Source organism: Coregonus lavaretus (genome assembly GCF_964263955.1).
Source record: "Coregonus lavaretus genome assembly, chromosome: 35".
In the NCBI taxonomy this organism is placed as follows: domain Eukaryota; kingdom Metazoa; phylum Chordata; class Actinopteri; order Salmoniformes; family Salmonidae; genus Coregonus; species Coregonus lavaretus.
In genome coordinates this window covers 7,083,763-7,227,941 of record NC_140022.1, presented here as the reverse complement: position 1 = coordinate 7,227,941, position 144,179 = coordinate 7,083,763, and the positions used below count along the sequence as shown (strand labels likewise).

General features: G+C 43.1%; 2 protein-coding genes and 1 long non-coding RNA gene across 4 annotated transcripts; 1 reads left to right on the top strand and 2 right to left on the bottom strand.

Annotated features, from left to right (window-relative positions):
• Positions 1-57,779: 57,779 nt before the first annotated feature.
• LOC311109767 (uncharacterized protein) lies at positions 57,780-61,677 on the bottom strand. 2 transcript variants are annotated; one of them, XM_084152747.1, is made up of 5 exons: positions 61,351-61,677; positions 60,658-60,765; positions 60,283-60,569; positions 59,729-59,955; positions 57,780-58,430 (listed from the first exon to the last, which is right to left on the bottom strand). In XM_084152747.1, the coding sequence occupies exons 1-5, from the start codon at positions 61,415-61,417 to the stop codon at positions 58,328-58,330; spliced, it is 792 nt and encodes a 263-aa protein (XP_084008873.1). In that variant the 5' UTR covers positions 61,418-61,677; the 3' UTR covers positions 57,780-58,327. The 2 variants fall into 2 exon arrangements, with proteins under 2 accessions (XP_084008873.1, XP_084008874.1); XM_084152748.1 differs by having other exon boundaries at positions 60,670-60,765; positions 61,351-61,643.
• A 9,300-nt stretch (positions 61,678-70,977) lies between these two features.
• On the bottom strand, positions 70,978-78,760 carry LOC311109766 (filamin A-interacting protein 1-like). The gene is made up of 2 exons (XM_084152746.1): positions 78,642-78,760; positions 70,978-74,273 (listed from the first exon to the last, which is right to left on the bottom strand). Exon 2 carries the CDS (start codon positions 74,156-74,158, stop codon positions 71,432-71,434), a length of 2,727 nt encoding a protein of 908 aa, XP_084008872.1. The 5' UTR covers positions 74,159-74,273; positions 78,642-78,760; the 3' UTR covers positions 70,978-71,431.
• On the top strand, positions 76,033-133,172 carry LOC311109768. Its single transcript, XR_014610629.1, has 3 exons — positions 76,033-76,484; positions 83,087-83,278; positions 133,025-133,172. It is a non-coding gene; the product is annotated as an uncharacterized lncRNA (long non-coding RNA).
• Positions 133,173-144,179: the final 11,007 nt, after the last annotated feature.

Here is a 144,179-nt window from a genome sequence, read left to right as displayed (position 1 = left end):
GTGAAATAATCTGTCTGTGAACAATTGTTAGAAAAATTACTTGTGTCATGCACAAAGTTGATATCCTAACCGACTTGCCAAAACTATAGTTTGTTAACAAGACATTTGTGGAGTGGTTGAAAAACGAGTTTTAATGACTCCAACCTAAGTGTATGTAAACTTCCGACTTCAACTGTGTGTCAAGAGCCTCTTTAGAGGTCTGAGTGTCAACTTGTTAGGGACGGCTTGCCATTGGCCTTGACATTGTTCATGTCATTTGTACAGTTCAGTTCAGGTACAGTCATTTGGAAAGGCTATGCATGTTTCATGGTTTTATATTTTACTGTAATCCAGGGCGTCTCCATACACACCAGCAACGTATTAAATAAAACAGGTTACAAGTATGTTTAAAAAGGAACCTTTCCATTACATTTTTTTATTTGTTTCAGCTGTGACGTACTACCAAATCTTTAAAAAAGTACAGTGTACTTTAAATATAGTACAGTAACTCTCCTGACATCTCAGCCTCTCCTACACGCTACTGTAACACCATTTGGTCACGTTCACTCTCCCTCCTCCCTCAATGGCTGGTGTTCTAATTAATTGACAGCTGTTCCCCTACACCCCACACAGGACCACCAGTCCCAGGGGTGGGTGGCCAGAGGCCTTTGCCAGGGAGGAGTGCCCGTTAGTGGGGGGAATGTGCCCATCCTGCGGGCCATGTCCACCAGGCAATCAGCCCCACACCATCAGCAGACAGCCTAGTGGTGAATGGAGCCTGTGTCAGGCTTTTGCCCTCTCTCTCTAAAGGCGTTTGTTCAGGGGCACAGTGGACCCAATGAAAGGTCCCATCTTTCCTCACTATTCAAGAAATATATTGAGAATGATCCAATTCACAACCTCTATAAAGAAACAGGCAATACTAAGATGCACAATGTTTAACTTTTGGCCCATAATCAATGGTGGAAAACTGCAAATAATAGACAGAGAAAATGACTAGGGTGGGGAATGGGAGAGAATATTTCTGGGGAGTAACTAGTGAGTAACTGATTTGTAATGAATAATTCATTAAATCACAGTGGATGAAGATTAAACGTTTTTACATGTCCATTAATCAGCATGTGTTGTTTAATATTCCATTCCCACAGGGACCTAACTAACTTTAGAAAATCTAAATTACTTTAAAATATACCAACTTCCCATAATTATGTTTAATATGGATAAAAAAAAGTGCTACCATATAGAGAAAGTGCATAAATGTGTCGCCTCGTTCAACTGTTAATTTAATTTTTCAAACATCAAACTAACAGGTAATATTGTTAAAATGAACATAAACTACTACCTTAAACTATGCCTGTATAATGTTGAAATACAGTATTACTACCTTCATATTGGCTGTTCATTTTCTTGACAATAAAGTTATTATAACCTGCAAAGAGAAAGACTGGAGCTCTGTGTCAATGGTAAAACTCACAAGTTAAAGCAGTGAGTCCTGTGCTCTACAGGACTGAAGCTCTGTATCAATGGTAAAACCCAAGAGTAGTCCTGTGCTCTATCGGCAGACAGACAGTACAAAGAGAGAGCATGGAATGTTCAGCATGGCAGTGTATGTCAGAGATCAGGATGGGTGGGTGTGGGGGTACACGTGTGAGAGGGGTTGTCAATTTGGGACAGAACAAGGGGGCACACAGGGACCTGTCCAACCAGTGTCTGACCTGTCTAGAGTCCACTCATCTCAACACCTGACACACATTTACATGGAGACTCACCCTACAAAGAGTCAAGATTCTAACACTGTGTGTGGATTAACTGCCCATACCAATGAGTTCATTTGAAATAAAACACAAATTAAGCAATTAAGCTTCATATAGTTTAATATATAATATATAATTTGCAATATCGTCCTTTCTGGATAAATTGACAGGCCTTTTCCTGTAGAACAGAACTTTCAACAATTCCAGCTATATCACCTGTCCGCTTCTCAGACAGAGACCAGCAAACAAACCAAAAACTAAAGTAATGTCAGATCATAAAACTAAAAACGAATCGTTATTCTCCATTCACAAACTGAGAATCAGCAATGATCCTTCAATTACGATGGGACAGCTGTAGACAGAAAGAAGCTGTAGAGCAGGAGAAACATTCTGTTTCCATACCCTCTTATGTCTCTACTAGAACACAGCAGGGACGGAGGGAGGGAGGTGGGTGGAGAGAGAGAGAGAGAGAGAGAGACAGAGAGACAGAGAGACATAGATGGAGAGAGAGAGAGAGAGACAGAGAGAGAGAGAGAGAGAGAGAGAGAGACAGAGAGACAGAGAGACATAGATGGAGAGAGAGAGAGAGGGAGGGGTAGAGAGAGAGAGAGACAGAGAGAGAGACAGAGACAAAGAGAGAGAAAGAGAGTGAGAGAGAGAGAGCGAGAGAGAGAGAGAGAGAGAGAGAGAGAGAGAGAGAGAGAGAGAGAGAGAGAGAGAGAGAGAGAGAGAGCAGAACCTGCTGGAGAGGTTTCCCTTCCCATGTAATATGTAGTAACTGGTGGTGAGGTAATTTATGTAATGAATCATTAAATCATAGTGGCTGAAGATTGAATGTTTACTTGTCAATTAATCAGCATGTGTTGTTTAATATTCCATTCCCACAGGGACCTAACTCACTTTGGAAAATCGAAATTACTTTAAAATATACCAACTTCCCATAATTATGTTTAATATGGATATAAAAGTGCTACCATATAGAGAAAGTGCTTAAATGTGTCGCCTCGTTCAACTGTAAATTTTTCAAACATCAAACTAACAGTAATATTCTAAAAATGAACATAACATTTACGTCATTTAGCAGACGCTCTTATCCAGAGCGACTTACAGTTAGTGAGTGCATAATTTATAAAACATTTCATACTGGCCCCCCGTGGGAATCGAACCCACAACCCTGGCGTTGCAAGCACCATGCTCTACCAACTGAGCTACACATACCCTTAAACTATGCCTGTATAATGTTGAAACACAGTATTACTACTTTCAGATTGGCTGTTCATTTTCTTTAAACTAAAGTTATTATAACCTGCAAAGAGAAAGACTGAAGCTGTGTATCAATGGTAAAACCCACAAGTTGAAGCAGTGAGTCCTGGGCTCTATAGGACTGGAGCTCTGTATCAATGGTAAAACCAGGAGTTGAAGCAGTGAGTCCTGGGCTCTATAGGACTGGAGCTCTGTATCAATGGTAAAACCAGGAGTTGAAGCAGTGAGTCCTGTGCTCTATAGGACTGGAGCTCTGTATCAATGGTAAAACCCACAAGTTGAAGCAGTGAGTCCTGGGCTCTATAGGACTGGAGCTCTGTATCAATGGTAAAACCAGGAGTTGAAGCAGTGAGTCCTGTGCTCTATAGGACTGGAGCTCTGTATCAATGGTAAAACCCACAAGTTGAAGCAGTGAGTCCTGGGCTCTATAGGACTGGAGCTCTGTATCAATGGTAAAACCAGGAGTTGAAACAGTGAGTCCTGTGCTCTATAGGACTGGAGCTCTGTGTCAATGGTAAAACCAGGAGTTGAAGCAGTGAGTCCTGTGCTCTATAGGACTGGAGCTCTGTGTCAATGGTAAAACCAGGAGTTGAAGCAGTGAGTCCTGTGCTCTATAGGACTGGAGCTCTGTATCAATAGTAAAACCAGGAGTTGAAGCAGTGAGTCCTGTGCTCTATAGGACTGGAGCTCTGTATCAATAGTAAAACCAGGAGTTGAAGCAGTGAGTCCTGTGCTCTATAGGACTGGAGCTCTGTGTCAATGGTAAAACCAGGAGTTGAAGCAGTGAGTCCTGTGCTCTATAGGACTGGAGCTCTGTGTCAATGGTAAAACCAGGAGTTGAAGCAGTGAGTCCTGTGCTCTATAGGACTGGAGCTCTGTATCAATAGTAAAACCAGGAGTTGAAGCAGTGAGTCCTGTGCTCTATAGGACTGGAGCTCTGTGTCAATGGTAAAACCAGGAGTTGAAGCAGTGAGTCCTGTGCTCTATAGGACTGGATCTCTGTATCAATGGTAAAACCAGGAGTTGAAGCAGTGAGTCCTGTGCTCTATAGGACTGGAGCTCTGTATCAATGGTAAAACCAGGAGTTGAAGCAGTGAGTCCTGTGCTCTATAGGACTGGAGCTCTGTGTCAATGGTAAAACCAGGAGTTGAAGCAGTGAGTCCTGTGCTCTATAGGACTGGAGCTCTGTATCAATGGTAAAACTAGGAGTTGAAGCAGTGAGTCCTGTGCTCTATAGGACTGGATTTCTGTATCAATGGTAAAACCAGGAGTTGAAGCAGTGAGTCCTGTGCTCTATAGGACTGGAGCTCTGTGTCAATGGTAAAACCAGGAGTTGAAGCAGTGAGTCCTGTGCTCTATAGGACTGGAGCTCTGTGTCAATGGTAAAACCAACAAGTTGAAGCAGTTAGTCCTGTGCTCTATAGGACTGGAGCTCTGTGTCAATGGTAAAACCACTAAGGGAGTGAACAGCTAGTGGTCGGGTGTGTGGGGTCCTTGATGATGCTGCAGGCCTTCCTCAGGCATTATTTAGAGTAGATGTCCTGAATGGGTGTGAGCACGGACACAAATTAAGCCTCTAAGCTTTATATAGTTGAATATATAATGTTAGCTAACAGGTTGATACGCTTTGCTGGACATCATCCTTTCTGGGTAAATTGACAGGCCTTTTCCTGTAGAACTGAATTTTCAACAATAGAGAAATTCCAGCTATATCACCTGTCCGCTTCTCAGACAGAGACCGACAAACAAACCAGATCAGAAAAGTACAAAACAAAATCGTTATTCTCCATTCACAAACTGAGAATCAGCAATGATCCCACAATTACGATGGGACAGCTGTAGACAGAAAGAAGCTGTAGAGCAGGAGAAACATTCTGTGTATTCTGACCCAGCCCTTGGTCATTAATCAGATATTTGTCAGCGGGAGCGACTCGAGGTTAGCCATGTTTCTCTGCCCTCTTATGTCTCAACTAGAACACAGCAGGGGAGAGTGTGTGTGAGAGAGAGAGACAGAGAGAGAGAGCGAGAGAGAGAGAGAGAGAGAGAGAGAGAGAGAGAGAGAGAGAGAGAGAGAGAGAGAGAGAGAGAGAGAGAGAGAGAGAGAGAGAGAGAGAGAGAGAGAGAGAGAGAGAGAGAGAGAGAGAGAGAGAGAGAGAGAGAGAGAACCTGCTGGAGGGATTGTCCTTCCCATGTAGCATTCCATCCCTCCATTTTCCTTAAAAAAACCAGTTTTAATGAGACATGACACCATTTGTAATGAGTGACCTACATAACTATACAGTCTGAGGTAAGTTTACCTCAGTCTTCTTTTCTTCTCATGCCTTTTCCCTTCCCTGTGATCCTGCCAGTGATTCAAATATGACTGGAGTGTTGTAGTGTATTAGTGGCATGTGATGATGTTACATCAGTTAATGAGGAGTGGATCACAAATATAATCACCTTCACTGCCTACCCTGATGAACAGGGGCTGTTTGTATAGAACGTGAAGCTTGATGGATGTGCCTTGTATTTCCTTAGTCTATTTTGGTAATGATAGTGATCATTATGTGTATGTAAGCACCCTCCATAGCTGGCACAATGACTTTTAAGTTAGCTTGTTGCATATTTGACAGACTTACTTTACACTCCAAAAAGGTTCCCCTGTCTCGTAAACACAGAGTGTTATGTTCCAATGCTTTGACACAGCCAGTTTGCAGCACATGATTCTGAATCAACTTCATTTTCAGTTTAGCTTCCGGACATGTAGCTGGATTGAATCATGGTTGAAAGTAACTGAAATGTATATCACCCTGGACCACTGAATGTGCCAGACCTCCCACATCTTTCTCTGTGAATGAGCCACACTTATGCAATGGTTTGTGGGCTGCGGGGGTTCCATGTATTAGATAGCACCACAGATAATCAGTGCGGAGCACCTCAAGGTTAAGTACTTGTACCATTCATCTTTCCATTTAGCTATATCCCATTGATATGCAATGATTCTATTTATCCAATCATTTACTGTAGATCATGGCATAAAATTACAATTTGATGGTGATATTATATATACATGATATAACCACCAGAGATTCTCTAGACTTTGATATGTGAATAAAAAACAGATAAAATCAACGTTGCAATTAATTATCGATAGAAAAAACGCAATGAAGAGCTTCACTCTAGCATAACAATGATCTTTGAAATGGAGGAGTTAACAGTTGGGGTGAGGGGGAGGTCATGCCTGCCTAGCAGTGAGGTAGCCCCTGGGGACTAGGTGATGAGGAAATGTACTAGACATCTGTGGGGCCAGATTACAACAACCCAAGCTCATTGGCAGACTTGGAAAAAGAAAAACGTTTTGAAATGAAGGGGAAATAAACCTCTAAGGCCCGTCGTTAATTTACATCAGATATTATTTTTAACAACAACTTTCCAATTCCAATTGACTGGTTATTCCAAATCAAATCAAATGTTATTTGTCACATGCGCCGAATACAACAGGTGTAGACCTTACAGTGAAATGCTTACTTACAAGCCCTTAACCAACAATGCAGTTTTAAGAAAAATAAGGTGTTAAGTAAAAAATAGATAAGTAAAACATTTACATTTAAATAATTAAAGAGCAGCAGTAAAATAACAGTAGCGAGGCTGTATACAGTGGGTACCGGTACAGAGTCAATGTGCGGGGGCACAGGTTAGTCGAGGTAATTGAGGTAGTATGTACAGCACCAGTTAAAAGTTTGGACACACCTACTCATTCAAGGGTTTTTCTTTATTTTTACATTGTAGAATAATAGTGAAATAACACATACGGACTCATGTAGTAACCAAAAAAGTGTTAAACAAATCAAAAATATATTTTCAAATAGTCACCCTTTGCCTTGATGACATCTTTGCACACTCTTGGCATTCTCTCAACCAGCTTCACCTGGAGTGCTTTTCCAACAGTCTTGAAGGAGTTCCCACATATGCTGAGCACTTGTTGGCTGCTTTTCCTTCACTCTGCCATCCAACTCATCCCAAACCATATAAATTGGGTTGAGGTTGTGGGATTGTGGCGGCCAGGTCATCTGATGCAGGTCATCTGATGCAGCACTCCATCACTCTCCTTCTTGGTAAAATAGCCCTTACACAGCCTGGAGGTGTGTTGGGTCATTGTCCTGTTGAAAAACAAATGATAGTCCCACTAAGCCCAAACCAGATGGGATGGCATATCGCTGTAGAATACTGTTGTAGCCATGCTGGTTAAGTGTGCCTTGAATTCTAAATAAATCACAGACAGTGTCACCAGCAAAGCACCCCCACACTATAACACCTCCTCCTCCATGCTTTACGGTGGGAAATACACATGCAGAGATCATCCGTTCACCCACACCTCGTCTCTTCTTCTTATTGGTGTCCTTTAGTAGTGGTTTCTTTGCAGCAATTCGACCATCAAGGCCTGATTCACACAGTCCCCTCTGAACAGTTGATGTTGAGATGTGTTTGTTACTTGAACTCTGTGAAGCATTTATTTGGCTGCAATTTATTTGGGCTGAGGCTGGTAACTATAATGAACTTATCCTCTGCAGCAGAGGTAACTCTGGGTCTTCCATTCCTGTGGCAGTCCTCATGAGAGCCAGTTTCATCATAGCGCTTGATGGTTTTTGCGACTGCACTTGAAGAAACTTTCAAAGTTCTTGAAATGTTCGTAATGACTGACCTTCATGTCTTAAAGTAATGATGGACTGTCGTTTCTCTTTGCTTATATGAGCTGTTCTTGCCATAATATGGACTTGGTCTTTTACCAAATAGGGCTATCTTCTGTGTACACCCCTTACCTTGTCACAACACAACTGATTGGCTCAAACGCATTAAGAAGGAAAGAAATTCCACAAATTAACTTTTAATAAGACACAACTGTTAATTGAAATGCATTCCGCTACTGCTTGCCGTGCGGTAGCAGAGAGAACAGTCTATGACTAGGGTGGCTGGAGTCTTTGAAAATGTTTAGGGTCTTCCTCTGACACCGCCTGGTATAGAGGTCCTGGATGGCAGGAAGCTTGGCCCCTGTGATGTACTGGGCCGTACGCACTACCCTCTGTAGTGCCTTGCGGTCGGAGGCAGAGCAGTTGCCATACCAGGCAGTGATGCAACCAGTCAGGATGCTCTCGATGGTGCAGCTGTATAACTTTTTGAGGATCTGAGGACCCATGTCAAATCTTTTCAGTCTCCTGAGGGGGAATAGGCTTTGTGTGCCCTCTTCACGACTGTCTTGGTGTGTTTGGACCATGATAGTTCGTTGGTGATGTGGACACCAAGGAACTTGAAGCTCTCAACCTGCTCCACTACAGCCCCGTCAATGAGAATGGGGGCATGCTCAGTCCTCTTCTTTTTCCTGTAGTCCACAATAATCTTCTTTGTCTTGATCACGTTGAGGGAGAGGTTGTTATCCTGGCACCACAAGGCCAGGTCTCTGACCTCCTCCCTATAGGCTGTCTCATCGCTGTCGGTGATCAGGCCTACCACTGTTGTGTCGTCGGCAAACTTAATGATGGTGGGGTCGTGCCTGGCCATGCAGTCATGGGTGAACAGGGAGTACAGGAGGGGACTGAGCACGCACCCCCCATGGGCCCCAGTGTTGAGGATCAGTGTGGCAGATGTGTTGTTCCCTACCCTTACCACCTGGGGGCGGCCCGTCAGGATGTCCAGGATCCAGTTGCAGAGGGAGGTGATTAGTCCCAGGGTCCTTAGCTTAGTGATGAGCTTTGAGGGCACTATAGTGTTGAACGCTGAGCTGTAGTAATTTAATAGCATTCTCACGTAGGTGTTCCTTTTGTCCAGGTGGGAAAGGGCAGTGTGGAGTGCAATAGAGATTGCATCATCTGTGGATCTGTTGGGGCAGTATGCAAATTGGAGTGGGTCTAGGGTTTCTGGGATAATGGTGTTGATGTGAGCCATGACCAGCCTTTCAAAGCACTTCATGGCTACAGACGTGAGTGCTACGGGTTGGTAGTCATTTAGGCAGGTTACCTTAGTGTTCTTGGGCACAGGGACTATGGTGGTCTGCTTGAAACATGTTGGTATTACAGACTCAGTCAGGGACAGGTTGAAAATGCCAGTGAAGAGACTTATTTTTATTTTTTATTTTGTTCATCACTTCCAATCCCCAATATGTTCGTTTTTTCTCGCAAATATATATATATATATATATACAGATATACACATACATACATACATACATACATACATACATGCATACATACATATATATATACATACATACACATACACTTGCATACACATATACAGTGAGGGAAAAAAGTATTTGATCCCCTGCTGATTTTGTACGTTTGCCCACTGACAAAGACATGATCAGTCTATCATTTTAATGGTAGGTTTATTTGAACAGTGAGAGACAGAATAAAAACAGAAAAATCCAGAAAAACACATGTCAAAAATGTTATAAATTGATTAGCATTTTAATGAGGGAAATAAGTATTTGACTCCTCTGCAAAACATGACTTAGTACTTGGTGGCAAAACCCTTGTTGGCAATCACAGAGGTCAGACGTTTCTTGTAGTTGGCCACCAGGTTTGCACACATCTCAGGAGGGATTTTGTTCCACTCCTCTTTGCAGATCTTCTCCAAGTCATTAAGGTTTTCGAGGCTGACGTTTGGCAACTCGAACCTTCAGCTCCCTCCGCAGATTTTCTATGGGATTAAGGTCTGGTGACTGGCTAGGCCACTCCAGGACCTTAATGAACTTCTTCTTGAGCCACTCCTTTGTTGCCTTGGCCGTGTGTTTTGGGTCATTGTCATGCTGGAATAACATTCCACAACCCATTTTCAATGCCCTGGCTGAGGGAAGGAGGTTCTCACCCAAGATTTGACGGTACATGGCCCCGTCCATCGTCCCTTTGATGTGGTGAAGTTGTCCTGTCCCCTTAGCAGAAAAACACCCCCAAAGCATGATGTTTCCACCTCCATGTTTGACAGTGGGGATGGTGTTCTTGGGGTCATAGGCAGCATTCCTCCTTCTCCAAACACGGCGAGTTCAGTTGATGCCAAAGAGCTCAATTTTGGTCTCATCTGACCAAAACACTTTCACCCAGTTCTCCTCTGAATCATTCAGATGTTCATTGGCAAACTTCAGACGGCCCTGTATATGTGCTTTCTTGAGCAGGGGGACCTTGCGGGCGCTGCAGGATTTCAGTCCTTCACGGCGTAGTGTGTTACCAATTGCTTTCTTGGTGACTATGGTCCCAGCTGCCTTGAGATCATTGACAAGATCCTCCCGTGTAGTTCTGGGCTGATGCCTCACCGTTCTCATGATCATTGCAACTCCACGAGGTGAGATCTTGCATGGAGCCCAAGGCCGAGGGAGATTGACAGTTATTTTGTGTTTCTTCCATTTGTGAATAATCGCACCAACTGTTGTCACCTTCTCACCAAGCTGCTTGGCGATGGTCTTGTAGCCCATTCCAGCCTTGTGTAGGTCTACAATCTTGTCCCTGACATCCTTGGATAGCTCTTTGGTCTTGGCCATGGTGGAGAGTTTGGAATCTGATTGATTGATTGCTTCTGTGGACAGGTGTCTTTTATATAGGTAACAAGCTGAGATTAGGAGCACTCCCTTTAAGAGTGTGCTCCTAATCTCAGCTCGTTACCTGTATAAAAGACACCTGGGAGCCAGAAATCTTTCTGATTGAGAGGGGGTCAAATACTTATTTCCCTCATTAAAATGCAAATCAATTTATAACATTTTTGAAATGCGTTTTTCTGGATTTTTTGTTGTTATTCTGTCTCTCACTGTTCAAATAAACCTACCATTAAAATTATAGACTGATCATTTCTTTGTCAGTGGGCAAACGTACAAAATCTGCAGGGGATCAAATACTTTTTTCCCTCACTGTACATATCCTTTAAAAAATATATATTTCCCTTTATTACTTTCCAACCCCACCACCCCTTCCCTAATTGGAGTAAACTAGTGAACAACAATGCTTAGGCCTCTACTTCCAGCTTATACATACTATATAGACACTTGCCAGTTGGTCAGCGCATACTTGGAGTACACGCCCTGGTAATCCGTCTGGCCTTGTGAACGTTCCACACCCCCACTCCGCTGAGAACTCTAACCGCTGCTTTGTTTTAGAAGAGGATTCATCCTGGATGGAGGGGGGTTTTGTCCAGCCAATTGATCTGAATGGGAGAGTTTGCTAGTGCATTTAATTAATCTATCACACAGCTATGATTAAATGTTTAGCTGCATGTTTGTAAATATATGACGTGCATCTTTCAAAAATAAATCGGTGTTTATCCTTTTATCATTATTTCTAAAGGATGAAGGAATATCCAATACTGGCATGCCCAGAAAATAATAACAATAGCATGGTTAGTTACGTCATACAGGGTTCCTGTTTGTTAGTTACGTCATACAGGGTTCCTGTTTGTTAGTTACATCATACAGGGTTCCTGTTTGTTAGTTACGTCATACAGGGTTCCTGTTTGTTAGTTACGTCATACAGGGTTCCTGTTTGTTAGTTATGTCATACAGGGTTCCTGTTTGTTAGTTACGTCATACAGGGTTCCTGTTTGTTAGTTACGTCATACAGTGTTCCTGTTTGTTAGTTACGTCATACAGGGTTCCTGTTTGTTAGTTACGTCATACAGGGTTCCTGTTTGTTAGTTACGTCATACAGGGTTCCTGTTTGTGATGGAATTCGTATTTCCCATTGAATGAACACAAATGAGGGACTGCGACAGCTTTCCTCAACAAGCCTAAAACTTTCTGTCTGTCTGTATTAATCTTTTCCATTATATGTTATTTTAAGCAGCAGCTTTGTGAGGAATCGTTGCATGAAAAATGACTATCCCTGGGGAACTTTAAGTGTTTGACTCCACATTCCGGCAGAAATAAAAGCCTTCACTGATGGCTATCAAATAAAACCACAACCCTGTATTAATCTGTGAAAGGTGTCTGTTTCCTCATGGATGTGTACCTTAAATGACTGGTTGTGATGTTGTGGGAGTGGATTTATGACATTGTGTTTGGGGAGGGAGAAAGGAGGAGAAGTGGGACAGCAGTAGAGAACAGTAATACCTGAAGGAAAGTTAAATGGAGCTTTTCAATAGCTATAGATTCATGACAACAACAGGCCTAAGTGCACTGAAAGGGCTGGAGGAGTGGTACAACGCATTATGTCTAGGGTTATATGGGTCAATATACATCAAATATATGTATGGTTTTGGAAAAGGTTTTGTAGTCTCTAATTAGGAGAATATCACACAAAGCATATGTAAAGGTTGAAACTATAGATCACGCTCTGTACCATATCAGACTACTTCTAATCATGGCTCTAGCAGCCTTTTCCCCCCATAGCAGGGAGGGATATCTGACCTCTGACCTCTCCTCTTCACTGAGTCCGTCAGCCCAGGGCAAAACCAGAGCTTTGGCAGAGCTGCCCATGTCAGACGCCAACACTGATCACAGCAACAGCGACAAGCCAACTGGCAGCCCCGGGGCATGCATTTTAAAACCTTCCTGCCCGCAGCCTTCAGATGGGCATTCAATATTTTAATATGAGCACAAGCTTTTTTATATTCTTCCTGTCCACTTCATTGGTGCTTCATGAGATTCTCCATGAGCTCATTTAAGTTTCCAGTAGAAAACGTGCCATGGTTCGAGAACTTATTAGGTGCACACTGTAGCCTATATTTACAGGATAGTTGAGACGTGCTTAGCTCCTAGTTTTATAAAGTAACCTTGTCAGCAAATCAGGCTGTGCGATCCCAAGATGTCAACGATGTGTCACATCCCCTCCTCTCATCACACCTCCATTCCTTTTTTCTCTCTCTTTTTCTTGTTATGTCCTCCCACGCCATCATCAACCAACCCATGATTTGCCATATCTTCCACCTTTCCCTCCCTCCCTCCCTCCCTCCCTCCATTCCTAGATATAGCTACAGAGATTCCCCTGGTCTGTCTCTATAATCATAGAGAGGGATAGAACCACCTCTTTGATCTCCGCCACCATGGCAGACCAGCACTGTGTTCTACAACTCGGTCTGCCAGGCGACCGACCTGCAGGAATGCTCTCCTTTTGGATGAAACACAAGAGAAACACCACTGTGTTAGGAGTGTAAGGCACGCTGTTCAAAGCCACTCATACCTCATTCTATCATCAGGTCGTCATTGTAAATAAGAATGTGTTCTTAATTGACTTACCTGTATAAAGGCAGAACAAATGATCAGCTGTAGTGTCTTTGCCCTCCACCCCCCATTCTCTACCTGTCCAGGAGAAAGATGGCTGAAAGGTACTGACAACTTCATCTGTAAAAGCGGGGCAAGATTCATAGCAAGCTGTCAAATAATATTCACTGAATGATATTGTAATAAGATCAATGACAGTAAATTCACTGCTGCTGACATCCATTTATACTGAACAAAAATATAAATGCAACATGAAACAATTTCAAAGATTTCGGTCAATTGAAATAAATGAATTAGGCCCTAATCTATGTCTGGGAATACAGATATGCATCTGTTGGTCACAGATACCTTTACAAAGGCAGGACAATGGCACCTCAATGGGCCTCAGGATCTCGTCACGGTATCTCGTCACGGTATAAAATGCAATTGTGTTCGTTGTCCGTAACTTATGCCTGCCCATACCATAACCCCACCGCCACAACGTTGACATCTGCAAACCGCTCGCCCACACGACGCCATACATGTGGTCTGCGGTTGTGTGGACAGTTGGACGTACTGCCAAATTCTTTAAAACGATGTTGGAGGCGGATTATGGTAGAGAAATTAACATTAGATTCTCTGGCAGCAGCTCTGGTGGGCATTCCTGCAGTCAGCATGCCAATTAAATGCTCCCTCAAAACTTGAAATATCTGTGGCATTGTGTTGTGTGACAAAACTGCATATTTTAGAGTGGCCTTTTATTGTCCCCAGCACAAGTTGCACCTGTGTAATGATCATGCTGTTTAATCATTTTCTTGATATGCCACACCTGTCAGGTGGATGGATTATCTTGGCAAAGGATAAATGCTTACTAACAGGGATGTAAACAAATTTGTGCACAAAATTTGAGAGAAATAAGCTTTTTGTGCGTATGGAACATTTCTGGGATCTTTTATTTCAGCTCATGAAAAATCGGACCAACACTTTACATGTTGCGTTTATATTTATGTTCAGTATACATTAAATCCTCTGACCTAGAGTCACTCTGAGAAGGCTGCCCTATACAGTGCCTTGCAAAAGTATTCATCCCCCTTGGCGTTTTTCCTATTTTGTTGCATGACAACCTGTAATTTAAATGGATTTTGGAAAAGTGGTGCGTGCATATGTATTCACCCCCTTTGCTATGAAGCCCCTAAGTAAGATCTGGTGCAACCAATTACCTTCAGAAGTCACATAATTAGTTAAATAAAATCCACCTGTGTGCAATCTAAGTGTCACATGATCTGTCACATGATCTAAGTATATATACACCTGTTCTGAAAGGCCCCAGAGTCTGCAACATCACTAAGCAAGGGGCACCACCAAGCAAGCGGCACCATGAAGACCAAGGAGCTCTCCAAACAGGTCAGGGACAAAGTTGTGGAGAAGTACAGATCAGGGTTGGGTTATAAAATAATATCTGAAACTTTGAACATCCTCACAGAGCACCATTAAATCCATTATTAAAAAATTGAAAGAAAATGGCCCCACAACAAACCTGTCAAGAGAGGGCCGCCCACCAAAACTCACGGACCAGGCAAGGAGGGCATTAATCAGAGAGGCAACAAAGACACCAAAGATAACCCTGAAGGAGCTGCAAAGCTCCACAGCTGAGATTGGAGTATCTGTCCATAGGACCACTTTAAGCCGTACACTCCACAGAGCTGGGCTTTACGGATGAGTGGCCAGAAAAAAAGCCATTGCTTAAAGAAAAAAATAAGCTAACACGTTTGGTGTTCGCCAAAAGGCATGTGTGAGACTCCCCAAACACATGGAAGAAGGTACTCTGGTCAGATGAGACAAAAATTAAGCTTTTTGGCCATCAAGGAAAACACTATGTCTGGCGCAAACCCAACACCTCTCATCACCCCGAGAACACCATCCCCACAGTGAAGCATGGTGGTGGCAGCATCATGCTGTGGGGATATTTTTCATCGGCAGGGACTGGGAAACTGGACAGAATTGAAGGAATGATGGATGGCGCTAAATACAGGGAAATTCTTTAGGGAAACCTGTATAGTGAATAGTTATGCACGCTCAAGTTTTCCATTTTTTTGTCTTATTTCTGGTTTGTTTCACAAAAAAAATATTTTGCATCTTCAAAGTGGTAGGCATGTTGTGTAACTCAAATGATACAAACCCCCAAAAAGTCAATTTTAATTCCAGGTTGTAAGGCAACAAAATAGGAAAAATGCCAAGGGGGGTGAATACTTTCACAAGCCACTGTATGTATGACTGCATAAGAAAATAAAATGTGTGTAATATATAAATATGTCAAATATATAATATATATAAATGTCTTGCCCCAACAGCTGTGTATTGCAAAAGAAACATCTCGCTGATGGATGGATGGTTCTTTATTTGTGTTTCCTGCTACAGCAGACCAACTGTGGTTTACAGTATGAATGGAGCTACTGTGGTTTACAGTATGCATGGTCCTACTGTTGTATTACAGTATGCATGGTTCTACTGTGGTTTACAGCATGTATGGTCCTACTGTGGTTTACAGTATGTATGGACCTACTGTGGTAACAGTATGTATGGTCCTACTGTGGTTTACAGTATTAATGGTCCTACTGTGGTTTACAGTATGCATGGTCCGACTGTGGTTTACAGTATGTATGGATCTACTGTGGTAACAGTATGTATGGTCCTACTGTGGTTTACAGTATGTATGGATCTACTGTGGTAACAGTATGTATGGACCTACTGTGGTTTACAGTATGTATGGACCTACTGTGGTAACAGTATGTATTGACCTACTGTGGTTTACAGTATGCATGGTCCTACTGTGGTTTACAGTATGTATGAAAGGTAGTTCTCACTGGTAGTTGTTTTGGGAATCTTCTTTCATCATAGTCAGACCTGGGAAGGTTACTGTTCAATGCAAATGTATTTTGTCACAGATTATTGATCACCTGTTTACCTGATCACAAGTAGCTAACAATACTACAGTATATCGAGTAAATATATTTCAAAGTGTATAAAGTAGACAAGTAATTACAGCTTAATGAGTGCAATCTGCTACATGGTTTCGTCATAAAGCTATGTCACAGCTGATAAAACTAATGGAAGTTGCTAAGCAATTTATCCCGCTATCACAGAGGTGTTTAATATTGAAATCATTGCGTTATTAATTACAGTCAATTAATTATTGCATAAATTATTAATGCCACTTTTATTCCCACAATCATATAATTAACACAGATTAATTAACACATTGATTTATTTTTGATTAATTCAAATTCTATCAAATCCTTAATTCATGGAGGAATCCATAGATAATTCCTTATGGCAACGTGTGACCCGTGGCAGCGAAGGGTCTGAATGTGAGTGAAAGAGCTCATCAAACACTTTTCAAGTGACACATTATTAATGAGGGTTTTGGAGAATAGCTCTTACGAAGGTTCTAACAGTGATCTTAGCGCTATCAGGCTTTTTGGGAAAACAGTACTTTGTATTTTTACTTTTTCAATCATCAAGCAGCAGCTTGAACTTAACATGAAAAGTAACAATTGTTTCATTCAAATGATTGTTGTTGCATAATGATGTTATTTCTGCCATGCATAGAGGTAGCATAGAATTTGCCAATGAAAACATCTCAATCACTCCAACCAATCCAGATGAAAGGGACCAGTCTGAGATGGATTATGATGCTGGCTTCCCCCCTCCATTTTAGACCCCTTGGAGTCATGTGCAGCACTGTACAATATTGTTGCTAAGCTGCTTACTGTTAGAGACCTGTGGGGCAGGCCTGAAAAGCACAGGAAGATTTTACACTATCTACAGCGGCATCAAACATGTATTAATGACATAATCACAGGGCTCTTTGAAGATTGGATTGGCCTCAAATTAAAGCGCTGTTTAAAGCCTTGTTGTTCTTTTTTTACCAAACAAAAGCTGAAAGCGTTAGTGCTGACCAGTTTTATTTATTACTAGGGTCTTTCATTTAAAGTTCTGCCTCTGCTACCTTTGAGGTCATTTTTCATACTTTTTACATGCTGTGTCTCTACACACTTGCCTCATTTCTAATAATTTACATATGTACACTGCTCAAAAAAATAAAGGGAACACTTAAACAACACAATGTAACTCCAAGTCAATCACACTTCTGTGAAATCAAACTGTCCACGTAGGAAGCAACACTGATTGACAATACATTTCACATGCTGTTGTGCAAATGGAATAGACAACAGGTGGAAATTATAGGCAATTAGCAAGACACCCCCAATAAAGGACTGGTTTTGCAGGTGGTGACCACAGACCACTTCTCAATTCCTATGCTTCCTGGCTGATGTTTTGGTCACTTTTGAATGCTGGCGGTGCTTTCACTCTAGTGGTAGCATGAGACGGAGTCTACAACCCACACAAGTGGCTCAGGTAGTGCAGCTCATCCAGGATGGTACAACAATGCGAGCTGTGGCAAGAAGGTTTGCTGTGTCTGTCAGCGTAGTGTCCAGAGCATGGAGGCGCTACCAGGAGACAGGCCAGTACATCAGGAGACGTGGAGGAGGCCGTAGGAGGGCAACAACCCAGCAGCAGGACTGCTACCTCCGCCTTTGTGCAAGGAGGAGCAGGAGGAGCACTGCCAGAGCCCTGCAAAATGACCTCCAGCAGGCCACAAATGTGCATGTGTCTGCTCAAACGGTCAGAAACAGACTCCATGAGGGTGGTATGAGGGCCCGACGTCCACAGGTGGGGGTTGTGCTTACAGCCCAACACCGTGCAGGACGTTTGGCTTTTGCCAGAGAACACCAAGATTGGCAAATTCGCCACTGGCGCCCTGTGCCCTTCACAGATAAAAGCAGGTTCACACTGAGCACATGTGACAGACGTGACAGAGTCTGGAGACGCCGTGGAGAACGTTCTGCTGCCTGCAACATCCTCCAGCATGACCGGTTTGGCGGTGGATCAGTCATGGTGTGGGGTGGCATTTCTTTGGGGAGCCGCACAGCCCTCCGTGTGCTCGCCAGAGGTAGCCTGACTGCCATTAGGTACCGAGATGAGATCCTCAGACCCCTTGTGAGACCATATGCTGGTGCGGTTGGCCCTGGGTTCCTCCTAATACAAGACAATGCTAGACCTCATGTGGCTGGAGTGTGTCAGCAGTTCCTGCAAGAGGAAGGCATTGATGCTATGGACTGGCCTGCCCGTTCCCCAGACCTGAATCCAATTGAGCACATCTGGGACATCATGTCTCGCTCCATCCACCAACGCCACGTTGCACCACAGACTGTCCAGGAGTTGGCGGATGCTTTAGTCCAGGTCTGGGAGGAGATCCCTCAGGAGACCATCCACCACCTCATCAGGAGCATGCCCAGGCATGGTAGGGAGGTCAAACAGGCACGTGGAGGCCACACACACTACTGAGCCTCATTTTGACTTGTTTTAAGGACATTACATCAAAGTTGGATCAGCCTGTAGTGTGGTTTTCCACTTTAATTTTGAGGGTGACTCCAAATCCAGACCTCCATGGGTTGATACATTTGATTTCCATTGATAATTTTTGTGTGATTTTGTTGTCAGCACATTCAACTATGTAAAGAAAAAAGTATTTAATAAGATTATTTCATTCATTCAGATCTAGGATGTGTTATTTTAGTGTTCCCTTTATTTTTTTGAGCAGTGTATTTAGCTTCACAATACATTGTACCAATAATAACACAATCCCTATATAATTTGCCTAAATTAGCTTTCATGCCGTGAGTTGAATTACTTAAAAACTCTGTATGAGTATGTAGGTTCAAATAAACTGTATCCTTATCCTTGAAATTGTACTGGTTTATGTTGCCAACAGTTTGACATCAGCGTGAATAGGGATGGTTGGATTTAATTAAAGCCAATTCTCCTCTCCTTTTCCCTAGTGGCTTTTCCCCTCCTTGCTTTGAACCTTGTGATGTTGTCATAATGGGTTCAAGGTAAATTCACAAAGAAAGGACAGAGAGAGCACTTGCATAACTTTGTTTGTTACGAGCATTGCCAGAGACAGATAGGCTTATACAGACCCTTTACCAAATGCTCTCCATCTTTCAAATGAATACACATGCTATCACTCTTTTCCTTTCTGTCCCAAAATGGACTTTACAATAACATACCTAAAGATTACTTTTTGGGTCAGGACCTTCCAAATAAAGGGAGGGGGAGCATCTTGTTATAGAAAGACCTTAGGGATGGATATCAATGCAGTTTGACTTGCCCTCTGTTCTTCGAAAGCAATTAAAATATGAACACACATATTGTGTCACGACTTCCTCCGAAGCTGCCTCCTCTCCTTGTTTGGGCAGGCTTCGGCGTTCGTCGTCACCGGCCTTCTAGCCACTGCCGCTCCTCATCTCATCATTCCATTTGTTTTGTCTTGTTTATTACACACACCTGGTTCATATCCCCTCATCAGTACATGTATAAGTATTCCCTCTGCCCCCCATGTCTTTGTGTGTGATGTGGAGGTGTCGCTAGCTCGGTTGAGCATTCTTGTTACGTTTGTCGGCAAAATATTCACCCGTGTGTTTTGTTTTCCCAGTGCGCATTTAAGTTGCACTGTGTTTGGTTTTCGCATTGCTGCGAACTGCTGTATTTGGACGAATAAACCATATTCTGTGATTCACACCTCCTGCGCCTGACTCCGTCACCATCACCCACTACACATTGAAGGAAAACTTTAGAAATATCAAGCATTTTAAACAGAATTTAAAAAATGTCACCCAAGGCCATGTTTCCAATTTAAGTTTGAGAAATTACTTAAACTTAAAATACTATCCCTAGTCTTAAAGTACTTTGGCAATGTTTAGAGTGTACTGGCCTTCAGACCAGAGGGTTGATGATTCTAAGCTCTTTATCATCCGAAATTCTCTGCATTTGGTGTCAGAAGTGTGATGTCGCATCATTCCATTGGAATGCACTTCCAGGATGAGGGGTGATAGGTCAGCAATCAGTGTTGGGGAAGCTACTCTGAAAATATAGTTTACCAAGCTACCAATTCATTCACACTGGAATAAGAAAAGCTACACTAAAGCTACCCTTAAGAAAATTATAGTTTACTGAACTAAAGTTACTTTGAAAAAGCAGTTTACTACATCCAAACTACTTCGTGAAAAATTATCATATCTAAATCTGAAATGTCATAGAATACGAATAGCAACAACAGATCACTCTGTAGTCATATGTTAACAGAATGTGTCATTTATTATATTAAACGCAAACAAATATGTTTCAAGTGAGAATTAGGCAGGTCTAATGCCGAAAAAGAAATAATTATTGCCTACTTAACCCCCCACCCAAACAAAAAGTAATTAACTACTGAAAACACTACCAAGATTTTAGTTTAGTTCAGCTACCACCAAGCAACTGTAAAATGTAGTTTAATTACTAGTTGGACTACAGTGGCTTGCGAAAGTATTCACCCCCCTTGGCATTTTTCCTATTTTGTTGCCTTACAAACTGGAATTAAAATATATTTTTGGGGGGTTTGTATCATTTGATTTACACAACATGCCTACCACTTTGAAGATGCAAAATATTTTTTATTGTGAAACAAACCAGAAATAAGACAAAAAAACTGAAAACTTGAGCGTGCATAACTATTAAACCACTTGAGTGTTGCTTTAGCAGTATGCTTAGGGTCATTGTCCTGCTGGAAGGTGAACCTCTGTCCCAGTCTCAAATCTCTGGAAGACTGAAACAGGTTTCCCTAAAGAATTTCCCTGTATTTAGCACCATCATTCCTTCAATTCTGACCAGTTTCCCATCCCTGCCAATGAAAAACATCCCCACAGCATGATGCTGCCACCACCATGCTTCACTGCGGGGATGGTGTTCTCGGGGAGATGAGAGGTGTTGGGTTTGCGCCAGACATAGCGTTTTCCTTGATGGCCAAAAAGCTCAATTCTAGTCTCATCTGACCAGAGTACCTTCTTCCATATGTTTGGGGAGTCTCCCACATCACCAAAAACATGTTTGCTTATTTTCTTCTTTAAGCAATGGCTTTTTTCTGGCCACTCTTCCGTAAAGCCTAGCTCTGTGGAGTGTACGGCTTAAAGTGGTCCTATGGACAGATACTCCAATCTCCACTGTGGAGCTTTGCAGCTCTTTCAGGGTTATCTTTGGTCTCTTTGTTGCCTCTCTGATTAATGCCCTCCTTGCCTGGGCCGTGGGTTTTGTTGGGCTGCCCTCTCTTGGCAGGGTTGTTGTGGTGCCATATTCTTTCCATTTTTAAATAATGGATTTAATGGTGCTCCGTGGGATGTTCAAAGTTTCTGATATTTAAAAAAAAAACAACCCTGATCTGTACTTCTCCACAACTTTGTCCCTGACCTGTTTGGAGCTCCTTGGTCTTCATGGTGCCGCTTGCTTGGTGGTGCCTTTTGCTTAGTGGATTTTGCAGACTCTGGGGCCTTTCAGAACAGGTGTATATATACTTAGATCATGTGACAGATCATGTGACACTTAGATTGCACACAGGTGGACTTTATCTAACTAATTATGTGACTGCTGAAGGTAATTGGTTGCACCAGATCTTATTTAGGAGCTTCATAGCAAAGGGGGTGAATACATATGCACGTATCACTTTTCCGTTAGTTATTTTTCTAATTTCACTTCACCAATTTGGACTATTTTGTGTATGTCCATTACATGGAATCCAAATAAAAATCCATTTAAATTACAGGTTGTAATGCAACAAAATAGGAAAAACGCCAAGGGGGATGAATACTTTTGCAAGGCACTGTACATGTAGTTCACTACTCCCCAACACTCTTAACGCTATGGCTATGTTAGCGCTTAACGACTACCGACCGTCAATCCTTTTGTCAAATTTGCTGCAGTATGTATCTACATCGAGTTGTGTGCAGTTCCCTATAGGCTATGGCTGGAAAGTTCTTGAAAAGTGGTTGGTCATGCTGGGAGCAGAGTCACAGCCAGGTGTTACCTCTTCACACATTTAGTGACAAGACTCCTGGTTTCACCTGCTGTTCCCACCCTCTCCCCCACTCCCCTCTTTTTCTCCCTCTCTCCACCCTCTCTCTCACTCTCTTTGAATAATATGTTGGACAAGAAGCTGTTAGTAAGAGGACAGATCTCATAGTGTGTCAGACTCTTAAAGGGGCAATCTGCTGTTGCAACATACATTTTTGGACTTATAAATGAATGGTATGTACCCATTGGTCCTTGAAGAATATAACTTATAAATGCCTCATGAGCTTAGTTCAACTGTCACACTCCATCAGAACCTAAAATATAAGCTTGTTTTACTCCAATGTTTGTTAACATTGTAAATGTAATAAAACACTGTATAGCCTCAAAACAGTGTTAAAACTATAATGCTGATATCATGGATGGGCAGTCTTTGCATCCATAGCTCTGTCTATGAATTTAAGAGTGTGTCACGCCCTGGCTCTAGGACTCTGTTATGTTGAGCCAGGGTGTGTTGATTATATGTGTTTTGTGTTCTAGGTTGATTATCTAGCTCATGTGTTTCTGTGTTGGCCGGGGTGGTTCTCAATCAGAGGCAACGAGTATCAGCTGTTGCTTGTTGTCTCTGATTGGGCACCATACTTAGGCAGCCTGTTTTCCACAGTGTTTTGTGGGATCTTGTTCCGTGTTGGTTTTGTATTGTAACCAAGGACGTCACGTTATCGTTTTGTTGTTTTGTTCGTGTGGTGAATCTAAATAAAAGTATGTTCACTTATCACGCTGCGCATTGGTCCACTGTGTTCAACGAGCGTGACAGAAGATCCCACCATAACTGGACCAAGCAGCGTGTCCAGGAGCCAACGCCAGAGGTGAATCTAATGGATGTCCACCTTGACTGGGTCAAGCAGCGTGTCCAGGAGCCAACGCCAGAGAGGACTCTAATGGATATCAACCTCGACTGGGTCAAGCCGCGTGAGGAGGAGAGAGGTTGGACTTGGGAGCAGAGGCTGGAGAGTCTGGCGAGAGCCATGGAGGCCATAGCCACGGGGGAGAGACGAACCCAATACATTTTTAGGGGGGGGCTCACACCCTGGACGACGGGACTGCTGGAGGCAGATAAGGGGCGAGTTAGTGGACGAGGAGAGAAGGCCACTGGGTTACGGGAGCCATTGGCGAGTAGAGGGAAGGAAAATGTAGAGGCACGGCGAGAGGTACTGAGGTGTGTTGCCAGTCCGGTCCGGCCCGTTCCTGATCCCCGGGTAAGGCCAGTGGTGTGTGTTCCCAGTACGGTCCGGCCTGTTCCTGTCCCTCGCACCAAGCCTGTGATGCGTGTCGCCAGCCCGGCCCGGCCTGTTCCTGCTCCCCGCACCAAGCCAATGGTGCGCGTCGCCAGCCCGGCCCGGCCTGTTCCTGCTCCCCGCACCAAGCCAATGGTGCGCGTCGCCAGCCCGGCCCGGCCTGTTCCTGCTCCCCGCACCAAGCCTATGGTGCGCGTCGCCAGCCCGGCCCGGCCTGTTCCTACTCCCCGCACCAAGCCAATGGTGCGCGTCGCCAGCCCGTCCCGGCCTGTTCCTGCTCCCCGCACCAAGCCAATGGTGCACGTCGCCAGCCCGGCCCGGCCTGTTCCTGCTCCCCGCACCAAGCCAATGGTGTGCGTCGCCAGCCCGGCCCGGCCTGTTCCTGCTCCCCGCACCAAGCCTGTAGTGCGCTTCGTCAGCCCGGTTCGGCCCGTCCCTGCTCCCCGCACCAAGCCTGTGGTGTGCGTCGTCAGCCCGGTCCGGCCAGTTCCTGCTCCCCGCACCAAGCCTGTGGTGCGCGTCGTCAGTCCGGCACAGCCCGTGCCTGGGTCACCGGTGCCTGGTCAGGTACCGGTCAGCTGCTCCACATCGGAGCCTAAGCAATCCGCTTCACCGATGTCCAGCTCCAGCCAGCGGGGCCAGACCGGACCAGGGGCGCTACGGAGGGTGGTGGTCAAGCCCGGAGCCGGAACCGCCTCCGAGGAGGAATGCCCACCCGGCCCTCCCCTGTTCGGTTTATGTTTGGCGCGGTCGCAGTCCGCGCCTTTGGGGGGGGGGGGGGGTACTGTCACGCCCTGGCTCTGGGACTCTGTTATGTTGAGCCAAGATGTGTTGTTTCTATGTGTTTTGTGTTCTAGGTTGATTATCTAGCTCATGTGTTTCTGTGTTGGCCGGGGTGGTTCTCAATCAGAGGCAACGAGTATCAGCTGTTGCTTGTTGTCTCTGATTGGGAACCATACTTAGGCAGCCTGTTTTCCACAGTGTTTTGTGGGATCTTGTTCCGTGTTGGTTTTGTATTGTAACCAAGGACGTCACGTTATCGTTTTGTTGTTTTGTTCGTGTGGTGAATCTAAATAAAAGTATGTTCACTTATCACGCTGCGCATTGGTCCACTGTGTTCGACGAGCGTGACAGAGTGGTTACATTTCTCATGGCCCATCCCTCTTTATTTACCAAAACAGAGGCGAGGTGCACACTTTGTTATTGTTTCAACTGTGGATTGGCCTTTTAAGTCTCAAATGAAATGTTCTACTGAGGGTTTCCAATTACAGTGTAATTCACCGGAGTTTAGGGCCACTTCAATTGTTTCCTTTGATTGTTCTTGAGCTGAAAGGTCAAGTCTAATGCTTCAGCTACTCTTTGACAGATCCTGGAATCCTCGGGGTGGAAAATATGCTGTGGCACACATTAAAGAGAGATATTCTAGGCAGCTGGGATAGCAACACAGTTCAAGGAGATTTTCAGAATCTCTACCGCATCAGAGGATTTCTTTCCACATTTAATTCAATATGACACAATGAAAGATGTCTGGCTTAAATAAAGAGTGAATAATCACACGCCCTCGCAGATGTAATGTCTTTATAAAATGTTTATAAATGTTTATATTATTAAATAGCTACTAGTTGATGGTACTAGTTGATGGCAGATAGATCATTAATTAATTCAATATACTTTGATCCTTCACAGCATTGCAGGTACAGATAAGTACTGCAATAGGAATTTTGAAATATTCAGCCATATTCATCCCTTTTCAAATATCCACTTTAGAACAAAATGGTTCATTTCAAGCTTGATTTCATGTATCATACCTCTATTCACAGATTGCTTTGGTCACAAACAAAAAGCTTCCAAATAGAACAACTAAAGTATGCTCCATAAAGGTGCATTCGAAAAAAGTATCACCCCAGATAAAACAAAATCAAAGAGGGGTGGCAGGAAACAACATCTATTCTTACCAGCGAGGGGCTCAGGGTAATAGCTTGTTGTCAGTTCCTAATGCCAGCCTTACTCCTGCCTCTAGCTGTGGAGTTTCTCCCCATATCCTGTTCCACTTCAATGATGGTTGTGTAATTAGACAAAAGATCTCCAAACTATTATTACTGCGGCCCCTTCTGTGGGTGGGGGGTAATTACGAGGCCTGAGCGGTACACTGGAGAGCAACAATCAAAGACATGCAAATGAGCCCGAGTGCATGCACTAGCTAGTTTCCTGCATCACCACTGGTTGGTTGGATCGGATCAGCTGACAACGACTCATAGGGTAATTGTTGCCATGACACCCGAAATGTTGTTTTATTTTTGGTATCTAAATCTGCTTAAATACTTTTCTAATGAGACAAAAATAACAATAATGCTCACGAGAAAAAATCTCGGATCAGATTCACATAGCTATATTTGACACTAGCAACATTCTCATAAGCAATCCAATAGCTTCCTTCCATATTGTGCTCCTCCAACATACACCCATTGTGTTAATATTCGTTGCATTGGTTCAGTCGGATCAGTTCACAGACTCTACTCTCTATCACTCTATAGCAGTGCTGTTAGAATGCTCCCCAGGTGCTAAATCAACATCAGTCTGGGGTCATCAAACCATAAAGGATGGCCATTGATTTATTCACTAAGCCTGTGAAATACTGGGCCTTTAATTAAAGTTCCCAACTGGTCCAGAGCAGATACAAGGAGGGAAAGAGTGGGATGAGGGATGGGATAGAGAGAGAGAGAGAGAGAGAGAGAGAGAGAGAGAGAGAGAGAGAGAGAGAGAGAGAGAGAGAGAGAGAGAGAGAGAGAGAGAGAGAGAGAGAGAGAATTTGAAACTATAAAAGAGGAAGAAAAAATCCAATATTTATTGGGTGTAAAGCCAAAATTCCAAATTTGTGTCCTCCTGCCACAACCTGAGGGACAGCCAGTGAAAAGTGTAATGTAATGTCAATAATATTTCCTGTTTTGTTTTGGCTTTCATACCATGTAATGTGTCTTCTCAGTCATGTTGAGATTGGTCGACTACTATTGCTTTAATGTATTATTATTCTCATTAATATTGTTGTTGTAGTTGCTGTTAATGGTAATCCCATTTCCACTACTACTATTATTATTATTGCTGTTGGTCCCACCATTTTTGTTATATCTATACTTTGACAATGTAAGTAATTTTACTTGCCATGTCAATAAAGTCTATTGAATTGAATTGAATTGAGAGAGAGAGAGAGAGACAGAGAGACAGAGAGAGAGAGAGACAGAGACAGAGACAGAGACAGAGACAGAGACAGAGAGAGAGAGAGAGAGAGAGAGAGAGAGAGAGAGAGAGAGAGAGAGAGAGAGAGAGAGAGAGAGAGAGAGAGAGAGAGAGAGAGAGAGAATTTGAAACTATAAAAGAGGAAGAGATTACTAGTTAGTTGGGGAAAACAGGGAATAGAGGCAGGATTATAAATGGTTCAACTTCCATTACTGAATATTAGAGAGTGATCTTTTCATTAGTCTGCACAGGAATTGCGATTGATGTCATTAATACTGTATTGTCTAAACAAATGGTTGAGGGATTGTCCTTCAGAAGAGGATGTTTATATGGAGAATAAGACAATTACCCACCACTTAATGTAGGCCAATACAGAGTTGACAGGATGTATAATGGATGCTTCAATAATGACATATTGTATCATACCAATGAGAAATTGGTACCTATCTCAGTAGAAATAATACCTTTTTTATTTGAAATAGAATAGCATGGTATGCATAGACTGGGCTCAAAGATAACTAGTTGTGGAAAATGGACATTTACAATACAATTAGCTGAATAAAACAAAACAAAAGATGATGTGAGGTAGAAAGTTTGAGAGTGCGTACAGAGAGAGATCACAGATGCTGAGGTAGTTGGTGAGCATTGATGGCGGTGGTTAACAGTAGCACGGAGATAATGACTGTAATCTATACAGACTCGTGTGTGCCCGGACACAACCCTCATTGGTAGAGCAAGCCTATGCTAAATCCCTGTCATTCAAAAATGACAAAGAAAAAAACACGATGTTATCTCACAATCTTCTCAAAATCATACGTAATAGACCTTGAAAATGGTCAACTGCTGTCCAATGTTCAGGTTTTCAAAAAACACTCTCTTTGAGTGGAGTTAGTGAGGTAGCCCTTGATTTATGTAACGCTAGGCCCCCTACTTAGTGTATCAAGCAAATCTTTGGTTTTATTTTAGTCCCTGACCACAGAACAGCTCATTGTGACAGTGTTGCAGGACAGAACACTCACTTTACACCAGAAGAACATGAGTGGGTGGCTCTCTTACAATGAGAAAACTCACACATTTCCACTTTGTCAAAATGGGTAAAGTAACCGTTGCATTTGACTCATCACATAACCCGCCTTGGGCACAGAGGATTGATTTCAACAGCAAGGAAGATAGTGAGTAGGCTGGGCTGGATTCAACGCCACCAAGGGAAGTTAGCTAGAGCATTGAAATAGAAAGTGAAATACATTTATTTATTTATCATGGATGTTTTGGCAGAGCTCACTTGCGTCTGTTTCGTGAGGGATATTAATATATAAGGTTCATGTGGTCCACGGTAACAGACTAGACATGTGATAGTGTGTTTGCTGTGAGGAGCGTCTCACTGCTGTTTATTATGTTATTTACTGCTTACTGTACATCTTCCTTTCTGTAGACAGGTACAGGTAACTGCCAAAATAAAGGAAACACCAACATAAAGTGTCTTAATAGGGCATCGGGCCACCACGAGCCAGAACAGCTTCAATGCACCTTGGCATAGATTCTACAAATCTATTTGAGGGATGCCACACCATTCTTCCATGATACATTAATTTGGTGTTTTGTTGACCCTAAGCATGATGGGATGTTAATTGCTTAATTAACTCAGGAACCACACCTGTGTGGAACACAGGAGGTTGGTGGCACCTTAATTGAGGAGGACGGGCTCGTGGTAATGGCTGGATCGGAATGAGTGGTTTCCATGTGTTTGATGCAATTCCATTTGCTCTATTCCACCCATTATTATGAGCCATCCTCCCCTCAGCAGCCTCCACCTGTGTGGAAGCACCTGCTTTCAATATACTTTGTATCCCTCATTTACTCCAGTGTTTCCTTTATTTTGGTAGCTACCTGTAGATGTAGTGTCATCCACCTACACTACACTCACACAAGAGCGTTGTGGATAATGTTGACTCCCCTGACCTTGTGGAAACCTTCTGGCCTGCTTCAGGAATCTAACCAGCTGTGACTCATAATCATTCAACTATACCAGCAGAATCTTTCACCACAGTAAAGAACTAGATCAGAACACAAGTACTTCATATTGGTCAAATGTCAACACAGAAACACTTGAATAGCCTACACACACCCTCACATTGTTTTTCCAGTGCCTTCAGAAAGTATTCATACCCCTTGACTTATTCCACATTTTGTTGTGTTACAGCCTGAATTCAACATTGATTTATCACCCAACTACACACAATACCCCACAATGACAAAGTGAAAACATGGTTTTAGACATTTCCAAACATTTATTGAAAATGAAATACAGAAATATCTCATTTACTTAAGTATTCCAACCCCTGAGTCAATACATGTTCGATTTGACAGAGATTACAGCTGTGACTCCTTCTGGGTAAGTCTCTAAGAGCTTTGCACACCTGGATTGTAAATTAATTATATTAATATTTGGCCATTATTATTTTCAAAATTCAAAAAGCTTTGTCAAATTGGTTGTTGATCATTGCTCTCTGGCAACTGAGTTAGGAAGGACGCCTGTATCTTTGTAGTGACTGGGTGTATTGATAAACCATCCAAAGTGTAATTAATAACTTCACCATGCTCAAAGGGATATCATTGTCTGCTTTTAAATTTTTTACCCATCTACCAATAGGTGCCCTTCTTTGCGAGGCATTGGAAAACCTCCCTGGTCTTTGTGGTTGACTGGGGGACCTTACAAATAATTATATGTGTGGGGTACAGAGATGAGGTAGTCATGAAAAAACCATGCTAAAGACTATTAATGCACACAGAGTAAGTCCATGCAACTTATTATTTGACTTGTTAAGCAATTTTTACTCCTGAACTTATTTAGGCTTGCCATAACAAAGGGGTTGACTCAAGACATTTCAGCTTTTCATTTGTTATTAATTTGAAACAATTTCTAAAAAGATAATTCAGCTTTGACATTATGGGGTATTGTGTGTAGGCCAGTGACATAAAAAAAAAAAGTTTATCCATTTTCAATTCAGGCTGTAAAACAAAGAAATGTGGAAAAAGTCAAGAGGTGTGAATACTTTCTGAAGGCACTATCTACTCATCAGTCAGTGAACCACCAAGCACTGGGAGAGATAGAACTGACCCGGCACGCCTTCAGTGTAGATCATAACAGTTAAATGATTTATAGACACTCATCATTCAGTGTGTTCCTGAAGGTCATAACGAACTACAAATGCTCCAGAGCATTATTGAATATGAACAGAACCCAAAGATGAGTACATTGCAGGTTCTCTAATTTATCAGAGGAGTAGTCCAAGGTGAAGTGAAACAACTACAACAGATCTTTCATCAACTGAGTACACATTCGCATTTACAGCAACTACCTGGGAAATAGTTACAGGGGAGAGGAGGGGGGATGAATGAGCCAATTGCAAGCTGGGGATGATTAGGTGGCCATGATGGTATGAGGGCCAGATTGGGAATTTAGCCAGGATTTAGCTACGCTGAGAGTTCTGTATTTTCAAAAACATATACAAAAAGGTTAGCTGTTAGACTGGTGTGTTATACAAGACAGTTATGTTCTAAATACTGTAATATTCAGAGCCTTGAGGCTTACTATTATTAAGTGGTGTGTCAGTGTTTGAGGTTACATTGAGGCATTCTCAGTGTTCAATGCTCAGATGACATGGCACTCATCATACAAAATAATGTATCTTCACGCATTAAACATACACATTAACTAATGTATTTGAAACAGTTTACTACAATCCGCCGTTACAAAGACCATTGACAGCAATGGCTTTGGGTAAGGAGGGGAAGAAAGAGAGTGTGAAAAATCACTAATCATTATTATTTTTAAACGTAACCTTTGGGGAAATTGGGACGTGTGAAGCCTAAAAGGGGAATCACACATCAAGACTAATTTTCTCTATCTTAAAGGGACTGTTTGCCCATATTACAAATGTGTGACTGAGCTACAAAAATGCAGCTCTTCTTTGAGTCATAAAAGTGCATTGAAATGACTTAGGAACTGTGCATTCTTTGGAGAGGTGTGTGGCCACTTGGAGACACCAGAGTCTCACTCAAACCTTTGTAATTTTTGTGTCTTGTGTTGCACCTACCTGACGTTTTCCAGGAATATTCTTATCATGTTACTGAATGTATCCAGAGGATTTTCAGATGCGGCAAAAAGTACAGAAAATGTAAAATGCACATAAAATCAACAGTGTAATGTTTGGATTCAGTCTTGTGTCAGATAAACGGCTGTGTCCTCACCTTTAGTCTAATAATGTTCCCATAATCTCCAAACTGTTCCCTTACAATTGCTACCATGGTTATGCATATGCTTTTCATATTTCTTCTGTTAGAAACATTTCAATTTAGCCCTATCCATATAGACCAATTCACACAAATGTAAGAGGTTAAACAGTCACATTAACTCATGTAGTTGAAACAGAGCATTGACCGCATGGTGTGTGGCTTTGGGTACAGAGGGGAAGAAAGAGAGAGTGTAAAATTGCTGATCTTTTTTTATTCTTTTAACCTTTGGGAAAATTGAGACATTTGAAATCACACAATACTAATTTTCTCTATCTGAAAGGGACTGTTCACTCAGATTACACGTGTGACTGTTTGCACGCAACAATGTATATACTAACTAGACTAAGCAAACTAACCTACATGGAGTGTATAAAACATTAGGAACACCTTCCTAATATTGAGTTGCACCGCCTTTTGCCCTCAGAACAGCCTCAATTCGTCGAGACATGGACTCTACAAGGTGTCAAGCGTTCCACAGGGATGCTGGCTCATGTTGACTCCAATGCTTCCAACATTTGTGTCAAGTTGGCTGAATGTCCTTTGGGTGGTGGACCATTCTTGATACACACAGGAAACTGTTGAGCGTGAAAAACCCAGCAGCGTTGCAGTTCTTGACACACTCAAACCGGTGCGCCTGGCACCTACTACCATACCCCATTCAAATGCACTTAAATATTTTGTCTTGCCCATTCACCCTCTGAATGGCAAACATACACAATTCATGTCTCAATTGTCTCAAGGCTTAAAAATCCTTCTTTAACCTGTCTCCTTCCCATAATTTACACTGATTGAAGTGGATTTAACAAGTGACATCAATAAGGGATCATCGCTTTCACCTGGTTAGTCTATGTCATGGAAAGAGCAGGTGTCCCTAATGTATTGTACACTCAGCGTATATTGTTAGTCACTGACTGACTTACCATAGACCGACACATTTCTCTAAATAATATGCCATTTAGCAGACGCTTTTATCCAAAGCGACTTACAGTCATGTGTGCATACATTTTTACACATGGGTGGTCCCTTGGATCGAACCCACTACCCTGGCGTTACAAGCGCCATGCTCTACCAATTGAGCTACAGAGGACCACACTCTAGATTTGTAATGTTTCATTCAATCAAAAGCCATACTGCCTATACCCTTCCTCAACTAAGACCCACACCTGCTCAACTCCCAAGGAATATCACATCCTGTTCAGGCAGAGGGCGAACCAGCCAAATCAAGTGGGCAAGGTGTTATCTGGGTTCTGACAAAACGGTCTAGTAGTCCAGCAACACCTTTCCCCCTTTCCTCCAGATGGCCAGAGGAGTCTGCCAGGGCAGGGCTGGCCTGCCTGCACAACCATGACCTCCAGCTCTGGATCAGTTAGCATGAATCAATTAATTAATCATTAATGTTGTTAGTTTGCTTTACATACAGAGACGCCATCTCTCATGAAAATCAGCTGAGAGGAATTCTCCATACATGGTTAAAGATCGAATCTGCATTAGGGGAAACAGCACCGCTGTTCGCCCCAGAACCTTTTTTATTGTTATTGTTTTGTTGATGAGAATGGAGGGGAGGAGCGTCCGACAGCATGGCAAAGAAAAATTGCTGTACATATTTTGTTGTTCTATCGCGCGTGCAATGATGTCCGAGGGAAAGTTAAAACAGTGTTCGTTGTGTGCAGTAACTTCTTAGTTGTTTTCAGGGGCGCAACTTTCCCTGGGGACGGGGGGGACATGTCCTGAAATTGCATTTTTGTCCCCCCCCAGTTTATCGTTGGAATGTGATATAAAATGACGCTGGGTGTGCTTTAGGACCATGTGGACTCCTCCGAGGAGTCGGGTAGGCTGTTTGAAGTGTTTATCCGACAAAAAAAGAAATCTAAAAAAATTACAAATGTATGTCCCACCCACTTCTAAGACCAAAGTTGCACCCCTGGTTGTTGTAATATCCCAAACGGACTTGGCAGTTTCACCAATCAAGGATCCCAGCATTAAATTGTGGGGGAAAGCACTAACTATATTTTTGCAACAATATTATAATTCTGGAACCACAGAGGGTGGTTCTGAAGTAGGGGAAACAGCGCCACTGGCAGCCCCACCACGATGTTATTGTTTTTAGTTGCAGAGCTGAGGAGCGTCAGGCAGCATGGTAAAAAAAAAAATGCAGTACATATTGTGCTCTTTTATCGCACGAGCGATGAAGTCAGAGGGGAAAAAACTGTGTTCATTGTTTGCAGTTACTTCTTTGTTGTTGTAATATCCCAAACGGACGTGGCAGTTTCACCAATTAAGGATTCCAGCTTTAAGAGATTGTATGTGTCATTTTAACATGAAAACAAATTACATAAAATACCAGGAATGGGATATTCCTAAAATGACACCATTCCCAAGAGCTTGGTTTTCCTTCATTGGGAGTGTGTCAGCTCCACACCCCAGGTCTATTACAGTTTTTGCCTATTGCTTACACACTTTTTGCAGAATTTGGCTCATTTTGTCAAAACTCAACACACAAGCCAATCAGACATAGCACTTGGAGATTAACAACTCACATATATGCCAAAATGAAACACTGCAATCAAAACTTAACACTCCTTTCTAAAAATGAAATTCTTGCAACAAAACCATACACACAAGCAACATTTGAATTACTCTTTCATATCACCAGCAACACACTGATGGGCTTTATATAAAACACTGCAGTCTTTGTGTTTCTATTTTTATTGTCATTTTATTGTCATTGTCTTCTGTAAAACTCAAATGTAGAATTTCTGCAGTAATCAAACAGTATTTGCAAAAAAGTTTACAAAAAAACAAACATTCTTACAGAAATTCTTAACATCAAATTTAGCAACAAAACAAAAGTAAAAAAAAATAAAAAATTACTGGATAAATTGCTATTGGGGGAAAAAACATATACTTGTTTTGTGTGTGTGTGCGTGTGTGTGTGCGTGTGTATGGTGGGGGGCGGGGGGGCTTATGGATCACGCCTTCTGTTCGGATCTGGCCATAAGACCTCGTCAACATCACAGGCGATGTCCTCACGGGCTAGGCATCGGGGAAAATATCGCCTTGTGTGCCGAATCCACCCTTGGATTGATCGCACCTCAATGTCTCCACATGCCTCTTCCATTGCTTGCAGAAGAGTCATGCGGGCATGTGGTTGCCGATCATATACTTTCCACCGCCACTCTGAAAATAATTCCTCGATTGCATTTAGAAAGGAGCTGTAAGGGGGCAGGTATAAAACTGTGAAATGATTATGGTTGTTGAACCAATCTCGGACCAGAGCAGCCCGGTGGAAACTAACATTATCCCAGATGACAACAAACCTGGGCTGCTGTGGTCTGTCCTGCACAACTGCATGTAGTGCATCTAGAAATGCAATGATCTGTCCTGTATTGTAGGGACCTAGAGTGGCATGATGATGCAGGACTCCTTGGACACTAATTGCAGCACACAAGGTGATATTTCCTCCACACTGCCCAGGGACATTTACAACAGCCCTTTGTCCAACTATGTTACGGTCCCGACGCCTGGTTTTGGCCAGATTGAAGCCTGCCTCATCCACGTAGATGAACTCATGCGGCAGTTCGGCGGCATCAAACTCCAGAACTGTCTGTAACAGAAAATATTGAATAGTGTTACTGAAAACACATAATGTCTATATTTTCACACAAGTAGGGGCTGGGTTGGGTGAGTATAGAAAAAAACTACAAGCTACAGGCAGGGCAGGTGGCAGCATAAACCCTCATTCCCACATCACAATATATAGTATGTAAAGTAAAGTGACACATACCTGCACATAATCATGGCGCAGATCCTTGACCCTGACACTGTTCCTCTCAAATGGCACCCTGTACAGCTGCTTCATTCTGAAGTTATGTTTCTGTAGGATGCGACTTAGTGTAGAAATGCTGACCCTGTTGATATTGTTGAATTCATTTCCATTTGCAATTATGCGTTGTTGCAACTCACAAAGTCGGATTGCATTATTTTCTCGCACCATTTCAATGATGGCAAGCTCTTGTTGTTGAGTGAAGAGCCGTTCCCTTCCACCTTGAGGAGGTCGTCCAACCATTCTGTAGAAAATGCCACCACAAGATGTCATTGGTTAGGTTATTTTTCACATACTGTACTTTCAAACTGTACACAGTACTGCAACATCACAATGGTATTCCTTTACATATACAGTACTTCACAGCACTACCCATTTTTGTATGGTATAGTTAGTACAGTAATACTGTAATATGATACAGAATCATGTGACACATACAGGAGGTACAGTCTGGAGTAGAAACTTGAAGATATACCTGTTCTCCAGTCGGAATGTCCTTATTATCGATGCTACTGTGTAGCGACTGAGATTAGGGTGGACTCTTTGCCCAGCCTCCCTCATGGACCGGCCATGATTTATCACATGGTCCACCAGAGTAGCCCTGATGTCATCTGATATACGTCTCCGCACTGGTCCTCATCCTCTTCCACGTCCTCTTCCACACCCGACTCCTCTCTCTCTTTGTCCTCATCTTACTCTGACTCTCATTGCCTCCATGCTTGCAAAGTTCTAAAAATGGCTTACCTGAGGCCTATTTGTAGTGCTAAGGCTCAGACTGATTAGTGTTCTGTTTTCTGTGCAAGTGTTTTCAAGTGTGTATGTAAGTGCATACAATTGCCAGATGAGTTTTGCATTTTGAACAGAGTGTTTTCCCAATGATAACAGGTGATTTCGTTTTTGAACAAAGTGTCTAATGTAAGAAAACGTGTGTAGTGTTTCGCAATAAGTGTGTTACAGAATTGCAAACAAAGTGCAAAGTTGACATTGTGTTTAAGCTATGGTTACACTGTGTTTAAGGTATGCTACAAGAAGTTTAGGTATTGAGGCTTTGGTCTAAGCATTCGGTTTTAGTGTGTAAGCAATGGGCAAAAACTGTAACAGATGGGAAAGTGGGCCTTGCTTCCTCCTCTCCTCCTATATGGAGGCAGGCGACCCATGTAGGCTACACCGCTCCGGGGACCATATGTTGCTCCTTCCTTCAAGGAACTCCGAGGAGATGGAGGCATGGAGACTTGCCAGATCACATTGGCTAGACCCCAGGGTCTTTCTCTATTGTGTCAGGGAGAGCTTTGATGGACTTCCTCCAACAATATGGACCATTTCAATTGACCCTCCAATAAACCGCCTCTTCTGGGACTCCACAAAGACCATGAGACCCAAGCATCCATTGAGACAGTGAAGTAGTCAGGGTCTGTGATTTCAAACAGAGGTTATATTGTGCTGGGCATGACACAAACACTATCAGCGTTCTACCCAGAATACCTATGGTGATGTCTGGTTAACACCGTCATCTCCTGCAAGGAGACACGTCAACTATCAGCATCATTAGTGTCTACTGGGTCTATATGAATGACCTATGTTTGGCTATACACTCACAAGAATCAATATGAATAAACCAAATGGAGTTTACTTAACTGAGTGTGGATGGCAGGCGTTCCTTATCTCCAATCTATTTCCAGCAGTAAATCATTCACCCACCGAGGCTACAAGCAACATTTACCACTTTGTAATAACATGAAAGGATATTGAAATAGAAAATATAAATGTAGTTACACTGCATGGATGGGAGGGAGATATGAATATCTCAGATCCTCCTGGTTGGTTTCTGGAGGAGCACTCTCCTGTTCTCTATGGCTGGGAGTGAGGAGGTAGGCTATCTATCTCTGCAATCATAATCAACATCGATTTGACTACACTACATACATGCCAGCAAAGATTCATCTGAAAGGAGACTACCTATGTTTTCATCTCTTCTTATTTGGAATCTACCTGAAAATTGCAGACTGGATGCATTTGAGCACAGATTCATATTATTCATTGTATTTACAGTGTAATAATCTACAACTTTCTTCAGGCTTGCAGTGATTAGCGACAAGAAAACACATTAAAATGTTGTATGGTTACATCATGCAGCTCATGTGAAGAATAGAAAACTCACAAAATACCACAAGACTAATGTAGGTTTCTGAGTTTCTGGACACCGCCTGGAAACCATGACTGAGATATTCAACATGGCGCCAATGACTGTCCTAAGCTTGTAGTTCTCTTTAACTTACTCGTTTTACACATCCAGTGTTAATTTCATCACCTATTTTAGATTTAGTTTTAGCCTTAGTCTTTGTGACTAAAACACTTTCTAATCTTAGTCACATTTTAGTCATTTCATCCTTCTTACTTTTAGTTATTATCAATCGACTAAAGCTCGGGACAATTTTTGTCTAGTTTTAGTCACAGTCATTTTAGTCTTATTTTAGTAATTGTAACTTTCTTTTGTTTTATTAAATAGCTCATACAAACCTCTAACTTAACTTCCATCATGAACATAATAGCTTCCACTCCCTTAGGCACAGCCATTTCAGTCACATAATAGTCAGTGCAATCTTTTTTATTAAGTAATTAGGCCAATATTCAGGCTACCTGTAACTTCCATTATGTGCACATTCAGATAGCCTTGTCCAACTAGGCCTACTATCCCCTTGCATACTTTAACTGGCTACATTGATATTGTGGTAGATTGTAACCAATGCCAGTCATAATTAACCATACACTATAAAGCTCAGATTTTCTCCCCATCATAACCATCAAGGGGGTAAATAAAAGTGGTTTCCTGGGAAAAGGGGATAATTAAAGCTTCACAGAAATGCCAGAAGTATTACTTGTACTCCTAATATTCAACAAATAGCATTTGTTTTTCCCATAGGAAAAAAGCAACCTCAACCCGCATTTGTGGACTGCAAGAGACCGCATCAATGAACAACAGCGCACATGGGAAAATAGAGCTTCTGATGAGATCAAAGCAAAAAATAGCCTACATGAAAGTAAGAGGGAGAGTAATCACTATTGTTTCTAGTTCAGGTTAGTTACAAGTGAAGTGTCCTGGCTTCGCATCAGTTCAAATGATTGACGAGTGAGTGAAGACACCGCCTGGGAGCTGTGTGGGAGAGCCGCGCAGATCAGCTCAATCAGATGCAACTAAAATATGTTAATTCTGCCAACGAGAGGATTGCATGACATTCTGCATGCATGCTTGTGATTGGACAAAACAGATGAAAAGGAGCTTCATGTCAAATGTCCATTAGGAATTATCGTCTAGTCACATTTTCGGCAACTAAAATTAATAGTCATTTGTAAAAGTTATCAGGTTTATTCCAGGGTATCCTCTCATTATCATAATAGTTTTAGTCAGGAAAAATAGGTAATTGACGAGTATTTTTCGTCATAGTTATTGTAGACGAAATTATATCAAACTGTATCAAACTTGTCTACTAAAGGTTACAGATACTTTAATTTACACAACAAACCCCCAGCAAGCTTAGTAATTAAAGCAGTGCAGTTGACAAAGCCCCTATGGTGGGGCTGAGGTAGTTCTCACTGAGGTGGGATGACATGAAATGGCCGATAAACGTTAAGCCATCATTTGTCAACAGCTCTCACCATGAGAGAAGGTACAGACCCATATGCTGTGGCCCAGTGAGTTCTAGGTATGGAACCATAGGGCAGAGCCTTATTCTCTCTAGCAGATGTACAGAGTGTAATTACTGTTCACACATAGGGGTTCCAGCACCATGCTATGGGCCTCAGGTCCTGTCCAACACAGCTTTTCTCTAGAAAGAGCCCTCTGGGAAAGAGCCCTGATGGGGTGGGCTGTGTCCCTGTGCCCCCTGTGACCCCCTGCCTCATGCTGTCAGAGATGTAGATGACCTTTGACCCCCAAAACTGTCCCTAGATGGAAACAGGGCATATGTGCCACTGCCATCGTGCTCAGTAGCAGAGCCTTGTTTTGTAACCGTATGCTGGATAACATGGAAAGGTAGCAAAGGCAGTCAAGAGAGGCGAATTACAAGGTAATTGTGGTGCAATTTTAGGAGAACATGACAGATTTGTGAGTTTAATGAGCATAGAATGTTCAGCATTTTAGTCTGTCATCTGATTTGAAATGGTTAGACATTATGTCCAAATTATTACAAGGCAATTGATTTAATGAGAAGCTGAAGAGCCAAAAGTGGTTTCTGGCTACAATGCATGAAGTAATAATTGAAGCTGGTTTCACCATCTCAAAAAATATCATCATAAAAAACTACAACATAGCCTACCTAACCATAAGTTATAGTCTATCTCGAACTACACACTTACAACTTGGAGCCAGTTGAAGTAAAGACAAATTTTACCTGTATCGTTTCAGTTTCTCTACTAGTATAAATTCCATTTTCATTAGGCACTTTTATGGCCCGGTTCCCAGGTGAAACCCCCTGTAAGGTATGGCTGTTTCCTCCCATAGTTATTAATCAAACAACAATACGTCTAAAGGAACCCATAGGGCGGAATGCTCTTTTCCTCCGACTACGACACTCCACTGACCAATTTCCCATCAGGCACAGTGACTCACCCCCATGTTGGTAGAAGCTGCAGTGAGACTTTATTACCTCAGCACAGGCAGACAGGGAGTCATAAAGCTGACAGGTGTGATAACTCGTCCCCACCTTGTCAGGGTGGAGCGAGGGATGGGACAAAGGTGTGATGGGGAAGGGCAGGAAGTGATCATCTTTGGAGGTGCTGAATGGTGCTGAATAGTCTAGCGACACGCCGCTGCCACGCTCCAGCCAGGGACTGACAGGGTGAGAGAGAGCCGTGGACAGTGATGGGTGACTGAAGGGGAAGCGTGATAGATCAGATCCGGCTGCTGTGGGTACGTTCCAAATGGCACCCTATTCATTCTCTATATAGTGCACTACTTTTGACCATGTGCCCTGGTCAAAAGTAGTGCACTAAATTGGGAAAAGGGAGCCATTTGGGTGCAGTCTATGTCTCCCGTTGTTCCTCCTCTGTAGAGTACAGCCGTCCTCTGGGTTGGCACTGGAGAAGCACACACAGGCCCTGTGCCAGGTTCTACCCCTTCTACCCTCTGCCAAACCCCCATCTCACTCTACAGTCTCAATGAAACTGTACAGCCACGGTGGGTTGGGCTACAGTTTTAAAAGGTAAAAGTAGCCTAACATTTTGTCATCAATCTACTTCAACAATAACAAATGGATAGGTCATGTTCAAGCTTTGTGACTTTGTCTTCTTATAACTAACTAATGATGACCTTGAAAAGATAATCAACTAAAACCTTAAAGGTGCACTATGCAGAAATCGCTCCACCATTTCCTGGTTGCTAAAATTCTAATAGTTCGCCTAATTTCAGTTTATGTGACAAAACCTCTGTGAAATATATTTTCAATAAACAAAATTGTGTTTTCAGCTGTTTGAAGCTGGTGTACAAAACGGAAAGTAAAAGACGCAAAAAAGAAATTTAAGAACAGCAAAAAAGGGTGGATGACTTTAATTATCTCTTACATCTAGCCTACATACTTAAGAAGCTACATACAAACTCTGCCACAAAGCAAAATGTCAAACATATAGTTTGATCTCTATCAGTTTCTACTCATAAATATTAATAGAAGTGCAATGATTTACGGCAAGAGAGGGTTTTTGATTTAAATGTCATTCTACTGCCAAATGTCAAATGGCCAATCGTGACTGGGAGGTCATCATATCATATTCATAGATCCCTGTTTAACTTTGTGGCTGGGAGGCAGTACTGTCGACCAGAGCACAGACAATAACTTATTGCTGATGTAGATCACAGCCAACACACAGCCACTGTGTGCTGGTTACATGAATATTTTATCTCATACATGTGTTCCACAGCGCCCTCAGAAACACATTATCTTCTTTTCCCTAGCCCTAGCAATAACATATGAATTATGCCTCTGTCAGGAGATTTGTCTTAAGACCATTATATTTTTACCCACCGAGCACATACACTTACATGTAATAGCATACTGTCAGAATATCTAAATGCATGCAGGCTATATAGCCTTTATGTACAGTGAAACTCTCAGGGGGCACAGAGAACTGGCTGCTTGTATCAGCATGAACGCCCCTAGCTCCGAGGCAGAGACGGATGACACACCTCCAGACCCACCCGTCAGTTCATTTACCTCCAGAATCAAGATTCAGTAGTCTATTTTGTTTCTATGGTGTTTGCCAGAGGTGCTCTGTTTTGCTCAAGGTTAAATTAATTGAATGGGCGTTTCGCCAAACCACTGTAGCTAACTCCAAACCATAAGATATTTGCAGCCCCTCCCCTTGGCCTGGAGAAAGAGAGATATCGGGTTGTGTGAGTGTGTTTATCGCTTTGGCTGTCGGCGGCTCTGTGGGAAAAGTTTATGATGCTGAAAGAAGGGGCAGTCTGCAAGGGCTTTGGATACTATTCTGTGAGAAACAAGAAATAATATTAAGCAAGACACGCTACGTTTTCCTGATGAAATATGAAAAGTCTCTCATTAGAATCATTCTAGTATGGAACAATAGATGATCCTATAGTACTATCGACTAGTTAACGTTCCTCAGCCATTTCCTTAAAGACTTCATGGTGTTGAGATCAATGTCCATGTAAACAAGAAAGCAAGTAAACAAGTCAGTTGACTGAAGTACGTTCCAAATACACTGAGTGTACAAAACATTCTGAACAGGATGTGATATTCCTTGGGATTTGAGCAGGTGTGGGTCTTAGTTGAGGAAGGGTATAGGCAGTATGGCTTTTGATTGAATGAAACATTACAAATCTAGAGAAATGTGTCGCTCTATGGTAAGTCAGTCAGTGACTAACAATATACATTGAGTGTACAATACATTAGGAACTGCTCTTTCCATGACATAGACTGACCAGGTGAATCTAGGTGAAAGGTATGATCCCTTATTGATGTCACTTGTTAAATCCACTTCAATCAGTGTAGATGAAGGGGAGGATTTGTAAGCCTTGAGACAATTGAGAAATGGATTGTGTATGTTTGCCTTTCAGAGGGTGAATGGGCAAGACAAAAGATTGAAGTGCCTTTGAACAGGGTTTGGTAGTAGGTGTATCATGAATGGTCCACCACACAAAGGACATCCAGCCAACTGTGTGAAGCATTGGAGTCAACATGGGCCAGCATCCCTGTGGAACGCTTGACACCTTGTAGAGTCCATGCCCCCAATGAATTGAGGCTGTTCTGAGGGCAAAATGGGGGGATGCAACTCAGTATTAGGACGGTGTTCCTAATGTTTGGTATACTCAATGTATGCATAAAAAAAGTAGGTATATATATATATACATAACAACAGCAATACCTCAATGTTTGTGCAACTCAATGTTCGTAATGGTTTGTACACTCAGTGTATCGTTTTCTACATTCAGTAACCTAACTACAAACTATTTATTTATTTGAAGAAATTCCATCAGCGAGCCTCATTCATAAGGAAGATGCAGCAAACGTCCCTGTAAGTCATCAGCCAGCAGCCAGTACAGTCAGGACCAGTGTGCAGTGTGCCCATGAGCTGCATGACTGCCTCCGTCATGGGCGGCATACGGAGGCACTGCGTCCACCAGGTGGCCCACACATCTGGCCCATTACCTCTCAGCTACTGCCATGACTCTCCACCGCTCTGACAGCCTGTTGGAATAATCTCATCAGGACCAGGGAGGGAGGCAGGGAATCACATACTGTCATCGTAACATGCTGCTGTCTGAAATCTGCTGGAGCAGGGCAGCAAAGGCAGCCGTGTGCAGACAGTGTAGTGGGAATGAGTTTACATTCTTGTGACGTAAGAACGAGATGGCCCTTAATTGTACTTTTTCAGATAAGTGATACAATTAGGAAATGTACTAACAAGGAAGTTCCCCGTAGCTATAATATGACTGATGTAATATGGCTTCCGACAGTTGTGGACTCAGAGCTCTAAAAGACAGGAGAGGGGGACATTAGACGTTAACTGCTGTTGTCTGGCCGACTGCCACTGTCACTGACTTTCTTTGCCTGTCAGGTACTGTCTGATGATGATTCTCTAGAACAGGGAGGGGCAACTTTGATGGGGGTGGGGGCAACAAAAAATCGGTACTCATCATGAGGGGCCGCAGTTACATGAGGGCCCCCCCCCCCCACACACACACACACACACTGCAAGCAAAACGTTTTAGTGGCCCCCCTCTTGACAGCGGAGAGAACGTTTTAGAGTTAATTTCGTGCAATTCTACACCTTTTGCCATGGGGTGTAGAGAAAATGTTGCAAGTTTGCTGCAATTCTACACATTTTGCCATGGGGCGGAGAGAAGATTTAACAGTTTTACACATTTTGCCATAGGGTGGAGAGAAATGTTTGCAGTTTTTAATATGATAGCTGAGTGAGACTGACTAACAAAATCAATGGTTGCCCCCCAGACGGTAATTCGACCATGATAACAAGTTGAGATAGCTGGCCGCTAAACTAACTAAAATGTTAGCTGACATGGGCTAATTGACTGACTATCCGAGACTGACATAATCAGAGAAAAACTGCTGATGCACAACCAAATTTAGAAATTGCACCTTGTGTATTCTACTACTCTAACTCGCAACAGTAAGTATATAATAATTATTTGTTGTTGTTTTATTGGGGGGGGGGGGGGGGGGTTGATCCAATGGCCATGAAAAGGGGGGCGGCCCTGTTCTAGAAGTACTGTCACCAGGACTCCAATCTATATATTACGTGATGATCCTCTAGAAGGACTGTCACCAGGACTCCAGTCTCTATATAACACGATGTGCTTCTGACCGAGGTCAGCCTTGTTAGCTTATTAGCTCTAAGCACTAACCTCATTAAGGACAGAGTTCTCGGCCTTTACCTTCCAGCGCCCTCCGCTGACTCTCCCATCACCCTAGGGGGGCGCGATGGCATCTCAGAGGTATGCCACTTGGCCCGAGGGCTCCGAGTGCCACCAAGCCAACCGGCGTTTTCTATCCACCATTTTACAGCGTTGAGGCGAAACTGCTGTCAGGGCAAATTTTTCATGAATACAATATTCCGGCTACTGTCACTGCCTTTAATCCCAGAGCGAAAGAGAGAGGAGCTCTGAAGATGGATTACCGCTTCACGTGATATACTGTAGTACTAACCAGACCCTGGCTATGAGCACTAGCAGCAAGTTCAGCACTCAGAGAGAATACAGCATGCAAGACGAAGGTGACTGGAATACCTGGGATACACTCCTACTACTACTACTACTACTACAGATCCCTGCCTGTTTCCTGAAATGTGGCGACTGCACCTCATTCCTGTGTTTACCCTCATTTAGGGCCGTAATTCGGTGTTTGATAAATTGCATAATCCTATCAGAACACAGCAGGACAGGCTAGTACAGCAGGGCGAATGTGATGACAACATTGGTGTCAAGCGCCGGTACGATGACAGATCCTCTATTTATCACGGAGAGAGAGAGAGAGAGAGAGAGATGAGGTGAAATGGGAATGTTGTTGTTTAGTCCCTGGCTGTCTGGCACTCTCCCTAGCCCCAGCCTCACTCCCCTAGCTTCAGCCTGTGTCTGTCCATGCACTCCTGGCTCCTGTTTAAACTGGGCTGCTTTTGTCCTTAAATGACAGGAGCTGCTGATGAAGCTGCTCCTAAATAAAGAAAGACTAGTGTAATGAATGCTGGGTCTCCTCCTGCCAAAAACTGCATTACAGGCTCTAATGTGCTCCCTTGTCTGAATCAGTCTATCAGCTAACCTGTTTCCAGAGAGAGTGAATTAAAAATCCAGAGAGGAATTAAAGATGATATTGGAGGAGAAGGGGGTAGTCGGAATGAGGGCTGAAGGAGAGCCGATGAGAGACACGTCGAGACTCACCCAGGGCAGGTACACGACTTCGATCACCAACCCGGTGCCCAGGCGGCCATTACCTTTTAAAGCCTCTTTGAAATGAGAGGCCTCTCCATCCTTTCCAAGGTGAACAGCTCTCCCTCTATGTTGAATGGTGAATTTCTCTCAGCAGGAGACAGCAGCAAGATGGTCATCATCAGAGACATACCATACATGCTTCCAGAGGGATACCATACATGCTTCCAGAGAGATACCATACATGCTTCCAGAGGGATACCATACATGCTTCCAGAGAGATACCATACATGCTTCCAGAGAGATACCATACATGCTTCCAGAGAGGTACCGTTCATGCTTCCAGAGAGATACCATACATGCTTCCACAGACTCCAAAACAATCTCTAATGTTCTCAGCTTATTTATTTATTTGTTTATTTGTCAGGGACCATGTACAACATGTCGTTGCACCAGATTTAGCTTGATAGCTCATTTTCATCTGTAGTTCCTGGGCAGGAAACAATCAACATCAATACATAATTACAATGCTACAATACACTGAGCGTACAAAACATTAAGGACACCTGCTCTTTCCATGACATAGACTGACCAGGTGAATCCAGTTGAAATCTATGATCCCTTATTGATGTCACTTGTTAAATCCACTTCAATCAGTGTAGATGAAGGGGAGGAGACAGTTTAAATAAGGATTTTTAAGCCTTGAGACAATTGAGATATGGATTGTGTATGTGTGCCATTCACAGGGTGAATGGGCAAGACAAAACATTTAAGTGCCTTTGAATGGGGTATGCTAGTGGGTTCCAGGCGCACCGGTTTGTGCCAAGAACTGCAATGCTGCTGGGTTTGTCACATTCAACAGTTTCCTGTGTGTATCACGAATGCTTTCAACACCTTATAGAGTCCATGCCCAGAAGAATTGAGGCTGTTCTGAGTACAAAATGCAACTCAATATTTGGAAGGTGTTCCTAATGTTTGGTATACTCAATGTATATATATAAAAACATCTAAATATATAACAATATCAATACCTAGTGAAGACAATTTAGTGTGAATGCAATGATACTTTTGTGAAAATAGATGATTAATCTTGTCTGAAAACATGAATTTTCCACTCAGACTAGGCTGTAGATATTTTTGTGAAAATAGATTATTCGTCTCGTCTGAAAACATGGATTTTGGGTACTCAGACTAGGCTGTAGACATGCCATAAATGTTTCACAAACTCCAAAACAATTTCTACACAATGTTCTCAGCTTAGTGACGACTGATGAAGACAATTGTGACAATATGTGGACCAGAATTTGTATCTCTTGCTGTCGATATCACTCAAAGACAGTTATTTTCCTTCCGGAAATGTCCTATGTCAAGAACAGTTTTATTGGGTCCTTCAGAGACCAACTAAAGTACTTGTTTTCAAACCAGGACATCTTGTGATGAGAAAACAGGAATATAATAGGAAAATGAGCAATGGTGAATTGCTAATTCATTATCCCAATGAATTAGTGATTGAGAGAGGGTGAGAGACATGAGGCATATGAAGAAGAGGGGCTGCAGATGCTCCCTAGTGCCAGGGGGCTCAGAGTGAAACACACACACACACACACGCACACACAACCCATGTCACAAAACCAACCTCTCCCACTGTTCATAATATACTGTCCATTTCCGAACACTTTTCTTTGTGTAGGGCACCAGATTACTAGATGTCTTTCACCAATACATTTGTAAGCCCGTGATATAACTCTGGATGCATCAAACAAATAACCATATCCAAATGCTCCCGAGTGGCGCAGTGGTCTAAGGCACTGCATCTCAGTGCTTGAGGTGTCACTACAGACCCCCTGGTTCGATTCCAGGCTGTATCACAACTGGCCGTGATTGGGAGTCCTATAGGGTGGCGCACAATTGGCCCAGTGTCGTCCGGGTTTGGCCGGTGTAGGCCGTCATTGAAAATAAGAATTTGTTCTTAACTGACTTGCCTAGTTAAATAAAAATAATAATTCCCTTCTTCAATCCATATGATGTTGGTACTCTTACCGAGATATTGTCAGTTTCAGGTTTAATCTTTGAATTTCAACTTGAATATATCAACTTCACTTCCATCGCTGTCTATCAGACAGTGCATGGCAAACATACAAGCAGGAGCCGGGAGAATACTGTACATTTAGAAAATATCATATTCTGGGAAGTGTGTTTTCTACCCCTCAAGGAACGAAGCAGAAGTATTTTTATTTTTTTACCCAGAAGGATTATCTGGACAGGCCACAAAGAAATGTCTCTGGAGTGAGAATATTGGGCAAGCCATCTTCTGACACAATACTGCCAAGGGAAGGAGAGAAGGAGTCTGACAGTGGCAATAAGAGCGCATCTCTTCCTTCTGCTATCAATATGTACAGCTGGTAAAAAAATAAAAAAATAAACATTATGCTTTGACAATAACACTAGGATTGGAAACTGCACAGCATTTTGTAAAAAAATTAAATACAAAATAAAAAGCAACTGCAAGAAGTGCAAGCTTTTCCTTTTATTATTTAGGTATAAAAATTCTGATATGGAACTGAGTTTCAATGGGTATTGATGCATGTGGCTTTTTCGCCTCCAATAAAAATGCTATTGCTCTTCAATACAAACATACATCAAACCTGGCACACAGGTTGATGCTAGATATAATGTCCTCCGTAAATGGCTTCCTTACCCTTAGCAATATCAGCATAACAAATAGATGATGTCATTTCGATAAATAATGAATGATTCTGAAACAGTGATACCATTAGCCAATAACAGCTGTCAATTGGGGCTGCATGATTATGTGGAATTAGGGAGGAATTTTACCTCCATAGCTAAGCACAGCCATTCACCAGCCGACTCAAGGACTTGTTTGGTTTGCTATTAGTTGAAAATCTTCCTTAATTCAGCACAGGTTGTGTGGAGCATACTGAAGAGACTGCCTCCATCTGTGAAATAAAAATAGTGGACACACAAAGGCTGGTACGTACAGTAATAATTGGATATTAAACTGGTTATGGCAGAAGGCCATAAGTACCCCTTATGGTAATCTCTTGTGGACAGACTACGTAAACATAAATGGTACCGTTGATATGTCATGATACAACGGGATGCGTGCGATAAAGAGCAGCATTAGTTCCGGTCCTTAGGTTTTACGTCACTAGTTATTTGGAGAAATCACGATTTTGCAGGTGTTAGCATCTTTTGAATTAAGGAATGGGTGGAGAGAAGGTGGAGCTCCTTGTTCCGGTTCCGATGTTCTTTCTCTCTCTTCTCTTAACACGCATGGACCGAGAGTTTAATAGAGCATCTGACCAATTACGCAATACTTTAATTCTGGGTTAATTTAGATTACCCGAATGGCAACATGCACTTCCTCCTCTACTAGAAGGGATGGCTGGAGGAGACACGTGCTATTCGTAGTTTGGTACCACAGATGGGTCCTATCTGTCCTGATCAGATGCCTGAGCTGGGCTGACTGTACATCTCTGGTGATTGTTGTCAACATGCGGCACACGCACACACCACACAGCCTGCAGTACGGGAGGCAGTGCACGTGCACACTCAATGTGACGTTCTCAGAAATATACCTCTGTGGATGAGAAGAAAGTTTTCCTGAAAATGTATTTCTAAAAGGTATTCTTCTAAATCCAATCAGCCTTTATAGACTAATGATATAAAATGTGCCGTACTCTTGACATCAGACAGCAAGCTATGTCAAGTCTAATTATACCCAGTCTATAATTAGACTGCATGTTACATTCAGAAAACCAGAAACCAGAGACTCTAAATAAAATGAAAATCGAGGCGAACAAATACAATCTCATGCAATTTCTTGTAAACATCTCAATATATCGAAGAGTACCCTCTTATCTACAGCAAATCGTCAGTGCCTTCAGTACAAGTTATCCACAGCACTAACAATAATGCACTAGCAGTGCAGAAGTTCTTCATGTTAAATACCTAAGGGTATAACTTTAATTAAATTGGTATTTTATCTTTCGTTTTTTATTGACATTTCCTAATTTCCGCTGTTCACATGAATTAGCAATGTATCTAATATCCCCGTCATCACATTAAGCTGTCTGAGCTTGATTTGTTGACAAATGACACACACTCATGTCAGATCAGTGTCACAGATGAGCATCTAGCGTTGCCTTACTCCCCACGGTAGAGCAGCGCCAAATAACAAAACATACTTGTGTGTTAAGAGTAAGCCCATGGAAGAATGACTGACTGCCAGACATCACTGATTGTTTGGCTTGTATTCATGTTATCCTCCTGATGGCACTGACACGGATAGAGAATCAGCTGCCGGCCCCCTCGCTCTCTCTCTTTCCCCCTCCTCTCTTCTGAGGAGTAGGCACTGATCTGCCAGAGGACCCTGTACCTCTCTCCGTTTATCCGACAGTTGATCCTCTTCCTCTGGGCACTGCTGCCACTGCCTTCCATCTGTGGAGGCGACAGACAGGACAGACATGGCACTGTGGCATGGCGACTGGGGAGGTCCTTTGGAGAGCTGCTTGTGATTTAGAAACTTGGCTTTGCCAGAAACCCTCATCCTCACACTAATTTGTCATGCACAACTTCACCACTCAACGCACAGACACACACACACACCACACACACACCACACACACACACACACACACACACACACACACACACACACACACACACACACACACACACACACACCACACACACACACACACACACACACACCACACACACACACACACCAAAGGAGATCTCAAGACATTATAAGCTAAATGGAAAAATACAGGAAGCACAAATGATTGCCCAACAGGGAGAGAACGATAATCCTAATCAATATACTACTCTCCTCCACCCACCCAAATCACTAATCTATATCTTCACACTTGTCTGTATCATTCAGTCACCACTGGATGGTGATATGGTGTAATACCCTCAAGGGAAAATTCAGATTCTTCCCTGATTCTTTTGTCGGTTCTGATAGTAGGCTACATAAGGGAGAGACGAGTTCCATGCTGCAGTTACAATGTAGACGGAGAGTAAACAAAATCGTATGACTGAGACACAGCCACTCTGTCTGTCTGTCTCCAGGGCTTTGGTCACAGTCACTTTTCTCATTTCTAACTTGTCAGACTCGGCTTCGTCTTTTTTTATCGCCATTGAAATCCCCATTCGCACCACGAGACACTGGAGCAACTTGACAGTGCAAATATGACAATAACACATTTGGACCGAATAGCAAAGAGAATGAATACAGACACCACCACCAAGTGGTTCCCAACTCCTGGCTGTAGACACTGGAGCCTACTACAGCCAGTCTCCAATAGACAATATATCAGTGTTCTATATCTATGTTGTTCTATATCTATGCTGTTCTATATCTATGTTGTTCTATATCTATGCTGTTCTATATCTATGTTGTTCTATATCTATGCTGTTCTATATCTATGTTGTTCTATATCTATGCTGTTCTACATATATGCTGTTCTATATCTATGCTGTTCTAGATATATGCTGTTCTATATCTATGCTGTTCTATATCTATGTTGTTCTATATCTATGTTGTTCTATATTTATGCTGTTCTATATCTATGTTGTTCTATATCTATGCTGTTATATATCTATGTTGTTCTATATCTATGCTGTTCTATATATATGCTGTTCTATATCTATGCTGTTCTAGATATATGCTGTTATATATCTATGTTGTTCTATATCTATGTTGTTCTATATCTATGCTGTTCTATATCTATGTTGTTCTATATCTATGCTGTTCTATATATATGCTGTTCTATATCTATGCTGTTCTATATCTATGCTGTTATATATCTATGTTGTTCTATATCTATGTTGTTCTATATCTATGCTGTTCTATATCTATGTTGTTCTATATCTATGCTGTTCTATATATATATATGCTGTTCTATATATATGCTGTTCTATATCTATGCTGTTCTATATATATGCTGTTCTATATCTATGCTGTCTGTTACTACGTAAAAGCTTCAAGAAGTGAGAAAGTAAATCTACTATGCCATGTTGTATAGGCTAAATCACAATCCTCCTTGGCCGGGGCAGTAATATAGAACGAGGGTTTATTTCTGTGCCACTGCGGTCGGGTGAGACTGAGTAAGTACACCTTTCCTTCTCCTAAGTGCAGGTGAGTGTGTGATAACAGTTTATGCAATCCAAGGCTGCTGGAGATAGTGCCTGCAGGACCCTGGTTAATTTGCAGTTGCCAGTGATGTGTTAAATGGCCATCTGTGAAAAGGTGAGAGCCTCAGTAATGACTTCCTGTCTGGATGAGGAGGAACGGTGGAGTTTGGGTCTGACTGGGTGGGGGGGGGGAGGGGTGCTCACACTTGATGTTCCTGGCAAACTGGTATCATACTGACTGTAGAGGGCAAGTTGAAACTGCATGCACTGGCGCTACACAACCTGATCTGTCAGTCAAAGTTATTTCCAGTGATATGGCTTCATGGGAATTTTAGAGTGAGTTTTGCTCTATTTCATTAATAAATAAAAACATTTTCTGTGTTTTTTGGTTTACTAACCAAATTCTTTAATGATGGTTAGTTAATACAAATATATACAGTATATCTATATATGATTTGGAGCTCAGCTAAATTTCAGTAAGTAATTTAACCATTTCCAAAATCCCAGAACTAGATACAATGCTTAGTGGGGAGTTATTACTGCACATGTTTTACTGGCCTTACCTCACCAAGTATGGTATAGATTGAAAGGGCCACGTCAGTCATTCTCAGACACTGCGGTTCAACTCCAGCCCTGTATTTGTGGGTATTATGCTGGTAACTTCTGAAATAGAGTTCTCCCACCTTAGAGAATGATAATTATCCCTAATCATCGGCTCAACAAGCCTACTATGTAATTTTACAGTAGTTACTTTGGACAGCTACAGCTAGCTAGCATTCTGCTTTCAGCTTGATCAGCAATTCCCTGTGCCGGTTTGGTCACAGTCATTTCAGCCAGGTCACACCAGATCGACTTCAGTATTCAATGTTTGTCCAAGTCCCCAGGACGTCGTGAGATGCGTTTAATACGTCCACTAGGGGCAACGTGAGCACCTATTACCATCTAGTACAACGGTTCTCAACTCCAGTCCTCATGTACCCCCAACAGTACACATTTCTATTGTAGCTCCGGACAAGCACACCGGAATCAACTAATCAACAGGCCCTCATGTATGTATATATATATATATCATGCTGCTGGTACCTCTATGGTCATTCCACCCCACCCCCTCAACAGTCTTTACTCTGCCTCCACCCCAATGGACATTTATTTGCAACAGTTGTTATGATGTATATAGTGCTATTTCTATTTCTATTGTTTTTTATTACCATTTTCACTCTTTTACTTCACTTGGTCCTGCTTGTTGGAGCTCCAAGCTTAAGATTTTCACTGTACCCTGCAATCACACCTGCAACCCTGTACATATGACTGTTAAAACATCTGAATCTGAATCAATGAGCTGTCTGGAGGCTACAACTAAAATGTGTGCAGTTGGAGGTACGAGGCCTGGAGTTGGGAACCACTGATCTAGTCTTAGAGGATCGCAGGTTCAATCCCAGGGCTGGGCACCTGTTTTTGATTTTTCTGTTTTAACCCTATCCCAAACCTTAATCAGTCGGAATGAATGTCTAAACTTAACCCCCCGGACAAACATTGAATACTGAAGTGAGATCTTCTTGGTAATTTACCTTTCACTAGACCAAATCCTTCATGCCTATCACTGTAATGTGCCTGATATAAATTCAAATGGAAACTTGGCACTTGCTGATTTATTGAGAGTACAAGGTGTGTTTGACTGATTGCGTTTCTACTGTGTTCCGTTTAATGATGCGATTTCATTGAAACTACATTGATGATTGAAAAGTAGGACTGTAAGAAGGAAACAAAATGTAACCGTATTGGATACTGCTTAACTACCTAAATTGTTCAATACAGACCATGAACTCTGAATCAGAATCTAGCATGGGAGTGTTTGAATCAGTAATGACATTGTAGTCCTAGGGGGGAAATTATGAGTTGATGCATGAACTAATTACACGCTTATCACACTATATTACAAGATAAATATTTTACAGCACCTGATTGCAAAACGAATAACTAATAACACAGTCAATAACACAGTCAAAAACCATCAGTGAAAGGGCTTTAACATGCAGGTGTTGATTTCTAGATCATTCAACACAAATCTTTCTAAGGAGCGTTGTCGCTCAGGTCTTGTGTGTGTGTGTGAGAGAGAGACGGAGAGAGAGGTGGACTGCTGCCCGTACTGTGTTTTGTTCGATGGGCCACTCTCCTGGAGAGAGGTAAAGTGAGGAAACATACTGGACAAAAGCGCTGTCCCCAGTCAGCCATGAAAACAGCATCAGTGTTCCTGCTGCTAAGCTGCCAGCGCTGAAATGAGACTGTCTAATGACACAATACCCTGGGAAGGCTCAGGTCAGCAACCCTGCCTCGAGGGAAACCTGCCGTGTTATTTAGCTGGCCGGCCCACCCTCCACACATGGACAAAAGTGAGAGGACTGAGAATGTCCCCGTAATGAAACCATCTCTACCTCTCAGAGTGGGTGTTATTACTCAACAGGGATCCGTGTCTGAAAAGGACTGCATGGGCAGTTAATGATCGAATGTCTTAATTTTTTTTTTTTATGGAAACCTTCCCCCCCCCCCCCCCCCCCCCACATAAGACAATAAAGCAACAAAAAAAAAAAAATGAATGCAATGGTCTGAGCTCTAAACCCAAGCTCCAAAACATTCCAAAATAGTTTTGATGTTTAACATGCAGTCTCATTCTGTTTGCTCCCCAGGTCAAATAAGCCAGGTGCTCATGAATATAGAAGGAATTAAAGATGCGTGAAGTTATTCATTACAAGTTGGAGATTTTCTTTACAAGGTTATTCTGCTTTCGTTTTGCTTTCCAGTCGGAGACACGGCTGTCAGATCGTCTCCTGTTCTCTCTCCCCAGGTGGCCCTGAGGGCTGGATACACAGACAGCAACAACAGCCCTCACAATTCATCCGAATGCAACAGTCAGCCCTGGTTCTCATAAAGGAAGGTTGGTACGGGAGTGTACATGGCTCATAAACGCAGGTCAATGTTGAACGTGAAAAGGGCAGAAGGATAATGAATACCGAAATGAAAACTGCACCTTTTTTTAAATCTACTCATTGTTCATTTTACTTTCTGACAGGAGTAAACAATTGATGTAGCAAGATCACATTTTCCAGTAGATGGCCAGTTAGAATCAAACTCCCAGACAGGAAATTTACATTTGTATGTATCACCAGTGTGCGGTGTGCATTAAAGATCTCTCTCCTCCCATCACTGACGGCATTAACTCCCATCCCAGCTCCATACAAGCAACCAGCACATGGCTGTCTCACTGGGAACGCCAATTAGAGTTAAACTGAAATGTTCTGTTAGGAGGAGGGTATTGTGATCAAGGCTGCTAACTATGGTTAAATAGCAATCTCTATGTGATTGCCTGTCAAACTGATTTATAAGAGGGAATTCAGAAAGAACATTCCCTCCATGCTCATCCCCGATGTCATTACCTACTTCTTAAAACATAAATTCTGACTTTTTTTTTAAACATACTTTTATTTCTTGGTTCAAATACTCCTCTAGACTTTACCACAGAGACATGCTGTGAGATGGATGTAATGGAATGAAATCGTCAAGGAATACATAGTGGAAGTGAAATAGCAGCAATGCATCAGAGTACTTGGGTTGTGTCTGAAAACACTAGCCATCAAATCTTTGCATCCTCCTTCCTTACCTCAATATTCCTCTCAAAGCAAATGTGAGGAGGCTCCTCGGACCTCCTCCTCCCCAGAGCTTTGAGGAAACAAGGAAGCAAGGATTTAGGACAGCTAGGAACGTTTTCAGACACTATTATGGACGACGCTGATGAAACGAGAGCGTTCTGATAATAGAGCTGTTGCCAAGGACACTGATAACACACTGCAGAGATGGCAACACCCGGCCGTGTCCTGCGAGTTTAGCTAATCACAGTGTTTGAGTGTGAACACAAGGCTTTATCTGCTGCTGGATAGTGTCATTTTCATTCAGATTGCTCTTCCAAAAAGCAATGAATGTTACTGCTAGAACTGTCTGTACTGCCACACATCTGGTGATGAGGCTTTTCATGTAAGAGTGTAAACGAATTAGCAGGCAACCATTGGGTATTTCTGAATGCCAGTGAGAGTGCTGGGTTTATACAGCGGCTGGTGCTCGGGATAAATCATGTAGCATGGGCTCCACACAGTGGTGGCACAGGGAACAGGAAAATCAGATATCTTCACTGCATAGTCACTTAAATAACTCTACCTACATGTACATTCAGTGGGGAGAACAAGTATTTGATACACTGCTGATTTTGCAGGTTTTCCTACTTACAAAGCATGTAGAGGTCTGTAATTTTTACACTTCAACTGTGAGAGACGGAATCTAAAACAAAAATCCAGAAAATCACATTGTATGATTTTTAAGTAATTAATTTGCATTTTATTGCATGACATAAGTATTTGATACATCAGAAAAGCAGAAGTTAATATTTGGTACAGAAACCATTGTTTGCAACTACAAAGATCATATGTTTCCGGTAGGTCTTGACCAGGTTTGCACACACTGCAGCAGGGATTTTGGCCCACTCCTCCATACAGACCTTCTCCAGATCCTTCAGGTTTCGGGGCTGTCGCTGGGCAATACGGACTTTCAGCTCCCTCCAAAGATTTTCTATTGGGTTCAGGTCTGGAGACTGGCTAGGCCACTCCAGGACCTTGAGATGCTTCTTACGGAGCCACTCCTTAGTTGCCCTGGCTGTGTGCTTTGGGTCGTTGTCATGCTGGAAGACCCAGCCACGACCCATCTTCAATGCTCTTACTGAGGGAAGGAGGTTGTTGGCCAAGATCTCGCGATACATGGTCCCATCCATCCTCCCCTCAATACGGTGAAGTCGTCCTGTCCCCTTTGCAGAAAAGCATCACCAAAGAATGATGTTTCCACCTCCATGCTTCACGGTTGGGATGGTGTTCTTGGGGGTTGTACTCATCCTTCTTCTTCCTCCAAACACGGCGAGTGGCGTTTAGACCAAATAGCTATATTTTTGTCTCATCAGACCACATGACCTTCTCCCATTCCTCCTCTGGATCATCCAGATGGTCATTGGCAAACTTCAGACGGGCCTGGACATGCGCTGGCTTGAGCAGGGGGACCTTGCATGCGCTGCAGGATTTTAATCCATGACGGCGTAGTGTGTTACTAATGGTTTTCTTTGAGACTGTGGTCCCAGCTCTCTTCAGGTCATTGACCAGGTCCTGCCGTTTAGTTCTGGGCTGATCCCTCACCTTCCTCAGACCGAGGGTGATTGACCGTCATCTTGAACTTCTTGCATTTTCTAATAATTGCACCAACAGTTGTTGCCTTCTCACCAAGCTACTTGCCTATTGTCCTGTAGCCCATCCCAGCCTTGTGCAGGTCTACAATTTTATCCCTGATGTCCTTACACAGCTCTCTGGTCTTGGCCATTGTGGAGTGGTTGGAGTCTGTTTGATTTAGTGTGTGGACAGGTGTCTTTTATACAGGTAACGAGTTCAAACAGGTGCAGTTAATGAGTGGAGAACAGGAGGGCTTCTTAAAGAAAAAACTAACAGGTCTGTGAGAGTCGGAATTCTTACTGGTTGGTAGGTGATCAAATACTTATGTCATGCAATAAAATGCAAATTCATTACTTAAAAATCATACAATGTGATTTTCTGGATTTTTGTTTTAGATTCCGTCTCTCACAGTTGAAGTGTACCTATGACAAAAATTACAGACCTCTACATGCTTTGTAAGTAGGAAAACCTGCAAAATCGGCGGTGTATCAAATACTTGTTCTCCCCACTGTATTACCTCGACTAACCGGTGCCCCCGCACATTGACTCGGTACCGGTACCCCCTGTATATAGCCTCGCTACTGTTATTTTACTGATGCGCTTTAATTATTTTATATTTTTAGGTATTCTTTCTTAAAACAGCATTGTTGGTTAAGGGCTTGTGGTCCTCTGTAGCTCAGCTGGTAGAGCACGGCGCTTGTAACGCCAAGGTAGTGGGTTCAATCCCCGGGACCACCCATACACAAAAATGTATGCACGCATGACTGTAAGTCACTTTGGATAAAAGCGTCTGCTAAATGGCATATTATTATTATTTACGCATTTCACCGTAAGGTCAACACCTGTTGTATTCGGCGCATGTGACAAATAACATTTGATGTGAGTACAGGACAACCAACTACTGCAGTGTTCAGCAGGACACAATGTTGAGGAACATTCTGATAGAAATATTGTTAAATCGAACAAATGTCCCTGTGACGTGCAGACTGAGGAATCACGTCAGTTCTATTCATGACACTGTTCCACTTCTATTGCGAAGAAGTATCGCTACGGGGAACGTTGATGAGATGTAGTCAGTCACAGACAGTCTAAACAAGAAGAAAATGGAATTCTCCTCGCATGCTTGCACTGAAATTCTGTCCTCTGATTGAGACAAAACGCAAGGGGAGAGGGCCTCCCGAGTGGCGCAGCGGTCTAAGTCACTGCATCGCAGCGCTGGAGGCGTCACTACAGACCCGGGTTTGATCCCGGGCTGTAACACAATCAGCCTTGATCGAGAGTCCCATAGGGCGGAGCACAATTGGCCCAGCGTCGTCCGGGTTTGGCCGGGGGGGCTTTACTTGGCTCATCGCGCTCTAGCGATGTGGCGGGCCGGGTGCCTGCAGGCTGACCTCTGTCGTCAGTTGAACAGTGTTTCCTCCGACACATTGGTGCGGCTGGCTTCCGGGTTAAGCGGGCGGGTGTTAAGAAGCGTGGTTATGCGGGTCATGTTTGGAGGCTCGACCGTCGCCTCCCGAGCCCATTGGGGAGTTGCAGCGATGAGACAAGATTGAAATTGGGGAGAGAAATACAGAAATACAACCCCCCCCAAAACAACGCATGGGGAGAATCAGTGAATTAATGCAGTGACAAAGCAGGTTTCCAATGTCTCAATACAAAGTCATCAGTGTCATGCGAGACAAAACAACCAGAAATTAACAGAATGTTGAAAAACAAAGAATTAAATTAGATTATATTTTATCAAAAATGTCAAGTTTCCAGGATGAAGAAAATAACAGTGCAACAGTTATTTCAGACATACATATTTACAAAACAGGAAGCATTCAGCAAAGTTGAAAAAAAGGCAGCAGTTTCAAGTATCGTGGAATTTTTCAACACATCAACAAAAACATCCCTCCATATAAAACATCTACGGGAGAAAAGGCCAGTTAATAATTTCGCTATGACAGCATTTAACATTTTAAAGGCCATTTCATAATTTCCTTATGATAACATTCAATAGTTCCGCAAACACATTTTACAAAACTTAAATACAAAAAGCTTAAATTCATATTTAAAAAACAGCTTACCAAAATTCAAAGCTTTCTCTTGTATTTACTCTGGGGGAATACTGTAGGCAAGGGGGAATACTGTAGGCAAGGATACCACACATAGTTCGTTGAATGGCAACCACTGATATACGCTGCTCAATAGTGTAACCCCGTAGACTTGGAAGCAGTGCTGATTGTTGTCAGCCGATCTTAGTGTTGGCCATTTCAGTGGTTTGGCCATTTCAGTGTGTGTTCATGGAACAAACCTGTGCTTCTCCGAGGCTCCTCTCTAGCTCCTGAATACAAGGAGAGATCAACTGACTGTGCAGCTGTGCCATTTTAAACCTGAAGGAAAGAGTTATAGAAAAGATTAGTTGAAAGGAGCAGTATTCCCATTGATTTATCTTTTCATAGTTAGAAAAGGCCTGACGTTCTCCTCCCACAAGAACTGGGATTAAAACACATCTAGCGTATACAATGTTTCCATTAGGAAAAGGTTGTGCCGGTCAAATGTCCGAACATATTTTAATTTGACAGACAAATGCGAGATTTACCGGCCGTATCAAATAGAAAACCCATTTAAATGCCACCACGTGTAGGGTTATGCTTTTTTAGAAGTGCCCACTGCCACCAGTGGGTTTTAAACAACTAATTATTAGAATTCCATGTCGTTCGTTTTTTTTCCTGTGAGCTCAATGCGCAGTTTCTTTGGCGATAAATCAGATCAGGCCAAAACTGTGCGACGTAGGAGGGAGTTGTAGTTTCCAACAGGCCAATGTTCTACATAGTTTAGCACAAAACATGGCAATTAACTAATGACCATAATCCCTTTCATGCCTACTTTTCCAGTCTGTTTCTTTTACGCCTGCTACTTTAGGTTAGTGTGGGGCAGACATGGAGAGAAGAATGTGGGAGAGAGCAGTTGCTTCGGGAGGCATCTCGACCTAAAAATATATGACCTAAGTGAGAAAGTTGGTATTCAGCAGTCAAAATTTGAAGAACTACTAAAATTGTGATTTTGTCAGACAGCAGCTCTATAGAGATGAGATGACTTGGAATGAAAAAATAAAGTCATCAAATAAAACAAAAGCCATATACACAACTTAAATATTTTATTAAAGTGAATAAGTGATGGTTAATAAGTGTTAAGTAAAGAAATGTAGGAGTACAATGAAGAATATTTGAGGCAATACAGCTAGTCACGCACTGGTGCCCTAAATTAGAATTCCAGGTCGCACAGCAGAAATATTTAGGCGCATATGCAAGTAAAATGGTCTCAGTGTAGAGCCCTGAGCCTCGTCTGTCACAGACTCACTGGCGCGGGAAACTTTGAGCTGGTATCAGGTAATACAGTGTTGCAAGTTTGCTATAGCAAGAGCTCAAGACTGACAGGCAGAGTTGACAGAGTAGAGAGATGATGCGATTGAAAGACAACCAGAACCAACCTCCATGCATAGCCAAAGTGATTTATAGAGCATATTTATTTTCAGCAGAATGTTTTTATCTGGTTTTATGCATTTTTACCGTTCCAAAAGCCGGCAATTACCGGTCAAAGGAAACACAGTTTAAACTCAATACAGTGTTAACAATTCAATCAGAACACCTATGACCTGTGAAAAGCTTCCAAAGAAAGGAGGACTTACCTCCTGTGCAGCTCTCTGGCTTTGCTAGGCTCTGGGCAGTAGTGCTGTAGAGCTGTGATACAGTGTGCTGCCAGCATGCTGTAACACTGTTCTCTCACCAAGTTGTGGCTGCTGGTGTCCCACTGTGGCAGCTCGCTGGTGTACCTCCACGCCACTAGGGCGTGCTCCAGAGCAGACTCCCACTCTTGGTTCTGCAGCAGCAGCTGGCCCCACTCCTGGCAGGAAACCTGTGAGGAGGAAAATGCCAAGGTTCATTCAGACACACAGCAGGTGACCCAGCTTCATACCAATCACAACCCAGTTTATCAAAAGTCGAGCACAATGCAAGGAGATTTTCCAAGAATTTCTAGCTATTCAACCATCTTAGAAGCACTTAAGTCACACAATCAGCTCAAATAAAGTTAGAGCGCAAGTCTTAAAATACTTATTATTTATTGCAAGGAGATTCAATTTCAGGTCAATTATGCAAGGAGATTCAATTTCAGGTCAATTACCCAAGTTACATTCACATAAGGACAACTTAAAGAGCATATAACTAAAATGTTGATACTCACTTTAAACACCACAAGGTGTGGATATGCCTTTCTGTAACAGTGTGCGTCTCTGTTGGACCCCAGGCGTGAGTACGGTATAGATCTGTAGACATTGGTCTTCTTCAGGTGCAAGTCATCCTGTAACGGCTTCAGGTCTGTAATGAGGGCTCTGGGCTCCTGCCTCTGCCCCTGTTCTACTAGGATGAGAGATCTTATGAGCTGCACAAGCTGCTGGTTGGACAGGGGTGTCTGGTTGTCTTCCATTCTCTCACTCCGACTACTCCATGTTCTGTATATGGCTGGGTCCACTGCAAAACACACCACTGTATTAGTCACAAGCCAACTAATATAAGACTAGAAACTGAGTGACATGATCCATTTAATTTGCTTACTAACATGAATTCCCACGTTTTGAGTTGCTGGTAATGTTTCTGCCTCTAGATGTGTTTGACAATGGAGCCATGCGTGAACTTAGAACCTCCAGGTAGGACCTTCGCATACGAGCTGCAAAAAACATTTGGCATAACTTTAGAGTGCATTTGTGACTACTAAAGGATCATAGATAACCCAGTTATAATATTCTAGTTGTACTAACGTTAGATAGCAAAGCAGATGCAATGTATTGGTTCTTGCTGAATTAATAACTACAAACAAAATGACAAACAGCTCACCCACAGTCAACAATCTCCATTTGTTGCTTAGCTAAATGTCCAATATCAGCTAGTTATAATTAGGTAAATAGTTGTTAGCAAAGGCTAACAATAGGTACCATGTTGTGTCAATGCATTTGCTAACTTAAAGCTGGCTAGCTAACTAGCTAGTTGACCACACAAGTTAAATTGCCATTTTCAATATGACATGATTTGTTTGTTCAGACTTAGTGTTTAATTGGATCTTACTGGCTGACTATACAGCTATGATGAAAAATTGTTACAAAATATAAAGTTGCCGTTAGCTAGCTAGTTAGCCACATTTGTTCTTGGCGCGCGCTTAGTTCACCGAGGACAGCTGTTATGATGCTGCAGTGGAGGGAAATTTAGCTTGGCTAGCCAGCCACCTACTTTGTGAAGTTGTTGAAGTCAGACGTACCTGCAATTTTCGGCTGTGGAGCTGGGATTTCCACCAGGGCACGTCTTGAGTGACAAATGGTTGCCATATTAGATACGTTGGATCAAAACGACAGACCTCCTGCAAAAAGTTAGCCAGTTATGTCGTTAGCTGTCTAGTTAGCTAGGAAGCTGTCTAGTAGTGCACAGCCAACAAACTGTAAAGGTTGTACTAATAACACGCAGCTACTGCCTGCCAAGTAACTCAAATAAATGCCATAAAATGAAATAGTCCTTGACATTGGGGGATATGCACGTTGCTGACAAAACTTTGCAAAGCTCTTCTCCCGCGAATGTATGATAAAATACTGCCGCAAGAACTTACCGCGCGGGCGTGGTTTCATTATCCATCAACCTGATTGGTCATTGTCGAAACAGGCGCGTGCCTTTTTATTGGAGAACGGGATCTTGAATTGCGCTGTGTTGAAATACAAACAAAATAGCCGCTTAAATACGGTAGGCCGGCACATGTACTATTGTGAAATATGACTTATATAACCATTTGTGAAGTGGTTGAAGTCAGACACACCTGCAATTTTTGGCTGTGCTGTGGGGATAATTAGCTAGCTACTTTATAGCAAAAAGACATAGCACTTGCAAACATTTCACCAGTTCTGTTGTGTTAGCTAGCAAGCAGAAGCTGTGGGTGACCATTGATGTACTTTCTTTTAATAACATGCAGATGCCAAGTAGCAAACAAATGACAACAAATGCATTATAATAATAATCATTGCTACAAATTAAAAAATATTCTTCTGTGGGGTTTATCGGAGGTTGGCATCCAACGTTATGGAGCATTAACGCCACCTACTGTACTGGCCACTTACGAAAAAAGATTGCAGTCAGAGTGCAGTATAACTGCTGTTAGTGCAGTGTAAATACTGCTTCCAAAATAACAAAAACATTTCCCCCCGCAGTATTTTTGCAGTGTAAATGCAGTTAGAGTGCAGTATTACTGCTTCCAAAATACCACAGTCGACTGCAGTTACTGCATATTTTTTTGTAAGGGCGTGTGGGCCAGAGAGGCAGGAACTAAATCCTACCAGCCAGCCCCGTTCTCTTTTAAAAGATAACAACATATTTGAGACTGTATCTAATGATGTTCTACTCAGTATGATCTTTAAACTCAATTCCTGTACCCCCTTCTCCCTCATACTGGATCTCAGCCTCTCTATTTCCCCCTCATACTGCCCACACTGTATCAGTGCATGCTCAACTGTCTCTGTTTCCTGGCAGCAATCACACCTTCCTGTGGTTGTGACTAGAGGGAGTACAGCTCTGACTGGAAGTTACTTTTTGTAGCAGGTTAGCAGAGCATTTTAGCTAAACCTAACCCTTTTCCTAACCTTAACCTAAGTCTCCTAACCTGCTGCGTAAATTCTCCTAACCTGCTGCGTAAATTCTCCTAACCTGCCACAAAAAAGTCTGGTCTTAGCTGTACTACCTATAGTCAGAACCACTTCCTGTTGGATGCTTTCCTATCACATTTAATGTATTATTCAACCTGCTGTGTCCCACCCTTAGCCTTGTAAAGATGGCCTCCTCTCTTCTGTCTCTTCCTACCGTCCTCCCCTCCCGACTTTCCTCTGTACTTGGAATAGATGCCTGCCCTTAGTGTCTCTGTTCCACTGCTCCTGCCATCTCTGCACCACCACTGTCCATATTATTCCCTTAAGCCTCTTCCTTGCTCGTCGGCACCTCCACATCCACCTCCTCTCTCCTAAGGGCCTGTTTAGCTATCACGTCTACTTCCTCATTCCCTTCCACCCCCACATGAGCCGGGACCCAAGCAAAACTTATCTGGATACCCATCTGTCTCACCCGGGCATGAATTTAGAGTACATTTACATTTACATTTTCGTCATTTAGCAGACGCTCTTATCCAGAGCGACTTACAAATTGGTGCATTCACCTTATGATAGCCAGTGTGACAACCACTTTACAATATATTTAAAAAAAACTCATATAACAGGTTGGAGGCTACTGCTGAGAAAACTTTACAGATAATCTGCATCTCGCAGGTTTTCTGATCACCTGATTGACCCATCAACATGAATGGTCATCGTCGAAACATGTGTGTGCATTGCAATTGGAGGATGTAATTTTGAATTGAACCATGATGAGAGCCTCTGAAATACAGGTAGGCCTGCATGTACACAGGGGTCAAATACTGTGATGGAATAGTGTGAGAAATACCAATTAAATTTTTTTATGTCAAAAACACAATTATTAGCTTGCATTATTCATATTCCCACCAGATTGGGTGTTTTTTTTTATGTCCCATATTTCTGGCAAGAGCAAGCTGGGTTTCTTATATATAAAATAAAATGAGTATGTAAGTGTACATATACATGTATATGTAGGTATAAAAACAATATTTATTGATAACCAAATAATAGGCTGATCATTACATTTCAGAGATCATCACTGAGGAGGTCGCATTCAACATAAAATATGAATAATACACATGTATGTACATTATTGCCACTGTTAAAGCATTCCTTTTTTTGCCATTCATAGAATTAGACTAATTAAGTAGTGGATGTAAATTAGATAGGTCTACCACATTAAAATAGCAATACAGTTAATGTTTCAAGGGGATAATATACATTCATATTTGAATGATATTAGCATTTAACAGTAGCCTATATATATATATATATATATATATATATATATATATATATATATATATATATATATATATATATATACAGTGCTATGAAAAAGTATTTGCCCCCTTTCTAATTTTCTCTACTTTTGCATATTTGTGATACTGAATGTTATCAGATCTTCAACCAAAACCTAATATTAGATAAAGGGAACATAAGTGAACAAATAACACAACAATTACATATTTATTTTCATTTATTTCATAAACAAAGTTATGCAACACCCAGTTCCCCTGTGTGAAAAAGTAATTGCCCCCTTACACTCAATAACTGGTTGTGCCACCTTTAGCTGCAATGACTCCAACCAAATGCTTCCTGTAGTTGTTGATCAGTCTCTCACGTCGCTGTGGAGGAATTTTGGCCCACTCTTCCATGCAGAACTGCTTTAACTCAGTGACGTGTGGGTTTTCAAGCATGAACTGCTCGTTTCAAGTCCTGCCACAACATCTCAATTGGGATTAGGTCTGGACTTTGACTAAGCCATTCAGAAACTTCAAATTTGTTGCTTTTTAGCAATTTCCATGTAGACTTGATTGTGTGTTTTGGATCATTGTCTTGCTGCATGACGCAGCTGCGCTTCAGCTTCAGCTCACAGATGGATGGTCTGACATTCTCCTGTAGAATTCTCTGATACAGAGCAGAATTCATGGTTCCTTCTATTAAGGCAAGTCGTCCAGGTCCTGTGGCAGCAAAGCATCCCCAAACCATCACACCACCACCACCATGCTTAACCTTTGATATGATGTTCTTACTGTGGAATGCAGAGTTTGGTTTTCGCCAGGCATTACTGGAACCATGTCGTCCAAAAAGTTATACTTTTGAATCATCTGTCCATAGGATGTTCTTCCAAGAGTCTTGATGATCATCCAGGTGCTTTTTGGCAAACTTGAGTCAACTTTTTGGACGAGATGGGTCCCATTATGCCTGGCGAAAACCAAACACTGCATTCCACAGTAAGAACATCATACCAAAGGTCAAGCATGGTGGTGGTGTGATGGTTTGGGGATGCTTTGCTGCCTCAGGACCTGGACGACTTGCCTTAATAGAAGGAACCATGAATTCTGCTCTGTATCAGAGAATTCTACAGCAGAATGTCAGACCATCCGTCTGTGAGCAGAAGCTGAAGTGCAGCTGGGTCATGCAGCAAGACAATGATCCAAAACACACAATCAAGTCTACATGAAAATTGCTAAAAAGCAACAAATTGGAAGTTTTGGAATGGCCTAGTCAAAGTCCAGACCTAATCCCAATTGAGATGTTGTGGCAGGACTTAAAACGAGCAGTTCATGCTTGAAAACCCACACGTCACTGAGTTAAAGCAGTTCTGCATGGAAGAGTGGGCCAAAATTCCTCCACAGCGACGTGAGAGACTGATCAACAACTACAGGAAGCATTTGGTTGGAGTCATTGCAGCTAAAGGTGGCACAACCAGTTATTGAGTGTAAGGGGGCAATTACTTTTTCACACAGGGGAATTGGGTGTTGCATAACTTTGTTTATGAAATAAATATGTTGTTGTGTTCTTTGTTCACTTATTTTCCCTTTATCTAATATTAGGTTTTGGTTGAAGATCTGATAACATTCTGTATCACAAATATGCAAAATTAGAGAAAATTAGAAAGGGGTCAAATACTTTTTCATAGCACTGTATATATATAGTACCAGTCAAAAGTTTGGACACACCTACTCATTCCAGGGTTTTTCTTTATTTTTACTATTTTCTACATTGTTGAATAATAGTGAAGACATCAGAACTATGAAATAACACATATGGAATCATGTAGTAACCAAACAAGTGTGAAACAAATCAAAATATATTTTATATTTGAGATTCTTCAAATAGCCTCCCTTTGCCTTGATGACAGATTTGCACACTCTTGGCATTCTCTCAACCAGCTTCACCTGGAATGCTTTTCCAACAGTCTTGAAGGATTTCTCACATATGCTTAGCACTTGTTGGATGCTTTTCCTTCACTCTGCCGTCCGACTCATCCCAAAAAATCTCAATTGAGTTGAGGTCGAGGGATTGTGGAGGCCAGGTCATCTGATGCAGCACTCCATCACTCTCTTTCTTGGTCAAATAGCCCTTAGACAGCCTGGAGGTGTGTTGGGTCATTTTCCTGTTGAAAAACAAATGATAGTCCCACTAAGCCCAAACCAGATGGGATGGCGTATCGCTGCAGAATGATGTGGTAGCCATGCTGGTTAAGTGTGCCTTGAATTCTAAATAAATCACAGACAGTGTCACCAGCAAAGCACCCCCAAACCATAACACCTCCTCCTCCATGCTTTACAGTGGGAACTACATATGTGGAGATCATCTGTTCACCCACCCCGCGTCTCACAAAGACATGCCGGTTGTAACCAAAAATCTCAAATTTGGACTCCAGACCAAAGGACACATTTCCACCGGTCTAATGTCCATTGCTTGTGTTTCTTTGCCCAATCAGGTCTCTTCTGCTTATTGGTGTCCTTTGGTAGTGGTTTCTTTGCACCATGAAGGCCTGATTCACTCTGTCCCCCCTGAACAGTTGATGTTGAGATGTGTCTGTGACTTGAACTCTATGAAGCATTTATTTTGGCTGCAATTTCTGAGGCTGGTAACTCTGATGAACTTATCTTTTGCAGCAGAGGTAACTCTGGGTCTTCCATTCCTGTGGCAGTCCTCATGAGAGCCAGTTTCATCATAGCGCTTGATGGTTTTTGCGACTGTCGTTTCTCTTTGCTTATTTGAGCTGTTTTTGCCATAATATGGACTTGGTATTTTACCAAATAGGTCTATCTTCTGCATACCCCCCACCTTGTCACAACACAACTGATTGGCTCAAACGCATTAAGAAGGAAAGAAATTCCACAAATTAACTTTTAAGAAGGCACACCTGTTAATTGAAATGCATTCCAGGTGACTACCTCATGAAGATGGTTGAGAGAATGCCAACAGTGTGCAAAGCTGTCATCAAGGCAACAAAAAGGTGGCTATTTGAAGAATCTCAAATACAAAATATATTTTGATTTGTTTAACACTTTTTTGGTTACTACATGATTCCAAATGTGTTATTTCATAGTTTTGATATCTTCACTATTATTCTACAATGTAAAAAATAGTACAAATAAAGAAAAACCCTTGAATGAGTAGGTGTGTCCAAACCTTTGACTGGTACTGTATATATATATATATCATAATTGATCAATTACTGCAATTACTGCTCACACAGACAGATCAGTGAATTGTTCTTTGTGAAACACAAATGCTAGGCAACCTAGGCCTACTAATCTTCCTATTTTGGTGTTTTCATTATCAATACCGAGGCACACAAAAAGCGGAAGTCTTTGTAGCAACAGGAATACATCATAATTGAGATCATAATGTGAAGATACATCCAAATGTGTGATGTTATATTCTAGTGGGGCGGATGACCATATTTAGGTTGTTGGCTGCACTCTGAGTACCCCGGCTGTCCTTTATTGCTCTGCCCTGGATTGACCGCACTGTTTGTCCCTTTTGTATTGTAGGCTTTAGGTTTGGGGATCCTGGTTGGGCCTGGGCGTCGGAATGCTTCCAAGGGGATCTGAGAATAGACAGAGAGAAAACAGGGATCAATATACTTACGATACATAATGTAGGTTGTTTATGAAACTGACCACAAGATGGTGCCAAATAATGTTTTTTGGCATACAGTAGCCAATATCTAGCAGTTTTCGACAAAACACATGACAAAATCATTCATTACATGCTTATTAAGACATGTAGATGCCCATATATGTGTGCAGTATAACAAGTAGACTAATAAAACATTACTATTTAAGTAAAGCTTTGACATTTTTTTCAACACAACCGCTGTAAAGAATGGAACTAAAGAAATCCATGATTCTCTTTCTAATACTGTCTTTGGAGTTTATAGAGCTATTCACACACAAGTCATTGTTTTGCTCCTAAAGAAGGCCTATAAGAGAGAGTGGGGACGGAAAATGTTCGGAGACAGGTGTTGGATCGTATTTTAGCACCAACTGCCAAAACAGTGACAGGAAATGTCTCCTGAGGGGTTTGCATCACTGCACTGTTTACTGCACAATCAGCTTAAACTGTCGTCTAATGCGCCTAGCTCTCCGTCTCAGCTCTGCCAGAAGGTGATGTCACCGTAGGAGATCTTCATGTTTGTCATTGCTCTGCGTTTAGTTTAAACCCCTCTCTGCTCTCTGCTCAGTTTAAACCTCTCTCTCTCTCTCTCTCTCTCTCTCTCTCTCTCTCTCTCTCTCTCTCTCTCTCTCTCTCTCTCTCTCTCTCTCTCTCTCTCTCTCTCTCTCTCTCTGCTCAGTTTAAACCCCACTCTCTCTGCTCAGTTAAACCCCCCACCCCTCTCTATCTCCTCTGGATTTATGTAACTGCATGTGAGACTAGAGGGATGATGATGAGGGCACTTAGAGCGAAGAAAGACAAGAAGGAGAATAGATGATATCTGCGTCCCAAATTGCACCCTATTACCTATGGGCTCTGGTCAAAAGTAGTGTGCTATTTAGTGAATAGGGTGCCATTTGGGAGGCAGATCATCATGCACATTAAGGCATTCTCCCAGACCTGTTGCATAATGTAGGTTATTATACTGTAGTTTTGAACATTGCAGCTTATTTCATCACTCTTTCTTTCTCTGAGAGAGACCTCTTGTGAGACACTCCAGTTTCGTGCTGAAAGCTATTGAGTGAATCAATCCCAGTCCAAGGTGTGAGTGGTTAAAGACTGTTAAAGACCAACTGTAAGTGAGTGTGTATAAGTGTTTTATGGTTTCGAAAATTAATTCTAAAATGTGCAATGAACCATGTCCTTAAATCCATGCAGGACATAAATTTGAAATGTGTTTTGAAAATGAGGTTAATGGACCAGAAAATCTGTGTGGGTCGTGTCAGGGGGCCATGTTGATTTTACACAGAATGACCTTTAATTATAAGCCTCCTCCCTTTGGAGCCATGCAACAGGAGTACTAGAGAAAGCACTTCCTCTGCCACGGACAGACCAGACTGCAGTTCAGTAGGCCGGCCTGCGTTCTGCAATACTGGCAAAGATGCACGGTTGTCTCCATGGCTACAAAACACAGGATTTGTTTGGTGCTTGGATTGAGGTGGGAGACATTATTTCACAGCACACTACTGGGCCTCAGGATCCTCGTTCATTCACAATATGAGGCCTTTGTTTGAAATGAGCCCAGCCCTGTCTGTTTATTTTCCTCTCCTTGTTCATTGGGCCTATCGGTCAAGGTGTTTGGATTCCATTGTAATGATGACCGTTATTGTAAACTACACGTGAATCCCATCAACTCCTAAACTAGCCTGTGATTAGCCTATGCAGGGTTGCCAGAAACCGCTAACATTCGGTTTTCAGGGATATAGTCTTTTCAACCTAACTTCTGTTTCCCCTGAATAACAGATGTGGGAACTCCGCTCAGGCGTCTTTTTACGCATGCTACGTTAGGTTAGCCTGTGACGTACACTGAAGATTAGTCTCGCCTCTGATTGGCTACTGTATTTTCTGTATTGAAAAACAGCACAGTGGATGATGGTGCCGTGTGATTGTATAGCCTTCATAGACCTTAGATTTAGCTGACATGTCAAAGGTCATGAGTCAAGTGAGATATAAAAAAGGAAAGGGTGTGTCGGACTATGACGCCATCATCCATACTACTTGCACTTTGCTCTTATTCGATATGGACTATGATGTTCTTTTTTACATCAGAACATATGATCTGGCTCAAACAATGACCTCACTAGATGTGAATAAGTACGATCAGATAGATAATGACATGGAGGATATTTAAGGACACAGCCTCTCTGATCCCTTTAATGAATAGCATCTTGTTTAGCCTGCAAATTATTTTGGGCATTGAGAGATTGGGATCCTGTTTCCAAAGTGCAACGCTCCCAGCCTGAATTGACCTAAAGCTTGATATAGACAGCTCTTTATAGTGATACTGACTCAGAGGGTATTTGGATTGTGTGGCGTGTACACGTGTGAATGTATCGGACACAGTTATGTTTCATTCAAGTGAGCTTTAAATGACCAATGTTAATCTGAAGTCTCTTCATGATAAGCCAGTGCTTTGAGTGATGAGTGTGGTTTTTCATCATTACTATAGTGCAATCTATTTGCATTGTTGTGTAGGATACATTATAATATGCCATTAAAACAACTGTATGTATTTGCAAAAGAATCATACAACACTCTGATGAACATAAAAATCATTGATTCACATTGATACAGAGAGTTGCAGCAAAGAAACATCCACTTGGAGAATACCCTCAATAGTTAAAGCACCTCTTGTTTGTCCAAGCTGACTTCCATGTACTTTCCATGGTATCATTAAAGAGGAACTTCAAATTCACTCATGCTAGTCTTTACTCTTGGTAACTGGGTTTCTGTGTTTTGGATAGAAGGAGAAACTATGACATCACCAGCCTATGAATTTAACTCAGCCAAGAAAACACATGTCAGAATTCTCTGGCCTTTTTTTTTTTTTTTCATTTTCTTATAAATTATGGATGTTAACACAAGAGTTCTTCTGAGAGGCCTTCTAGTAATATATATATATATATATATATATATATATATATATATATATATATATATATATATATATATAAAAGTGGCTTTAAAATGCCCTATTCATTGTATGTTTGTGTCTTGATGGTTGAAGGACAATGGACTGCTATCAGAGGTTGTATTGATTGAATACTATTTCAAATAGTTAAGGTAGCACTTGAGCAGTGAAAATTAGATCACACTGAAAACTAAAATATAAAAACTAAGAGTTAGAAAACATGCAGAAATCACATTTATATATATATATTTGAATCTTGAAATATATTCCTCATTTTCATCATTCAGCATGCAGGGTTTCCACTTTAGAATGAGTAAATGAAATATGCAGGCATGGATGACAAACTAAAACAGACATTTTTGCACACTTTAATATTTAGAAAATAAATCGGCTTAAACAAAATGCAAGTAGTGTAATATGAAGTTTAAACAGAATTGAAACGGTCCATCAGTGAATAGTCTTAGTACATGGTATATTTACCAAATAGCATATACAGTAAAGTTACCCCGGTGTTCAGTAAAAGTTTCTTACTACTAGTGCCTTCAAAGGGTTATTGTTTTGGTTTGTATTTGAACGACAATTCATGCACGCGAACATCTTTCCAAACAGAACCAACCAAACAAACCCCAAACACAAACAGAGAAGCGCTTAGGTCGGACTCTCTTCATACAGATCAAGTCAAATGGAGGTGGAGGGAGCAATATAGGATGACTAGGGACTGAGGAGGTTGGGTTGGGATAGGCGATGGTAGTGGGTGGCGAGCAAACTAGGGTTTACTAATTAGGTATCTTGGGATGGGGAATCAGTCAATCATAGGCATTACTTACTGTAATTTGTGAAGGCCTTTTGATTGGGGTGGATGTTGGCTTTATAGTGATGCTACTTGTGATTTTGCTGTTGCCTTTGACAGGGGCACCATTGGATAATATAGGAGTTCTCTGCTCCTGCCCAGGTGAGTAGCATGGGCTCACAGGCTGGGGTGTAGTGTTTAAGCTCTGAATGAAGGGACTCCCTAAGTGAATGTGGATTTTGTTGTCCTCCGTGGTGATGACTTTGGGGCCGGAGCTGTTGGACCTCTGAACCTGCCAGCTGCTCTGCCTCTCTGGTGTCACCCTGAAGACTGCGTGACCTCCCACAACCTCTACCGGCTCCGTGGACAGGGACCGGTCAGGAGTGCCTGTTGTAACCGACACGATCTGGATGGGTGACATGGCCCTGTCTGGAGTGACCGACCCAGAGGAGTCTGGGGTCATCGCTCTGGAGTAGGTGGCCATGGTGAAGGGAGATATGGCTCGATCGGGAGTGCAGGGGGAACCATCTGACGAGGGGGACCTTTGACCTTTGTTTCTGGTAGTCGGGGAGATGGATGCGTTCTGAATTATGGTGATTCTTTGTTTGGGTGGACCACCGCTTGTGGGGATGACTGCAGTGCTGGTGTATGACTGTGTGTTTTCCGCGGTGGGGCTGGTGATTTCTAGCATGGCCATGTTATGCCCGTGGTCTGGGGTTACCTTGATGTGCAGTGGTTGCCCGGGGCTGTGTGTCAGAAACACGTCTCCTTGCTGCACATGGTTCCCATTCTGTCTGGGAACCTGCACTTTCCCGTTGACTGGGTTGTGGCTTTCTTTGGTTTTGAGGAAGGGGACTCTGGCTCTCCTGATGTTGTTGTTGAGGTTGTTGACATTGTTGATGAGGGAGGGGTTACATTGGGCGAGGGGCAACTCATTGTTGTAGTTTGGATCGTCCTCAGAGTCACTCTCTTCGTACAGTTTTCCGTTCACCACGGCCCGCTCCAGTGGGGCGATGCTCTTGTAGTTGGGTCGAAGGTAGTCTGCTGGATCTGTCTGTACCTCCTTGGTGCACACCTGTAAGTCTGAGAAACGCCTGCCGTTCATGCCTGGGCGGAGACTTTTGCTGAAGCGACGGTATCGCTCCAGCTCCCGATTGAGGGTCTCCATCTCTCTGGCCAGTTCTTTATTTCTCACCTCTTGCAGAGTCAGTTTTCTTTGCAAGGTGGAGTGGTCATTTTTAATGCGACAGATGTTTTCCTCTGTGCCCATATATTCATGGATCTTCTCTTTTAGGGCCGCCACCTCTCGGGTCAGATGGCTGGACTTAGCCTCTTCCTCTTTCAGACGCTTGTAGAGGATGTGCTCCTGGTTGGACTCTTGCTTCTCTGCCAATTGGTACTTTGAGAGCTCGTTCCTGGATATTTCCAACTCCTCCATCAAGGCCTTTGCTCGCTCTTGTGCCTTGGAGTATCTCTTCTCCATCGACTCAAACTCATCCTCAGTCTTCAACAAGTCGTCTTCGACGACCTTCATATCTTTAAGTTTTCGCCTCAGGCGCTCAACTTCCTGTGTAAGGTCTTTGACTTTGTATTCCTCTTGTTGGGAGCGGTTGGCGATGGGTGCCTTGATGCTTTCCTCTTTGGCTTTGTTCCTCAGGAATTCCCTCTCTGCAGCTTCCAGTGACTGCAACCTCTTCTTCATCATGGTAACTTTGGACTGCAGGTCGTTGCTCTTTTCCTCCTCGGCTTGGAGCTTGGCCTTGAGTTCATCCCTGTCCTTGGTGGCGCCATACATTTTCTCCTCAAGCTCAGCCTTCGACCTTAGGGCTTTCTTGCTCTCGTCGATAAGCTTCTCTGTCACTGTTGTGACTTTGTCCTGCTCAGCTTGCAGTTTTCCAGTGCTGTTATGGACCTTGTCCTCCATCGCTTTCAGTTTCTCAGCCATGGTCTTCCTTTCATCCACCAGCATGACCGTCAGCGTCTTTAGCTTGGTGAGGTCTTCCTTTAGGGTAAGCTCTGTCTTCTCCAGCTGACCCTCCACGGCCTCCAGTTCTTTAACCCTCGCTTTCAGGACGTCCATCTCTCTGGACAGAACCTTTGACACGGTCCTCTCTTTGTCCAGATTGCACTTTAGCGCGTTGCACTCCTGTTTGCTCTTGCCGAACGCATCCTCTAGTTTCTCCAGCTCCATGATCCTGTGGTTCAGCTTGTCCACATCAGCCTTCAGGCTACGGCTTTGGCTGGCTTCCTTCTCCAGCTTCTTGTTGAGGTCCCTGCACTGGTCCTCCATTCTGACCAGCTCCTCGTCCTTCCCCTCCATCTCCAGAACCCTTTTCCGTAACTCCTCCACCTCGTCCATGAGGCTGGAGTTGCCACATTCCCCGCGGCTGATCTTGTCCCTCAGCTCCTGGAGCTCGTCCTCAGCCCTCCGGAGGGTCTTGTTGGTCTCTTCCAGTTCATCCAGCTGCCGGCTGAGCATGGACAGTTTCTGCTTGAGCTGCCGGTTTTGGGCATCCTCGCTGGTCAGTTTGGCTGTCATGGTCTCCTGTTCCTGGTGGAAGCGACTGGCTTGGTCGCCTAGCTCCGTCTCCAAGCGAAAAACTTTCTCCTCCCCCTCTTGCACCCTTGCATTAGTGGAACTCAGCTCTTCCTGGGCGTGGGATGCGCTGGCGGTCAGTTCCTGGACCTTAGCAGTCTGTTGGGTCAGTTGCTCTGTGAGGCGCTGCTGCTCGTCCACGACCATCAACGCAAAGGACTTCAGCTTGGTCAGCTCCTCCTTTAGGCTGGTGACCTTCTTGTTGTTCTCCTCCTCTTTCCTTTCCTGATAGGCCTTTTCCTGGTCAATGAGCAACTTCAGTCTGAAAGAAAAACACAAGAAGAAGAAAATAAGAAAAAAAGTTAGAAGAAAGAAAGAATGTTGAACTTTTCACAGATACACACATTGGACAACAGACAGATGGGTGGAGAAAGTGATGGATGACACAGGGAGCAACGTAACACAACACAACAAAATATCAATAATATAATATAAACAATATACAGTATATCAGCTTGGTAGACAGTTGTCATTGTTTGTTTGCTTGTGAAATGTGAAATGTGTCTAATTCTTATTCCCAAAGTGCCATCGGGCCTATTATTAGTAGGAATGCAGATAGACCATGAACACTCATGGGTGTCACATTTGTCTGACCATACTGAATGGATTTCTGAAGGGGTTTGACATTTTTTGTAATGGAAACTTTAACAGATGATAAATATAGCTGTGCTGTAACTTTCCCAGATCGGTAGCCTGACATACACTTGCAGTGTTCCTTTTTAGATCCCCCGATAGCAGTTAACTCTCACATGGGTTGGAAACTCTACATGCTGTAGTAAATGTGACATGTGAGTCCAAAATAGTACTTCTTATAGTCATTCTTTTACAAATTGATTTACAACTAAAATATCTAGATTACCCTTATTTTGGATTTGCATTACTTATGTCCCGTATTACTTATCTACTGTTACTTAAAAAAATAAAAAGAGAATAGAGATTGGATAAAATGCAATGTTTTTACTGTGTGAGGATGTTCTGTCCAAATGCACTCTGATCTTTGGCTTTGGTGGCTAGACCTTTCTGGAATGCTGAATGTTTACCCTGATCCGTATCTGACAAGAATACTCCCATCAGCCCAAATCAAACTGTAGACTAAACCTTTATTCAACCACACTGCTGCTTTTGAAATGTCCCACTGAGTACAGTCCTCTTTCATACCTGTTAGAAGCACCTACCCTGCTTAAATAAACAACTAAACTTACATTGTAGTTATTTTAATGTCTAGAGTAATACTGAGTTCATAGTGTGCACTTGTGTAAGCGTCGGCCCATGTAAGTGTACAGTCTACTGTATGCACAGCATATGTAACAGAATCACAGGGGAAGCTGGGGTCACGGTGGCTGGCAGGGTATGCATCTCACCGGGCCAGTGTGCCTCCGCTCCAGGCAGCGTTGGAGGGGATGTTATGACTGCTGCATGTGCAGCTGCCAGCGTGCTAGCACAGATGTCGAACTGGCATGGAACAATCCCCTAATTAAGGGATTCCTCTACTACCCCCTCCCTCCCTCTCTCTCTGGTTATATATTTGAAGGAATCCCCCCCCCCCCCGGCTGGATAAACAGAGGGCTTCTCTCAGTGATCACTAATTACATCAGCATGGTAGAGCTGGGGCTAGGGCAGGTTCCTGTACCCGTCCCCCTACTGTGTGTCAACTCCGAGTGGAGGAGGTGGAGGGGTTAATGTCCTATGATGTTAATCCTATGATGTCCCATATGTTCCACATGTTCCATATGCTCCACATGTTCCACTGTGCCAGAGATCTGATGATCAAAGCTGATTAGCTTGAAGTTGATGTACAGCAGGGGAGCATCAGATGGGGAGGAGTTTGTAAATGCTTTTAGTGTCCCCACTGAGAAAATTCACAATGGGAATTTGTGGGATAATCAGTTCTACAATATCTGAAGACATTTTGAAAATCATGATAGGCTATTAATATTGCTGAGACGTTAAGACAGAGCAGAGGACTGTCAGCCATAGAAAGTCCTCAAATGTAGCTAGAATGCCTTATTTATATCCTTGTTTACTCTAGCAGTTATCTCCACTACCACTATTTTCCCAGTGATGTAATCAAACCAGAATAGAATGTGAACTGAGCCGAGGTCCTGGACTTCAGACTCTGCTAGTTAGTACAAGTCGACCTGGTTTCCCCATTTTTAAACAGAAAGGGTTACGTTCTGAAGATACATTATGCAAACAGAAGATACATTCAGGGAAACTTCCATGTATTATTAATCAGGTGCTTGAGATCAGCCAAGGCATAGTAGGCTATATGATGTCTCTGGTGAGGAAATGGCATGTATTCCCTAGGATCCTGATCACTTGACATAAGAATACTGTATCCCTTCTAAGGGACAATCGTTGGATTCTGTTTCCCATGGACTCAGAAGTCTGCTGGACAAGTGGGACTTGACAATAGAATAACAAAACTTGGGAGAGCAGAAGTTCAACTGCCAGTGGGTCAACTGTGACTACTGTAAGTCGCTCTGGATAAGAGCGTTTGCTAAATGACGTAAATGTAAATGTATATGGTTGAAAAGCAAATAAGAGAGGCATGACAGTTACCACTTGAAATTCTCAACGGTTGCCAATGAATGATGTATTAGTTTACCCAGTTCATCCTTATATGGCTTTGCATTCAAACTTGGTTATACAAGATGTCAGCTACAGAGAACAGCAACTTTGTTGATTAATCATTGAAAAACTACCGAATCCTATTCTAAATGAATGAATTCTATTGCGCGATTACCTTTGGGATTTTACAGGAATGGTGATTACAAGGCCACACTTGATTGAACTATTTATTTTGTCACTGCCAATTTTCCAAATAGAGTCAGTCTGTCTAAAACGGTACATTCCCATAAGGAGTTTCTATGTCATGGAAAATAGAGTGGTGCATTCTGCATGGTAAGCAGTTGAGAAGTGGGTGCGGGTGCAGATGGCTATTAACCCAAAACCAACCATTCACCTACTGACCTCTTCTGAGCAACATCAGCATACAGACGCTCGCGCACACACACACACACACACACACACACACACACACACACACACACACACACACACACACACACACACACACACACACACACACACACACACACACACACACACACACACACACACACACACACACACACACACACACACACACACACACACACACACACACAGCCAGCAGCAGGATGTCACCATGCCCACTATTACGGCGAAGGCCACAGAGGGCTTTCCTCACATTTAAATAAGCAGCTGTGGCCAGTGGCCTCAGAGCTGGAAACTATGGCTCAGACTCTGTAAACAGTGCTGCTGCTGAGATGATACAGGACATGGCAGTAAACAGTGCTGCTGCTGAGATGATACAGGACATGGCAGTAAACAGTGCTGCTGCTGAGATGATACAGGACATGGCAGTAAACAGTGCTGCTGCTGAGATGATACAGGACATGGCAGTATTCTGTGTGTATGTTTTAGAAGTTAATGTCCAAGACAATGCCGTTGTTATAGAAGTCAATTTCCTGCCATTTCCTTAAAACACCAGATTGTATTTTACCTTTATTTTAACAGGGAGTCCCTTTAAGACCAAGCTTCTATTCCTCTTTCACACAGGAGCATACACATACTTTACAAAATACATTATAAAACAATGATCTGTTCATGTCTGATCCTGAAGCCTGTTTTTAGTGTAAATAGATAGAAGCAGTCAGTCTGTTAGGAGGATTCTTCCTGGAGTGCGTTATGAAAGAGACATAGGAAGCTAGCCAGGATACGTCCAGCAGAGGGCAATCAGTAAGCAGTATGGGTTCATAAAATTATAGGCAGTATTTGTATGCCTTTAGTTGAATGACTGTGCTAGTTTAATATTTTATTTTTAATAGTTACATTTTAGGGGTTTAGCTGGCTATGCTGTATGTTACATAATCAATAGCTCATAATAAAAACAATTATTTTTCAGGTTCTTGAATTCATTGTAATATCTGAGTTTTATATTCAAACTTAATTTAACTTGTTGGTTCATAAACGTACCACTCAGAAACAAAGATCATGGAGTATGTGAAGTGATTAATCTTTCACAGGAGAGCAGGTTCAAATAACATTTATCATCTTTTTTATTTCACCATGCACATTTCCCCCGGATTTTCACAGACAGAGTGTCGTGTGAGTGTTGAGTGGCCCGTTCAACTACACTTACGAAATGAACCACTGAATTAACCATAGCTTTAACTCATGACTTCACACACTGAATCAGCTTCTACCAATGTCCTCCCTCAATGGTACGTTTGAAAATCACAATTAGGGAATTAATATTGTGCACAAATTGTTACAATATTTAGTTACTGTACTTAGCATCCCTTCAATTGTAATCACAGTTTCCAAAATATCAGACTGAAATTTGTCAAAATTGTTTCAGCATTTTTTCATGAACTTGTTGAATGAAACATTTATTTCTAACAGATTGCATATAATTTTATCCCAAAAGACAAAACTTTCCCAGAGTCAGAAATCAATTCTTTACACTAACCGAACGGAATATGTAAATATCAAAGCTGTACTTATCCCCCTTGCACTCAGTCACAGTGCTCCATAACGAACCAACAGAGCAGCTAAGTTGAGTTAAAGTTGCCTTGCCTCCTACCTGTTCCATAGGTCTGTCCGGTGGCAGCCTCAGTGATTGAAGCTCATTATGTTGCAGTACTCTCTCTGTCTCTCAGCTCTCACACAGCGGTCTGTGATGTGGACATTCCAGCAGGGAGACCAAACAATAAGAGATGTCTCACTGCATGCTCCCTGCCTTTGGAGCATTACATCATCAACATGCCCTTATATGGAACTTTGTGTTGTACAGCCTCCCTGCCTCTCAAAGGGGTGTGTGCTCCAGTGTGTGTGTGTGTGTGTGTGTGTGTGTGTGTTTCAGTGTGTGTGTGTGTTTCAGTGTGTGTGTGTGTGTTTCAGTGTGTGTATGTGTTTCAGTGTGTGTGTGTTTCAGTGTGTGTGTGAGTGTGTGTGTGTGTATGTGTTTCAGTGTGTGTGTGTGTGTGTGTGTGTGTGTGTGTGTGTGTGTGTGTGTGTGTGTGTGTGTGTGTGTGTGTGTGTGTGTGTGTGTGTGTGTGTGTGTGTGTGTGTGTGTGTGTGAGAGAGACAGATTATTTGCATGTGGGCTTAAGCGTATGTGTGTGTGTGTCCACCTAGGTGTGGTTGTGTGTGTGTGTGTGTGTTTGTTTGTCCACCTAGGTGTGGTGTGTGTGTGTGTGTGTGTCCACCTAGGTGTGGTGTGGGCTTTATAACAAGAATAGAGAGGAAAAGTGTTGAGCGACGTCTGTAACGTGTGAAATATCTGCTCTCTCTGGTCTGTCTATACTCCAGAGGCAGAGGGTGAGGAGAGACAAGCGCTTTAGGTTACAACATTTCCTTCTGGCTTTCCTCAGTAAGAGTCATGCATTCAACTGAGGAAGAAAATACACAATTAACTTGACCGACAACCGTGTTTAGTAAGGAAATCTGTGTGTGTATGGAATGTATTATTGTACTACACTATTAGATCCGAACCGAATTAGAAACATGCCAAACATTTACATGCAACACTTCACACAATCGACAACACAAACATACCGCAATAGTATATGGTACTCTACTAATCCATAATGATGGATTGAATGTAAGACCGTTATTAGGGACTGCTAATCGAGTGCTGTCAGGACTTTTATTGCATGACCGTTCATCTAGAAACTGTCCTCACATTTACAGCTCACAATTCACATTTACAGCCCTCGTATTATCACAGACGGCTCATTTCTCAATCTATTCTACAGTGTGCTTATCTTTCCCTTGTTACCAAGACTCCTCTCTCCACTTCAATTCACGCAAGCAAAATAATAGATTCACACTAAATAGCTGGCAGCAAACTACACTCTAATTTAGACTGAGCTAGTACCCAACTGCATTAAGTTCAGCGGCCAAAAATCCTGGACATAGCCTGCTAATAGAGATCATTGAGTAAATTGTCCTCCCGTATCGGTTCAATGTCCCTATTATCGTCGGACAGAACATCAGCTGTTCGCTGAAACAATGGAGTCCACAGCAACAGCACGGACCTAACATGACATCAATCATCCTCGTTAGGAGGAATCAAGGAAACGCTGGGACACTTCCTGTCCCAAAATCCTCTAAATCAGATGTCACAGCTTCACAATGGGAGCCAAAGCTTGGTTGCCAAGCTGTAGAAAATTAAGAAATACTGTCAAGACAATGTAGAATAGAGATGTCCATTGAAGGCCAGAGAGCAATGAACCAAACAACCCCCTCCCTCCTTGTTAGTGGTTTGAAAATTGCAGCAACCACAATGAAACAAATACGTCATTTGACACGGTGCAATCAAGTTTCTTGAGAACATTTTGTGGTGATAACCCCCGATTATACAACGGACCAAACAACCAAATACTGATTACATTTGACTCTGTCATGATCTTTCTAGAATTTTTATAACAATTTGTTTGTTCTTGACGTAAACACATTCCTTCATTTAGAAAGCCCAATTAGAATTTGTCTATTTCTGAATCGGGACATTTCCAACACATCCTAGACAGAGTGCTCCTGATCCCAGATGTTCTTCATTGAACATGAAAGTTGGCCACACAAACATGTTCTCTATGTGAAGCATCTGCCAAATTATAAATAGTGGAAAAACGAATCCCTGTTTTATGTAATGTCTTGGTACATGAGTCTTCCTCTGACACTCCGAAATGGAATGTAGAGTATCATGAATCAGCTAGATTGAGTGAAAATGTGTGGTTTCAGAGAACATTTCCCATGGACACACAATCCTAGAGCCTTCGGAAAGTATTCAGACCCCTTGACTTTTTCCACATTTTGTTACGTTACAGCCTTTTTCTAAAATTGATTAAATATTTTTTTCCCTCATCAAGCTACACACAATACCACATAATGACAAAGCAAAAACAGGTTTTTTGAAAGTTTTGCTAATTTATAAAAAATAAAAAACTTAAATACATAAGTATTCAGACCCTTTACTCAGTACTTTGTTGAAGCACCTTTTGCAGCGATTACTGCCTCGAGTCTTCTTGGGTATGACGCTACAAGCTTGGCAAACCTGTATTTGGGGAGTTTCTCCCATTTTTCTCTGCAGATCCTCTCAAGCTTTGTCAGGTTGGATGGGGAGCGTTGCTGCAGAGCTTTTTTCAGGTCTCTCCAGAGATGTTCGATTGGGTTCAAGTCCGGGTTCTGGCTGGGCCACTCAAGGACATTCAGAGACTTGTCCCGAAGCCACTCATGCAATGTCTTGGCTGTGTGCTTAGGGAAGTTGTCCTGTTGGAAGGTGAACCTTCTCCCCAGTCTGAGGTCCTGAGTGCTTTGGAACAGGTTTTCATCAAGGATCTCTCTGTACTTTGCTCCGTTCATCTTTGCCTTGATCCTGACTAGTCTCTCATTCCCTGCCGCTGAAAAACATCCCCACAGCATGATGCTGCCACCACCATGCTTCACCATAGGGATGGTGCCAGGTTTCCTCCAGACGTGACGCTTGGCATTCAGGCCAAAGAGTTCAATCTTGGTTTCATCAGACCAGAGAATCTTGTTTCTCAAGGTCTGAGAGTCTTTAGGTGCCTTTTGGCAAACTCAAAGCGGTCTGTGCCTTTTACTGAGGAGTGACTTCCATCTGGCCACTCTACCATAAAGACCTGATTGGTGGAGTGCTGCAGAGATGGTTGTCCTTCTGGACGGTTCTCCCATCACCACAGAGGAAATCTAGAGCTCTGCCAGAGTGACCATTGGGTTCTTGGTCACCTCCCTGACCAAGACACTTCTCCCCCAATTGCTCAGTTTGGAAGAGTTTTGGTGGTTCCAAACTTCTTCCATTTAAGAATGATGGAGGCCACTGTGTTCTTGGGGACCTTCAATGCTGCAGAAATGTTTTGGTATCCTTCCCCAGATCTGTGCCTCGACACAATCCTGTCTTAGAGCTCTACGGACAATTCCTTTGACCTTATGGCTTGGTTTTTGCTCTGACATGCACTGTCAACTGTGGGACCTTATATAGACAGGTGTGTGCCTTTCCAATACATGTCCAATCAATTGAATTTACCACAGGTGGACTCCAATCCAATGTAGAAACATCTAAAGGATGATCAATGGAAACACCTGAGCTCAATTTCAAGTCACATAGCAAAGGGTCTGAATACTGATGTAAATAAGGTATTTATGTTTTTTATTTTTAATACATTTGCTAAAATTTCTAAAAACCTATTTTTTGCTTTGTCATTATGGGGTATTGTGTGTAGATTGCTGAGGAATTGTATTTAGTTAATCCATTTTAGAATAAGGCTGTAACGTAACAACATTTTGAAGAAATCAAGGGGTCTGAATACTTTCCGAAGGCACTGTATGTATCCACAGCTCCCAAAGTGTGTTGTGCTGAATATCGCTTATGTCTATATTACATTTTCTTATACATGATTTGTAAAGCATTTATGTAGGTCTTATAAAGGTCTCATGGCTTCATCAGGCCTTTGTAAGACATTATTGGTTCAAGTGACCTTCTCTTGAGACTTGCCAAGTGAATAAAACCAATGTTTCAAGCCACAAGTTCTATACCATATAGGAAGAACCACCATGACCCACCATTTGGGAATCAAACCATGCCCCTAGATGACAAATGGACTCTCTGCACCCTGTGAGTGGTGGGAGTGTGCAGACTGTCAGTGCTGTGGGAGTATGCAGACTGTCAGTGCTGTGGGAGTGTGCAGACTGTCAGTGCTGTGGGAGTGTGCAGACTGTCAGTGCTGTGGGAGTGTGCAGGCTGCAAGTGCTGTGGGAATGTGCAGACTGAGACACATGTTTGCGTGATCCTCACTCCATGCCTGGGGCCTGATTACCTGACACATATGACATCACTAGTCCCTTAATCACATCCATATGGCTACTGTGTGTTCACTCTCTCTCTCTCTCTCTCTCTCTCTCTCTCTCTCTCTCTCTCTCTCTCTCTCTCTCTCTCTCTCTCTCTCTCTCTCTCTCTCTCTCTCTCTCTCTCTCTCTCTCTCTCTCTCTCTCTCTCTCTCTCTCTCTCAGTAAAGGCAGAACTGAGTATGTAGTAGGCCAGGGTGAGTCTGGGATCCTTTGACCTCGTAACAAAATGCACATAACCTGGCTGGCTGTGGAGTCTGAACATCCTGAGGGCTGCTTTACAGGTGTTTAAATGGACACCACCTTCACCCCCATACCCCTCCTCACCACCACCACAACCCCTCAGGGGAGTAAAATGTATGTCTTTCTTCCCAGTTATACTGTCTCAGAAATAGTCTACCTGATAGTATTGTATCAGTGTTACATAATATATAGTATTGAGTACAGTATGAGTCATAAAACACGGGAATGGTTCCAATCGTATTTTCACCCTTCATTTTTCCATCTGGGATTTTAGAACTACTTCATAGAAGGTCTGTGTTTCGTGTAGGCTTACCCTGGCGTGACGTTTTGACCTCGGACAAGGTAACTTTGATCAACAATTAGCATTGCGAATTGTTTTGAGTAAATTGAGGCGAATATATTGATAAAACTCACCTTGTCCGAGAGAGAATTACACGGCTATCAATACGTCATGCCAAGGTAAGCCTACATTAAACACACAATTCATTTGAATTTTTTGTAGAATTCACGATGTGAAAAATGAATGGCGGAAAAACCATTGGAAACATTTCCGTGTTTTTACAGCAGGCTATACTATACATGGTATACTTAAGCAATAAGGCCCAAGGAGGTGTGGTGTATGGCCAATATACCACGGTTAAGGGCTGTTCTTAGCACGACGCAACGCGGAGTGCCTGGACACAGCCCTTAGCTGTGATATATTGGCCATATATCACAAACCCCCGAGGTGACTTATTGCTATTATAAACTGGTTACCAACGTAATTAGAGCAGTAAAAATACATGTTTTGTCATACCCGTGGTATACCATGGCTGTCAGCCAATCAGCATTCAGGGCTCGAACCACCCAGTTTATAATATATCTATATCAAGGCAGTGGCATAATGGACAAAACAAATGACTCCATGGTGTGACATCACCAGGAGACGATTATAGGTACATATCAAATGACAATGTAACAGTTGAGATTGAAGAGTGACACCAAACAGGCCATAATTTAGGACAAAATAACTACCATCACCTCATAAAGGACACACTCTTGTTCTAGCCTTCGGTGAGAGGAGGGGTGTGTGTGTGTGTGTGTGTGTGTGTGTGTGTGTGTGTGTGTGTCGACAGGGCGTGTGTCTGTTGCCATTTCTGGGCGCAGGCAGCTGATAATAATTACTTCTCAAGTATTTTGACTGATCCTGCAGCTCTGGAGTGCTTTGGAGGAGGATGTTTCCAATGGCTGTTTTCACAGGAGACACAATGGATTGGGGCCATTACAGACATAGGTCCTGAGACCTGGGGCCATTAAAAACAGAGGTCCTGGGGCCATTACAGACAGAGGTCCAGGGGCCATTACAGACAGAGGTCCAGGGGCCATTACAGACAGAGGTCCTGGGGTCATTACAGACAGAGGTCCTGGGGTCATTACAGACAGAGGTCCAGGGGTCATTACAGACAGAGGTCCAGGGGTCATTACAGACAGAGGTCCTGGGGCCATTACAGACAGACGTCCTGGTCCTCTTACATACATATTAGTGAGCTGCTGGCAGGAATAAGCCTTCCCCTGCGTCCCAAATGTCACCCTATTCTCTATAAAGCACAGCGCCCTGGTCAAAAGTAGTGCACTATATAAGGAATAGGGTGCCATTTGAGGTTCACCCTAGAGCCTTGGCCTGGCTAAACAGATCACATATCACACACTACAGATGGGCAGGGCGCAAGTGTGGTCAGTCGGTTGAGGAGCAGTTCAGCCACTAAGCCACTATGGCTTCCAATGAGAGCACACTGCAGGGGAAAACACACTACTTAGGCTACATAACATGCTATTTTCCTATAGCTCTGGCTGGCCGCAGTCTCTACTCCCTATCCTCAGCCAGTGATTAGCGCAGTATCTGCATGGCTCTCGCATCTTAAACTGTATAGGAAGCACAGAAGAGATAAACAGACATTACTAACAGATCTGGGTCTGCCTGGGCGATCCTTAGATCCAGATCAGCTGTCAGTTGTCTATCTATTATTTCTCCTGGATTATCAGGAGTCTCAGGTTACCACAGATCTAGGATCAGATTACACAACCCTAAATCCCAACCTTAACCATAAGGAGCATGAAATACAGTGCCTTCAGAAGTATTCATACCCCTTGACTATTTCCACATGTTGTTGTGTTAGTCTGAATTCAAAATGGATGAAATATTATTTTTTTCTCACCCATCTACACACAATACCCCGTAATGACAAAGTGAAAACATGTTTATAGACATTTATGCACATCTATTGAAAAAGAACTACAGAAATATCTCATTTACATAAGTATTCACACCCCTTAGTCAATACAATTAGAATCACCTTTGGCAGCAATTACAGCTGTGAGTCTTTCCTGGTAAATCTCTAAGAGCTTTGCACACCTGGATTGTACAATATTCTTCAAGCTCTGTCAAGTTGTCTGTTGATCATTGCTAGATACAGTGCCTTGCAAAAGTATTCATCCCCCTTGGTGTTTTTCCTATTTTGTTGCATTACAACCTGTAATTTAAATAGATTTTTATACATAGACATACACAAAATAGTCCAAATTGGTGAAGTGAAATGAAAAAAATTACTTGTTTCAAAAAATTCTAAAAAATAAGTAACGGAAAAGGGGTGTGTGCATATGTATTCACCCCCGTTGCTATGAAGCCCCTAAATAAGATCTGGTGCAACCAATTACCTTCAGAAGTCACATAATTAGTTAAATAAATTCCACCTGTGTGCAATCTAAGTGTCACATTATCTCAGTATATATACACCTGTTCTGAAAGGCCCCAGAGTCTGCAACACCACTAAGCAAGGGGTACCACCAAGCAAGCGGCACCATGAAGACCAAGGAGCTCTCCAAACAGGTCAGGGACAAAGTTGTGGAGAAGTACAGGTTTGCGCTATAAAAAATTATCAGAAACTCTGAAAATACCCCACGGAGCACCATTAAATGCATTATTAAAAAATGAAAAGAATATGGCACCCCAACAAACCTGCCAAGAGAGGGCCGCCCACCAAAACTCATGGACCAGGCATGGAGGGCATTAATCAGAGAGGCAACAAATAGACCAAAGATAACCCTGAAGGAGCTGCAAAGTTCCACAGCAGAGATTGGAGTATCTGTCCATAGGACCAATTTAAGCCGTACACTCCACAGAGCTGGGCTTTACGGAAGAGTGGCCAGAAAAAAGCCATTGCTTAAAGACAGAAATAAGCAAACACGTTTGGTGTTCGCCAAAAGTCATGTAGGAGTCTCCCCAAACATATGGAAGAGGGTACTCTGGTCAGATGAGAGCTTTTTGGCCATCAAGAAAAACGCTATGTCTGGTGCAAACCCAACACCTCTCATCACCCCGAGAACACCATCCCCACAGTGAAGCATGGTGGTGGCAGCATCATGCTGTGGGGATGGTTTCATCGGCAGGGACTGGGAAACTGGTCAGAATTGAAGGAATGATGGATGGCGCTAAATGCAGGGAAATTCTTGAGGGAAACCTGTATGTCTTCCAGAGATTTGAGACTGGGATGGAGGTTACCCTTCCAGCAGGACAATGAACCTAAGCATACTGCTAAAGCAACACTCAAGTGGTTTAAGGGGAAACATTTAAATGTCTTGGAATGGCCTAGTCAAAGCCCAGACCTCAATCCAATTGAGAATCTGTGGTATGACTTAAAGATTGCTGTACACTAGCGGAACCTATCCAACTTGAAGGAGCTGGAGCAGTTTTGCCTTGAAGAATGGGCAAAAATCCCAGTGGCTAGATGTGCCAAGCTTATAGAGACACCCCAAGAGACTTCAAGCTGTAATTGCTGCAAAAGGTGGCTCTACAAAGTATTGACTTTGGGGGGGGGGGGGTGAATAGTTATGCACGATCAGGTTTTCTGTTTTTTTGTCTTATTTCTTGTTTGTTTCACCCCCCCCCAAAAAATAGCATCTTCAAAGTGGTAGGCATGTTGTATAAATCAAATGAGATAAACCCCCCCAAAATCCATTTTAATTCCAGGTTGTAAGGCAACAAAATAGGAAAAATGCCAAGGGGGGTGAATACTTTCGCAAGCCACTGTAGCCATTTTCAAGCCTTGCCATAGATTTTCAAGCCGATTTATGTCCAAACTGTAACTAGGCCACTCAGGAACATTTGATGTTTTCTTGGTAAGCAACTCCAGTGTATATTTGGCCTTGTGTTTTAGGTTATTGTCCTGCTGAAAGGTGAATTTGTCTCTCAGTGTCTGATGGAAAGCAGACTAAACCAGGTTTTTCTCTAGGACTTTGCCTGTGCTTAACTCTATTCCTTTTATTTTTATCCAAAAAAACTCCCTAGTCCTTGCCGATGACACACATACCCATAACATGATACAGCCACCACCATACTTGAAAATATGAAGAGTGGGACTCAGTGATGTGTTGTGCTGGATTTGCCCCAAACATAATGCTTTGTATTGAGGACATAAAGTTAATTTCTTTGTCAATTTTTGTGCAGTTTTACTTTAGTGCCTTATGGCAAACAGGATGCATATTTTGGAATATTTTTTATTCTGTACAGGCTTCCTTCTTTTCACTCTGTCATTCAGGTTAGTATTGTGGAGTAACTACAATGTTGTTGATCCATCCTCAGTTTTCTCTTATCACAGCCATTAAACTGTAACTGTTTTAAAGTCAACATTGGCCTCATGGTAGAATCCCTGAGTGGTGTCCATGCAACAAAGGGGTTGAATACTTATTGACTCAAGACATTTCAGCTTTTCATTTTTAATTAATTTTGTGTAGGCAAGTGACAAAAAAATCTAAATGTAATCAATTTTAAATTCAGGCTGTAACACAATGGAAAGAGTCAAGGGGTGTGAATACTTTCCGAAGGCACTGTAGATCTGACCCTGGATCAGCAACTGCTACCATGTTCATGGTTTAAAGGCTCTGATCATAAACTTATATGTTGTGTATAAACCTGTATTATTTAATAGTAGTCATGTATCTCTCTACAGACTTGTATTCCAGTCATCTTTCATATGCTCCAGATGGAAACTTGTTGTTGTCACTACCCATGAACTTGTAAATATGTCTGATATATGGACATGCCCTGCTCATAATCCTCAATGTCTTTCCCTGTCTGTCCTATCCTCTTGAACATGAATCCAGAACTGATATGCTTGGCCTAGCTACTGTAGGTAGAACGATAATTCAATAAACCTCAAATATGCTGTTGCTAAGCGTTAAATCACCGGTTGCCTTTGTTATTTACGGTTTGGGAAAAGGTGCTAAGGAGAGGAAGCTGCTGTTTAACTTGTACAGCCACTCCCTTCCACCCATACTGCTGTTCTAAGTGTATAGTGTTCCTTCCAGCAAGGTCCCAGCTTGAAACAATACAGGGCTAGAATTAGTGTAATTAACATACCTGCACTTCAAAGTCAAAAAACACCGGAGCTGCGTTAGATTACGGCTAACATAAGCAACACTTGTTAAACGCAAGCGACCGGGGGCTGCTGCTGCTGTTGCCTGGGACTAAAGTGGTTCTTAATAAAGATATATTCGTCATTTCCCTCTGCATGCATCATCTATAAACAGTGGTCAGTGATTATATGCAGCGGAAATGGTTTTCTAATCCATGGTTTCATTATTTTGTGATGCATTGGTGGAAGAATCCACAGGCTATATCCCCTATTAGGAAGTAAATATGCCCCCAGTGACACAACTTCATCGCATAGCTATTTCAAAATAGCCCTGGACCGTGGGGAAACTTTTCTGTCTCTTCTCTGGAAACAATTCTAGAATTAGATTATGATGTTCTACAGAAGAAGTAACCAGCGTTAGAACAAAGCTTTCATTTTAACCAGCCACCCAAAAGAGTGCCAGGTCTCAAGAAGACGATGCTATTCTACTGTACATGTGTTATAACCCCGACAAGGTGGGTTCAGATTGTGGGCTGGTTCCATGAATAGGCCTCTGATGGCACATTAAGACACATCAATGACAACCAAGGGATCGCTACAGCATCACTTAACATGCTTTATTACAGGAGTTGTCCACTCCCTAATCCTCCCTAGTCCCTGCCTTATCATTCAGCTGGCTAGTCAGGTTTTCCGTTACAGCAAGCCAACCAACTGCTAGCTGGAGCTCTGGGTTGAACCCACTGGCCTAGACAACAGATAAAGATGTGAGTCTGTGTGTTGACTAGGAATGTAAATGATGGTGATTGGGGCTTTAGGCGTGAATTTACTTAGCAGAGACTCTGGACGGCAGATGACAGATTTCTTCGGTGGTGTGTGTGTGTGTGTGTGTGTGTGTGTGTGTGTGTGTGTGTGTGTGTGTGTGTGTGTGTGTTTAGGTTGAGATTGTGGTTCGTTGTGTCTGACTGAGAATGACATCATCCCCCCTCCTGGAGCTTCCATAAGAGGGAGGAGGAGGGATGGGAGGATGGGAGGAGGAGGGATGGGAGGATGGGAGGAGGAGGGATGGGAGGATGGGAGGAGGAGGGATGAGAGGATGGGAGGAGGAGGGATGAGAGGATGGGAGGAGGAGGGATGGGAGGATGGGAGGAGGAGGGATGAGAGGATGGGAGGAGGAGGGATGGGAGGATGGGAGGAGGAGGGATGAGAGGATGGGAGGAGGAGGGATGGGAGGATGGAGAGATGGGAGGATGGGAGGAGGAGGGCTGTGGTTTGGGATCCTGGTTAGTTGGAGAGAGTTCACTCTATTGTCTAGCTGTCTCCTGTCCAGGCAGCTCAGCTCTCATTGAGTGTCTGAAACACCCCCCTCACCACGGCCATTATCTCTCCCTCCTTGAATTCATCAAGCTTTCCTTAACATGAGGTCTGTAGTCATGATAAACAGGAAATGGTGGACATCACTACTACAGGCCCATGTCAGGCTGGCATAGACTTAGGGATCAGTGTTGATTTATTAATGAGAGCTTCCCTTGCACTCACGACTCACCCGGCCCATGTTGATGCTGTCATCGTCTGGGCCGAGAGTTTTCTCACCTCAATGACAAGACACAACAGATGGTTTGTATCTGTCTGGGCCCTTGAGGGGGGGTGGGTTGGGGCCCTGCTCTCTGTGTCTGTCTCTACAGTGGGAAACCTTGGAGAGATGAGAGAGAGGACTGTAGAGCGACCAAACTAGCCTAACCCAGCCTAGGCCATCTGGCCCCTCCCAAGTGTGAAGGAAGACATATAGAGGAATACTTTTAGGTTTGATATAAAGGTCTGCCATTGAGCCTAGAGCAAAATCACTGTAGTCAAGTTAATGCACGTTGTCTACAAACAATTATACCCGCAATTTATAATAGGATGTTCAAGTTTGGACACTTCCCCGGTGCGGCGGTGCCAAACGGAACCGAGCCAAAACTTTACTGGCAGTCACTGAGCCAAAAAGCTATATCAGATTTTGTCTTTGTTATTTTGGGTAATCATAAAACTGCCAGTAATATATGGGAGCTTAAAACGTGAGATCATTATGTTCTTTGTTTTAAAAATGAGTGTGCTTTAAAATATGAGGTCATACTATACTTACATTAAATTAGAGATCCAAGAACAGTGTTTATGCATGGGGTTTTATTCTCATGTGCTTGCTTGTCCACATAATTTCTACCTTCTTTCTAGCTACGTACTGAAAGATTATGAGTATTGTCATAAACCATTCATACTGATGATACAAGCCAGGGAAGAGCAGGTGGAGGAGGAGTGCTGTGCAATGTCCTCAGTCTAACCCTAGAATTGTAAATAGGATGTCAATGTCTTGGTATGTGTGGTACCAACTTGTTGCCGTGGTTGAAACTACATCTGGATCCCAAGTTGCAGATGTACTGTAGTATCTATGGTACATGGTAACAACAAACTTTACAATAGTGTTGTACGTTTCAGTTTACGGCTACATTTTGTGTCATTTGGAACCATTTTCTTATGACTTGAGGGAGGCTGAAATATTGAATACAAGAAATACAAAAATACAAAAAAGTAACTAAAGACTGTAAACCCTTTGATATAACACCACCTCAACCAGCAGCATCCCTGACAGAGACTAACAGTGTCAGAACCTGACTTGTGTTCAGCCTCCTCACTCTTGCATTGTTACTTCCCAGTTCACTCTCTCACTAAGCCAACTCTATGGCCTCTTCAACTCACTAGACTCCAGCATGAACTTATTGTGAACCCCGCCCCCCACTCCAACTCTTAAAGTTCTCAGTAAGGCACCTCTTTTATTGCCAGAGGATTACCTGGGGAGTGACCCCCACACATTTATCTCCAGATATTGGTTCCCTCTGCTGCTGCTGCTTGACACAGTCTGACCATATGTTTTTATGTAGAGGGAGAGAAAAGTAAGGGGGGGGGGGGGGGGGGGTCAATGGTACTGTAGATATCTGATCCTGTTCAGTTCCCCCTGGCCTCATGTGCTGTTGCTGTATCCTTTAATGTTTCACAAATTGCCCTCTCAGGTTTCTCTAAAGCTGTGGTAAACTGTACCCCCACCCCCCGAACCACTCATAACATCAAGAGAATAATATAAGATCTGCTTCAAACACCAACATAATAGGATAATAACACACAGTGTGTTGCTTATTCAGTCGTGTAGAAAGATAGGACGGCTGAGGGTAGAGCAGGAACTTGATTATTCATTTGAAATGGTTGCTCAAAAGCAGTTGTGCCAAGGATGGATTTGCTAACCACTATCTTGTAATCAGATGATGTTTCTGTGTGATGTTGTTTTTCTATAGTGCTGCAGTTGATGTAAGTAGTCTTCTGAGTTGTGTGGCCTTTAAAACTACTATAATTAGCCGTTCCAGCCATTGGGCCTGCTGTATACTTGTTACAATTGACTGAGAACTGGTCAAATCTCTGAATTCCTGTCGTAAAAAGCCTGGATTTCGTTTTATGTTAAGCCAGGGGTATTCACACGATTTGAATTACATTTCTGTAATGTTCTCCAAGAAGCTTGGTGGGCTTGTAAAATGTTAACATGTTTTGATTTAGCGCTTTTACACTTGGTCCACGTGGCATTTGTGAAGAACTTACATTATTCTGGTTGTCTTGTATTGTGTGTCGTTGTGTTGCCATCGCAAGTGTTGCATTTTTCAGGTTTTGCTACATAGCCGAGGTATCCAATTTTGTATATAGACGGATTTCGCAATCGTCTTCATTCATGTGACCTTTAGAATAAATGGAAAAGGTCTTCATCAATCATCACAGACACCTGCATTGAGCCAAGAGAAGAGGACGGAGACATTTAAGACTACTGTGGCTCTTATTTCCCTGGTTGAAACATCTCATCAAAGCCCCCAAGATGCATTGGGACAGGGCGGTCCCTGTGACAGCTCTTTATTGTTTCAGCCAAACACCTCGTCTAGTTTTACGGTTTGGTTTCTATATCATGACTTGACATCCGACCACCTTCAGTCTCGACAAGTTCTCCCAAGGCTTCAGGATATGGCCTTGAATTAATCTTTCCAATTTTAACCACAAACTATTCATCTGTCCCATTGTAACCACAAACTCAACCCCTTGTCTCAGTTTCAGCCAGTCTATTCTTCTTGGACTTGTTACATTTGAAAGTTCACACTTGTAAATTCCCTGTGTTAGAGAGGGTGAGTGGTGGGTGGGGACATGTTAGATAACAGTTATTAGCAGACTGACCTAGCTTGCCTCTAACAAAGGGCTGCATTCACACCAAACAAGTAAACAAACTTGATGATGGCCATGTCGAGTCTACGTCAGCAGACGAATTCCGTCAAGGAAAAGTAAATTGAAACTCCGTCCCCATAAATGTTAGTAATGAACAGTTCTCACCTCAAAATTAGCAGTTTCCTAACGCTTTGCGCGAGTTACGAGGTCGATTTTAGATTTTATACAAAGTTAATAAAACGGTGTGTACACACAGAGGCTGGAAGTGTGTACACCACATTGCCTTCCATGTTGATGGGATAACCCAATGAATAATAGCAGATATAAATCCAACACTGACTCATAGAGGACGTACACAACATGGCCTTGGAACATTACTCCTAGTATATGGTGAATGCTCACGTTTACATCTGTGGAATAGAAGTATCTAAAGTAACCCAAAGAGTTATGGCTTAGAATCTGTTGGTGTTTGTAACAATGCAGAGTTGTAAGTGACTTTTGTTTTACAGCCTAGTGTCTGTGGCCCTCGTCATCCCAGATCCCATTGGTAGAAAGAGGATGTGAGGTCATAAGGTGCTGATTACATGAATTTCCTGGGAGAGTGTAATTTGTTAGACTGGTGTCAAAACAGTGAGAGCTTAAGCTACACACAGTACTTGACATAAACCATTAGACCTTACATCAGGGGCAAGTCATGTCAGAGATAAGCCCCTTAACTCTGGAGTGACCCAGCCTCCTCGCTTGTACAAAACATTTTCATGTCTCTTTTGGCATGTGTTGTTACTGACGGCTGAATGTCAAATGACACGTCAGAACACAGAATGACACTAGATTGCAAATATAATTCTTCCGAAAAGATTAGCGTGAAATGCCACTGTGATTATGGGCAGACGCCATCAAAACAGAAAGAAATGTTTGCCACATCCAAGTTTGAATGAAACGTTTGCACAATTCAGCCAGACAGAGAGAGAGCCGTCCGGCCCGGAGAATGGAGAATGCATTCACCATGACAAGAGATTTCAGCTGGCAGCTCTGGGCTCCTTTTTCCCCATAATTCACTCACTATCTTGACACCATGTTGGCGGGAGAGCGTGAGCAGCACCAGCACATTGTACAGACAGACACAGCTGCTGCTGCCAGCCTCAGAGACGTCATGTCCAAGTCTGCGTCCCAAATGGCACCCTTTTCCCGTTATAATGCATTATACTTTTGACCAGGGTCCATAGGGCTCTGGTCATAAGTAGTGCACTATATAGGGAATGGGGTGCCATTTGGGACACACCCAAAGTTCTCGCTGTCGGGCGCTTCCTTCCAGCCTGACAATATGAAAAGAACTTCCTTTACCCATGTTGTGCCAGTCATAATTTAAGAGGTACTGTGTAGGCTATCCACTCAAACAACTGCTACAGAGAGATTAATCAGAAAAGCTATCCTTTGTTGGTAAAAGTATCCTCAACATGTAATTCCTGGCATTTTTGCTCCTCTGTTGTAATCGAAGACTTGTCTTTACTCACTCACCAGATCATACGGAGGCAGAACATGGGGAAGACATTTCAGGCATACTGGTGTGTTAACTGATAGATTTTTTTCCAAAGTTCCATTTACTTTTTGGAATACCTCTGGGGGAGTGAAATGAAACCCTAATAGCTGGACATACTTACGCAAGGGAGGAATCCATTTATACAAGGGACAGTGACACAAACTTGGCAAATCTTAACTGGGCTTAAATTCCCCAAAAGTTGGAGAGTTTTACAGTGCATGAAAATGCGGGAGGAAAGGAGTGGGAGGCATTGTTCATTATGCAAAGCACTGATATGCTTAATCATCCAAAGTAATACACTCTCTTGCTCTCTCGCTCTCTCTCTCTCTCTCTCTCAGGGGGAAAATAGGAGCTGAGAGTAGAGTATGTACTCTGTGGTCTGCCAGGCTAATCACTGCATTCTGTCAGAGATATGTAATCACATGACGCCATACAATGACGGCTCCCCGGACCTAATTGGCCCACACATTTACAGAGGGAACGGAGAAACGTCTGACAGCTCTGCACACTAAGAAAAGCACTTACATGTCGTAAAACGGGCCTTTAATCATTATGTCCAAGGTTTTAGTTATAGTTCACCTCCTAGACACATTACAGGTTGAGGTTCAAGATGGACATCATTGTAGATCTTGTGTATTGAGTACGGTGCACTAAAACTGTCCATTAGTTGTGCAGTGGGTTTTTAACAGGCTTTCTCGGCACAATACGTAACCTGGTGGGATCTGCTTCAGTTCTATTAGAGGCAGACCTTAGTGGAGCACACTGATCAAAATGTTGGTCGCATCATCATCACGTCCATGGCTAGACAATCCTTTCACTATCTGACAGTAGAAGAGGAAGACGGAGTGTTGGCAGACTAGTCTGTTAGGTCACAATCAGGAATCAGCTCACATTTTCCAATCGGTCCAAGGCCACGCCTGTGTGAAACAATGACAGTGTATACAGGTGTGGGATCTTAATTTGACCAGTTCCTCACAGCAGGAACGTAATCCTGCAGCAACAGGAAATGTGAATTATTATGTGGATTATAATTAATTGGACATTTTTGTATGGGTTGATGCATTTTTCATAAGGGAAAATGAAGTTTGAAATTTCTAAGTGGTAATTACAAACTTTAGAATCAGTTTTAAAACTTCAAATAGACTACAAGTTTTAAATGTCATGCATTGAAGGAAAGTTCCCTGGTTTAGGTTTAGGTGAGGTTGGAAGCCCAAAAGGGCTTACAGTTGAAGTCAGAAGTTTACATACACTTAGGTTGGAGTCATTAAAACTAGTTTTTCAACCACTCCACAAATTTCTTGTTAACAAACTATAGTTTGGCAAGTCGGTTAGGACATCTACCTTGTGCATGACACAAGTAATTTTTCCAACAATTGTTTACAGACAGATTATTTCACTTATAATTCACTGTATCACAATTCCAGTGGGTCAGAAGTTTACATACACTAAGTTGACTGTGCTTTTAAACAGCTTGGAAAATTCCAGAAGATGATGTCATGGCTTTAGAAGCTTCTGATAGGCTAATTGACATCATTTGAGTCAATTGGAGGTGTACCTGTGGATGTATTTCAAGGCCTACCTTCAAACTCAGTGCCTCTTTGCTTGACATCATGGGGAAATCAAAAGAAATCAGCCAAGACCTCAGAAAGAAAATTGTAGACCTCCACAAGTCTGGTTCATCCTTGGGAGCAATTTCCAAACGCCTGAAGGTACCATGTTCATCTATACAAACAATAGTATGCAAATGTAAACACCATGGGACCACGCAGCCGTCATACTGCTCAGGAAGGAGACATGTTCTGTCTCCTAGAGATGAATGTACTTTCGTGCGAAAAGTGCAAATCAATCCCAGAACAACAGCAAAGGACCTTGTGAAGATGCTGGAGGAAACAGGTACAAAAGTATCTATATCCACAGTAAAACGAGTCCTATATCGGCATAACCTAAAAGACCGCTCAGCAAGGAAGGAGCAACTGCTCCAAAACCGCCATAAAAAAGACAGACTACGGTTTGCAACTTCACATGGGGACAAAGATCGTACTTTTTGGAGAAATGTCCTCTGGTCTGATGAAACAAAAATAGAACTGTTTGGCCATAATGACCATCGTTATGTTTGGAGGAAAAAGGGGGTGCTTGCAAGCCGAAGAACACCATCCCAAACGTGAAGCACAGGGGTTGCAGCATCATGCTGTGGGGGTGCTTTGCTTCAGGAGGGACTGGTGCACTTCACAAAATAGATGGCATCATGAGGAAGGACAATTATGTGGATATATTGAAGCAACATCTCAAGACATCAGTCAGGAAGTTAAAGCTTGGTCGCAAATGGGTCTTCCAAATGGACAATGACACAAAGTTGTGGCAAAATGGCTTAAGGACAACAAAGTCAAAAGTAATGGAGTGGCCATCACAAAGCCCTGACCTCAATCCTATAGACAATTTGTGGGCAGAACTGAAAAAGCGTGTGCGAGCAAGGAGGCCTACAAACCTGACTCAGTTACACCAGCTCTGTCAGGAGGAATGGGCCAAAATTCACCCAACTTATTGTGGGAAGCTTGTGGAAGGCTACCCGAAACATTTGACCCAAGTTAAACAATTTAAAGGCAATGCTACCAAATACTAATTGAGTGTATGTAAACTTCTGACCCACTGGGAAAGTGATGAAAGAAATAAAAGCTGAAATAAATAATTCTCTCTACTATTATTCTGACATTTCACATTCTTAAAATAAAGTGGTGATCCTAGCTGACCTAAGACAGGGAATTTTTACTAGTATTAAAAGTCAGGAATTGTGAAAAACTGAGTTTAAATGTATTTGGCTAAGGTGTATGTAAACTTCCGACTTCAACTGTATATGAAAACCACACCACAAATATAAGTAAAAAAAAAAAAAGTTTTCAACAGGTTGATCAAATTAAGATCCTACAACTGTAACTGCAAATACATAAAAGAAGAGAGAGAGGTGGATTTCCCCTTAGGTTCCATCTTTAGTTTAGTTTGTAGCTACAGCCACCTCAAGAGGATACGTTTCTACCTGAATACACACTGTATAATGTGAACTGCCATAAAAAATATATACAGGCTTTTCAAGTTCAGACAATAAACTATTCAGAGAGGAAGTCATAAAACAAACCACATTAACTACAATAATCGTCTAACAAGTCTGGTTAATAGGTGTGGTATTTTCATACAAAAAAAGCAGTATTATTGTGAATGGCAGTTTTCAAAGGATGACTCCTAGGACACTGACACAACTCTCACACTTGCAGAAATTCTGAATGCATGGAGGTATGTTTGCAAAATGTACTCAGTCCGTATTTCCCAGAAGTGGAAGGTCAAAGATGTACTGACGCAACTGGAGCTGAGTTACAGCCCGCTTTGTTTGGACAAAGCATATCGAAGGGAGTCTGTGCCATCTGTATGTTTAGAAGGAGTTGGTGGATATGTCATAGTTGTGTGATGATTCTGGACCTCACCACAGTTCCTGTGGTCGGGCCTTAGAGCACACTACTACACACATTTCAAACAACGTCACCACTCCACACATGTAAAACAAAGTCATTGAGAGTTTGCTTACTGCAAGTGTGTTTCTCTTTGCTCTTCTCCCTTCCACGTCCATGACCTCTATGTTTGCAACTCTTTCTCTTTCCACATCAAAAAGCAGAAATAAACAATCATATAAAAAATTTAACACTAAAGATGATATCATGTTTTGTTCATCTTACTCCTTGCTGGGGATAAACATTTTGCTGGCAAGTCACAACATTCTGTCATGTTTGCTCTATACCTTCAACCCTACACTGAAATTCCAAACAGGAATGTACAGCATGCGTAAGTGTAGCAAAGCATTCTGGGAGCCGTGGCAATACAGGTGTGCTATTCATTAAAGTCATGACCAACTGTTAGAGTCTTGGCTGGATGCTCTGGAATCTAATTGGTCAGCAACAGATGATTCATCATTCTGCTGCCTCTAGTAGTTAATGAGAGAGTAATAGCATCTAACAGAGATAGTCAAGATGTGACAGGGGATCCTGCTTGTGCTTGCACCAGTAACAGCTGGATGATAACTTCTTAAAACATAGTCCTGGACATTTGTAGTCGATTCTCACAACCTACCATGAAGGTGTAGCCATACTGAGAGAGGTATGCTGTTCCTGCTCATAAATTATAATGAATTCATGGAAGAAGATCAAAACACCCAATGTTCTATCTTCGAGAACTGGGAAGGATGTACGTCCCAAATGGCACCCTATTCCCTATATAGTGCACTACTTTTGACCAGAGTAGTACCCTACATAGGGAATAGGGTGCCATTTGGGACGAAGGCAGATAATAAGCATCCCAGGAATGATGGCATGGCAGTGGAATGTTCCAGATGCACCTGAATGATGTAATCATGACAGAGTCAGTGGGCCGGCACACTAAGCCCCTGTGTGTGAGATGGGACTTTAGAGAGGTAGAGAGAGAACACCCATCCATCTTACTGTGCTGTCAAATCAATGACCAGAGTGCTACTTTTTCATGACAAACATCATATTTGTCTAAAGGTATAGTCACCCACTAGCAAGAAAATAAAAACATCCAGATTTGCATATTATCATCCTAGTCAACCAAGTTAACCTTTCACCTTTCAAACCCAAAAGAGACTGAGTGTGCTGAAGCACCTCTGTGCCATACGTAACACGCGTGTTGAAGTCATGTTTTAGGCAACATCTGCTGATGGTTAGAGTGCTCTGTGCTGCTCTGCTCTCAAGCCCCACCACACACACACACACACACACACACACACACACACACACACACAAACACAAACACACACGAAAACACACACACACAAACACACTGTACACTGCAGTGAGGTCATCAGGCCTGGACGTGGCTCGTTAGCCAATTAATCAGAGGGGGCTGCTTGACCTCTATCAACCCCCTCAAACTCCCTCTCCCTCCTTGCCCTCTAACCCCCAGGCTTTCCAACCCAACAGTTGGAGGCTCAGTGCCAAAATATAGAGGAAGAAAGAGACAATGAGAAAGAGTGAGAGAAAGAGAGGAGGAGACGGAGATAGAGAGAGAGAGGAGGAGACGGAGAGAGAGAGAGAGAGAGAAAAAGAAAGAAAGAAAGAAAGAAAGAGAGGAGGAGGAGACGGAGAGAGAGAGAGAAAGAGAGAGAGAAAGAAAGAAAGAAAGAAAGAAAGAAAGAAAGAAAGAAAGAAAGAAAGAAAGAAAGAAAGAAAGAAAGGAAGAGACGGAGAGAGAGAGAGAGAGAGAGAGACAAAGAAAGAAAGAAAGAAAGAAAGAAAGGAGGAAGAGACGGAGAGAGAGAGAGAGAGAGAGAGAGAGAGAGAGAGAGACAAAGAGAGAAAGAAAGAAAGAAAGAAAGAAAGAAAGAAAGAAAGAAAGAAAGAAAGAAAGAGAGGAGGAGGAGACAGAGAGAGAGAAAGAGAGAGAGAGAAAGAAAGAAAGAAAGAAAGAAAGAAAGAAAGAAAGAAAGAAAGAAAGAAAGAAAGAAAGAAAGAAAGAAAGAAAGAAAGGAGGAGGAGACGGAGAGAGAGAGAGAAAGAGAGGAGGAGACAGAGAGAGAGAGAGAAAGAGAGAGAGAGGAGACGGAAAGAGAGAGAGAGAAAGAGAGAGGAGACGAGAGAGAGAGAGAGAGAGAGAGAGAGAGAGAGAGAGAGAGAGAGAGAGAGAGAGAGAGAGAGAGAGAGAGAGAGAGAGAGAGAGAGAGAGAGAGAGAGAGAGAGAGAGAGAGAGAGGGGAAGGGAGCTCTGGTGTCTCGTCCATTCTCAAATCCCTGCTACACATAGCCCTCGTAGTATGTAATCACACTTGCTGTTTGCCAGCATGGTCCAGAAAGGAAATGACTGCATCCAGCGAAAATGCATCATACAACAATGGATTAACGGGCATGAAATCAAAAACTGGTGCTGCGCAGTGCTCTTCAAACAGGTGAACTGTAGCCAAGCTTTAGTACTTAGATCACAGAGGCTATTGTTGCTCTCTTCAGACGAATGATAATTGGTTTGTCTATCTACATTCTGTGTTTTGAGGTTTTGCTGTGTTGCTGATTTGTGTTTCTGCCCCCTGTGATAATGTTTTGGAATGTCTGTCTTCAGAACAGAAGCTGCCACACGACGTATGAGGTCCCTGCTACAGTTACAATATTTATTGAAGTTGCTTCGGGGAATTATTTTTGCTGCAGACACCCAAGAGAGTCCAAGAGAATGTGTTTCCATTTTGACCAAAAAGGTTTATGGTTCAAATAAGCCTTTTTACCCCCTGGTTCATGTCCATGTTTGGTCCAAATGGTAAACACAAGACAAGACAGTAACACATGTGACAGTCTGTGTACGTGCTGGTGGGCTATTGAATGTAAATATGCAGAGTTACTTTGGACAAGTGACTCCACTGTTTCTTTGTTCTGGCCCAACTTAATTTAGTTATTTTGTTTTGCTTGAATAAACACTGTTCGTCATATATGCTACTTATTAAGAGCCTAAAGGATACAGTCGTAATAGAACAGAACCCTTAAGTAATCTTAAGGGTTGCTGACTCTGTAGATATTTGATAGTTTGTAAGAGTATAGCATAATATCATAATTACCCAGATTATAGCCATGTAAAAATCGGTCTTTTGAGGATAGTCTAGACAAACAACCAGGGATTAGATGAGGTAAGGCAACACCTCAGAGACACCCACCTTTACTCTACCATTGTTCCCCAAGCACTTCACATGTTGCTCTAGCTCTGCTCTAGCCTGTCTCCGAGCGAAGCCAGATGACGAAGGCAGATGTAGAAGAAAACTTCCAGCTCTACTTTCTTTACAGTTTACACACTCAAGCCGAAATCTGGATGTCCTCTAGTCTACAAAGCTTTGGCCAAACTTTAATCATTACCATGGCGACCTGACATCTTGTTGAACATGCAGTATGATTAATGCTCTTTTCCTCCTCGACCACTGTGTTCTTTCTCTCCTGTATAAATCTTTCGCCTTGTTCTCACAGAGTAATTAACGTGATCCCTGGACGGAGGGATATTTATCATGGCACTCCATCACTTCCTGACACGCTCCTCCGAACCGTGACTGAGTCCAGTACTGCAGGCCCAGGCCGTGGCCGCGGTCCGCCAAGCCAAACACACCGACCGACCCAGAGAGGTTCTGATAATGCGGTCAACATAATTAGGGCACCTCGCTCTGGACCGGGCTGATGGCCAAATCTCTCTCTCTCTCTCTGAAGTGATTTGGTGGACGTGTAAAGTAATCTGGCTGAAGCAGCAGAGACCGCTAGAGGGAGGGATGGATGGAAGGAGGGAGAGATGGAGGGAGAGATGGAGGGAGAGATGGAGGGAGGGGGTCATACTGTACCTGTATGGTACAGTCTAGTCCGTTTTACACCAATTTACAATGATAGATGTCTCTACATGAAGGCATAGCCTCAGTCAGAAGGTGAACTCCCTGTTAGGGCTTGAATGTTCTCAGTCAGGTTGGATACACTTAAGCCAGATCTCTCTGACTTCACTTCACACTGACTGACTTTGCCATATAAAGACATTACTTTGACACAGAGAATCTGCCAGAGTATGTGTTTGCAGAGCTCAAGAGAGAGAGAGGGAGATGTTGCTTATAACAACGGCAAAGGCAGTTTCATTTTGGGCCAAGTCATCGGGTTTGACTTCCACAGTCCCGATCTGCAAACTATGGTCGAGTTTCTAAGTACCAAAATGAGTGTGGGTCATGTTTGAGTTACGACACTATTAATGTCTATAATAGGGGAAAACTGGACTCTGTCAGATGATCTGTTAACGTGTATAGAGTGTAATGTAGAGTTTGTTTTTGACATCTCCTTGGCATGCCCATTAATTTCCTGTAATATTATACATAGAGTATATTACAGGTCAATTATCACAGAGTTGCAGAAACCTGGTTGAAAGCTAAACGTGTGTAAAACTGGGAACCTTCAAGAACGATTTCTCTGTATGTAACTACAGTCTGCTATTCATAATGTCGTTCTGAATTCCAGGTAAATACCAGCTAACCATGAAGAGCATGTATTACTCCAATATCTAGCCTACACAAACATCAGTATGAATCTGTCTCTAACTATTCAGGGTTGGTCAATTGTGCTTTGGAAGCCAATGAGTAAAGCTTCTTTGGCATTATGCATCACTCTATCAACTTACGATAACATGTCTCAACACAACCTGGGTTATAATACAGCCAGATCATTTATAAGGGGATTACCAATCAAAGGCATCCTGACACTGATGTATTAAATTATTTATCAAGCTTTTGGTTTAAAGCCCCTCTTTTCTAAGTGAAAACAGTAATTACAAACCATCCAAAAAGGTTTTGGCATGTAGGTGTTAATTTCAAGATCATTCATTCAACACCTTGAGGAACCTTTCTGAGGAGGGTGCTCAGCTCTTGTGTGTGTGTGTGAGTGTGTGTGCATCCGTATGTGTGTGTGTTCATACATGAGTCCGTGCCTGCTTCTGCGCATGTTCTTTGCTTCTGGCCATTTTGAGCCAGTAATCGAACCCACAATTGCTCATGCTCCAGATACTCAACTAGCGACCTGACATTTCTAAGTGACCCCAAACTTTTGAACGGTAATGTATGTTTGTTAAGTTGAGAAACAGAGCAACAAACAGACCTCTCTCGTTCCTGCTCCAGCAGGTTGGTGAACTCGTCGCTCTTCCTCATGAAGTCTCCATGGTTCCTCTTCTCGTCCTCCAGCTTGTACAGGGCGTGCTTGTGGGACTGCTCAGTCAGCAGCAGCTGCTCCAGCATGCGACGGTGGGTCTCCCTCTGCTTCTCCACCAGCTTGTCCAGCTAGGCCAGACCAGAGCATTTACTGACCACTCCTCTATGTGAGGTGATATAGGATGTATAAATGTATTTTAATACATGATTGTCCAGTCATGAGACAAAATCCCATAGTCAATCTTTGAACCTACAAAGTAGCTACTTCATATACATTTCAGCAGACACTCTTATCCATAGCGACTTACAGGAGCAATTAGGGTTAAGTGCCTTGCTCAATTGCACATCAACAGATTTTTCACCTAGTCGGCTCGGGGATTTGAGCCAGCGACCTTTCGGTTACTGGCCCAACGCTCTTAACCGCTAGGCTACCCACCGCCCACCTACTGTAGCTGAAGTTATAAGTCTCAAGTCTCAACCCTTCCACGTCACCTTATCAGGGTGCTACACTTCACTGACCCCAGTCTTTACTGAGCTGCTGTATTGAATGTGTTGTGACTGTGCTACCTCAGCCATGGGCCTCTCGTAGATGTCCTCCTGGAAGGTCTCAGCCTTGCTCTGGACGGTGTCTCTCTGCAGGGCCTGAAGGACCTTCTGTGGGGTGACGAACCCATACTGGGCCTCCAGGAGGGCCAAGTCAATCTTCTCAGCCTTCAACACTGTGATCACCTCGTCTCTGGCCTGTGTTCGGGGAGAGAGAGAGAGAGAGAGAGAGAGAGAGAGAGAGAGAGAGAGAGAGAGAGAGAGAGAGAGAGAGAGAGAGAGAGAGAGAGAGAGAGAGAGAGAGAGAGAGAGAGAGAGAGAGAGAGAGAGAGAGAGAGAGAGAGAGAGAGAGAGAGAGAGAGAGAGAGAGAGAGAGAGAGAGAGAGAGAGAGAGAGAGAGAGAGAGAGAGAGAGAGAGAGAGAGAGAGAGGAAAGAGTTCTATGAGCATGAATCTAAGGAAAAAAGCACCATGCACCATGCCCCAGATCAAACCACAAATCCCTCTCTCCATCCCTCCGTTTCTCCAGATGCCTAGAGTCACGCTCCATCACAAATGAGCGCCACCTCTCCACTCCTCCAGCCAAGGTCACCAGGGCTCTGAGGATGCGTTCCAAATGGCACCCTATTCCCTACACAGTGCACTACTTTTTGACCAGAGCCCTATGGTGCCGGGTTAAAAGTAGTGCACTATATAGGGAATAGAGCGCCACTTGGGACATATCTTGAGCCTCTTGATGTCTGCAGGATGGATTAGACCTGAAGTCTTCAGGATTTCTATAAGGTTGGAGATGCGCTGCTCTGCAATTTAATAGGTTCATCTTGTGGGTTCATCTCTGTTTATAGGTCTCTGTGCTATTGATGCCTGCACCATCCATCAGTGTGAGACTACTAGGTCTACTGTTAGCTGTCTGATGTCAGAAACCCTCTACAGCTCCCCAGCTGTTATCTGTCTGTCTATTACCAACAAGCCTGTCCTATAGCTAGACTACCCATGGTTTAGTATTACCAACAAGCCTGTCCTATAGCTAGACTACCCATGGTTTAGTATTACCAACAAGCCTGTCCTATAGCTAGACTACCCATGGTTTAGTATTACCAACAAGCCTGTCCTATAGCTAGACTACCCATGGTTTAGTATTACCAAGAAGCCTGTCCTATAGCTAGACTACCCATGGTTTAGTATTACCAAGAAGCCTGTCCTATAGCTAGACTACCCATGGTTTAGTATTACCAACAAGCCTGTCCTATAGCTAGACTACCCATGGTTTAGTATTACCAAGAAGCCTGTCCTATAGCTAGACTACCCATGGTTTAGTATTACCAAGAAGCCTGTCCTATAGCTAGACTACCCATGGTTTAGTATTACCAACAAGCCTGTCCTATAGCTAGACTACCCATGGTTTAGTATTACCAAGAAGCCTGTCCTATAGCTAGACTACCCATGGCTCGGTTGACCCTTATCCCAGATAACTCATGTTAGGACCCAGTCTAATGCCAAGCCCTCACCATGTTCAATCTAACATGACTCAGTAGCTAATCTACTCTATGCTACTCTGGTCATATGACCTGTTAGTGTAGCCATGAACTACTATACTCTAATCTGACCCAGTCCAGCCCACACCTGGCCCAGTCTCTAGTGGTCCACCCTCTCACAGTGTCTCCTCACCTAATAACCCATGAACCAGCCCAGTCCAGCCAAACCCTGGCCCTAGTCTCACAGTCTCTCCTCACCTGCAGTTCTCCCTCCAGCATAGACAGCAGGAACAGAAGGTCATCTCGGGAGAGGTCCCTGGCCTTCCCGCCTGCTGCCTTCTCCCTCCGGCTGTTACTGCTGGCACTGCCACTCCCACTGCTGCCACTGCCCTCCTTGTCCTTCCTCTGGACAGTGCCTGTGTTTGTGCCCGTGTCATCGGGAGGCTCCCTGTGTCTGGCCCGTCCTGCACCCCTGCCCTGTGGCTCCTCACGTTCTGTGGCCCGCCGCCGCGATCCTGCCTGATGCTGCGCCAGCTTGGCCTTGGCGGCGTCCTCTAGGCTGTTGCTACGGGAACGCATGGTTGTTTACCTGCGGGGGGAACAGGAAGGAACATAGTGGGAGGAGATTAATAGGTGGGGTGGGGTGTAGCCGTGGGGTAAAGGGTTGGTGGGTTGGTGGGTTGGGGCGGGAGACAGCTGTGCTGTGAATGGAGTGATCTGTTTTATTCAGCCCCGAAGCGCAGTCGTCCAGGCTTTGTATCATTGGATAAGACCGTGGTTTGGTTAAATCACTGACTCATGACAATGATGAAGCCATGAATGGCCCGACAGTCTTAAGCTCCATTCACAGTGTCATTTATCGTTTTCTGAGTTGTATAGTACCGGGAAAGGTATACGTACACCTTGATGAAAAAGTGATTGTGAAAATAAATCCTGAATAGGCATAGGCCAATCTCTGTCCTGTGTGTTTGATCTGAGGAAAAAAAGAAAACCCCTTGAAGAAAACCCCTTGAATCATTCATTACATCACCAGTTGTATTAGTGGCCTGGCCTGGCTGACAGTTTATTAGGAAGAGGGATAGCTGTTTGACTGCATATGTACACAGGCAAGGCACGGAATGATTCAGGGATGATGTCATCACCACAAGCAGCAGTCTGCTTGAACAGATCTAAGAGATCTGGGCTCCAGGCGAGAGCAGAGAGCAGCCATATCCGTTAGTGAGTGTTTGCTCACACACCATCACAATGCACTAGTCCCTGGAGGATAGCGTGTAACTCTGTCAACCTTCATCAGGGTTCTGTTGATGAGTAAACTGTGTCACAGTAGAGACTAAAGCAATCAGACCCTGTCTGGTCCTAATGGATCACAGCTATTACTCACAGTTAGTCTCGCAACATTTGAGCTGTTCAAACAGACAAAGGGCACAGCTGGGATCCAGGTCGACAAGGAGCTGGTTACGCAACACCTCCAAAGAGTTCAACTCGGGTCATTGTACACTCTTAGAAAAAAAGGTGCTATCTAGAACCTAAAATGGTTATTCGGCTGTCCCCATAGGAGAACCCGTTGAAGAAACCTTTTGGTTCCAGGTAGAACCTTTTGCACAGAGGGTGGAAAAAAGGGTTCTCCTATGGGGACAGCCAGGTAGAACCCTTTTCAGTTCCATGAAGAACACTTTCCACAGAGGGTGGAAAAAAGGGTTCTCCTATGGGGACAGCTGAATAACTATTTTGGAACCCTTTTTTCTAAGAGTGTACTGCCAAAGTGCCAAACCTGACGAGTACTCAGTGGGTGTATAAAAATATCTAACAATCTCTTTTATTGACTGTCCTGAAATCCCAGATATGCCCCAGTGTTCTCTGCTGTGCTGTGTGTGTTTGTGTGAGACTGAAATAAAGCTGGCTGGAGTGGAGTGTCTGGCGTGTCTCCATATCAACCCTGGCTGTTGTGCGCTCACTTCCCAGACAAAGCTGTGTGTTTTGAGAGGAAACATTGCCGAGGGCCAATGCTACTGGTCAGCGTTGGGTTTGACAGTCACACAGGCTGCCCTGTTCCATGACTGTAGTGGTTGGACGTAGGAGTGCTGGGAAACCTATACTATACTATACTATACTATACTATACTCCTATACTGTGAGCGAACTATACTTCTGTTTAGAACCTCTCACTGGGAGTGTCTATGGTTCCAATCCTAGGCTGGATCACTCCCTTCGGCACATCTATACTGGCTTTGCTTAGTACACTACTTTTAGAGAAACGTTGGTAACACTTTCTTTTTAGAGCCTACCTTCCTTTGGAAGCTCTCACCCAGATCACTCTCTCCCTATCATTTTATAGTCCAACAATAACAGAAACAAAACTAACAAGAATGTGCAAAGAGTGACTTTTGCTGGAAAGCACCAGTGATTCAAGCAAGCCTTATGAAAGCACAGTTTGAGATGATGATGATGATGATGATGTTTTTGGAATTATCCCTGAACTTCTCAGAGTCAAAGGTTATCCTCAGAAGAGCACGAAACAAAAACACCAGTTATGTAACTGCTGATGTACGCTATATATGAACTATGAGCATGGTTTACTGTTGCTGATGTACGCTATGTATGAACTATGAGCATGGTTTACTGTTGCTGATGTACGCTATGTATGAACTATGAGCATGGTTTACTGTTGTTGTGTACGCTATGTATGAACTATGAGCATGGTTTACTGTTGCTGATGTACGCTATGTATGAACTATGAGCATGGTTTACTGTTGCTGATGTACGCTATGTATGAACTATGAGCATGGTTTACTGTTGTTGTGTACGCTATGTATGAACTATGAGCATGGTTTACTGTTGCTGATGTACACTATGTATGAATTATGAGCATGGTTTACTGTTGCTGATGTACGCTATGTATGAACTATGAGCATGGTTTACTGTTGTTGTGTACGCTATGTATGAACTATGAGCATGGTTTACTGTTGTTGTGTACGCTATGTATGAACTATGAGCATGGTTTACTGTTGCTGATGTACGCTATGTATGAACTATGAGCATGGTTTACTGTTGCTGATGTACGCTATGTATGAACTATGAGCATGGTTTACTGTTGTTGTGTACGCTATGTATGAACTATGAGCATGGTTTACTGTTGCTGATGTACGCTATGTATGAACTATGAGCATGGTTTACTGTTGCTGATGTACGCTATGTATGAACTATGAGCATGGTTTACTGTTGTTGTGTACGCTATGTATGAACTATGAGCATGGTTTACTGTTGCTGATGTACGCTATGTATGAACTATGAGCATGGTTTACTGTTGCTGATGTACGCTATGTATGAACTATGAGCATGGTTTACTGTTGTTGTGTACGCTATGTATGAACTATGAGCATGGTTTACTGTTGCTGATGTACACTATGTATGAATTATGAGCATGGTTTACTGTTGCTGATGTACGCTATGTATGAACTATGAGCATGGTTTACTGTTGCTGATGTACGCTATGTATGAACTATGAGCATGGTTTACTGTTGCTGATGTACGCTATGTATGAACTATGAGCATGGTTTACTGTTGTTGTGTACGCTATGTATGAACTATGAGCATGGTTTACTGTTGCTGATGTACGCTATGTATGAACTATGAGCATGGTTTACTGTTGTTGTGTACGCTATGTATGAAACCACAAACATAGTTTGTTGATGAACACATTTGTTTTGCTGCCTGTCAGCTTGGCCAAGGTGTGAAGAGGAATCTGCCAGAACACAAAGTCTGTAACTAGTTAGTCACCACATTAGGTAAGAGACCTTGCATGGCCTCTTCTACTGCTGCTGATGATGAGGTGCACCACAGTGGTATTATTTTACCAGAACATCCCCTCCTCCATAGTGTTCTGAACAGCAAACAACATCTTCACGTCAAGTATAATACTGGGGATAGTTCATAACAATACAATCTGTAACATTGAAATGACCACTGAACAGATTCCCAATCCCCAGACTGTACCTTTAAAGTCAACTCACATACAATTGTCTAGGGAAGGTGATTGTTATGAAATATTGATACACTACAGTAAACCCAATGGGCAAAAACTTTTTTTTACCCAACTTTGAACCTAAATCCAATGATATGGTGAAATGTTTTGTTTAATTCACATTAGTTGACAACTCAATCAAATGTAAATCAAATATGGACGTTGAACTAACGTCTGTGCCCAGTGGGAGCACTGAAGAAAGCACAATGCAATGACAGTCTTCTCCCCCTCCATGTAGTAAACTGATCAGACTAGTTTGACATCCATACTCTGTGACACTATGAATGAAAGAGTTTGTAACGTGTGCGAATCTGCCCAGAGAGATGACTTAATCATGATTTGTTCTCCTACTAATCTGGCCAGTTTATCATCACACAGGCTGCTTCCCAAATGGCCCCTAATTACCTACATAGGGCCCAATAGGTCCTGGTGAAAAGGAGTGCAGTGCATAGGGAATAGGTTACCATTTGGGACGCAAACACAGTCATTGTGTCAAACCGGCTCAGGCCCTTTCACGTCTCATTGTCTCATTCTTCTACAGGACCACAATAGGAGTAGGATCACAGCCAAAAGGTGATGGAATGATAAACAGCACTTCATACTGTTTGCAGAGGATTAGCTATTGCTTTTGGCAGATAGGACATTAACGTAAGCACGCAACATGGACTCATGCTTGCTCATGTCTATAGGCCTATACTTTGCATTTTAAGTAATATCAGTACGCACACACATACACCTCTCTTTCTCACACACACATTTGGTACTAACTAGTACAGGTAGGTACTGTAGATACTACCTCTATAGCCAGTACACAAAGCTTGCCTGAAAGACCTGCAACATATCTGTAATATACCTGTAACATAACATAGTCATCATTCCTCAACACAAACTTTGTCTAAAATAGAGTAGAAAATCGTTTGGCAAGACTCCCTCTGTGGTGCAAATGTGTCATGACATCCTGATGTGATTATTGCCAGAGTAATGACCTAGGAAAGAGTGCTGTGAGTTTGGGGGGATATGAGGGATGTGAGGTTGGGTTTATAAGGCTGCACTGTGAGGTCACAGACCTGGCAGAACTAGACTCAGCCTCTCTCTTACTGAATGGAAACAAAGTTTGTCAAAGGCGCCTGACCTTTACATTGATGCCCTGCCTTTCTCTCTCTCTCTCTCTCTCTCTCTCTCTCTCTCTCTCTCTCTCTCTCTCTCTCTCTCTCTCGCCCTCTCTCTCTCTCTCGCCCTCTCTCTCTCTCTCAATTCAATTCAATTTCAATTTAAGGGCTTTATTGGCATGGGAAACGTATGTTAACATTGCCAAAGCAAGTGAAGTAGATAGTAAACAAAAGTGAAATAAACAATAAATATTAACAGTAAACATTACACTCAGAAGTTTCAAAAGAATAAAGACATTTCAAATGTCATATTATGTATATATACAGTGTTGTAACAATGTGCAAATAGTTAAAGTACAAATGTGAAAATAAATAAACATAAATATGGGTTGTATTTACAATGGTGTTTGTTCTTCACTGGTTGCCCTTTTCTTGTGGCAACAGGTCACAAATCTTGCAGCTGTGATGGCACACTGTGGTTTTTCACCCAGTAGATAAGGGAGTTTATCAAAATTGGGTTTATTTTCGAATTCTTTGTGGATCGCTGTAATCTGAGGGAAATATGTGTCTCTAATATGGTCATTCATTTGGCAGGAGGTTAGGAAGTGCAGCTCAGTTTCCACCTCATTTTGTGGTCAGTGTGCACATAGCCTGTCTTCTCTTGAGAGCCAGGTCTGCCTACGGCGGCCTTTCTCCATAGCAAGGCTATGCTCACTGAGTCTGTACATAGTCAAAGCTTTCCTTAAGTTTGGGTCAGTCACAGTGGTCAGGTATTCTGCCATTGTGTACTCTCTGTTTAGGGCCAAATAGCATTCTAGTTTGCTCAGTTTTTTTGTTTGTTCTTTCCAATGTGTCAAGTCATTCTCTTTTTGTTTTCTCATGATTTGGTTGGGTCTAATTGTGTTGTTGTTGTTGTTGTTGTTGTCCTGGGGCTCTGTGGGGTCTGTTTGTGTTTGTGAACAGAGCCCCAGGACCAGCTTACTTAGGGGACTCTTCTCCAAGTTCATCTCTCTGTAGGTGATGGCTTTGTTATGGAAGGTTTGGGAATCGCTTCCTTTTAAGTGGTTATAGAATTTAACGGCTCTTTTCTGGATTTTGATAATTAGCGGGTATTGGCCTAATTCTGCTCTGCATGCATTATTTGGTGTTTTACGTTGTACACGGAGGATGTTTTTGCAGAATTCTGCATGCAGAGTCTCAATTTGGTGTTTGTCCCATTTTGTGAATTCTTGGTTGGTGAGCGGACCCCAGACCTCACAAACATAAAGGCCTGGACATGTACTGGCTTAAGCAGGTCTCCCGAGTGGCGCAGTGGTCTAAGCCAGATCCTAATTGGTATGTCAAATTTGATGTTCCTTTTGATGGCATAGAAGACCCTCTTGCCTTGTCTCTCAGATCGTTCACAGCTTTGTGGAGATACCTGTGGCGCTGATGTTTAGGCCGAGGTATGTATAGTTTTTTGTGTGCTCTAGGGCAACGGTGTCTAGATGGAATTTGTGGTCCTGGCAACTCTCTCTCTCTCTCTCTCTCTCTCTCTCTCTCTCTCTCTCTCTCTCTCTCTCTCTCTCTCTCTCTCTCTCTCTCTCTCCCTCTCTCCCTCTCTCTCTCTCTCTCTCTCTCTCTCACTCTCTCTCGCTCAGGACAGGAGCTGCTGCTTGTAATTCAGACCGTGGTCTGTTCTTACATATATATTACTTGGTGACGATTAAATCTTGACGATTTTTCGCAACACACATAGCGGTCCTGGCCACCTGCACTAGAGTCCAGGAGAAGGTCCAGACAAAACACATCCTCCCATGAAACCTCTCTGCTCTCCAGACCCTGACCGTGGGACCTGTCCCATATGGACACACACAAACTGGAACACTTGTTTGAGTAACGCAGACTGATAGTGTATTTCAAGCCTACTCTTCACATTCCATAGACCGCAATGTATTTACCATTAACTTATTTCTTACCAGAAGTCAGTCCATGGACTTTAAAAGGAGTATTTGTTGTCCCGGTACACAGATAGGGTTATGGTGATGACTTCACTTTATGTGCATGGAGGAGGAATGGGGGGAGGGGGAGGAGGGGTGGAGGGACGGGGGGATGAAGGAGTGGGGAGGAGTGGGGAGGAGTGGGGAGGAGTTAAACAGAGAGGTTGAAAGGTGAGGATGCAGGTGTGCTTCTAACATACTCCTTTTCCTCTTTTTCCCTTGCACACACACACACACGCACACGCACACACACACACGCACACGCACACGCACGCACACACGCACGCACACGCACACACACACGTATGCACACACACACGCACACAAACACACACGCACACACACACGCACACACATGCACACACGCACGCACACATGCACGCACACACACACGCACACACACACACACACATAGTATGCACGCACGCACATGTATGCAATGCACATACACACGTGCATACACAGACAATTAGACAATTTCCTCTTAGATCACTGAGATTTCCTCTTGGATCACTGAGAGCTGTACTTATCTATTTCATAATAATTATTGTGTTTTTTTTATCAGATATTATGCATTTTACTACGATTTCCACAAAATTCTCATTACCGCAACAGTTTTCAAAGTCCCAAAAAGTTATAAACAAGTTATTTTTTTTAAATAAGAACCTAATTCTGAAGGCATTTAAGTGAATAAATGAACTTAACTAGTGCTCATCTAAGGACTACTCCTCTGGATGATGCATCATAGGAGAATAAAACTTTATTTAAAAACTGATTGGAATTTTTACAGCAACTTGAAGAAGTGTTACAATAATGAGACATGTTCACAGACGCTGTATTTGTACATAATAAATATTGTAGTTTAATGTAAACTTCAGCTAGTATACCTTTATGATATATGGACAAACTACAGCAACATATTTTGTGTTTTATTCAAATAAATTAAATTGTAGCTATAGGCTTGTCTCTAATCCCTCTGTTTAGATAACACACCACAGTCAACTGATCCTGAACTCTCTAAGACACAGGTGTCAAACTCATTCCACGGAGGGCCGAGTGGCTGCGGGTTTTCGCTTCTCCCTTGTACTGATTAGTGAGGAACTCCCCTCATCTGATTGTGTCGGTCTTAATTGAAAGGAAAAAAAACAAAACCCAGCAGACACTAGGCCCTCCATGGAATGAGTTTGTGTGTTGGATGTATCATAGTGTCCATGAGCTTAGTCCTAGAGCAGGGGTGTCAGAGTTATATAACTTTTATCACACTATTTCAGCGCTGGCATTTCAGGCTTTAATTGTTCATTCCAATGTTCCATTTCTATAGCGTAGGCTATAGCATTTCTCTCTGGAGACATGATAAGGAACTAGAGGAGGCAGAATAGGACAGATGGTATGGTACGTTACAACACAATGTAAGTCTAGGAAAGAGAGAGCATTATAAAGTCACTGCAATGCAAAACCAGATCAGATTTCTCTTCTCTCCCTCTCTTTCAGACACAGAGCATTGTGTAAGAAGCCTGACTACAGGCAGGGGTGGTTAAATGATCATTCACGTCAGTTGTTCAACTGTGTAATCGTAGATTACTTTTTGTGCAATGATTTACGAGAGCTATCTCTTATTTGTTATTGGATGTTTTCCCCCAGTCTAAATGCCAGAGGTAACAGATTCCCATCCTCAGTTTGTATAGACTGTTAGTATTCTCTGCTTCACACTGTATTGTTGTTTATCACAATGGGACAATAGGAGATTCATCCCTGCATATCCTCTCTGACTTGACCTATGCACTGACACAGACAAACACAGACACAGACACTGGTGTGTACGTTGTGTTCTCGTAGTGTGATACAGTAAAGTTAGCAGCCGATGCGTAACTTAGTGATACAGTACAGTTAGCAGCCGATGCGTAACTTAGTGATACAGTTCAGTTAGCAGCCGATGCGTAACTTAGTGATACAGTAAAGTTAGCATCCGATGCGTAACTTAGTGACAAGAGGAACACCTACGTGAGAATGCTATTCATTGACTACAGCTCAGCATTCAACACCATAGTGCCCTCAAAGCTCATCACTAAGCTAAGGATCCTGGGACTAAACACCTCCCTCTGCAACTGGATCCTGGACTTCCTGACGGGCCGCCCCCAGGTGGTAAGGGTAGGTAACAACACATCTGCCACACTGATCCTCAACACGGGGGCCCCTCAGGGGTGCGTGCTCAGTCCCCTCCTGTACTCCCTGTTCACCCATGACTGCATGGCCAGGCACGACTCCAACACCATCATTACGTTTGCCGACGACACAACAGTGGTAGGCCTGATCACCGACAACGATGAGACAGCCTATAGGGAGGAGGTCAGAGACCTGGCCGTGTGGTGCCAGGATAACAACCTCTCCCTCAACGTGACCAAGACAAAGGAGATGATTGTGGACTACAGGGAAAAAAAGAGGACTGAGCACGCCCCCATTCTCATCGACGGGGCTGTAGTGGAACAGGTTGGGAGCTTCAAGTTCCTTGGTGTCCACATCACCAACGAACTATCATGGTCCAAACACACCAAGACAGTCGTGAAGAGGGCACGACAAAGCCTATTCCCCCTCAGGAGACTGAAAAGATTTGGCATGGGTCCTCAGATCCTCAAAAAATTCTACAGCTGCACCATCGAGAGCATCCTGACTGGTTGCATCACCACCTGGTATGGCAACTGCTCTGCCTCCGACCGCAAGGCAATACAGAGGGTAGTGCGTACGGCCCAGTACATCACTGGGGCCAAGCTTCCTGCCATCCAGGACCTCTATACCAGGCGGTGTCAGAGGAAGGCCCTCAAAATTGTCAAAGACTCCTGCCACCCTAGTCATAGACTGTTCTCTCTGCTACCACACGGCAAGTGGTACCGGAGTGCCAAGTCTAGGTCCAAAAGACTTCTCAACAGCTTCTACCCCCAAGCCATAAGACTCCTGAACAGCTAATCATGGCTACCCGGACAATTTGCACTCCCCCCCACCCCATCTTTTTACGCTGCTGCTACTCTGTTAATTATTTATGCATAGTCACTTTAACTATAACCACATGTACATATTACTTCAACTACTTCAACTAGCCGGTGCCCCTGCACATTGACTCTGCACCGGTACCCCCCTGTATATATAGCCTCCCTACTGTTATTTTATTTTACTTCTGCTCTTTTTTTCTCAACACTTTTTTGTTTTTGTTTTATTTGACTTTTTTATAAAAAATAAATGCACTGTTGGTTAAGGGCTGTAAGTAAGCATTTCACTGTAATGTCTGCACCTGTTGTATTCAGCGCATGTGGCCAATACAATTTGATTTGATTTGATTTGATACAGTACAGTTAGCAGCCGATGCGTAACCTATTGAAACAGTAAAGTTAGCAGCCATGTGTAACTTAGTGATACAGTACAGTTAGCAGCCAACGCGTAACCTAGTGATACAGTAAAGTTAGCAGCCAACGCGTAACCTAGTGATACAGTAAAGTTAGCAGCCGACGCGTAACCTAGATGATACAGTAAAGTTAGCAGCTGATGCGTAACCTAGATGATACAGTAAAGTTAGCAGCTGATGCGTAACCTAGATGATACAGTAAAGTTAGCAGCTGATGCGTAACCTAGTGATACAGTACAGTTAGCAGCTGATGCGTAACTTAGTGATACAGTACAGTTAGCAGCTGATGCGTAACCTAGTGATACAGTAAAGTTAGCAGCTGATGCGTAACCTAGATGCCACCCTACTGTCATTCTGTATTTGACCATCATCAATCCTCCATGATGCTTTATACTCTACTCCATGATTCACCTTTATCACGCTCCTGAGGTATTTCACACCAGCTCCTTGGCCCGAGACACTCTGTGCATACCACAGTCATGCGACCTCCAAACTGTTTATAGCTGTGCCTATGGAGTTTCATAATCATCTGGATATTCCCATCCTGAATTCCAAACATGGCTACTATCTACACTTGTTATTATGTTAAAGTTAGTGTTAATTTCAGTAAGTGTTTGTGCATGTGTGGTTATTTAGCGCGAGTAGTAGTGAATAAGGGCTAATTTTCTCTCCAAATACTGTGAACTGAAAGTGGGAAGAGCCTACAGGCTTTTCTGTCCAGCGCCAGCCCCTAGAAAATGAATTGTTTACAAACAGCAGAGTGATCTCCTTGGTTACGGGCAGTGATCACAGCTCAGACTTGGAGGTGGATGGGGCGGCGGCCAATAAAACCGTTCCCTGAGTTTCTTGCTACAACAGAGAACTCATTTGGGAATTCCACAACTCTGAGATAAATCAATTGCTGGGGACAGACGGCTGTAATTCCTCCAAACCGACCAGAGAGATGTTCAGGAGCGGGTCAGGCGAACAGGATGTTTTAGGGTGGCCATAAAGTATGCCATTCTAAAAAGCCTCTATATATGACATTGTTATAGACCTATATTTCCGTTGCTGTCGTGTGGGCCTATAGCAGGGAGTGTAAATACTCAGCCACAGAAAGACTGTGTGCATTGCAAGTTTTTGCATCAACGAGCTTTGCAGTGCTCCAAGTGATGCAATCGAATCAAGTTTAGTTATCTAGAGATAATGGTAGTGTTGACTTTCAAATGTTTTACTTTGCAGGAGTGCCTCTTGAGATTGTTATGAGTGGACTTTGTCTTTCCAGATCTAAGCCTAAAGTACATTGCGTCAGTACATTATCATTTCTGTCACCACTCCTATAGCTCATTGAATTAAAATACAACCTTCAACACAGCACGGCTACAACTCATGCCAAGAACGATCACAACTACACGAGTCCCAGAGTACACAATAGACACACAGTGACATATGACATGACACATGCGTTAGTGCAGCGCGGCCCCAAGGGTCCCCAGAAAGAGAGAAGACGAGGGGGGAAACCTGAAGATGAATTACAAAACACATGAAAATACAACACAACCCTGTGCTGGAGGCAAACATCCAAACCTCCTCCTCCTCTTCGCACTCCCACGCAGCGGCCAAAACAAACAGAGAAATGTGTTTAGAGTCTCAGGCCTCACTCCAGTAGCATGACACAAGCTGTTGACAGAAGGACAAAGGGCTACGTCCCCCCTGGGAGGAGAGGAAGGACAGATCCTGTCTCTACACAGAGGCCCTGCCAGATTTGGGTTGAGGAGTTGGGTCTGTCTGAGAAGACGTCCATGCGTGTGTGTATCAGTCTGTCTGCTTATGTTGAGGTGTAGTTGTTGCCATGGGGATTCTATCACATGATCTCATGGTCTGTGCCAGATGCCGAACTCCAATCCCACTTTTTATGATCGACCAGGAATGCAGAAGGACCTAGGGTGTATGGGTTGGAGGGTGTGTGTGTGTTTCTGTCTGTATGTTTGTTAGTACAGTGGGGAAAAAAAGTATTTAGTCAGCCACCAATTGTGCAAGTTCTCCCACTTAAAAATATGAGAGAGGCCTGTAATTTTCATCATAGGTACACGTCAACTATGACAGACAAATTGAGATTTTTTTTCTCCAGAAAATCACATTGTAGGATTTTTTATGAATTTATTTGCAAATTATGGTGGAAAATAAGTATTTGGTCACCTACAAACAAGCAAGATTTCTGGCTCTCACAGACCTGTTACTTCTTCTTTAAGAGGCTCCTCTGTCCTCCACTCGTTACCTGTATTAATGGCACCTGTTTGAACTTGTTATCAGTATAAAAGACACCTGTCCACAACCTCAAACAGTCACACTCCAAACTCCACTATGGCCAAGACCAAAGAGCTGTCAAAGGACACCAGAAACAAAATTGTAGACCTGCACCAGGCTGGGAAGACTGAATCTGCAATAGGTAAGCAGCTTAGTTTGAAGAAATCAACTGTGGGAGCAATTATTAGGAAATGGAAGACATACAAGACCACTGATAATCTCCCTCGATCTGGGGCTCCACGCAAGATCTCACCCCGTGGGGTCAAAATGATCACAAGAACGGTGAGCAAAAATCCCAGAACCACACGGGGGGACCTAGTGAATGACCTGCAGAGAGCTGGGACCAAAGTAACAAAGCCTACCATCAGTAACACACTACGCCGCCAGGGACTCAAATCCTGCAGTGCCAGACGTGTCCCCCTGCTTAAGCCAGTACATGTCCAGGCTCGTCTGAAGTTTGCTAGAGTGCATTTGGATGATCCAGAAGAGGATTGGGAGAATGTCATATGGTCAGATGAAACCAAAATAGAACTTTTTGGTAAAAACTCAACTCGTTGTGTTTGGAGGACAAAGAATGCTGAGTTGCATCCAAAGAACACCATACCTACTGTGAAGCATGGGGGTGGAAACATCATGCTTTGGGGCTGTTTTTTTGCAAAGGGACCAGGACGACTGATCCATGTAAAGGAAAGAATGAATGGGGCCATGTATCGTGAGATTTTTAGTGAAAACCTCCTTCCATCAGCAAGGGCATTGAAGATGAAATGTGGCTGGGTCTTTCAGCATGACAATGATCCCAAACACACCGCCCGGGCAACGAAGGAGTGGCTTCGTAAGAAGCATTTCAAGGTCCTGGAGTGGCCTAGCCAGTCTCCAGATCTCAAACCCATAGAAAATCTTTGGAGGGAGTTGAAAGTCCGTGTTGCCCAGCGACAGCCCCAAAACATCACTGCTCTAGAGGAGATCTGCATGGAGGAATGGGCCAAAATACCAGCAACAGTGTGTGAAAACCTTGTGAAGACTTACAGAAAACCATTGCCAACAAAGGGTATATAACAAAGTATTGAGAAACTTTTGTTATTGACCAAATACTTATTTTCCACCATAATTTGCAAATAAATTCATTAAAAATCCTACAATGTGATTTTCTGGATTTCTTTTTCTCATTTTGTCTGTCATAGTTGACGTGTACCTATGATGAAAATTACAGGCCTCTCTCATCTTTTTAAGTGGGAGAACTTGCACAATTGGTGGCTGACTAAATACTTTTTTCCCCCACTGTATGTCTGTTTGTCTGTCTGTTTATGCACTGCTCTGCTCTGTACTTTTCAGTCTATAAAGAATAAACTCATTGCCTTGTGCTGTACTTTTGAGCTTTGGTATTCATGAGTCTGTCTATCTCTGTGAGTGTGCTCTTCCATACATCATATTTGATACTGACTCTCTTGTTTCATTAGTTGGCAATGGGGGCAAACCGCAACATCATCTTTAGCAACACACTGTACCTTTTAATTTATGCAGGTGATTATGATGAGAGGTGTCAGTTAGTGACACCCACCACCCCCTGGTTTCACACCCTGCAGGCAGCTGACACCAGAGCCCAGGGAGGAAGCTGCCAAACCCCCAGTACTGACACAGACAGATGTTCCTGGATTTTCCATGGATGTGTTTTTGTAGAGAGATGGGGAGACAGACACAGTAGAAGGGATGTTTTTAGGTCATGCCCACTAATATTGGGTCTCTTCTTTGGGAATACGGTACAAAGAGCCTAGTCCCAGATCTGTATAGATCCTCTCTGCTATGTTCGCTCATGGTGATGCCAAACATGACAACAGTAGTCAGAGCAGAGGAGTTGGCTGAAGCACACTGCACATACCTGGGACAGATCTGGGACCAGGCTATATTACAATATTTGGCTGAAGCACATACAGTATTATGTGGGACCAGCAGATGCATTCTTAGGGAAATATCCACTTTCCCCGGCCCGGAGCACTGGCATATCACCACAGCGGTTGGCAGTCGCAGACAGGACCCACCGGGGTTGGGTGTGAATATCTGGGATGTTCTATCAGCGTGTGGGCCCCCGTCCCGGGGCAGAAGACAAATCATGATGAACTCTACTGGTGCAGCCAGCCTGGTACTCTCCATTCCTTCCTCCATATATAGTATGGTCAAGAACCCACGCTGTGCTTGTTGCTGCCCTGTACATGAAACCTCACCTGGGACATGTTCTATGCTATCAAATCAAATATATATTGGTCACATACACATATTTAGCAGACGTTGTTGCGGGTGTAGCGAACTGCTTGTGTTCCTAGCTCCAACAGTGCAGTAGTATCTAACAATTCACAACAATACACACAGATCTAAAAGTAAAAGAATGGAATTAAGAAATATAAGTTATTTCCAGCTGTATGAAATAACACAAAAAATATGTAAGAAATAACACTACATTTGTTTTACAATACTGCAAAGTTGCTTAGGAGCTAGAAGCAGAGCTGCCATGTCTGGTGGTGCTATCTCATATAGCTATAGAGATGTCACTAGGCTATGCTCAACCAGCATTGGAAATTATCGCCTATCGTAAATCTCTATGGTAAATGTTACTCTCAAATGTCTGACATACTTTTAGGGCAGTCTACAGCGTAAACATGAGTTGTAGCGTCCTCTATACTGTTTTCCCATGCAGGACAAAGAGTGGAGCTCACTCCCACAGGGGACCAGTATAAAAATGCACTCACTACAGTAAGTCGCTCTGGATAAGAGCGTCTGCTAAATTACTGAAATGTGAAGAAGAAAAAAAATGCATTGGCCTAAAGCTGTACATTCTGGTGATGCTTTTAATGGATAACCAGCAGAGGGCAGCAATTTGTAACTTTTTGGACTTTGTCCTTTATCCTGCACACTCAAGCGCCATAGCAGCACTGAGTAAGATTGTCAATAACATCATTTTTAAAGGCACTATGCAGGTATCATGACTCTCCTACCAATGAGCCTATCCTCTCTGGCTGCTGTGACAGTTCTGGGCAAAAGTTTCCTGTAAACACTGATCTAGGATTAGTGACCTTTCCCCAATCTTTACATTTACCATAAGGGAAAGAAATGTAAAGCTGACCTTAGATCAGTGTTTCTGACAGAGGTCTGACAAGAACGCAGTAATGGGTAACAGGGTCCATTAGGCTGGTCATCAGGTTGTCAGTGTCTCTGATACAGCCTAGAGCCCTCTGCATGGTGATTCCTCCTTTCACCACTTCCTGTAACTGTCCATGTCTTGGCCTTACCCACCCTGACCTGTCCGAGAGATACCTACCACTACAACCTTATGACCCCGAGTGACCTCACGACAAGCCAATTCATTCCTTCTCATCGTCACGTCAACTGAACTACACACAACTATCCGTTTGCGGAGGTTGAAAATACCTCTTTGTAGGGTTTTCTAATATCTCAGTTTCTGGTTGACTCTTTCTGACCATCCATCTATTGGAGAGGAGTGACTCCACCTTGTAACTCTTGAAAACCTTTTCTGTTGTCTCATCTTGTAAGAGTCCCATGTCCGTCTCTCTGGTCTATTTCTTCCCATAAAAGCACAGAATACCTCTCTCCGCCCACGTTCAATCTTACAATGATAGCCTATCTATATATATCCTCAGTATTTTGGTGCTTCTACAATTGTATGATAGGGGACTATGAATGTCATGGCACTGTGTGCCAACCATAGTACTAAGAATAACAGGTCCTTTCTAAGAATCTAAGAATACTAGAATAAGTTCAGCATACTATGATCCAATTAAAACTCAGTCCACTTGATGTCAAAAACTCCCAGTTCCTTTTCTCAGACCGTAGCTTGGAGCTTTATGCCCCCTACTGGGGAAAGGGGAACCAGACATGTCAAACAAAAAGTGGAGCTGCAGTCTGGAAGAGGAGAGAAGTAATGGTGGAACTTCAGCTAGACCTCCATACCATACACCCTGCATCCCACTGCTGGCTTGCCTCTGAAGCCAAGCAGGGTTGGTCCTGGTCGGTCCCTGGATGGGAGACCAGATGCTGCTGGAAGTGGTGTTGGAGGGCTAGTAGCAGGCACTCTTTCCTCTGGTCTAAAAAAAAATCCTAATGCCCCAGGGCAGTGATTGGGGACATTGCCCTGTGTAGGGTGCGTCTTTCGGGTGGACGTTAAACGGGTGTCCTGACTCTCTGTGGTCACTAAAGAGCTCATCGTAAGAGTAGGGGTGGTAACCCCAGTGTTCTGGCTAAATTCTCAATCTGACCATCATGGCCACCTAATCATCCCCAGCTTCCAATTGGCTCATTCATCCCACCTCCTCTCCCTTGTAACTATTCCCCAGGTCGTTGCAGTAAATGAGAATGTGTTCTCAGTTAACTTACCTGGTAAAACATAAATAATACAGAACACATTGATGCTAGGAATGTAGACCAGGTATGTAATCAGGCAATCCAAACAGTGAAAGGCTCATTTGTGAAGAGGCTAACTAGGCTATATTGCAAAGGTCCCTTCCTTCTCAGTAAACACCAGGCCTATACAAAATACCCACATGGGATAATAAGATATCACTGGCTTCATTCTGCTGAGTAGGAGTCATGAGTAGTCTTGCCTGCATGAAGGCCCAAAAAAGAGAAATGGCTCCACAGAACTGTGAACCATCTCTATGCTTTGTCCTTAACATGTCCCACAGTTTATAGTCTGTTGTGCAAGACACGGCTATGGCTATTAGCTATCCTGCTAATTCGGCTCTGCTAGCTGTTGGAGTGGGGCTAGCTTAGCATAGCCTTCACGCATATATGCTCTATGGCTGTTGGAGTGGGTCAAGTCTAACCTAGCCTAGCCTGTGATGGCTGCTGCAGTGGGGCTAGCCTAACATAGCCTGTGCTATCTGCAGCAGTGCTAGCATTGGAGTGGGTCAAGCCTAGCCTGTGCTAGCTGTTGGAGTGGGGCTAGCCTAGCCTGTGCTAGCTGTTGCAGTGCTAGCTGTTGGAGTGGGGCTAGCCTGTGCTAGCTGTTGGAGTGGGGCTAGCCTAGCCTGTGCTAGCTGTTGGAGTGGGACTAGCCTAGCCTGTGCTAGCTGTTGCAGTGCTCATGTTGCCGTTATTAAGCCTCTGTGCTTGCTGCCCCACTGATCCCTTCTCCGCATTCCCCCACTGTGTTTATGTGCCCAGACTTGAGGCGGGATGATATCTCTGTAATCCACGCCCGCCCAACGGCCCGCTGCCTGCTATAATTAGGGTCATTCGATCCGCCCCACTGTAGTGGAGCAAAGGGTGCGGGACCCCAACCGGCTGGCCGTAGGCTACTGGGTGGGTGGTGGGGGGCTAGCAGTAGGCTTTTTTGCATGCAAAAGTTGGATCATTGAGTTGTAGTTCCTAATAATTTATACAGTTGCCACCAGGGAGCTGTGTGTGCAGCATGTGCTTGTTTGTTTGTGTTTACCAGAGCAGCACTGGCTTCATTCCTTTGTTATCTGTGACCTCAGAGCACCAGAGTCCCAACAACCATGTTTACTACATGTACAACATATGCCATGCTGGTGTATGTGGAGTTTAGCAGATAACAACTACAACAACAACAGTAGGTTATAGGAGTGTTGTAGGTTATAGGAGTGTTATAGGTTATAGGAGTGTTATAGGTTATAGGAGTGTTATAGGTTATAGGAGTGTTATAGGTTATAGGAGTGTTATAGGTTATAGGAGTGTTATAGGTTATAGGAGTGTTATACCAGCCTGACACTGTGATTGTGATATTTTCTGTTTAATCCATTAGCCTCTTGTGGTGTTTTAAATCAAACTAAATGGTTAGCCACACAGTGAAAACCTCCACAATTGATTTATCACCAGGTTAGCTCACTGTTGCTCACGGCAACAGACCCTCAAGGGTAGCTGTCTGTCTGTCCATCTGTCGGACTGAAATCTCTAACATGCATCTACAAATTTGGACAGCTATAATATCAATTCAATAGGCTTTGAACTCTTTACTAAGAATAACACATATTGTTATTTGCTAGCGCAGCAAGCTGAGGTAACCAATTAAGACATTGACCAGCTGTCGAGGTCATAATGGATGTCATTCTTCCCCCTTGATGGTGATTAGTTAATCATTAAGCATCTCCTCATTGACTGACTCGCTGGGAAAGAGGGAATTGATCGGCTATTTAAGACCACTCACTTGTATTGATCCTAATGTATTGACTAACACTGGTGTCTTCTTTTTGGAGATTTTAACCTTTACACTAACAAATCTAAGATAAAAAACACCAGGGCCCAGTTTCCCAAAAGCATCTTAAGGCTATGTTCATCGTTAGAACCTTCGTAGGAGCATCGTTAAATCTCTGAGCTGTTTCCCAAAACCATCATTATTAACGTTGCACTTGAGAACACTCTTAAATCTAACGCCTGCCTCAGACCACTCGTAGAACAGCTAAGTGCGTCGTTAGATGCTTTATTTTACCCTACCACGTCACTTTATACACAGAAGATCTCTGCTAAACATAGAATCCCATGTTTTATCTGTCTCTCTGTGACTGCCGAAAACTTCAGAACAAAGTTGACTACAAATACAAAGTTGTCTACAGTAGACTATAGGCCTATGTAAATCATATTGAAATACATTTAATGTTCAATCAATTGAGTTCTATTTTGATACTTGTATGCTACTGTCTGTAATTTGTCTCAATATATTTTCATGATGTGCGCAATGATGTGCCAAATCTTGATTTTGAGCATTATTATAGGGTAAGCATTATAATAAGCCACCTAATATTTGCAGCCATAGGTGGTAATATCTTTCTAGGAGCTGATCCGTCGTCAGTATTGTGAAATAATTTAAATGTTAAGGTAAGATTTTAATAGAGAAAGCTGATCCGAGAGCAGTTGCCTTTCGATCCTATCAGTATCGACACATGCCTCAATGACGCACTTTGCGAACGTTCCCTCAGTATGCCGTTTTGGGAAACCTATTTTACAACTTCGGCCGTTGTAGAAAAGATGCATCGTTAAAACACCCGTAAGCCTAAATGCCAACACTTTTGGGAAACCGGGCCCAGGTTGATTATTCCTGACAATGATCCAGCTATTAGCTAGCGAAGCATGGCTGTAGATCTACACGTTCTGTTGTAGTAGTGCTATAGCAGTGGAACCCAGGAAGAGGAGCTGCTGCTTCTGCAAAGGCTAATGAGGATCCAAATAAACAGGTCATCTGAGTCACATTCAGATAGACATGTCATGAATAGAGCTGACATGATTCCTTACTCTACGTGTAATAGAGCCATGTCTGTTCTACTAAATACATTTCTATCTGAATGTTCCACACCACTGTGCCCTACTTCCTTTACTGCTATCCTGAGGGAAAGACGACATGGAGAGAAGCTGCTGTCTAAGAGAGATTGGGCCATTGCTTTATCCAGGCCTGTTATAGGGTTTAACTGGGCACTATGGCAGACAGATGGTGTACTGTACCATCCTCACAACTCATGTGTAGCTCAGTTCTGGGCCCCATGCCAGCCTGAGACTGCACCATGCTGTGTCCTGGAGGCCAGAGCTCATATCCAATGATGTGTGTGTGTGTGTGTGTGTGTGTGTGTGTGTGTGTGTATGTGTGTGTGTGTGTGTGTGTGTGTGTGTGTGTGTGTGTGTGTGTGTGTGTGTGTGTGTGTGTGTGTAACATGCCTCAGTCAATCAGTACCGTTAAATAAGAGGGGAACGGTTGAGGGGAACAATGTTCTAGTGGGAGAAAATAGCCTGATAATTGCTCCTGTCATTTGATGAATTCCAGAGTTGTGGCTGTGACAAGCTAAGCTCTCTGTCATTTTTAGTATGACCATCCCTAGCGACGTGATGTCATAGACAGGACAACAACAAGGGTCACTGCAACCAGTGGGGCCGTTTTTAACCAATTGGAACTCAATGACCTTTTATTATTTCACTAGCTCACATTTAGCAGGGAACCCAGTACCTATGCCGTCTTATCCAATCCTTTCACCTCATGGCTTGGTTTTTGCTCTGACATGCACTGTCAACTGTGGGACCTTATATAGACAGGTGTGTGCCTTTCCAAATCATGTCCAATCAATTGAATTTACCACAGGTTGACTCCAATCAAGTTGTAGAAACATCAAGGATGATCAATGGAAACAGGATGCACCTGGGCTCAATTTCGAGTCTCATAGCAAAGGGTCTGAATACTTATGTAAATAAGTTATTTCTGTTTTTTATTTTTAATAAAATAACAAACATTTCTAAAAAACAGTTTTCACTTTGTCATTATGGGGTATTGTGTGTAGATTGATGAGAGAAAAAATACAATTTAATCAATTTTAGAATAAGGCTGTAACGTAACAAAATGTGGAAAAAGTCTGAATACTTTCCGAATGCACTGTATATGTTCAATTCCAGGAATGGGTCATCCAATCAGCCTAAAACCAAATCCCTTCTTTATTCAGTAGCTCACCAGCAATATGTCTCACACCAGGCTTAGTCTGGACATCAGGCTAAGCAGGTCCAGACTCCTCTGAAAAGTTTATAAGCTGGGGATTCACTTCACCCTGTAACAACCCAGCTATAGGATTCCACAGGCATGGCACTTTCAGACATTAAAATGAGGCCTTTTCATCTGCTGCTGAGTTTCTAATGCAGCACGGATGCTCATCCGTCACACTAGGCCTAATGTACTGTGTGTAGATGCAGCGAGTGGCCAATGCTCCCCGCTCCCCACCTGCTCTGTGGCTTTAGGAGTCAGAGCAGGATACAATCAGACCAACCATTGAAATGTGTTTATTTGTTTACTCAAGCCCTACCCCTACCAACACATAGGCTACATACACCTGTCTCATCCTGAAATCTGTACACTCTTAGTAAAATGGGTTCCAAAAGGGTTCTTCGGTTATCCCCATAGGATAAATTTTTTTGGTCCCAGGTAGAACCCTTTTGGGTTCCAAGTATAACCTTCTGGGGAAAGGGTTCTACATGGAACCCAATAGGGTTTTACCTGGAACCAAAAAGTGTTCTTCAAAGGGTACCCCTATAGGGACAGCCAAAGTACCCTTTTAGGTTTTTTTCTAAGAGTGTACCTATTTCTATCTATCTGTGAGAGGAGTCTATCAGCTGTTTTTACAATGCAGTACCCAAAGATCATTATGTGATTTGACTTGACTACAGGGAAAAAGGTATGTTGAACTGTGTAAATACTGCAGTGCAGGCTTGTTTTGATAGAACTCTAGGCCAGAAGGTCTCAAGAGGGACTAGTAAACAACTCACTTCTCTACCTCCCCACATATTCTCTGACTGGGGAGAGAGAAGTCCCTACAGCACTGAATTCTCCTTCAACCCACAGATACAACAACTGCAGTGCAGCTTGAAGCTATGCTGTGATTATAAATGACAAATAGAGGATTAGAAATAAACATGCTGATATTTAACTTCAATGTGCAGCAAGGCACAGCGTTGTGGCTGGCAGGCAGGAGGAGGAGGAGGACAAAGCCATGTGGGGGTGAACAACATTAGAATTTCTCTTCAGATATATATAGAGCTCTTTTCCCAGAGACTACACCAGTGGCATTCTGTGAGGAAACAGGATAGCTGGTCTAAAAAGGAAGCAACTTCGCTGCTCCTTGGGGAACTACATGTGCTTGGCTCAGGTCCCACTGGCACTGGTCAACCCCGCTACAGCCCCCATCTCAACCCCCTCTCTACCCCCTGTCTCTTTGACCAGCCACCATCTCAACCCCCTCTCTAGCCCCTGTCTCTCTGACTAGCCACCATCTCAACCCCCTCTCTACCCCCTGTCTCTTTGACCAGCCCCCATCTCAACCCCCTCTCTAGCCCCTGTCTCTCTGACTAGCCACCATCTCAACCCCCTCTCTAGCCCCTGTCTCTCTGACCAGCCCCCATCTCAACCCCTCTCTAGCCCCTGTCTCTCTGACCAGCCCCCATGTCAACCCCGGCCTCTCTCTAGCCCCTCTCTCTGACCAGCCCCCATCTCCCCGGCCCCTCTCTAGCCCCTGTCTCTCTGACCAGCCCCCATCTCAACCCCGGCCCCTCTCTAGCCCCTGTCTCTCTGACCAGCCCCCATCTCAACCCCGGCCCCTCTCTAGCCCCTGTCTCTCTGACCAGCCCCCATCTCCCCGGCCCCTCTCTAGCCCCTGTCTCTCTGACTAGCCCCCATCTCAACCCCAGCCCCTCTCTAGCCCCTGTCTCTCTGACCAAACCCCTCCATGGCCTCCCTCAGACCACATGATGGACAAACCCCGAGACCTGGTCCAGCACTAACACACCGGGTTCAGTGAGTCCAGGGCTTGGTGCTATTGGATTAGTTGAATTAGGTGTGGTTGTGCTGAGCTGGAACAAAAGCCTGCATACACAGTATCAATGTCCACAGCAGTAGGAGGGGCAGCTTGTGGGGTGTGTCGCTTTTAATGCAGTCATAACCTGTGTCAACTTTCTGAAGAAACTCCCTGTGCGGTTTCAGTTAATCTGCAATTGGGGCCAAATAAGTGTTACAGCAGAATCCAACTAGTGTCATGAGGAAGACAGATGAAGTGCTGATGAAGCCTGGCAAACACCCCTGCCAGCCCCCGTTAAACCCTTACTGAAGGGATTTGGCTGAGGGGAAGAAGGGAGGAGTCTACAGCCATGGTTGGTATTAGGGGCCACGGCCTCACAGCACATGTTAATGAGACAGAATGATGGTGGCAGTAGCTTGTGAAGTTCTCACTGCCTGCAGACATGGCTTCATATCTGGTCTTACAGCTGTACCTGTTCATATATTCATTTGATACCTGCACGGATGCACACACACACACACACACACACACACACACACACACACACACACACACACACACACACACACACACACACATACACACACACACACACACACACACACAAACACACACCTCTGAAGGTAAACAGATCACTAACCCAATCCCTTCTAGCTCTAGACAGCAGGAGGTGTGACTAATGCTTGTCAGTCTGATGTACTGATTACTGCCCCACTGCCCCACCTCCCCCAAACTGTCAAACTGCCAAACCAAGGTAACAATCTCTACAGTAACCACTGCATCAGTATCCCACCCAATCCATCACTCTGTTCAAATGGCCCAATGGAATTTATAACCCCAAATCCCTGGGCAGCTGTTCCTTGACCCCTTTCTCCTCAAAGTCGAAATAAAATAAAATTGCATTCGTCACATGCTTCGTAAACTGTAGACTAACAGTGAAATGCTTACGGGCCCTTCCCAACAACGCAGAGAGAAAGAAAATAGAGAAATATTAGAAAAGTAAAATAGGTAATAATAAAAGGGTATGAGGGTATGAGTCGAGAATCCTGCCTATTTTCCTCAAAAGTACGTAATGTCACGATTTCAAAGCTATACGATATTACAGAGAACAAGTTAATTATCTCACATCTCTGAAAATATTTGTAATGTTGTGCTTCTTGTTCACGTAATTCATGCTAATGGTGGATTTTTGAGCTGGCACCCAATTGACTCCCATTGACTCCTTGAAGGAGTGCCCTACTTGTAGGATTGTACCCAGAATGCAGCGCACAGCCCATTGACAACGTACGGGCAACATACACAATGGCCGTTAATATGAATCCAGTGGCTTTTCCCATCTCCTCAATTCTTAAAGTATTTCAGGTCAGGCCTGGTTGTATGTGCTAGCCTGTCGCTTGGACTTACAAACCACTCTGTTGGGTCTCAAGCCTTTTAAAAGTTCATCTGGAGCATAGCTGGGTGTCCTTCTGTAAGGACACATATTTGCTTACAGCACAGATTAGTGTTAGGTTTAGGTTTAGTGTTAGGCTGATCAGGGGCATGGAGCTTCAACAGGTTATAGATGAGGGAAAACACAGACACAGTCCATTCATGTTTTATGCATAGCTTGATGACCTCTAAGGTTCAGACTTAACGCTAGAGGGATTGACATAAAGTTATGAACTATAGTCAGCAGGTTAGATGAGAGGAGAGGAGGGCATTGACCAAAGCTATAGCTGTTTGTTTCCTGAATGCCTTGGTGACACTAATGTTCGCACTTAAAGCTAGAGGGGTTGACATTCTGTTCTGTACTATAGAAAGTATGTCCACAAGGAGAAAGGTAGGCATTGACCCCGAATGCCTTGGTGACCGTTAATGTTCACACTTAAAGCAAGAGGGATAAACCTAAAGGTCTGTACTGTCACCGAAGATTTTGTGGTCCTTTTCATGTTACACAAACATCCAATGTGCTTTACCACTGCATGGTTGCCATGCCAACCCCTGGAGCCTCCCAGGAATTGATAACATAAATGTTAACAATGTTGAAGGAATTCTAAGGGTCTTCAGATTAGGAACCCTAAATGACTGACTCATCTTGGGTCACATATTGACCATACTGTACCCTCTAAATGAGCTACTGTAAACGTGGGAATGACCTGCTCTAGCTTGAGAAGTGACGACCAAACACAGACAGGCTTGTTTTGGGCGCAATGTTTGCGCCAGTCTGATCCACAGCCAGAAGGATCTGATCGCTGCTAAAATGTACTGATGACAGCCAGGCATCCACCTCCCTCTCCCTGCCCTGGGACGACACTTTCAAAACGGAGCTACTGGGTGAAGGCCTGATAACCCGATTGGGTTTGGCCCCCCATAGCCCCCACAGCCCCCTGGTGATCTGAGACGCACAGGGACCTAAGCCTGGACCCGCTGCCCTTTGGAAATACCCTGCTGCTATCAATATGTACCACTTCAATGTAGAACATCCATAGGCCATCTTTGTTGATATTTGTCTTTGATGTGTGGTAAGGAAATTGATTAGAAGGTCATCAGAACTTAACATCACTACTGCCCAGTGGACTTGGTGGCAACTACTTTCTGCACTTCTCAGTTGACAATAGATAGATATGTTCATATTAGCTGCAGTCAATCACATGGTATTATGTTTAACTGGAAACTGTCCCCATAGAAGAACCCTTTTTGGTTCCAGGTAGAACCCTTTTTGGTTCCAGGTAGAACCCTTTTGGGTTCCATGTAGAACCATCTGTGGAAAGGGAACCAAAGAGGTTCTATCTGGAACCAAAAGGGTTCTTCAAAGGGTTATCTTATGGGGACAGCCGAAGAACCCTTTTCGGTTCTAGATAGCATCTTTTTTTCAGTACAGTATTCCATCCAGATACACAAACAAAACATCAATACTCATGCAGATATGCACCCAAAACATCAATAATCATGCAGATATGCACCAAATACATCAATAATCATGCAACGATGTCAACTCAACAGGAGTGAATAGGATTGATAGTGGATCTGTAAAGCAACTCCCTCAGCTGATCTCACTGAGAATACAACAGTGAGCAGAGTGGTCTCTGTGATCACTAAATGTTCCCCTCATGCAGTCAGTACATGTAGCTATATCTACCTGCCCTGTCTAATTAGCCACAACACCGTCACTGCAACACGCACTCAACACCAGCCTGTCTCCATACACTGCAGAATGCACATGATAAAGTGAATGAAGTACTGTAGACACAGAGGGTTGTCATGGGTACAGAGAGAGAAGTCCCTGTAGTTTGACCTCCCTCTCTGGGTGTAGCTGCAGCGTGTAGCTGACAACCAGTCTTACCTCAGGGAGCGGTGAGTCAAAGCTGTAGTCCAGACTGCTGCTACTGCTACTGCTGCAGTGTCACTCTGTTGCTCTGTAGCCTCCTGCCAGCAGAGAGGAAATGTTATCCAGTGTGTAGTGTTTCCACGTCTTCCTTCCCTGATCAAACCCTTTCTCTCCTCTCCTGTGTGTCCTCAGCTTGCCTCTGTCTGTACAATCCAGTTAGCGCGATGGGGGGAGGAGGAGGAGGAGGAGGAGGAGAAGGGGGGGGGGGGTGAATCACTCTCCCGCCGATGCTGACGGAGAGAGGGAGCGTGCCTGGGAGAGAGAGACAGAAAGAGGGGGAATGAGACGCTGCTGTGATAGAGGAGTGGATAGAAGGACAGTGTGGTGCAGTGGAGAGAAATGACTGGGGAGGGAGGGAAGGAAGGAGAGAGGGAGGAGGGGGTAGAGGGACGGAGGGAGGGAGAGGGTAGAGGGAGGGATAGGACCTGGCATGCAGATATCAGCCTTGCTGCTAAATTTAACCCACCCCTAATGACACCTCTAGCCCCCTTCCACAGTACATACACAAACACACACACACACTTGGCCAGATGGTCCTGTCAGGGAACTGATCCCTAAGGAGTCTGGGACAGTCCCCGTGGAGAGAGAGAGAGAGGAAGGAGAGAGAGAAAGGGGGGTAACTTGTTTCAAGTGCCCAGGGGTAGGTTAGTCCGATTGGGTGATTGTTGTTTTATGAAGAGAGTGAAAACCTTGACAGGGGAACATGAAGTATAGACAGGTTTCCAAGTTGAAAGAAACTGGCCAGTAAGACCCTAATTGCATCTACCATACACATCCTTTAGTTCTATATGATTGTACATGTCATTTGATGGCATCTACCTTCATCAGGACAGACAGAGAGACAGAGAGAGAGAGAGAGAGAGAGAGAGAGAGAGAGAGAGAGAGAGAGAGAGAGAGAGAGAGAGAGAGAGAGAGAGAGAGAGAGAGAGAGAGAGAGAGAGAGAGAGAGAGAGAGAGAGAGAGAGAGAGAGAGAGAGAGAGAGAGCGAGAGAGAGAGAGAGAGAGAGAGAAGAGAGAGACACAGACAGACAGACAGACAGACAGACAGACAGACAGACATGCAGACAGACAGACAGACAGACAGACAGACAGACAGACAGACAGACAGACAGACAGACAGACAGACAGACAGACAGACAGACAGACAGACAGACACTAACAAGAGGCAGCACTTTGGAAGGCTGAGCCCTACATGTAATCAGGACTTTAGTTTTAGTGAAGCCACTGGTACCCACATCACCCACAGCTTAAACAACAGGTGACACAAGGTGACAGAGTAAAATACATTGTAGTTTTTATTTGACTCAGGTGGTCTATTCTGGATGACAATAGAGTCTGGGTGACCATGTCACCTGGTCTGGTACCTTAGGACAAGGCATTTGATTTGCATGTGGGGAATCAAAATGGTTGTCTGATAGGAGCATAGTAGTATTCAAAAACAATATCCAGATTCTATGTTCATTTGCCAGCCAACTCTGCAAATAATTGAAAACTGTATTTTTCAAAGAATCACTGAACTTCACAGCATGTTCTTTCCCCTTTAAAACCTAGGGTTCCTTCCAGAAGTATAATGTTCTACGCTTGGACCTTCACTGAGGCATGCTCTCCTGTGGGACTACTTTCTGTCCGACCACACCACGGCAACCACACTGCAACAACGGGATTCATCTCAGACTCCTTTCAATGTGTCCTTGGCTCTATGCAGGTCTGTGTTTTCAATCAGTGAGCAGTGCTGCGGTGGGTGTGTGGGTGGGAAGGCTTTTCCTCTGGCCTCTTGAGTAGCAGTGGTGTCAATGTTTCAGTGTCTGCAAGTGTTTCTGGACTGACACAAACTATGTGTGTGGTGAGGACAAGGCACATTCGAGGCTTCCATTGTGTCAGTCCCCAGCTGTCATCTGAACTTCTCCTTGACACACACACACGTACATCTTCTCAGAAACAGACTAAAAGCTGGGCCTCACAATCCCCGCTAGGGGAGGTAGAAAATATCCCCTTATAGATTTAGACCTCAATGGGCTCCCATCGTCTCTGAGCTTATTTACAATGTGCTGGGGGTTGTCATGGAGACGTGACGGTGCCTGTATTGTCAGAGCCACCTGTTGTCCTTCTCAGGAGAACAATAAGGCAGGGTAGTGGACAGCATGTCACTACACACTCAGTCCCACTGTAAATGAAACTGTTGGAATACAGGAAAATAGATTATACAGCCAGGCTAACTTTTTCCAGAGAGTTGAGAGGAGTCTCTTTATAGTGTGCACAGTTCAAAAAACACATTGAGTTGCCAAAGACACACATCATTCATCAATTCACAATGAACTCTGAGGGACGTTCCTGTCTAGTCTGACTCCCAACTCTGTTTGTGCTGTCTTGCCAACTTTGGCGTGACGTTGACATAGCAGTTGGCAAGACAGCACAAACAGATGTGGGACTCAGGCTAGCTCCTGTGCCCTCAGATATAACTAGTTCATCGTTGGCCTTGCGGCCAGTCACTGTGGCATGATGGATGTGATCTGCCTCTTGGGGATGCTGTGCTGAATGCCTGCGCTGATGTATTTCATTGACAGCTATGTCAGCCATTTTGAGAGTGATGTACTATCCTTATATCCCAGCTAGGTTTATTTACGATACATAGCCTAGCAATTTAACATCCTCTCTAACTGACAAAGTGAAGTAAGAAAGTTCATATAGCCATCAGTTACTTTCAGTCATCAGCAAGAAATTGTCAACTGAAGAAAAATGGCTATAAAATATCTTGACTTCTATAAAGGGAGCCGGATAGAATATTGACATTGAAGCATCCTAGACCTGGGACGATAAACCGAACCACTTATCGTGGACATTTTGCTGATATCGTTCATTATAATAAATAACCCATAGGGCCCTACTAGGAAATGTGTAGTTTGAAATAAGTTTGCTAATATGAGTGACTGTTGAGGCGTAACTTAACCATGCCCACGAATCACAAGCATCATAAAATTAACCTCACTGACAGCTCCCAGTGTGATCCAGCTGAATGTGCAGGGCTAGAAGTTCCCACCTGCCCATCTTTCATCGCCACCCAGCCCGCCGGGAGCCTTGCAGGAGGGGGAAGGCTATTTCCGTCGCACCCCCTGGTCTGAGCTGTGATCCATCCCACTGAGTGTATGTATATATAACACCTCCACCTGGAGAGGGAGGGAGGGAGGTGCATTCCAGAAATAGACCCCAATACCAAGGACTGGTAACCAGAGAGGTGCATGCTCCTCAGGCGTACCATGGGCCAGTCTGGATGGAGCATACTTATGATGAAAGCTGAAGGATATATGGGTTATCAACCCCACGCAGGTCTAGACCACTGACCTATAGACTAGGGTACTTTGGCCAATGAGGCATGAGGCCCTGTCTAGAATCAACCTCTAGCTCCTCCCCCTATAGGCTAGATCTTTAAGGACTCTATGACCTCATCCTCTCTCCACCTCTCCCATTTTGTTGTTGTCCATCACATAATGGCTGCTGTGCTGCACAATACTATGCCTTTGACCTCAGACAAAGTTAAGTGCTTTTCATTGTCCCTGCCAGACATGACGTTGCCTAGTGCTCCATCCCAAAATGACTCAAACAGTACACATGCACGCATGCACACACACACACACACACATACACACACACACACACACACACACACACACACACACACACACACTAACAAATGGGCCATTATCGCTAATAAAAGGCTCTCTGGTGCAGAGATGCTTCCCAGAAAGACCATTCACAGCTGCTCTCTCCAGCCAGCGTTAGCTTAATGCTATACAGTTGAAGGAGACAGGTGGTGCATTTGTAAAAGCACTCTATGGTGACGACTACCTTTTTACCCTACTGTCTATTCTCAATGTGATGACTGTTTAATACACTTCACTTCATTTTTAGGACATCACTTTGCCAGCCTGGGTCTCGGAAGCATAGCTGATAGTGGAATCCCCCCCTTGTGTGCTATTGACAGAATGAGCTACAGATGCTTGACGGGGAAAAAAGAAAAAACACATTTTGACAGTTTATTTGTTAAGCTATTGCTCATCCTGCAAATGTTTAATACCATATGGGATTTCTAGTTTCCCAACTAGTGCTAACATTTATATTTTGTTACTTTGCCTGTGTGAAACTACATTTCTGCTTCACAGAATTTTTGAAAAGAAAACGTTTTGGTGTCTAGAGGAAGAACTAAAGGGCTTGTTCCCAGGGGGAGAACTAAAGGGCTTGTTCCCAGGGGGAGAACTAAAGGGCTTGTTCCCAGGGGGAGAACTAAAGGGCTTGTTCCCAGGGGGAGAACTAATGAGTTTGTTCCCAGGGGGAGAACTAAGGGGTTTGTTCCCAGGGCAATAACTAAGGGGCTTGTTCCCAGGGGAAGAACTAAAGGGCTTATTCCCAGGGGAAGAACTAAAGGGCTTGTTCACAGGGGAATAACTAAGGGGCTTGTTCCCAGGGGGAGAACTAAAGGGCTTATTCCCAGGGGAAGAACTAAAGGGCTTGTTCACAGGGGAAGAACTAAGGGGCTTGTTCCCAGGGGGAGAACTAAAGGACTTATTCCCAGGGGAAGAACTAAAGGGCTTGTTCACAGGGGAAGAACTAAAGGGCTTGTTCACAGGGGAAGAACTAAGGGGCTTGTTCACAGGGGAATAACTAAAGGGCTTGTTCCCAGTGGAATAACTAAGGGGCTTGTTCCCAGTGGAATAACTAAGGGGCTTGTTCCCAGGGGAAGAGTAGAAAGGTGCCATGTAAAGTCATGTGACTCTCCATCTCCTCCCTTGGCCCTAACCTCCAGGAAGCAAGTGTTGTAAAGCTCAGATTCACACCCCCTCCCTTCCCCGTTCTCTCCCTCAGTGTGATGGGCCCAGTCGGACAGTTTAAAAAAAGAAATATTTATGACTCAGCATTCACTCTCATCTTCCGTTCCTGGAGCTCTCTTGTGCATGTGCCTCAGCCTCAGCCTGGCCAGCAGGACGGCATGAAGAGCAGGTTTAAACTTAGCTGTCAGTTCTGTTTGGCTATATGTTCCCTTACGGCTTGTGGCTCGGGGAAGCACACGGTGTGTGTGTGTGTGTGTGTGTTAATTGGCTTCTCGTTTCAAAAACATGTATTTTGATGCTCATAAACATAGTATGAAATGCACTTTTTGTTTAGAATTGTATTAAAAGGTATCCTCATAGTGTTTGATATTGCTGCTTCAGGTCACAAGCATATCAAGGCTGTCTGCTACTAATGGTGTCTGACCGCTAAGGCCAGGTACACATCACTGTCACAGGTCTCTGATGTGGACAAGGAGGAGAGGGCAGATCTGGCTTCAAAGGAGAACTCCTGTAGAAACTGTAGACACTGCATTATGCTATTTGGATACCCGAGCAGACAAGGTGAAAAATCTGTCGATGTGTAATTGAGCAAGGCACTTACCTCTAATTTGCTCTAGGGGCGCCATACTACTATGGCTGACCCTGTAAAACAACACATTTCACTGTCTGCCCCTATCTGCTGTATGTGACAATAAAACATGGTTAATTGTATTTATTTCACTCCCTGAGCACATCGATTAAGGCAGCCCCCCACACCTCTCTGATTCAGAGGGGTTGGGTTAAATGCGGAAGACACATTTCGGTTGAATGCATTCAGTTGTGCAACTGACTAGTTATCCCCCTTTCCCTTCCCAGTAACTCTAACAACAGTCCTGATGATTCCTCAATGCAGGTGCAACCGCTTGTCTCCCTCTAATGGTCATACACTACTATTACATGTTTTTTTTTACATTTTAGTCATTTTAGCAGACGCTCTTATCCAGAGCGACTTACAGTTAGCACATACATTATTTTTATTGAACCCACAACCCTGGCGTTGCAAACGCCATGCTCTACCAACTGAGCTACATCCCCTGCCGGCCATTCCCTCCCCTACCCTGGACGACGCTGGGCCAATTGTGCACCGCCCCATCTGCAGCTGGCCAATTTGATCTTTGCTGTTTTCCCCTCTGTGTCTCCCTGCTCCCGACCATTTTTAGAGGCGCCAAGAGCCATGGCATTTACAGTCAGCTGTTTAGGGATGATTTAGCCTCGCTGGAAGGTAGAATTTCAAGCAATGCAATTTACCATCCATTGTATTTTATGTTTACTGTATTTATATTGTATATTATGTATGTTGACCGTGTAAATTCCTATGTCTGTATTCTGTCTGTATATTTGTCTATTGCTGGGTATGAGTAAATGTACTTGGTGAATAAGTACATTCTGATTCTGACGGTGAAATGATGGTGAAATGTATGTCAAGTGAAAGCATCCAATGGCCTATTACTCTTCTCTCACTGCTTTCCGACCTCCCTCTGAGATTCGAGGGTGAAAACGGATTATCACACATCTATCTCTATCTGAGAAACGTTCTATTGTAGGATAAAACAATTTAAATGTAGCCTATAAAACATTTAAAACCCTGCAACATAATTGAAAATATCAGTATTGTCAGATCAGTGGTTAACCTAACCCCAGGGAAGGGAGAAAGGAAGCAAGGAGGAAGGGATGCAATTGTAGGTGAGATTGGAAAAGATGGCGGAGGCGGAGGATGAAGTGGATTGTGAATCTAATGGCGGTAGAATCAAGGAGGATTGGAGTCTTTTTCAAAAAAATGGAAAATGGAGTAAAGTAGGGTACAGTGATGAGAACGTCCCTTTATATCTTGTAGGAAGAAGGTTTGTTAATGAGGAGCAGCTTATCCAAATACCAATCTTGAAGAATCCATTTGAGCTATCCAAACTGGTGGAGAGAGTGATGGGTAAAGTGAAGGATGTGAGGGTCATGAGAGGCGGGTTTGTTTCGATTCTTTGTACTTCTGCGGATCAGAAGGAACGTGTGTTGCGGAAAAAGTTTGACGTGTCGTGAGTGTCTCTTCGGAACAGGGCACCCCTCAAGGGGGTAATATATTGGGTCTCGTGGGAAGTCGATGTTAAAGAGATGAAAAATATTCCTGGAGTGATTGATGCACGTCGGATGAATCGAGTGGTGAATGATGAAAAAGTGAAGAGTTTATTTGTTCTTTCGTTTTTTGATATGGAGTCTCTCCCTATTCAAGTGCAGTTGGGGTATATAAACTACAAAGTCAGAGCATTTATCCCAAGACCAATGCAGTGTGATCACTGTAAAGCTTTTGGTCATGTGTCAAGGGTTTGCAGAAGGGAGAAACCGAGATGTCCAAGTTGTGGAAAATATCATTTAATGTGTTATAAAAGTGATGAAAAAGTGAAATGTTACAATTGTGGTGGGAACCATGAAGCCACGGTGAAAGAAAATGAGGAGGCCAAAGTTAGGGTTGTACAGAGCATTTCCAATGCAGCAGCGGTTAAAAGGGTTGAGGGTTTGAATGGTGCTCCTGAAGAGTCCATGGTGGTGGATAGGCCTTCAATGAAAGCTGCAGGGGTTGCCTTTCACCAAGATGATCCTGACATTTGAAAGGTTAAAAATGTGGACTTTGTGGCCTTTATCGCAATGGTGATTAATGGCACTACCAAGGTGGAGAAAATATAGAAATCATTGTGGTTGCGGCAATTTAATCCTCCAGAAACGACAGAACAAATAATGCAACAAATATTGTGGTTAAATTCAAATATACTAATTGACAAAAAACCTTTATTTTTTGACAGAATGTTTAAAAAAGGTATAATCTTCGTAAATGATATCATCGGTACGACTGGTGGAGTTATGTCGCACATGCAGCTAACAAAAACATATGGAAATGTCTGCTCTACCCAAAATTACAACCAAATAATTGCAGCCTTACTGCAAAAGTGGAAGAGGAAAGTGGAAGGGGGAGAAAGTAAGGAACTTGTCTGTCGGCTTTGCATTAAAGAACATAATTGGTTAAGGAAAACTGTGATAAATAAAAAAGTATATCAGTTTCACTAAAGGACCAAAGGATTGACAGCCGTCCCATATAGATTGCAAAATAGTTGGGAAGAGATTTTTGACGTACCGATCCCATGGCATAGTGTTTATGAACTGACACGCAAAACGACACCGGATTCAAAAATTAGAATCTTTCAATTTAAATTATTATATAATATTCTTGCTACCAATATAATGTTATTTATATGGGGAATACAATCTTCCCAGCTCTGCAGATTTTGCTGTGAAGAGACAGAATCATTAGATCATTTGTTTTGGTTCTGTCCATTTGTAGCTTGTTTTTGGACATGTCCAGGAATGGCTAAAGGATTGCAATATTTACCTGGAGCTAACCTTGCAGATAGCATTACTGGGTGATCTGAAAAGTCATAGTCAATCGATAAATAATATAATAATACTTTTAGCAAAAATGTTTATTTTTAATTCACAATCTGTAGAAGCAATGAGAATAGTTTATGGACATAGTTTAGAGACTTGTCCCAAAGCCACTCCTGCATTTCCTTGGCTGTGTGCTTAGGGTCGTTGTCCTGTTGGAAGGTGAACCTTCACCCCAGACTGAGGTCCTGAGTGCTCTGGAGAAGGTTTTCATCAAGGATCCCTCAGTACTTTGTTCCGTTCATCTTTGCCTCGATCCTGACTAGTCTCCTAGTCCCTGCTGCTGAAAAACATCCCCACAGCATGATGCTGCCATCACCATGCTTCACCGTAGGGATGGTGCCAGGTTTCCTCCAGATGTGACGCTTGGCATTCAGGCCGAAGAGTTAAATCTTGGTTTCATCAGACCAGAGAATCTTGTTTCTCATGGTCTGAGAGTCTTTATGTGCCTTTTGGCAAACTCCAAGCGGGCAGTCATGTGCCTTTTACTGAGGAGTGGCTTCCGTCTGGCCACTCTACCATAAAGACCTGATTGGTGGAGTGCTGCAGAGATGGTTTACCTTCTGGAAGGTTCTCCCATCTCCTCAGAGGAACTCTAGAGCTCAGTCAGAGTGACCATCGGGTTCTTGGTCACCTCCCTGACCAAGACGCTTCTCCCCTGATTGCTCAGTTTGGCCGGGCGGCCAGCTCTAGGAAGAGTCTTGGTGGTTCCAAACTTCTTCCATTTAAGAATGATGGATGCCACTGTGTTCTTGGGGACCTTCAATGCTGCAGAAATATTTTAGTACCCTTGCTCTGACATGCACTGTCAACTGTGGGACCTTATATAGACAGGTGTGTGCCTTTCCAAATCATGTCCAATCAATTGAATTTACCACAGGTGGACTCCAATCAAGTTGTAGAAACATCTCAAGGATGATCAATGGAAACATGATGCACCTGAGCTCAGTTTCGAGTCTCATAGCAAAAGGTCTGAATACTTATGTAAATAAGATATTTCTGTTTTATATTTTTAATACATTTGCAAAAATTTCTAAAAAACCTGTTTTCGCTTTGTCGTTATGGGGTATTGTGTGTAGATTGATTAGGATTTTTTTATTTAATCCATTTTAGAATAAGGCTGTAACGTAACAAAATGTGGAAAAAGTCTAGGGGTCTGAATACTTTCCGAAGGCATTGTATGTATGGTCACTTCTATCCAAGTTTCCCAACAGTCTTCCAAAATGCCTCTTCCCGTATTTGAAGATTTTTCACACACACACACACACACACGCACACACACACACACACACACACACAGTTTTGTTACTTTGAATTCATGATTAAACATAATTTAAACAAAATGCACCGATATATCTGGATGATACTAGTACATTGTGTCCAAACTCAAATGGCAAAGTGTTTACATTGATACTAGCTATACATACTCACACTTTCATACTCACATTCACACATGAACCCCACCTTCAACAGGTCTGATCACATACAAGGTCCCTGGTTTGGCCTCATCTCCCTCACACTGGAGAGGCAATTGAGTAGTCTACTTCCTTACATTAAACTAGGCATAGCTCCGGTGCTGATGTGCTCTCCAATTCTTGCCCTCCCACTGTTTATTATCTACCTTTGTCTCTATTGCACCTTATCTCTCTCTATTTTATCTGTTTCTATGTAGCCTATCTTCCTTGGTCATGCATGTCTGTGATAGAGACAGAGATAAGATTTTATGGGAGAGAACCCTGTTCTTAGACTTAAACCAGTACTGTAGAACATAACGTGTATATAATAAGTATAGTATTAATGGCAGTGTAGCCTAGGTTGCCTCTGGCTATGTCAGAGGGAATGTTTCTGTACTTGTATCAGTACATTTTAGGCTACTAACATAGACCTAACTATTATTGTAAATGTGTGTGTTTACCTTTTGTTATAATAACCTATTTTCAATACAAATGATAGGACTGACTGAAAAACTGACTTTATAGGCTCGGTTGTAATTAATTACATTTGAAAGCCCACAACAGCATTGCTGTTAGATAGCTCCATGTATTTAGTTACCTGTACGAAATTAATAATACCCTAAAACTTTTATTAGCTGTATTGCTAGCTTTATTCAAAATAGCACAACATACCTGCCAGGCTACAAGTCCACTCTCCAGCGCTGCCTCTCTTTACGCGAAAATCGTCATGCAGACTTCATGGAGATTCCGCGCACTGGATAATTAATACTGAGGTATTAATTTGTGATACCTTACTAGGCTAAAAACTGCGTTTACTCGTTCATTCGTGTCCGTCAACCACTGAAAGCATAAATGTGCCAAACTTTGTCTGCCTCTTCTTATCCATTTGGTGGAATTTCAACCAGGCTCTGTCTTCTCTGCTTCCCACCTCTCCTTATGCACTTCTCAAATCTCACTCCCTCTCAGTCTCACAACAAGAGGATCATGGTGGTGTCTCGTTTCCCTTAGCAACCAGTTGCTATAGTAATATTCCTAGGTAATTCAAAGTGTTATAGTATGTTGATGATGACAATGAAGAGTCCAGATGAACGACCAAAATAGTTAGATTAGACTGGTTATTAAATCAAATACATTCATTTTACAATAATAGACCCCTAACCTCAGAAGAAACGTCTCTTATAAACATCTGTGTGCAGTTGCAGGGGGTAGCCTACTCAAAAATAGAGAGAAAATTCAGGAAAACATATTAAATCCACTTTTTGCACAGTGCAAGGAGGTTCCTCATCATCTTAGCTGCTGCAAGTCTCGTATTTCCCAACATCTTTGCAGAAACTAGTCGTTTCTATGAGAAGCATCTGTGGCCACTTCTGGAAGTAGCCTAAATGACATCACACAGTGTGACCAAAACAAAGATCTACACAAATGCAAGAGGCATTTCTCACTCAATACAAAAAGTGGATTTAATATTGTTAGGATATACTGGCTTTGATTCAGTTACTCACCTGGAAGGAGAAGAGGCACTGTGTAGTTCGCTGTGTTCAATGAAATAGGCTACCAGAGAGAGGACTTGAGGATCTTTTAGTTAAATTATGTCCACTAGGCCTAATTACCCTGAATGTGTCTTTCCCCAGTATGGTCTTCCATACTGGGGAAAGGTATGGCAGTGGAGGTGTGGTGTCTAAGGAATTTATGACTTTGCTAACGTTTGCAAATGGTATCTTGGAGGATGTTGATTCAGCTTAGGGAAGCATCTGGGGAGCAGTTTTATAGGGGCACCCCATAAAACAGAGGAAGTCTGTTGTGTGGAGTCATGGGATTGGTCTCTAGGGGAAACCACCCATATCATGGTAAAGATTATAAATACTTGGTTGAGACAAAGGAGGACAGAACAACATATTATTTTGGGTCGTTGTTCTCCAGATGCCTGCAGATGTCTGTAAACTTACGCTGAAATCTTGTGATATAAATAAACCTTTATAATCAAAGTACAGTGTAAGCGGACTCCTTGTTCTCACAGCAAAGATTAGCATCATTATTTAGAAACAACAGAATGGCGACGAGGAACGTTTGGGGCGTGATGCGTCTCTCCAGTGTTCCATTCATGAGCTGCGAAGTGACTCCCGCTCAAGACGCTGGCTCATAAGGTGAGATTTCTCACAATTTTGTGTGTTGGTTGGTTCGCTTGCTTGCTTATGAGGGTGTGTGCGCTGGAGAGATGTACCGTTGTACTTATGTGTGCAAGTTTTGCTTTTATTTGCTGTGGGATAGGAGTCCGTTCTAAAATTCTAAATTTGTTTGTGCTGGTAACAACGCAAACAGTGGGGGAGTGTCTATAACTATTGAAGAATAGAATGAAGGAATAAGGCCAAGGAAAATGTATACAAATTAGGACATTGCGAATCTATGGAAGCCCTCTAACGAGGCGATCATAAGGATGGGCCGAAAAATCCTAAAAGCACGTTAGGTGAATTTAGGTAAGTCCCGGGGACTTTGGGCTGTGGTATATATATTCGGTTGCAAGTTACTGCTCAACTTATAGTTGACGAAGTATATGATTGATGTAACCGCTCATCGAATGTCCGCGAACTCGTGGTAGCAGAAATGTAGGAACAATGAAAATATACGGCGCAATGGAGGTAGCATACTGCCTTAGGGGTCCATAGGAATGGGAAAAGCCTCTTAAACTGTATGTGTATGTGTGTAGAAGAGAGTAGGATTTGTGTTCGATGTTTTATGTTGGTTTGTGAGTTCTGTTAAGTGTTACTGTTTGTCTATGGGGGGAAAGAGAGGAAGTGCATCGGGACTGTCTACTTTCTGTTGTCTAGCTGGGAGAGAGCTGGGAGAGAGCTCCCTCCACTCTGAAATCGCACTGGTGAATGTACTACGCATGCGTGTGATTTTGTGGGTTTGGAGTTACGTGGAGCGAATGTGCCGCTCCTCTGCCTGCACTGAGTTGCTGGTAGA

What these genes read in the sequence shown, in the direction of transcription:
- LOC311109767 (XM_084152747.1), bottom strand. Translation starts at nt 61,417, where the DNA reads ATGGCAACCATTTGTCACTCAAGACGTGCCCTGGTGGAAATCCCAGCT. An exon ending in CTCAAAACGTGGGAATTCAT is followed by an intron (nt 60,570 to 60,657) that starts GTTAGTAAGCAA and finishes TGTGTTTTGCAG; the next exon opens with TGGACCCAGCCATATACAGA. An exon ending in GCCAGAGAGCTGCACAGGAG is followed by an intron (nt 58,431 to 59,728) that starts GTAAGTCCTCCT and finishes TCTTTCCTTCAG; the next exon opens with GTTTAAAATGGCACAGCTGC.
- LOC311109766 (XM_084152746.1), bottom strand. Translation starts at nt 74,158, where the DNA reads ATGGTCGTGGACGAGCAGCAGCGCCTCACAGAGCAACTGACCCAACAG.